At 44.8% G+C, this 144,179-nt stretch overlaps 1 protein-coding gene and 1 long non-coding RNA gene across 7 annotated transcripts; one reads left to right on the top strand and one right to left on the bottom strand.

Moving 5' to 3' along the window:
* Positions 1-39,396: 39,396 nt before the first annotated feature.
* On the top strand, positions 39,397-119,568 carry TBX5 (T-box transcription factor 5). 6 transcript variants are annotated; one of them, XM_054006981.1, is made up of 9 exons: positions 39,397-39,413; positions 76,496-76,674; positions 78,429-78,523; positions 81,269-81,388; positions 82,043-82,190; positions 86,183-86,335; positions 94,381-94,472; positions 108,425-108,651; positions 118,302-119,568. In XM_054006981.1, the coding sequence occupies exons 2-9, from the start codon at positions 76,528-76,530 to the stop codon at positions 118,880-118,882; spliced, it is 1,563 nt and encodes a 520-aa protein (XP_053862956.1). In that variant the 5' UTR covers positions 39,397-39,413; positions 76,496-76,527; the 3' UTR covers positions 118,883-119,568. The 6 variants fall into 6 exon arrangements, with proteins under 6 accessions (XP_053862956.1, XP_053862954.1, XP_053862953.1 ...); XM_054006979.1 differs by lacking the exon at positions 39,397-39,413 and adding an exon at positions 63,087-63,132; XM_054006978.1 differs by lacking the exon at positions 39,397-39,413 and adding an exon at positions 63,174-63,254.
* Positions 41,446-71,485, bottom strand: LOC128824971 (uncharacterized). The gene is made up of 3 exons (XR_008442552.1): positions 71,281-71,485; positions 70,763-70,879; positions 41,446-41,840 (listed from the first exon to the last, which is right to left on the bottom strand). It is a non-coding gene; the product is annotated as an uncharacterized LOC128824971 (long non-coding RNA).
* Positions 119,569-144,179: the final 24,611 nt, after the last annotated feature.

The following is a 144,179-nucleotide window of genomic DNA, read 5'->3' as shown; positions in this document are numbered from 1 at the left end:
CGGCGCTGGAACTCTGCCAGTGCAGACATAGACGGTCACAGCAGTCCCTTGGAGTCTATGAATCAAAAACCACCCCATAAAAATCCCAAATACCTTGGCTCTCTGTCTCCCTGCCTCTTGGACTCTAGCGGCATCAGTTTTAAGCTGGTAGCTGGAGTTGTTGAACGCAGCGTTGCCAGCTGCAGGGTGGAATGCCTTGCTTGGTAAAGGAGGGAGTCACTCACCAGAGAGGTAACCTGCCAAGTGTGTGTTGCATAAAGGGAAGATTCCGGACACTCTTTGGGGTCCAGTTCTGCAGCTCTTAATCGGGTAAAGCTTTGAGTGGGACTGAGCCCGTAATGAAATGGTTGTTACAATCCCTTTGCTCCTATGCAGAGGGGCATTTACCAATGTCTCATAGGCTCATGAGTGGTTTTATGGGGCAGTGTTTCTAGTCACAACACCAGCAACTCTGCACTGGCTCCCAGACGTGTGGGTCTTTGGGCTTTGTTCATCCCTCAATTACACCCATCCAGCCACACTGACATAAGAACGGTCATACTGGGTCAGACCAAAGGTCCATCTAGCCCAATAGCTTGTCTTCCAACAATGGCCAATGCCAGGTGCCCCAGAGGGAATGAACGTCCGTGGGATTCCATGAGACTATGCAGGGGTAGAATTTTGCCCATTGATTCCAGTGGCAGGTGCATTGTCGTGATGATTTAACTCTGTTCTCATTGGAGTTGATGGCAAAAATCCCATTGACTTCAGTGAAAGCCTGATGTGCCCTGTGGTCAGAATTGGGCCCAATGCATTTATGGGACTTGGATTAGGCTGGTCTTAGTAGCGCTCTGAGAAACCGGTACTGATTGGAGAAGGGATGGATTCCAGGCTTTTCAAAATGATTTCAGGGGCCAGATCCCGGTCCCATTGAACTCAGTGGCAAAATGCCCATTGCCTGCACTAGGACCACGGTGTAGTCCTCCAGATCTGAGGGTGAAATTGCACAGTGAGAGCAGACGTCTCAGAAATGGACATTCCCCCGAGCGCCTTTTAGTGGCAAGCCATGGAGGAATCAGGAATCAGCTTTGGTTAATGGGGCTGGGAGTCAGGTGTTCTATTCCTGTCTCAGCCGTTGGCTCTGGGACAATATGAGTGTGCTACTTACAGCTTTTCCTCTCCTGGAATTGACACCTCCTCATCTATTATTGGGAGTGGACTACATCCACCCTGATTGAATTGGCTCTGTCAACACTGGTTCTCCACTTGTGAAGTAACTCCCTGCTCTCCATGTGTCAGTATATAATGCCTGCATCTGTAACTTTCACTCTATGCATCCGAAGAAGTGAGGTTTTTACTCACGAAAGCTTATGCCCAAATAAATCTGTTAGTCTTTAAGGTGCCACCAGACTCCTTGTTGTTTTTCTACTTACCCTTGGCCTTAGTTTCCCTAACGATAAAATGGAGATGATACTTAGCCACTTTTACACAGTGCCTTGTGTTCCCACAGTGTGCATGCTGGAGAAGTGCAAAGTATCATTATGCATATTATTGATTAGCTTTGCGAAGTGGCACGCACTGTATTTATCATTATACTTTGCACTTCCACATTGCCATTCTCCTGAGGCTTTCGAAGCGCTTTGCATGCGTTAATGAGGCCTCAGAATAGCCTGGCGCGGTAGCCTAGTACCCATTATTACACGCCGTTTACGGAGGAGGAAACTGAGGCAGAGAGAGGCTTTCATGGCTTGCAACTTGTCAGTGGCTGAGCCAGGAGTAGTGGTCAGGAGTAGTTTGTAGTCCCCTGCTCTGACCACTCTAACACCCCAGTTCTCAAGGCCAGGGCCTATGCTGACAGGTCACGAATACAAAGCATCTACCTGTTAAGCCTGACTCTGTTATACCAGTTGTTCTCAGCCAGGAGCAGGTGTACCCTTGGGGGACTCAAAGGTCTTCCATGTGGTTCTCAACTCATCTAGATCAGTGGTTCTCAGCCTGGGGATTGAAGCTACCGGGAGGGGTCACAGGATGGGTTTGGGGTAGGGGGGTTTTCAAGTGCAGGGCTATCACACGTGAAGAACAGGCTCAAGTATCACACTGAAATAGTTACCTTCCGATCGATTTAGTTTGTAATTGTGTGGTAAAAATGAGAAAGGGAGCAACTGGTCAGGACTAGCGTGCTGGGACACGTTTGTGTTTTTAGGTCTGATTTTGTAAGCACAGAGTTTTTAAGTGAGGTGAAACTTGGGGGTACGCAAGACAAATCAGACTCCTGAAAGGGGGACAGTGGTCTGGAAAGGTTGAGATGTGTTATATACTAAGGCACCTTTACGTGGGTCTGGCAACATAAAGGTGCCTTAAAGTGGGCAGAAACAGTCCCCTGAGAATACCCTCTGTACAGGGAGCCTCTTGAGCCAGTGTTGAACTGGTATAAAGGCTCTAAGCTCCTGGTATAGGGTCCAGATCTGGGAAATATTGGGGCCTGGCCAGAAAGCACGGCACTCCAGCTATTCTCTGCTCCCCATGGGGACCGTGGGAGGCAGAATGTAAGATGGAGCAGGCAGAGTCCCAGAATAAGGGGAGCCCAGAGGTCATTAAAGCCATCTTAGGCACATCCTGCCCCAAGTGCAGGAACAGAGGAGCTGACACCTTGGCCTGTTGTGTTTTCATTTGCAAGTTGCACACCCTCTCCGAATGGAAGGATTCCGGTGCCAGGCAGACAGACCCAGAGATGGGAGCACTCTCCCCTGTGATGATGGGGAAAAGCCTGGCCTGTGTTGTTATTGTAGGGTCAGAGTCACTGCACTGTTTGTTTATCTCATCCCTACAGCCTTCACTGAAAGACAAAACTAAAATGAAAAACCAGCCAACCTGTAAGCTAACTGAAGGGCAGGCAAATGTAACCGGTATACTTCAGTTGGTGCAATCCACTCCCCCTCCAACTGGATGCAGCTATACTGGGAGAAAGATGCCTATACCAGTGTAGCTTAGTCCCCTATGAAAAGGAGAATAAGTTGTACTGCCATAAGTTCCTTTATACTGGGAACTGTGCCGCTTTAACTGTTTGGGGTAAAAAAACCACACCCCTCACCAAAATAGCTAAAGTGGTACAAAAACGGTATAGCTCAAGGTGGATTCACTATTTCATGGCCTCCCACCCTCGGCAGTGTTCCTTTAAAATTCTTTGGTTTCGAGACAGGGGGATAAGAGAATGGTGTTGATTGACTGATGTCTTAGGAGCCAGCGGGCAGATAGCTTACTAATACATTTCGGGACAGATGCACAGTTCCCTTTCAGACTCCAGGCAGCTCATAACTAAACCACACACACGCACACCCTCCCTTCCTTCCCAGTTCCATGTCTCTCTAGTAGCCCTAAGTGGCTTTCCAAATGTGTTTATCAGAAATTCTTTACATTTTTACCCCACGTACCATGCATGGAAACCTACTGGGCTCTCAGATGTGCTGCCCTGAAATCAGTGTCTAATGTGCATCTGGTTGCTAGCGTGTCCCCAGTTATCTAGAGGAGACGATCCTGTTGAAGGAAGAAGAGTACAAGAATCAGCCGTGTGCCCGTAGCAACCATGCTAGTGATAAACGTCTACCGCGATTACATTCCTTTTCTATGTCTCCAAGCCTCGCTAGCTAATCCCTTATGGGACCGGAGTTAAAGCAACACCGCACTGTATTACATTCAGTCTTTTGACATGATTGGCTGAGAACATGATTGCAACAAAGCGGGGCAGATTTTTGAAACCTAAAAGAGCCCTAAAAACGTTCATGTGGATAAAAAAGAAAAAAAGACTCCAGCATTTTTAATAGACTTTAGCCGCTTTGATTTATCCAGCTGTGGGATTTGAGTCTCAATCACAAAAGGTTTCTCCATCTTCAAGCCCCAAAGTGGCTTTGGCCATTGGCTAAAGTCGTGTCTATTACCAGCTGGTGCGCACTTTGCTGAGGGGCCAGGCATGTAGGTGTCATGTTTGCCTGAATTTGTTTGTGGTGGCGAAAGCAACGGTCTAAAAGGCCAAGCTTGCTCTGCAGTCACTCCAAGGGAGCGCAAGATCTTTCCAGTCTCCTTTGCATTCCCATATGGTTAGACCTTCAACTGAACAATACTGAAAAGACTGAGGGTAAAATGTGAGCAAATAATGTTAGCATAGAATTTCCTGCTGTGTTAGGGCTGATTTCAGTGGGAGAAGTATCAGGCGTTATAAGGCATGTGGAATTAGGGGTTTTTTAATGTTTGGCGTCTACCTATTTATTTATCAATCTAGTAACATTCCAAAATCTCAACTCAATAGCTCAACGTGCCTTTTAGTATACACACACACACACACACACACACACACACACACACACACCCATTATGTATATGTTTTTTCCTTTTCCAGCATTCCAGCCTTCTAGGGTTGACCTTGTCTCTCTTTGTGATTTAGATTTTGAAGAAGGAATGGGTAAGGATTTGCTTTGACATTTAAAGGCAATCCAGGTAATTAATAGCACTGGCAGCATCCATCTCGCCCTCCATATATCTGCACAACAGTATCTATTTTTGACGTAGCTGACACGCCATTTCCTTTGGCAGCCCAAGGGCGGATCATCTTTAAATTAAACTCGTCTCCGACTCTCCAATCTGCGAGTTGTACAGAGGCAGACACTGGTGGGGTATATCATCTGGAGACTGTGCAGGCGTATTTGAGCAGGGTGATGTATTAGCAAAAGGGCCCTGCATTACTGCTAGCTGGAACCAAAACAAGCTCTAAAGTATTAACTAATGACATGGGAAGTCCCTTAGGTATCTAATCACCTTTAATGTGCAGATTTAGAAGACAACTTTAAAGGAAGAAAAAGAGATTAGCAGGTCAGGTCACAGCACACACACACAAAAATACAATTGCCTTTTTTTTGTAATTCAAAACCAGATTCATATTTATATTCCACCTTGACAGTAAATAGACCACTAAAAATTACACACAAGCCCAAGCTCTAGGGTTCTGATCTTGGAGTAAAACTTTCCTGAAGTTTAGAGTGTTTTGAAACCAGGGCTTTGGTTCTGATGTGGGCTAGCTGCAAAGTCTGGGTCTGGATGCAAGCTTCCTCCAAGTTTTGCAGGAGTTTGGCTCGAAGGTTGGTTCTGTCCCCTTATTGATGTATGGCTCAAAGGCAACCTTAGACTCAAATCTAGCTATATTGGTTACTTACTGTAGTATCTGAGAGCCTCATAATTTTTGATGTATTTAGCCTCACAACATCCCTGTGAGGTAGGGAGATAATATAGCCATTGTACAGAGTGGGAATAGAGGCACAGGCAGATTAAATGATTTGCCCAAGTTCATACAGGAAGTCTGTGGTGGAGCAGGGACTTGAATTCCAGTTTCCTAAATCCTAGGCTAATGCCCTGACCGCTGGGCCATTCTTCCTCTCAATTCACTCTTTGGCTGGTTTACACCTAAAATTTAGGTTGCTTTAGCTACATTGCTCAAGGTTATGAAAAAATCACATCCTTGAGCAACATAGTTAAGCCATCCAAAGCCCCACGGTAGACACCACTAGGCCAAAGGAAGAAGTCCTTCGCTGTAGTGAATGACTACACTGAAGCACTACAGTGGTCCAGCTGGAGCGGTTTAGGCATAGACGTTGCCTAACTGTAGTGGCACTATGCCAATGTAACTTCCATCAACCAACGTTTGTATGTAGACATGGCTGTAGACAAAGCCTTCCTCGCAGTCTTGAGGGTGATTTTAGCTTGGGAGCCTACCGCTGTGAAATGTGGCGATGAGCTGGCTGAAAGCTTGTTATGGGTTGAGTAAAATCCTCCGTCCAACTGGTGAGTGAGTGAGTCCTCCTTTAAGATCGGTGGAAGAGACAGTTAAGGAGACACACCTACAACAATGCCTAATAGATCCTGCCCAGAAACTAGCACCATGTGGGTGGAAGGTTCAACTGGACATTGTGACCAGGTGGACGTGTGAAAGAACACACAGACACTGAGGCTATAGCTACTCTACAAGCCTGCAGTGCTGCAGCTATGGCATGGTAGCGTCGTGGAGCAGAGCCTTGCTACAGTGATAGAAGGGATTTTTCTCTCCGCGAGGTGCCAGACAGGTTGGCAGAAGAATTCTTTCATCCCCCTAGCTGTGTCTATATGGGGTTAGGTTGACCTAACTACATCACACCAGGCAAGATATGTTCCACAGCCCTGAGCGATGTAGCTAGACAGACCTAAGTTTTAGGTGTAGACCAGGCCTGAGAACAGATAGGTGTAGATTAGGCCTGGGAACAGACAGCCAGGGAGAGGCAAGAAGACCAACCAGGAATCTTTGCAGTGTAACCCTAGAAAAAGCTTTGGGGCCTGATGTTGGCCAATGAGGCTGGCGGTTGCAAGCAAAGAAACTGCTCCTTTTGTTATTGGTTCCCTTTGTGTTCAGAGCCACAGGACGTTGTACTTTCCTTGTAAACAAACAAGGCTGTGTCAAAGAAAATACCAGACTCCATCAATTTCTACTTTCCAGGGCCCCAAACCTTGACTAGCCACACAGGATGAAAAGGGGTAACAGTATATAAGAATATTAGTATATATAAAGTTCAAAGCGATGTGGCCACAGGTAAACTGCTAACAAAAGCCCCAGATGAGCGACGTAGCTATGCTGATGTCAGTTTTCAGTGTAGCCCAGCCCTGAGTGATGACTGAGGGCTGATCTACCCTACAGTTAGCTGAGCTAAATTACATTGCTCCGGGCTCTGAAAAATTTCACATCCTATGTAATGCAATTAAGCCAACCTAAGTATAGACACTGCTAGGTTGACAGAAGAATTCTTCCATTGACTTAGCTACTACCTCTCAGAGAGGTGGATTTACTACAGGGACAAAAGAACCCCTTCCACTGCTGGGCAGCTGCAGTTGTGTTTCTGGTGTAGACATACTCTGAGTAAACCTAAGACCTTAATGATTTGCCCCCTGGAACAGGGAGAAGACATACAAGAGTAATATGAAAGCTGGGCCATGGGGAGGAGACAACATGATGAAGGAGAGAGCAAAATGTCATGCTCATTGCAAAACCATTCGTGCCTACACATGCCCAGTGATATAAATACATCTTGGGGTGACGATTACATCATTAGCCACTTGAGTGCCATTCTGAACTCATTTGTTATGATGTCACCCAACAGATGTATTTATAACTTTGCAATTCACAGGTTCCCCAGGAGAGTGAAGCGTGAGTGGTTTACGATTTCACCAGCGTATTGAGCTTGACCGTGAGCCTTGTTGGCAGCATGCCTCCGGTTAGGTAGTGCCTGTAACGTGACTGCCCACATTAAGTCATGCCAGTAGGAATAGGCCTTAGAACTCGAGAGAAGGAGGAAGAGGCGATGTCCATGTTTGTATCTCTCTTCGCCCTCTTCCTTCTTATGAGCTGTAGCACTTTGCTGTAGACACTACCTACACCGATGGGAAAGATCTTCCCATGGGCATAGATAATCCACCTCCTCCGTCAACTTAGTGCTGTCTACACCAGGGACCTAGGTTGGCTTAACCACACCACTTATGAGTGTGGATTTTTTTTTTTAAATCCACCCCCCTGAGCAACATAGCTGGGTTGACGTAGCTTTTTAGTGGTGACCAGGTCCTCGTCTTTAAATGATCATTGGTATTACCAGGGCACATGAGTCCAATGGAGCTTGAGGCCTCATTGGGCTAGCCACCATAGATACCGATAATGAGAGAAAGTCCCTGCCCCGATGAAGTTAAAGTCTAGTTAGACAAGACGAACAAAGGGTAGGCACGAGGGAAGATTATTGGCCCCATTTTAAAGCTGGAGAACTAAGGCCCAGATCCTCAAAAGCATTTAGGTACGTAACTCCCATTAAAACCAATGAAGGTCTGGTTCTAAATGACTTGCCAATGTGACAGTGGGAGTGTGTGACAGATCTGGGGATATAACCTAGGTATCCAGGCCAAGGCCCTATCAACAAGGCCATCCTGCCTCCCTAACCTGGCTTCTATTCCCTGTCTCTTCCTTTTAACAACCTGGGTAGTTGAAAACCAGCCTTTGAAAGCTAGCTGGCCCGGTTGCTGCTTGGCTAACGCTCAGCTGGAGGCTGAACTACTTACATCTTTCACTTTTGATTATACAATCCCAAACTGGAACAGGAGATGATTGCGTCAGCGAGAGCGGAAAGGTGCACACCTACATGAAAGGCTATTTAAAGCTACACCACTGTAGTAGTCTGGGGGAGACGGAGGAGCTTGCAGTGAACTCTTACCAGGGAGTTCAGCGGGGGTGCGCCAATGTGACCACCCAGACCACACAGTGAGTGGCACTACACGGTAGCTGTGGCATAGGGCGGAAGTGGCAGGATGCAGACTCCGAGCTAGGCTGCCAAACTTATGGAGGCCCGTTGGAGGCCACTGGCCTTTTGAAACCGTCTTCTCTACTGGGTCCACACATTCCTCTGAACCATACACCAGACTTGAGCGAGCAGAGCCTGGCTGACACACTTCTCGTTGCCAGGCCTAAATGATGGAAGCCTGGCGTGTATCTTCTAAATGTTCTTCTTGCCTATGGTGCTAATACTCCAAGAGTCAGCCCGGGGATGGGGGGTTCCCTGGAAAGTGCTGTCTCTTGTGACGTGATCCATACGACACGCAAGCTGGTAAGCCAGTCAGTTACCACTAGGAATAAGGCCAGTGCTGGGCAGTATGACTCACCTTCCCTGTTCATTATTGTACGATTAATACATTCCATGCCATGAGCCCGGCACAAGGGGTTTGTGTGTGGCACTAGGTGTTTGGAAGATTGTCAGCATCTTGCCAAAGCAATGCGGAAAGAGCAACTGGCATGGCACAAGTCCGCTCCTGGCATTTGTCCTTTTCTGCCAAATAGCACGGAAGATTTTTTTTACTGCAAAACTACAATTCTAGCACAAGGGGCTCCTGATTCCCTCAATGGGGCCTCCGAGCATTGCGTTATCTCAGTGTTACAGTGGCCTTGTGGCTAGAGCATGGCATTGGGATGTAGAAAACCTGGATTCAATTCTTGGCTTGGCTGTTAGCCTGCTAGGTGACCTTGAGTAAGTCACATCCCTGCTCTGTGCCTCAGTTTCTCCCTCTGTATAATGATGTGGACTGCCTTTGTAAAGCACCTTGAGAGCTATAGAGGAAAAGCGCTGTATGAGCAGTAGGTATTATTTGCTCTATACCATTTGTCACCCCATCTAGCTGTCTTTCTATCATGTAGACTGTAAGCTCTTTTGGGCAAGGACTGTCTTGTTATTGTATGTGTATGTGGGCCTTGAGCCCAAATCAGAGCCTACAGGCACAAAAACAACGACAACAAAGAAGCTGCAGCAGAAGAAGAACTATCTACTAAATTGGGGTCAGATACCAGAAACCTGTGAATTATGAGACCTGGAGGGAATAGTGAAGATATTTGGCTAAATCTGGGCTTCTCAACCTAGGGGTCATGACCACAAGGGGGGGTTACAGACTGTTGTCAGATCATAACCACTCTGCCCTTCTCATATCGCTAAATGGAAAGGGGGTCCTGGCTAGATTGCGGGGGGGGGGGGGGGGTGTCAAGGGAAAAAGAGGTGCTTGCTAGCAAAAAGTTTTAGAGTCACTGGGCTAAGTAACTGTGCAGCATGCAAACTCTCTCTGGCTCTCTTCCTCTCTCTGTCAGCATCTTCCCTCATAATCATTCATTCTCTCTATAAACAGATTTCCTAGTAATGGTTTGCCTTTTCTTTGAAGTGCCCCATTCATTCTCCTGCTCTCCCCATTCATGTGTTCAAGATCCATTGACAGGGAGACAGAGACAAACATCTAATGTGCTTGAAATATGCTTGGGAGGGAAGGGGGGTGGGGAGGAAAGGGAAGGGAAGGGAATGACCTACCTTAAAATTCTTTATTAAATGATGCTTTGATTCCTCTTTTACAGCTGTGCCTGAGCAACGGTGAATAATTATTAACTTGTTTTTTTGTCCAGACGTCGGCCCCAATTCAGCAAATCACTTGAACACAGGCTTAACTTTAAGCAAGTGCTTGAGGCAAATTGAAGTCAATGGGTCTTAAATATGAGCTTAAAGTTCAGCCGTGGCTTCCTGGACAGAGACGCTGAGCCAAATTCTGATCACCTTAACCACACAAGGAACTCAATCATAGAATCAGAGAAATGTAGAGACCTCGAGATGTCATCAAGTCCAGCTCCCTGCATTGAGCCAGCATCAAAGATACCTAGACCATCCCTGGCAGATGTTTATGTAGCCTATTCTTAAAAACCCCCAACGATGGTGATTCTACAATCTCCCTTGGCAACCTATTCCAGTACTTAACTATCCTTGGAGTTAGAAAGTTTTTCCCTAATATCTAACATAAATGTCCCTTGTTGCAGATCAAACCAACCATTTCTTGTCCTACCTTCACTGGACATGGAGGGCAACCGATCGCCATCCTTTGTGTAATACCTTTGACGTATTTGAAGACTGTTATCAAGTCTCCGCTTGGTCTTTGTTTCTCAAGACTAAACATACCCAGTTTTTTTAACCTTTTCTCATAGGTCAGATTTTTCTAAACCTCTGGTAATTTTTTCAGAGTAGCAGCCGTGTTAGTCTGTATCCGCAAAAAGAACAGGAGTACTTGTGGCACCTTAGAGACTAACAAATTTATTAGAGCATAAGCTTTCGTGGGCTACAGCCCACGAAAGCTTATGCTCTAATAAATTTGTTATTATATATAAATTATGCTCTAATAAATTTGTTAGTCTCTAAGGTGCCACAAGTACTCCTGGTTTTTTTGATAATTTTTTTGTTGCTGTTCTCTGGACTTTCTCCAATTTGCCCTCATTTTTCTGAAAGCGTGTCACCCAAAACAGGACACAATACACCAGTGCCGAGTAGAGCAGAATGTTTACTGCCCACATCTTAGGCCATGTCTACACTACGGCACTATAGCGACATAGGTGAAGTGTTGTAGCTACGCCACCATAACTGCAGTGTGAAGGCAGCCTACAGCGATGGAAGGGGGTTTTCCATTGCTGTAGGAACACCACCTCCCTGAGCAACGGTATCTAGGTGGACAGTAGCATTCTTCCATTGTCCTAGCTGCATCTGCACTGGTAGTTAGGTCAGAATAGCTATGGTGTGCGGGGGGGGGGGGGGGGATTTTTCACACCTCTGAGTGCCATAGCTATGTCAACCTAAATTTTAAATGTACACCAGGTCTTACATACAACACTTCTGTGAACACACCCTGAACAATATTAGCCTTTTTTTTTGCAACTGCATCACATTGTTGGCTCATATTCAGTTTGTAACCCACTATGACCCTCAAATCCTCGCCTGCAGTACTACCAGTTATTCCCCATTTTGTAGCTGTGCATTCCATTTTTTCTTTCAAAGTGTAGTTCTTTGCATTTGGTTTTATTGAATTGCATCCTCTTGATTACAGAACAATTCCCCAATTTATCAAGTCCATCTTGCATTCTAATCTTGTCCTCCAAAGTGCTTGCAACCCTCCCAGCCTGCTGTGACTAATCAAGTGAATATGAAGTAGAATTCACCCCTAAAATCAGGATTATATCAAATCTTTGGAAAAGAAAAGCACAGGGAAACTAAACATTATCTTACATGTTCATAACTCTCCTCCCATTTCCATAGTTGCATTTTGAGCTGGAATTTTATTAGCTTTTTCAAAGGAATCAAGTCCTGATTCACCTTTCTAGGAAAAAGACCATGAATAATGGCAACCAGAGAATGATGCTTCTCTCCTGCACCTTCCTAAGACCTGGTCTACACACAGATTTTTTTACTGGTAAAACTATTTCAGTCAGGGGTGTGATTTTTTTGCTGAAATAGTTATATCAATACAGCCACTAGTGTGGACACAATTACACAAGTATAAAGCTGCCTCATATTGATATAACTGTTCCCCGACTCCTGCAGGAATAAGCTAAACTGGTAAAAAGCACCTTTCTACCAGTATAACTGTGTCCACGCTAGAGGCACTTTAACTGTACTAGTATCGTTAAAATAGTACCACTTTTGTGTGTAGACAAGGCCATAGGCTGTGTCTACATGAGAGAAACTACACCCCTGACCAAGATAGTTATGCCAACAAAACCCCCAGTGTAGATAAGGCTAGCTGACAGATGACTGCTTCTGTTGACACAGATAACTGTATTCAGGGAGATGGTATTCCTACAACAGCAGAAAAACTCCTTTTGTCAGTGCAGGCTGCCTCTACCTAGGGGGCTATGCCGGCATAGCTATGACAGTATTGGCTCCATAGTGTAGATATGCATGTCTACACTTACCAGGGATTGACCCTGTGGTGATCGATGCACTGGGGTCGATTTAGCAGGTCTAGTGAAGACCCGCTCAATCGACTGCAGATCACGATCCCATCGACTCCACCAGAACAAGAAGAGTAAGGGAAGTCAATGGGAGAGTGTCTCCCATCAAAGCAGCGTGGTGCAGACACCACAGTAAGTCAACCTAAGCTACGTCAACTCCAGCTATGTTATTCATGAAGCTGGAGTTGCATAACTTAGGTCGACTTACCCCTGTAGTGTAGACAAGGCTATAGACATATTGCCCATTACAGACATTTCGAGTCTGACGGTATGTCTACACTCGAAATGCTACAATGGGAAGCCACATCTGCGCCACCATAACACAGCAGGGTAGACACTTACTACAATGATGAAAATGGTTCTTCCGTCGTGGTAGGAAATCCACCGCTCCAAAAAGTGGGAGCTAAGTTGATGAATGAATTCTTCCATCGACCTAGTGGTGTCTACACTGGGGCTTAGGTCAGCTTAACTACATCGTACAGGGCGTGAAATTTCACACAGCCCTGAAACTTGTAGTTAAGCCGACCTCACTTTGTAGTGTAGACCAGCCCTGAGGTTATGTCTAACCTACAGAGCCTACCATTGGCATAGATATATCAGGTATCATAAATATAGCCCGTTTCAGAGCTTTAGTGTCTGAGACTGGCTGCACTATGGCACTTACCCTCGCACTGGCGTAGGTATTGTCTACACTGAAGCACTACAATGGCGCTGCTACCCTAAACCTGTGCAGCTGTAGTGTTGCAAGTGTAGACAAGCCCTGGGGGGCTTTTTCACACCCCTGACTGGCATAACTATGCTACTCTAGGCTCCATAGGGTAGATATACCCTAAGTGACTTGCCCAAGTCATAGAGGGCACCAGTAGAAAGCTGAACCCAGGACTCCATAGGGTAGCATGAAACCAGTGGACCATTCTTCCTCTCTTCTGCTGTGTTTTAGTTTGGTTTAGCTTAATCCAATTCTGATTTAAACTAAATTAAGATAAACCTGGTTTAAACTGGTTTAAAAGAGTGTCCACACAGGAGTTTGCACTAACTGGATTTAAAAGCATATCTTTAGTTCAACTGGTGCAACTTTCCTAGCTAGATGAGGCTTGGGTGTAAAAAAAGCATTCAGGCCTCAATTCTCCTCCTTTAGTTGTTTGCAACTTTTTGTTGGTGGCACCTTCACATTTTCCCAATCTAGATTGCTTCTGTGCAGTACAACATGTGAGACATACTCAAACTCACCATTAGGGTTCTTCTCTTGGAATAGGTTCCTTGAATTTCAGCTGGGAATTCTACTTCTTACTCACTTGATCAGCTTCAGTTGTTGGTTGCTTGAGGGGTGGTTTTTTGGGGGGAGGTGGGGGGGGTAATTTATTGTACAATTGTGGGCTGATGCGTGTATGGGAGAGAGGTTCAAGTTTGCTGTTTCTTTACCAGTTTTTGCATTTTCTTCTTCGTTACGGGGCATGATTGTGGCTTTGATTTAAGATTTATATTATACCAGGCTACAACAGGCCTTTGAATATGGGCCACTACAGAAATGAAAGCAATTATTACTCTACTATTTATACTGTCAAAGAGGTTCATATCAAGATTAACTGAAAGTCTACTTTGGACAGGCTAACCCCCGTGTGTGTGTGTGTGAACGCGTGCAGAGAGGCAGGCAATTTGACTTGGGGGTGGAGGGAATGTGGCCTTAGAATGAGGAAGGGGGTGGGGTGTGTGTCTGGACCAGGCTTGGGAGAGGGCCAGAAGCAGGAAAGGAGGGAGGGGCAAGCCAGCCCTATAGCATAACACCAATGTGTTTTACATTGTAATATCAAACACTGCCTACTCTGTATTTTCTGTTAAAGCAGGCAATAAAAAGAGCTATTTAAAGGGAACTCCGCTCATTCATATCTCGATATGTATGAAAACAAAGCAAAACATGTGGCGCGCAGATAACACTGCTCTGTCTCCCACATACACACAAACACACACTGCCCCATTCATCTCAATGATGGAATAAGAAAAAGCACCGCACTGATGTTAACACAGGAGGGTTTATGAATGTGATCTGAAATGGAGTCTCAAGTGGGGATGTTTCAGGAGTGGGATGGATGGTCCCTGACTTGGGGGAAAAACCTTAGCCAATTCCCCTACACACAACAACAACAACAACTTGCTTTCTCTAGAGTAGACTCCCCCAAGCACTGATGATCGTGCTGGTGATACCTGTGGCTGTGAGAGGACGAAGCCACATTCATGACCAAGTAGCCAAACCCTGGGCCCCTATCAGGGAGCTGCTGAGGAGGTGCAGATGTTGGCATGGGAGTGGGGCTGTAGTGTATAACCCATGGCAGGGAGCAGCTGTCACAAATAGAGGCTATTCTGCCCTGAAGAGCCAGACAGTGTCCTGATTCCCAAAGCGTTAACCTGCCAGGCCTTTGTGAGGGTAAAGGGGGGCCCGCTCATTTGTAAAAGGACTAGGTGGGGTGGGGGAGTAGCACGAACAGGCGGCATGGAGCCAGTGGTGGCGCTGCTAGGCATAAACTGACTAAGCAATTGCTTAGGGCCCCATGCAGCTCAAGGGAACCCCACTTTAGAATGACCTCCAAAATACCATTCAGCGTATTGACTGGGGGGTTGAAGCAAGTGCCTTGGCACATGTGGTATTGGTCTATTCGTTTGATTTGTGAAGATCATGCAATTAGTAAACTTAGGGGGCGGGGATTGTTCCTGCTCACAGCCTCCCAATGGGCTAACACTGCCTCTGCATGTTACCCAGTGGGCATCTGCTTGGCTTGAGCCACCTGACTACAGTTTAAAGGGGCTCCCAGCCCAAATGCGTGTCCCACAAAGGCACCTCCTATTTGACTGCAAGCAAACGGACTGTACAAACATCTCCATTTAGAATGGCCAGGCATTCACAAAGCAGCCTCTCGCCCCTGCGTTACTATGAAGTCCTGGGAACCATTAGTGTCTATAAAGAAGTGGCTGGGGCAAGAGACCCCCCCTCCCCCCCAGTCTTACACAGATCCCTACAGACATGGAGACTCAGTTCAAAGGCTCAGCTCCTAAAGTTGTGGTTAGGCTAGTGAGGCAGGGCCCGATCCTGAAGCCCTTACTTAAGGCTGCTGGTAAAGTCCTCAGCCACCTATTATAGCTTTTGCCCGAGTAACGCTCCGTGGATTTTGGCCTCAATAAAACATTTCCAAACAAGGTAGGGCAGGCACTAAAAGACAATCTCAGGCCCTCTAGTCTAGAGGCCTGAGCCTGCCGCCAGGAAAAACAAATGGGACAATTTTACCCATGGCTGCAGGATAGGGTCCTACTAATGGATGTGCGCGGCTTTTCTTCTTTTTCTTTTTTGAAAATAGAACTTTCTTTTCAAAATCCGCGCAACTCCCCCCCCACCCCCCGCCAATGTCTCGGAATCACTGGTCGGTGTGGTTTTGTTCCTGCTCGTTTGTTTCTTGGCGTGTGTGCTTTACACTAGCAAGTGAACTCGGTGCAAAATTTAGCGCCGGACTAAGGTAAAATGGTAGCGGACTGGCCTAACAGGCCAGGCAGTAGGAGCTCTTTGCGCGGATTCTGGGCTTTTGTGCGAGTGGGAAACTCTGGCGCCTGTGTTGTGTTGTCCCGAGATCAGTTCCACGGAACTGGGATGAAAAAGGAATTGGATTGAAAGTCCTCAGCTGGGACTGGAACTGGGAGTCAGTTCCCTGGGCGTTTTGGGGAGCAGATGAAAAAAACATTGGTCAGCCTTTGAAAGCATCTATGGGGAAAGGTTCATTTCCTATTGATCCAGAAGGCAGCGGGTAGCCGTGCATTGATCCAAGAAGCCAGTTTCTGTCCGGGTTGCGTCTAGTGTTGTCTCCCAATAACTACGAATCATCGATGGGGAAGCCATGGGCACATAGAGGTGACCTAGAGCCGCGTCTCTCTGAGCCAAAACATCACATAAACCGGCGGAAAGCACATCTCCTTTGGGGTGGGGAGGCCCGACAAACTCCCCTGCTTCGGAAGCTGAAATCGATCATTTGACAGATCCTCGGGCGTCTGAAACGTACATTAGTGTAACACCAAAGTGCGTGTGGGGGGAAACCGAAAAGCAGGCCCCTGGCATGAGCCAAATTATCTCCTATTAACGCGTTGTGCCCTGATAAGGCAGGGCTCTCTGCAGACATGTCTCCCTGGGCAGTGTGTGGCTGAAATGCCCTATCTTTTGTCCCGGTTTCTTCTCCTCCAGCCACCCCGAAGTGCGTGCGGATCTTGTATTTTCCGGCGCGACTCAGGACACAAAGAAACGCTTTAAAGTTGGCTATAAACAAACCAACGAGCCAAAGAAAACTAAATACCTTCTTAATGACCGCTCTCGTTGCGCTGATGTGCCAGCGTCCAGGCTTGTCCCACGCGGGGGATTGAATTGAAAAGTAAATTTGTTTTTAAGATCATTTAGTGCACATTTGAGAGTTTAAATGCAACTATTGCCCTTTTCCCTCCCTCCCCCCCATCAATTAAAAATCATCCCTGGAATTAAAAATAAATCTGAACCTAAAAGCAGCTGCTTACCACCAAATGTTCATAATTCTATGTCTTGCAGGGCGTAAAGTTTTATTTTGCAACTCGCTTTCCTTGCAACGACGATGCAGATAATTTGGAAAACAGGTCCCCGTCCCGTCCCGTCCCCCTCCGACCCCCAGTTCCTGGAAAGTCACGTTAAATTTGCTGGGTAGAATTTAGTTCATTTGAACCGGATTCTTTCGTTGTTTGTCCATTACTAGGGGGGGATCTCCCAAACAAACCGTGGGTCTCTTCCCCCTTCTGCTCCTCGGCATCACATACAAATTTCGGAGCCGTTTGGACTTTTCACTGCATCAGACAGAGAAGGGAAGAAACTTCGGGGAACTCGCTTCAAAAACGGCGGAAGAATCAGACTTAGGAAATATTGATTGGTTGTTTTTACTTTAGTCCCGTGCAAAGTTCAGTGCCCCAGACCGGGAAATCAGAGAGTCTGGCGGACCAACTCTTGCCTACAAGGATCGAGGTCTGCTCCGATTATTACTTGTTTATTGATATCAAAACAGCACCAAGAACAATAACGCTAGAATTTTTTCTCTGTATGATTCAGACCGCAGTAAAATTTAACTAAATGATGGGAGTTGAATGCCAAGAACCAAGATTTGTGTCTATGGGGGAGTTGTAATGTCTGAGGAGGGTCTGCCGCTGTACTGTATATAAATGTTGGACACACACACACACACACACACACACACACACACACACACACACACGAGATATATGTTCCTTGTTTGTTGCTAGATGGAGCATAATAAACCGTGGAGTTTCAGTTGTATTTGGGGTTGGTCAGCAATAGAATATAGGTTGGGGGTGAAAAGAAAACATTGGCTAATATGGCCAACATACGCGTGTCTTTAGCCCTGTGATCAGCTTCCGAATACAAATGCGAACGGGGTTTATCTTTGCGAAGAAACTAAAGTTTAGTCCAACGAATCCACAAAGCGTCTGTATCTTCCAAAGCTGATCACGAAACCTTTTCATTGTGTTAGACACGTGCCAAATGCGTTATATGGCGATCATTTCAGTCATAAATGCAACGCAATGTCAGTTTCCGCGTCTTCTCAGGCCGAGCGAAACTGTTTTTCTTTGGCAGGCAACAGTCCTCGGCTCAAATTGTTCCCAGCTCTTCCCTCCTTTGTGTGCCCCGAAAAGTCAAAGAACTAGCGCTCATTCCTCTCCGAAGAAAGCAGCGAGGGAGAAAAGCGAGATTGTTTCAAAACGGAACCCAAGTTGATTTCACTTTCTACAAACTAAATCCTCATCTCCTGCACTGTACAAATATTTTTCCGTGGGTGAAAGGAGCCAGGTGTTTGTTTTTATTTTGTTTTAATCTCTGATTCCCCCCCACCCCCTTCTTCTGTCCAGTACAAACCCTTCCCCGTACCGAAAAGATCTTGTGAATTACAGGATGAAAACAACCCCAGCAGCAACATAGTTTGGGTGCCCTCATGTTGAACGCGTAACGTTTTCTCAGCGCCCGTCGTGTTTATTATTTCTTGTTTCCCATCAGACAGACACCGTTGTCTCTGTTCCACACACAATAACAACAACATCACTTTTGTGTGGCCTTCCAGGGGGGAAATCGATGGAGTACTATCCATTTTCCTGAACGGAGGGTTCTTTAAAACGTGGACACTGGGGCCGCTGTGTGATGATTTTTCTGAATCAAGGAGGCTCAAGATTTTAGGGCAGATAATAAAGTGCATCCTTTAAAAACACACTTTCTTATAGAAAAAGAGTGGGATTAGAAAACAATACAAAAGCAAGACATGAACCAGCTAGAGGGAACAAGCCCGAGAGCTGTTAGGAGGTTACCTCCGGGCTATAGATACTCCTCGCATATTGCTTGCAGAAGGACACTGTGAAGTTGGTACGGGGGTGCCCAGATAAAGACAGAAGAAGAAGAAGAAGAAGAAGAAATAAATTGGTCGCTTTAAAATCCGCACAAAGGCAACCTGGGGCTGCATATATTCGGCTCACCGTCGAGGGAGCAAAACAAACGGATGGGGTGTCAGTTCTTTGAGCTATAAAGAAAAAAAGTGGAGACAGAAGGGATTAGAAGTGTATAAAAGAAAAGGTCTGTTTTTCTTTTCTTTCAGGGATCGTCACCTAAAAGTTAAACAAAGAAATGCTCTAGCCCGGGGGGAGGGGGAGAAAACCTATACACAATAGATTGGTTTGCTTTTAGAAAGAAAGAAAGAAAGAAAGAAAGAAAGAAAGAAAGAAAGAAAGAAAGAAAGAAAGAAAGAAAGAAAGAAAGAAGCCATTTAGCCCTAAACTCGTCTACGCACAACTACACAGTCATACTAGAAAGAGAGAGAAAGAAAATAAATGATTTTTCAATATATCTATATAAAACACACAATAGAGAGCTATGTGTATATGTAGTTATATATGCTTATAAGGAGACAGAGATACTTACATGTGTATATATAGTTTTATAGCTGTATAGTGATATATGTTACATGCCTATTATATACTCGTATAGAACATGAGATAGATAGATAGATAGATAGATAGATAGATAGATAGATAGATAGATAGATAGATAGCTGGGAGGGGATGTATGGGGATAGATAGATAGATAGATAGATAGATAGATAGATAGATAGATGAGGTGTATGGGGATAGATAGATAGATAGATAGATAGATAGATAGATAGATAGATAGATAGATAGATAGATGAGGTGTATGTAGATCGATCGATCGATCGATATTTAATAGCAAACTGACTCAGAGCTTTCCATGTTAGTATCTTTCGTTCCATTTGTAGCCACGGTTAGCAGCTGGCCAAAGAAAAAGGAGTTTGTTTCTTTTCAGTCCTTTGAGGCAGGGGATAGAACTTGTATTTTTAACGCCTTAGCACTGGAATGGAAGCGGGGGGAGCGGAGAAGAGCCCGTTTGTTGTTCTGGGGCAAGGTACTGATTTCATGAAACTTTCAAGCGTTGAACGGAAGGAAACGCGCCAGGCTCCCAGCCTAGCAGCGCCCGGCCCGGCCCGAGTGAACACGGACGGTGGCTTGCCAGGTCTGCTAGCCCTCAGTTATAACTCCTTTAATAGCTGGTGCTCTGAGCGCTTCTGGGAGCAGTGTGTCTTAGGGACAGGCGCTAGCTTGCCGCCGCCGCGGCTCGTCCCTTGGCAAGCGGGCTTGGTGGCCAGCCTGGAGGCTGCCCTCCTTTATTCGGAGACATCCCTGTATCCGTTTGTGACTTTCTCCTGGCCCCGGCTCCCCAAGCCCGCACTCGAGGCTCGGCCAGCGGATCAGCGAGGAGGGCGTTAAATGCAATAGCCAAAAGATTCGGTTTCTTCCCGCCCCACGGCCAGGGGGGAAAGGGGAAAAGCCAGAGCCGGGAGAGACGAGATTAGGACTCAGACCCGAAGCTAGGTGGAAAGCAAAGGCTGCGATGGCTCTCGGGATCCTTGGGCGGCATTAGGCAGGGCCGGGGCTGAAAGCCCCAGAGGGCAAACCCAGAGAACTGACTCCATGGACATACTTTTACTAGGCACGGTGGCTGAATATCAGCCGCAGGAAATGTTCTCTAGCCCCGTCAGCCCTGGCCTTTAGAGCGCGGCCGGGCGAGCCAGCGGGCAGTGCGAGAGAGAAACACAAAGACAGAGGGAAGGCAAAAGGTGCCTGTGTGGGAGAGAGAGGAAGGAAGGATGAGACAGCATTAAAACGGGTGTAAGAAAGAGGAAAGAGAACGGGACTGTGTGTGTGTGTGAGAGAGAGAGTGTCGGAGAAGCAGAGTTTGTGCATTTCTGATTTATCGTCTTATTTCTGGCAGCCCCGCGGACTGGTTGCGCGAGGCACACTTTCGGTAGTATGGTAGGAAGCGGCTCGTGCTCCTTTATGACCTTACTTTCTCGGGAGGAGTGGATTACCGCATGCCTCAAGAATTCTGAAACGCAGTGGTCAATATTTTCCTCGTCTGGCACGTTATTTATTGGCCTAAAAGAAAGACACACGTCTGCATCCATATAATGTCAAGCTACAGGTGGGGACCAGCTAGCATAAGAAATAATGTGGCATTTTCGGTTTGAAGAACTGCTAATGTCATTAAAGTTCTTACCACCACGCCTTCCCAAGCCTGCCTTTTATCCTGGGCATATACTTGGTTGTTTATAAAGTGCAGACTTCCTTTTTCTTTTCTACAAGTGCATCAAGAGCAGAGGATTTGGTGCTGAAGCGGGGAGGAATCTGTTTTCAACTATATTCTGCTTTGGAATCCGCCCGGCCAAAATAAACCACCCACCCACCCACCCACACCCCTCCCCCGTCTGCTATTTTTGTATATTTCAGAGCTCTAAAGAGTCCCCCCCCCAACACTCAAAGAGACAAAGAATTCTCCTCCTCTTGCTTTATATAAAGAACCGCGCAGTCCACTAATTGTCCATTAGTGCTGAGACGTGGCTAAAACAATATTAGGAGATAACCCAAGCAACCTGTCTTCTTTATTTTAATTTGACTTACTGAAGTCAGGGGCACTTTGATGAAGATCTAACTAGACATGTCAATGCAATCTGTGTACTAAACTTTTGGACTGTTGATTTTGAGGGTCAGTTATCTAAGCTAAGTTCAAAGTGTCACCTGCTTTAAACCTATTTCTGTCATACTCTGGGAGACTTCCTACAGTACACAGTCCAGTTTCCAGCTCGCCTGGAAAAAAACCCAAGTCTCTATTTCCCTCACCTCCCCAAATATACTAAGAATGACATTTCTGGATTCTAGCAACCCTTAGGAAAACTCATTGAGTTCAATTATTAATATTTTCCGGGCACGCTCTTTTAGTCTGTCATTTGTCATATGTGAGGATGAATTATATCTAAAAAACTTGACTAGGAACAAGATGGTTAAATATAGAAGGCATGGATTTGAAATCTATTTTCCACGCTTGGAAGCTGACGGTGCTAAAAATTCCACTTTGCTGCTTCCGCAATGGATGTTGGTATCTGGGGGGAAATCCCTAAATAGGCCCTTAAATGATTCAGAGGGAGATTATTTTTAATTACATTTTCGCTTTCATTAGGGATTGTCTTGGCTTTCCCCTTGGAACTGCTGAGTTGAGATTGAAACCTCTGTGGTGCCCACTGGTCCCTTTCCCCTTAACTAAGTTGCTTCGGCTGATTTTCCTTATCTTGCTTGTGCCCTGTGAAGATGAGGAAGTGCAGACCTGATGGCACACAGCAGAAATTAATAGTAGGGCTACTCTGGTCATAATATTTGACCATTTTTGATCAAGTGACACATTTTTGAAACCATCTTTTTGCTGTTCAACTAACTCCACAGAAGGCTGGATAATATTAATCAAATACATGATCAATTATGCACTTCCCCCCATTAGTTGACTGTCTATCCCTACTAATGATACATGTAGCAGCATTATTCATAGATCTATGGATTATAAGGCCAGAAGGAGCCACTGAGTCTGACCTTCTGAACAACACAGACTACAGGACTTCCCCCCCACCCCCCTCCCATCTTTTAGAAACCCAACCATGCCTTTCCCTTTTCTTTTAAAATTGTCTGTGATGGAGAAGCCACCACAATACGTGGTACTTTGTTCCAATGGTTAATTGCCCTCACTACTAACATTTTGCTCCTTATTTCCAGACTGCATTTATTTAGTTTCAGTTTCTAGCCATTGGCTTTTTGTATAGCTTTGTCTGGCAAATTATTATCTATTATCAAATTATGTTTCCCCATGTAGGTACTTATAGACTGTGATCATCTCATGCCTTAACCTTTCTCTTTCCCTCTGAGGCATGTTTTCCAGTCCTTTAATCATTCTTGTGGCTCTTCTCTCCAATTTTTCATCATCCTGGAAAGGTGGACAGCAGAACAGGACAGTTTTCCAATAGTGGTCACACCAGTGCCAATATAGGGGTAATATAACCTCTCTCCTCCTACTTGATATTCTTCCCTTTATACATCCAAGGACCACATCAGCCCTTTTAGCCCCAGCATTTCACTGGGAGCTCATATTCAACTGATTATCCACCATGACCCCCAAGTCTTTTTCAGAGGCACTGCCTCCCAGCTGGTAAATATATCTGCATTCTTTGTTCCTAGATATATGACTTCATTTGGTGATATTGATACACATGTAGCTTGCCTGAGTCGAGTTTGCCAAGAAATCCACTTTGCCCTGTATCAGTGACTTGCCCTCTTTATTATTTACCATTCATTATTTATTAGTAATAATGTTATGTTTTCTTCTATATCATTGAGAATGTTAAATAGCCCATCCCTGTGGAACCACACCTACTCAATGATAACATCCATTTTACAATTACATTTTGAGATCTACGTGTTAGCCAGTTTTTAACCCACTTAATGTGTGCTGTGTTGAATGTGTCTCATTTTAGTTTCTTAATCAAAATGTTGAGAGGGACTATTCAAATTGAGTGGCCCATCAAAAGAACATTTGACTCACAATGGAAGACACGCACCTACCCTGAAGGAACTTTCCTGTGAACGGGCTGTTTGAGGTATCAGTAATGATTTCCTGATATGACTAGGCAAAATTATGCATGGACATGTGACTTGTCCATATGACTCCAATCATCATCTTATTACTGTAATATTTCACAGTAAGAACAATGGGATTCCATGGCAGAAGATATAAAAGGCCCTGGAATCACCTCCATTTTGCCTCTTTCCTGCTCAAACCTCTGGACTATGGGAGCATTCTAACCAGGGGACTGAGGTCCTTCCAATGATATGAAAGCAACCAGAGACGTATCAAGCCAGCAGTTTATTCCATCACTGCTACAAGCCTGAACCAAGAGCTTTGCTTTTATTGTATGTATTTGACTCCTTTAACCAATTTTAACTCTCACCTTTCTTTCTATGAATAAACCTGTAGATTTTAGATACCCAAAATTCATGCTATTGCCAGTCCTTTAGTAAGATCTGAGTTGTATATTGAGCCGGGTGTGTGACTGGCCCTTGGGGATCAGAAGAACCTTTTATTTGAGGAGATTGGGTTTAGAGATGAGTGCTTCTTTAAGTCTAGTTTTTTGGGTGGTGATATAAGGACTGGAATGCCTAAGGAAACTGCTTTTATGACTTCTTGTTAGCCAGTGTGGTAAAACAGAAGTTTACTTTTGTTGCTGATTTGATATATCTCATGGGAGAATAACCTCCAGTTTTGGGATGTGTCTACCCTACTTCTCAGCAGTTTGTCCTGAATTTGGTATCCTCAGTTGTGACCCGCAGAGGCAGAGGCACAGTTACACCATGATAACACAGCCTTTTCCCCTACATATATCAGAAGCAGTAAGCCTGTCAAAGAATCAGTGGGGCCACTGGACGATCAAGGTGCTAAGGAAACATTCACGGAAGACAAGACCATTGCGGAGAAGCTAAATGAATTGTTCACATTGGTCTTCACTGCAAGGCTGTGAGGGAGATTCCCACACCTGAGCCATTCTTTTTAAGTGACAAATCTGAGGAACTGTCTCAGATTGAGACGTCAGCTGCCGTTTTGGTACACATTGATAAATTAAACAGCAATAAGTCACCAAAACTAAATAGTATTCATTCAAGAGTTCTGAAGGAACTCTGATATGAAATTGCAGAACTTACTGTGGTATGTAACCCATCACTAAATCAGCCTCTGTATCAGATGACTGGAGGATAGTGAACATAACACTGATTTTTTTAAAGAAGACTTTAGAGACAATCCTGACAATTACAGACCGGTAAGCCTAACTTCAATATTAGGCAAGCTGGTTAAAACTATAGTAAAGAACAGAATTATCAGATGCATAGATGAACACAAAACATTTGGGGAGAATCAGCATTGCTTTTGTAAGGGAAATCATGCCTCACCAATCTATTAGAATTCTTTGAGAGGGTAAACACGTGGACAAGGGTGATCTAGTGGATATAGTGTACTTGGACTTTCAGAAAGCCTTTGAAAAGGTCCCTTACCAAAAGCTTGTAAGCGGGCATGAGATAAGAGGGAAGGTCCTCATAGATCAGTAACTGGATAAAAGATAGGAAACAAAAGTTAGGAATAAGTGGTCAGTTTCTACAGTGCAGAGAGGTAAATAGCAGGGTCCCCCAATCATCTGTACTAGGACCAGCGCTATTCAACATATTCATAAACAATCTTTAAAAAGGGGTAAACAATGAGGTGGCAAAGCTTGCAGACGATACAAACTTACTCAAGACAGTTAAGTTCAAAGCTGACTGTGAAGAATTACAAAGGGATCTCACAAAACTGGGGACTGGGCAACAAAATGGCAGATGAAATTCAATGTTGATAAATGCAAAGTAATGCACATTGGAAACAGCTAGTTTAGACCCCATCATTTTTGTATGTATGGTTGGGATTATGTTTTCCACTCAAGAAAGATCTTGGAGTCATAGTGGATAGTTCTCTGAAATCATCCGCTCTATGTGCAGCAGAATCAAAAAAGCAAACAGAATATTAGGAGCCATTCAGAAAGGTATAGATAATGACAGAAAATATATATCATAATGCCACTATATAAATCCATGGTATACCCAGGCCTTGAATACTGTGTGCAGCTCTGGTCACCCCTTCTCAAAAAAGAGAGTAGAATTGGAAAAAATACAACGAAGGGCAACAAAAATGATTAGGGGTATGGAAAAGCTTCCATCTGAGGAGAAATTAAAAAGACTGGGACTGTTCAACTGAGAAAAGAGACGACTGGCACTGGCAGACGAGGTGCCAGCTCAGGCCGAGACCCCTAGGCCCCAACTGAACAATGACGAATGCATAGCTGGAAACCAGTTTAGCTCACCTGTCTGATCCAGTATGGCCATTCTTAGGTGCATAAGGAGCCAGTCATCCTGTTCCCTAATGTGATCTGGTGGTCTGCAACAGACAGCATCTAGTATCCCACTTTGTGCTTTATTAGTTAGGACATTGATCCATTAGACAATCAAGATCCTTTGCTTCTGAACTGTCAGTGACTAGGAAACAGGTAATGCCATTTTGGACCGAGAGCCACTCCCTCTCCCCGTTTGCCCACCTGATTCTTCCTAAATAGGTTATCTAAATAGCACATAATCAGTAATTTTAGCATTCCAAGAAGGCAAATCTTCCCACCAGGTTTCAGTTATACCAACTAGGTTGAATTTATGCTAATAAATGAGCGATTCCAATTCCTCGTTTATTTCCCAGGCTCCAACTACTGGTGCATAGGCAATTCAAGAATTCCTTCTCTTCACATCCGTTGGTGATGACTTTTGCTCTCAACATCACGATTTAGTTTTAAATGAGTGCACATTTGTTCCCTCTTTTCACCCTCCCTTTTGATGGTTAGTCTGATGCCCTGCTGACCAGTCTGTCCCTGGGGAGATTGGCTCCTCTTCTTAGAGATGGACATCATCCAAATTATGCAGGTCCCTCTCCTCATAGAAGATGGCTCATTATTCCACAATACCAAAACCATCCACCCTACGCCATCTACATAGCCAGCAGTTTACTTACAAAAATCTTTGGCCTTCTGTGTTCCTTCATTTATGGGACAGGAAGGATCTTTGAAAAGATCACTTGGACAGTCTTCTCCTTCAGAGTTCCCTGAAGTCATCTATAAGCTGTGAGCTACCCAGCAAAGCAGCGTTATTAGTGCCAATATGCCCCATCACCACTGGATCATTGCCTGACAACTTCAGAAGCTTATCTCATCTTAGAGTGAAGTGTCATTTGTGGCTTTGGAAGACAGCTCACCATCCTGCTGTTTGCCTGTCCCTTGCAGAACATCCTGCCTGTTTTTCTTAATATAGAATATCCAATAAGGATCATCTGACTTCCTTGGACAGTTGGGGATCTCAATGTGACAAACACTGGCGCTAATCAAAGACCCACAGTCACACGGCCCGTACTGAGATACAAGCAAACTGACTTGTCTCACTTGGCCTGTTCAGGGGCCAACACAGAGAACACGAACACAGAGGGACCAAACATACCACTCAAGTCCCTCAATCTCCAAGATCAAAATCCATAGCTACGCTTTCCAAAACACCGCTGTTGGATGCTCCTGTTGTTTGACCGTCTCTATTAATGATATATGTAGCAGCATTCATTTTCACAGTGTCCGTGCATTGGGTCATCTAAGCTCAAAGACTGGCTCAGCCACAGATTGCCTATGTGACATTGGTCAAGTCACGTCATCTGCTCTGTACCTGTGCTCCCCAAATGCAAGATGGGGATCCTCCATCACAGGGCTGTTGTGAAAATAAATCCAGCACTGAGAGCTGTGCCACTGGGAGCAGGATCGGTCCCCTCTCCCCTCATACAGTGTAGTCTCCTTGTTAAAACGTTAAGCATCAGGATAGAATAAATTAGGGCCAGGGTCTCAGCAAGTATAAAATGAGAATATTTCCATTCGTTTCAGCTGAATGGAGGATCTGGCCCTAAATTTGGCAGCATAATATATTTGCTGTGCTAAATTTGTAGCAAGGGGAAGGAAATAAAATGACTTTAGAAGCACAATATGGCTTTGTACCTCCAGAAAGGTTTCTATTTTTTTTTTAAAAAAAGGAAAACATCAGTGCTACTTGCAAAGTAGGAAGGAAAAATACATCCTTCCCCCCCCTAAGAGCCACTAAGACTGGGTTCTTGGCCAGTGGTTCTGCAGTATCAGGTTTTAAAAGAACGAGGCAGGTCTCCATTTACTACCTGTCCTAAACCTCAGGTATTTTAGAAGGAAAATACCTGTTATGGTTTAAAGAGTAAGGTCGTTACGTGGGGATCAAAAGAGAAGGATAGAAAAATTCAGGCATCTGAATTTATGGGTTGCTAAGGAAGCATAAGACAGAGTTGCGAAAACACAACTGGAAATGGGGACATTGGCTCAGTGCAAACACAGTTACTGCTTGTACCCCAGGGATAACCTCTAAAGAAGTCTCCCAAGCTGGCAAAATTATTGCAGTGTAGGTGCCAAGCCCATCCTCTCATTCCCCTCAATGGGTGTTGGATCAGGCCCTTTGCCCAGAGTCATGATGTTTTTATTACAACGGTGAATGTGCCCACACGCCTCCGGAGGAAATGGGCAGCAGGGAATCCAGACCTTTCCAAGTGTCAGTGTGGGAGCCAAGTGCAACGAACGAGAACCAAAGCACTTGGGCATAGCCTTGTTCTAGGCCATGCAGGGAGGGGTGTGTGGAATTTTAGCCAAAGGAATGGGTGTAGCAGGAGCGCCCCAACAAGCACCCTGGCAACCTGCCAAAATGCCACCAGCTGGGCTTAATTTGCATATCCACTTACATAGAAAGTGAATCCTCACCCCCACGGTGTTTGCTTGTCCTCGTATCTTGCTAGATAAGGCAGCTAAAACTCTGGCCAATGGGGTTAGCCCTTAACCCGCAGTGAATGGGGAAGGGAGGCCACAGGCTGTGTTTTACAATGCTGCTGGTTCTGTATGACCTTCAGACCCATACTAGGAGAACTCCCCAGGAAGAGCTTCCATTGAGCTTTGCACAGCATCTGTGGGACTGGGGAAGCAGGAAAGACCCCACAGGGTGCCTTGACATATCGCTATCTTTTGAAAAGCATTGAAGAGCCGCAAAAGAAGAGCTGGAAAGGATGCCCAAGAGGGTGCACATCCTGTCCCAGCCCTTTCCACTACCATCCCCAGCTCACCTAGTGAGGACCCACAAGCCCAAGGAGCTCTCTCAGAGGAAGCCAGAGAGATGATGGAGCCATGCCATGGAGATGGTTCTACCCACTTCCATTTGTTCCATTTCCTAGGGATCCATAGGCTTGATCTTGCAGAAGCAACGAGCATCTGGACTGAGGTTGTTTCTTTTCTTCTTGGTCAAGTATCTATTTCTCGATCATATTTCTAATGGACCCATCGCCACAGTAGCAAGGTGTTTTGCGGGAGAGAAATTGAAAAGAACATTTCATGGCAGTGGTTCTGCTTCCACACTTGAGGATTGCACCAATTTAATTACATTGGTTTTTCTACTCATTTAATTAAACTGGGGCAAAAGCCACGCATAGACAATTCATAGATTCCAAGGCCAGAGGGGACCTCCTGTGTTTAACACAGCCCAGAGAACGTCCCCAAAATAATTTCTAGGGCAGCGCTTTTAGAAAAAAATCCCATCTTGATTTAAATATTGTCAGTGATGGAAAATTCCCCACGACCCTTGGTAAATTGTTCTAATGGTTAATTATTCTCAGTACTAAAATTTTATGACATAATTTTAGTCTGAATTTGTCTAGCTTCAACTTCCAGTCACTGGATCACTTTACACCCGTCTCTGCTAGACTGAAAAGCTCATTGTCAAATATTTGTTCCCCATGTAGATACTTACAGGCTGTAATCCAGTCACCCCTTAACCTTCTCTTTGCCACACTAAATAGATTGAGCTCCTCAAATATATCACTGTAAGGCGTGTTTTCTAATCCTTTAATCATTCTCATGGCATTTCAAGCCCTTGACCGTGCCCCTTACGGATCATGGAGGGGAAACAGAGGAAAAAATGAGAGTGGATGTGGGGAATATAGCCAGATCCCAGTTTAAACTCTAGTGGATAGGTCACTGGCTGGGAAAACTAGGTTGTGTTCTCATTTCTGCCACTGACAAACCTGCATGACCTTGGGCAAGGTACTACACCTCTCTGTGCCTTTGTTTCCCTTGCCCCACTTTGTCTGTAGACTGGTGCAGGGACTGTCTCTCTGCCTCTCTCTGTTTGTACAGTGTCTGACACCATGCAGTCCTGATTCTGGTTGGGCCTGACATTCTACCACTATATTGCGACTAATGAGACTAATCCAGAGGTCTGGAAAGATAATTAATTCAGTTACAGCAAGACTCAGCTTTGTCAACATTAGCAGATGAAATGCTCAGTTGCTTTATCTTATAATGTTGGAGAATATTGTAGGCCTGTTTGTTTACAGTGAATAGCTTGGCCAACAGTGATAACTTTTTCTTCCAAATCCTTAATGAAGGAGACCCAGGGCACCTCCACTGCCGGAATTCTCTTTCTTTGCCCAACATTAGCGCCTTTAACTGTATGGTCACCAACACAACCCTGGAATGCTTGTAAGGCACAGGACTTGCACTAGTTTAACTAAAACCAATTTAATTAAACAGGTGCAACATTCCAGTGTGGAAGAGCCACCATTGCCAGGAAATACTCTTTTAAATTCCTAAAACATTTATGTGCTATAGAAGTGGGTCCTTTAGAAATACTGTCAATAGATAAACCCATAACCTCTGATACCACAAGCCAGGAATAGAAGCTGGGGGTGGATCACTCTAAAATTGTCCTGTTCTGTACACTCTCCCTGAAACTCTGGTATGGCTGCTGTCAGAGGCAGGATACTGGCCTCTATGGACCACTGGTCTGACCCAGTATAGCCATTCTTATATTTTTGTTTTTAACCCGTTGCTCTGAAGTATCCTCTAACACGACTACACTCTGTAATGGGAGATAAAGGATGGTCTAATAGTCAAGGTCCTAGCCTCGGACTTCAAAGACCCACATACAGCTCCCTTCTCTACCACAGACTTCCAGCTCGAGCTGCAACTTCAAAGCACTGTCTACACTAGCACTTGGACTAGGAGGCTCACTTCCATGGGCTGTGTAGACTTCCTCTTAGCCGCTCTTTGCCTCAGTTTCCCTTCTGGAAAATTGAAGGCGATAGCATTTCCTGACCTCACAGGAGGAATCCAGTAAAGACTGAGACATTCAGATACTGCGGTGATGGGGACATACGCGCACCTTAAAAAGGACAGGGTAAGTTTTACTGGGAGATTTAAAATGAATCATAACTGTGCATTCTATATGTGCTTTGCAGTGGTCTATTTTAAAGATGCAACTCACTGGTTAAGTGATTCTTAGGGTATGTGCGTGGCGTGGGTTAAGAGTTCAGGTGAGCTACTCTATTCCTGTGTCTACACCCCAGAAAGTGTTTGACATTGGGTTCTACCAGGTACCTCTCTTGCTTTCCTGCAGCAGCAGTTGAAGTTGGCAGAACCCATCCCTCCCACAGGGTCAATCATTTCTAACTGCAGCCTTCAGGCAGAGACACCAGTTTCGGTCCGGCAGGCAGGGTTTAGAACTCCCTGGGGTCATTGCCAGGGGAAAGTTGTTTGTTCAGTGGAGGAGAATCCGGTAAGTTACTTACAGCCAGTTTCAGCTAGAAGCGTTTTCTTCTGTAAATTAACCCGTGAGTGTCTATCACAGAAAGCTGCTCGGAGGGAGCTACCAGGGACCGTGGAAAGGTTTCTCTGACTCATAAATTAATCTATGTCTGATATAGTAATGGGATTTTCCTCCATGTGCTTTACAAAAAGAGGTCAGTACCATTATAGGGAAACTGAGGCACGGAGAGGGGAAGTGATGTGCTCTGCTAGAGGCAGAGCCAGGACTAGAACCCAAGTCTCTTGAGTCCTGGTTGAGTGATCTGTCCACTATGCCACACTGCCTCTACCACTACTTATTAGCATTAGTCTGAAAATGCAGGTGGCTGCTTGTGCCCCTTCATTATGCAAGCATGGGTCAAAGCTTAGCTTCCCTAGCCCTGTGGTGCAGAGACCTCTGGAGCCAGGGGGGTTCGTGTCCCAGGTGTAGCCTTACAGCCAGATTTTAAAGGTGCTGAGCGCCCACAGCTCCCAAAGAAGTCAAGTGGGAGCTCTCCCCACTGGTGAATCAGCACCACAGAGCTTACAGGGGCAGAGGTTCTGAGTCCGCCCCACCTGCGAGCTGGGGGACGCTGTCCAGGCGGCATTGAGCATGGGCAGCACCTCCCTGAGATGGGCGTGACAAGCTGTCTCAAGGCTGATTGACTGGCAGCTGGTGAAACCGCACACACTGTCCTTGCTGACTGTTCCAAACCAGAGCTGTCACCAAGGAAAGAAAGAGGAGATGCTACTGAGGGATACAGAGCCCTCCCCTCCCCCCACAGGTTGTAACAAAGAAAGAATCATGGTTCCCTTCCCCCGCCCCAGGTTTTTGCACAGAGGGGACCGAGGACCAGCAGAGAGCTGCTTAGCGGGTGGATGGAAAGTTGGGGAGTGTCCTTATCCCTGAGCAGCTCTGCTCATTGCACCCACAGGACAAGTTTGCCCACTCTCCCCTTTCCTTCCCAATTGCCCACAGGGCTGTGTGGGTCAAATCCCATTTCAGAGTTGAACTGGAGACCCTGTCGCCTGCTCCACTTGTGTGCTTTATGAGGTCACCAAAACCCCTTGCTGGAATGGTAGCCCAATGACTCCCAGTCCTCCCAAACAGGTCAGAAGGCTCTGACATCATCATAGACATGAAGGCCTCGATTCCACAAGTCCCAAGTGCCCTCTGCTCCCAAAACTGCAATGGCAGCCAGAGGTGCTGAAAGCCTCTCAGGAAAGTCTAGGCCCTTCGTCCAAACCAAAGCAAACCCCTACCATGGTGAGGGTCTTGTCCAACAAACACATAGTGCCATGAGCACTCCTATGGGAAGACCCTGGAAGTGCTCACCTGATGAAGGACTGGCAATGGTAGACTGGTAGGGCTAGAATTTGGTTCTAAGCACATCCTTAAACAAGGGGTGATGCCTAACATTGCATCGGCCTAGGAGTAACCCCCAGGAGATGTAGCTCCTCAGCACCGCTCTTGCCCCATGGGGGAAGTAAGTTACTGCAGAAGGCACAGCTTATTACACCCCCCAAAAAATGTCTGGTTACTAGTCTGGCCAGCAAGTATTGCAGTGCCTGTCCTCTCCCACCACTCTCCACTCCCTCTCTGCCCACTTGCTCAAAGGAGAGGGGAAATATTCAAAGTGCAGAGGCAAGACCAGGGCCCAAGATCTGAATAGATGGAGTGAGGGAATGGGAGCCTGCTTGGATGAGAAAAAACAAGGATGCAATCTCTTTTATCTCTTACCAACCTTGCTCAGACCGAAACCCATAGAACTGCCAACACAATGGGATGGAAGCAAAGGTTGTAGGACAGTCGTTCTCTAACTTTGGTACTGGTGATCCCTTTCACATAGCAAGCCTCTGAGTGGGACCCTCCTTATAAATTAAAAACACTTTTTAATATATTTAACCCCATTATAAATGCTGGAGGCCAAGCGGGGTTTGGGGTGGAGGCTGACAGCTTGTGACCCGCATATAATAACCTTGTGACCTCCTGAGGGGTCCTGACCCCCAGTTTGAGAACCCCTGTTGTAGGAGAACGTGGCCCCTTGTCGGAACCAGGAGAAGAATCTAAGTGCTCCATGCTCCACTCATTAGACATGTTTGCATTCCTGTAAGTCTAGTGACGTGTGTGACATATACATTTATGTGGACTGCGGGTTTGCAATCTGATATTTAGGATTATTTTTCTTAGCATCTGGTAAGAAATGTTTAGAAAGGAAACCTGCAATATATAATAGCCAAGAGCATAAAGCCAAAACCACCGTACGCAACTTCCAAGCCACAGTGCTAGGCTAACAGATTTGCAGCTGTAACGTACTTGTGGATAAATAAATGGAGGTAGATTCCACTCTCTCATTGACCTCCCCTCAATTGCATTGGCCGCCTCTTCAGAAGGTAGCTGCACATGGTAGTGGATAGGGAACTGGGCTTAGCATCAATTGAGCTTCTTCCTGGCTCTGACGAGGACCTGTTGTGTGATCCTGGTCAGTCTGTTTCCCTTTCTTTGTCTTGCTTCTTTTGTCCGAACTGTCTCTTAGTAAATGTTTGTACGGGATCTAATACAATGGGATTCTGACCTGGCTTGGGGCCAGGAAACACTACGTAATATAACCAATAAACAGCATCTATTCCTGCTCCAAATTGCATGTCCACTGTGTCAATGGGGCCTGAGCCCTAGCACACTCCTTATCCACTCCAGACACACCCCTTTCCTCAGCATTCTACTCAGGAGGCACATACATTTGACTAAGACCAGAAAAAGACAGGCAGGTGGCTAGGGCGTTAGCATAGAACTTGGCAGATGGATCCAGAGTGAAGTCCATGCTTTCCTACAGGCTTACAATATGACCCGAGGACCAGATTTTCAAAGGTATTTAGACACAGATTGTAATCTAGTGGGATATTCAAAAGGCACCTTTCTGTAAGTGCCTAAATCACTAAATACCTTTGAAAAAAATCTGTCCTTTCATCTCTCTGTGCCACAGTTCCACATCTGTAAAATGGGTATAATAGCCCAGCCCTACCTCAGCAGGGTGTTGGGAAGATAATTACATTACAGCTTGCAACATGATGGGGGCCATATAAGTACCTAAGAGAGAGAAGTTGTGAGCAAGCCAGCGCCACATGTGGAGTTAACCGTACTCCAATGGTAGCGAACACATGTACTGTAAGTGATGGGCAAGTTTTCTGGTCCAGGATACACCTGTAGTTACCTTGTGCATCCCTCCACTCCCCCGCCCCCCACCGCCATACTGAGTCTTCCACTGGGAAGAGCATCCTTGTGATAGGAAGAACATAAGAGATGTATGTTGTCTTCAGTAATGTAGAGATCTCACTGTATGACAATAAATCTGCACAATCCCCACTGCCTGCTTGAGGAATTATACACAGCTGTTTGTGGATAGGAATACACATCCCTGCAAGAGGAATTTCTTTGGGACTTTCATTTGCACAGCATCGCTCAGGATCTGACCCAACGGTAGCTTGGCTTGAGGAAGGAAGTCATGATTTGGCTCCACCATGAATAAGAGCAGGTGGATATGTCACATCCCTAATACTGCATGGACCAAACCGTAGAGTCAGCACACACTCTGTACTCTGGCAGGACGCTTGTTGAAATTGGTAGGAAGGCCATCATTTCTTTCAGGGGGAGCTGCTGGAGCTCAGCCCCTCTGAAAATCCATTTTGTTATTTAGGCGCTTAAATTCAGAGCTAGGTGCCTAACATGAGGCACTGATGTGCAAAGGGCGCTATTCTGCTGCCCTGTCTTCGGTTGAGTAGCACCTTACTACACGAGCAGACTCATTGTTGTCAGTAGGGCCACTCAAGGAGTAAGGTTCTTCTCAACCTGAGTATATGCGGCAGAACTGGGCCCTAATTGTTGGCCATACTGCCAAGCTCCTTACCTAGGTAGGCTTCCCATGGACTTCACCAGGAGCATTGTCTGCATAAGTAGTAAAGGCATCAGCCCGGCACACAGCTGAGGCTCAATTCTACTCCCAGTGAAGCTAGAACATCTTCCTTCACTACGAGAGCAAGATCAGATCCTTGCAGCCTGGCAGGAATTAGAACAAACCTGCCTGTCAAGGGGTCCCACTCACCGCAGCTGCACCTTCTTGAGGCTAGCTCTGGGAAGCAGCTCTTCATGCTGGATGCCCCCTTCCACCCGTTACACACACTATGACCCCTCTCTCTGCACGAGACAGGCTGCTCCCTCTTCATGACTCCGCCCTCTGGCCAGGTCACTATGCAGTCCCCTGCCCTTCTGGGGTAACAAAGTCCCACCAGACATAATGTCTGGATACCACCTCAGATGGTCTTCCAGTCCACATCTCCCACCTTCCCAGTGGCTGGTAGGGGAACCCAGGCCTTTCCACTACTCCAGGTCCCAGCTCAGAGACCCTATGACTTTCCATCCATACCCTATTGCTGCTCCCTGGATGCCTTCCTACCCCATATCTATATCTCCTTGCCGATCTCTGGTTTACCACTAGAGATTCCCCTGTGCCCCATAGCTACTTCACCTTTCTCAGCCTCTTGCTGGACTCCACAGTTCAGGGCAGGACCCCAGGGCTTATTCTTCCCCTTGATCTCCTCCTTGTCCCCAGCCAACTCACTTTCCATCTAGGGAATGACTTCAGACCGCCTTCCTACTACCCCCTTCTACTGCCAGCTTCCTGGTTTTACAGGGCTGGCCCAGCTCCTCCCCAGCTGGGCTCTATTCTCAGTTAACCCTGGTCCTCCCCCTCTCAGGTGAGGCCAGGCGACCTAATTGGCCTCAAGGCTGGTGTGGGATGCACACACCCATCACACTGCCCCTATTCACTTTTTCTTTCTATCTATCTTATGTTTGAAACTATTGCCTTTACTCCTTCAAAAAACCCTGTAAGGTGTAGTTACTTTTTCCCGGTTCTGGATTTAAAGAAGGGGAAAGCACAGTTAATTTTCCAAACAGCTTGTTATGGTGGTAAGGATGTTTACTCTAAACATCATTAGAAGACTTTGCTTCATAAAGCTTCGCCATGTGTTCTCTATAAAAAACAAATGTCCTTTAGCCACGTTCACGCTGCTAGCTTCCAGTTATGGGTATGTTTGAAAAGCTCTCATTATAAATGCTCTTTGTCCCAACCACACTTCTTGTGTCAGTGGTTTTATAATGGCCCTTTTGGACTTATTTAGCTAGAGAACCTTGCAGTCTTTCCTTATTATGCGTCCTTATAGGATGCCCAGTCCCACGATTAGTCAGCGAATGTGCCCACATTATTAGCTCCACTTGTCTATAATAGCAACCAAATGTCTTCAGATATTCAAGAACCATTTTATTTTTACTGCCCTGGCAATAAGCCTTTATATGTTAACTTTTGGCCTTGCTGGGTAACCTCTTATTTGAAAGTGACTTAATTGACTTTACCAGGCTTTGACCATTTTTCATTTCTTCCTAAAGGGCTCATTATGAGAGATGGATGTCTATTAATTGGGGATCTCTCTCTCTCTCTCATACACACACATACACCTCCTTTATCCTCCCGCATTGTTCATATTCGCAGTCCATAATCATATTCACGGCTTCGCTAAATATTGATGGTGATGACACAAATAGATATAGGTTTTTCATTTAATAATTAAGTCTTAGGTGTTAAAAGGGAAAGAAAGAAATGTTAAAATAATCAGCCACTTAGGGAAGAGCTGTTAAAAACATCATTGCAAAATAAATGGACATGATCAGGATTAAGATAATGGACCTGATCCACAACTGTCTTAGTCCAATTTCATGCTGGTGTAGTTAATTTCAATGGAATTAGAGTCTTTAAAATGGATGCAATGCTGTAGTTAATTGGGTCCATGTTTTCTCTTTGCCTTTTGGAATAGGTGGGCTCATTATCACTTTTAAAAGGGGGAAAGAAATGTATTCGATTTGATTGACCTACAATGCTACAATCTTTCGGACAGATAGACAGACGGGTAGTCAGATGTATGTGCTAAAATACAGTGGACCAGCTCCTCAGTGGAGTACATTGGTGTAGGTCTGTTGATGTCAATGGACCTATCTTGATTCACAGGAGCTGATCCGATAAATATAAGTGTGGTGGCTGGGTTTGTTTAAATTCTATGACCTGTAGTTCATGAAGGGACTTAGAATGCCAAATGTGTAGATGTGTTGTAGTCCAGTTGGTCCCAGGATATTAGAGACAAGATATTACCTCATCCACCTGATCTCTCTAAACGTGTGAGTTTGTTTTGTAGCTAAACCCCACTGTTATTCTTCTAACTGCTGAGAAATGATGTGTGGCTTCTTTGTACCCATTTCTGTTTTAAATACCAAAATGGCTATCCCAAAATGAGAAGTGGGAACACCTATTAGATCATCTTCATTTCCCCACCAATACAGGATCTTTGTCTCTATTCTACTTTTCCTACTGCCTCTTCTAATCTATGTTTAAATGCCCAAGCAATAGGGTTTGTCAACATTTTCCTATGGAGGCTATTCCTCACTCTAATAGAACTCACTGTCAGGAAAAGTTTCCTGCTATTCATCTTAAATGTTCTCTTGCTTCATTTTATCCCAGGCCTTTTATCCTCCTCCTCAATAATGCCTGTTTATCTGTCTTCTACAGACTCCCATAGCAATTCCCCTCTGAAGTAAGGAAGTGCTATTTTCCCCATTGTTCAGGTGAGACACAGAGAAGCTATGATGCTTAGCCAAGAAGCATATGGGGAGCTGGGACTTAAAGTCAGATCCGTCTACTCCTAGGCCATGTCTACACTACATGTGCTTCTCCCACCGGCATAGCTACCACCACTGGTTGGGGGTGGCATAATTATGTCAGGAGAGCATTGGTACAGCTGTGCTACCGTAAGGTCTCTAGTGTAGACACAGAATGCAAGGGTGGGAGCATTATCTTCCTGCTCCATGCATTTGTACCTCTGTGCGTACAGCTCATAGGTGCGTTTCCCCTTTGTGTTTCTGCAGGCATTTTGCACCACCAACACAAGTCTAAGTTGCTGTCCACGGCCTTTTCCTTCTCTGGGCCTGATCATCAACTTCACTGGGGTTTGGATCAGGTCCCCGTTGAAAATCTGTGTTTTGGGTGATTTTTCTGCCAGCTGTATTAGCCTACTTTTTTTCTAAATCCAGTCTAATGTATTATTTTCTACCAATAGTTCTACTCTTCCTAGGTCCCCTTCTTTTATTTCTCAGTCCTCACAGTTGTGCACAACTCCTCCCAGCTAGGAAGCATCTGCCAGTTTTATTAATGAGCTGCATTCTCCTTTCACTAGATCATTAATGAAAATATTAGATAAGACCTGACCAAAGATCCTTGCAAAACCCCACAAGATGCCTCCCACAAACATAATACTTGGCTTACCGTCCTTTAGCTGGCTTTCAGTCCACAGGATAGTGTGGGTATTAGGTGACAACAAGAAGCCCCAGCTAAGATCAGGGCCCCCCCCTTCTGACTGCACACATACATTATTAATTAATAATTATTATTAGAAGTCTTAAATGTTAAAATATCTTAAATAGATGTGTGTGTGTATGGATGGGTGTATATGGATACAGATGTGTGTATGCATAGACCAGATGTGTGGGGTGTCTGTGCGTGTGTTAAACACTAGGAAGATGTACATGTGTATCAGACTTCTTGATGTTTAAGACTTAAGGCCTCTGTTCTTGTTCTAGGAGGAGACCTGTCCTAGTTATTCATAGATAGATATGAATGACTGCACATAAAACACACACTCACATATAGATATATCGATATATATTATCGTGTGTGTGTGTGTAATGTCTAGGACAGGTCTCTGCAAAAGAAAAACAAAGGCATCTCAGTTTGAGTAACTTTCAGAGCAGGGCATTTTTCGAGTTTCCCCCGCCACACAAACCCAGCGCTGCTTACAGACTCTACTATTAAACCCAGGCGAAAACAAACAGGCATTCTCGCGGGGCGTGTGGGGGGGGAAGAAGAAAGTTCCTATTGAAAAAGAAGTTTCTGGCTATGTTGGTTTTATTGGCCTGGTGGAGCCCTACAGATTAACAACCAGCAGCAGCAACCCACCCCCCCACCCCGGACCTAAGAAATCCAGTAGAAGGTGTGACTTCAAATGTGGTGGTAGGGATAAAGAGAAAGGAAGCCGGAATGTAGGCATGTGTGTGATGTGATTGTTACCAGAAATACCTCGACATCTCCCGGCTGTCCTGGAACTGCGGCCAGTGGTCCCGTGGAGCTCAGAGCTAAGGTGCTGCCCGCGGACGAGAGACACTGTGATACCTTATCAGCAAAACTCATTGGGTCCCCTAGTAGTTACAACCGGAAACGGCGCCAGTGGCCAAATGAAACGGCTGTCAGGGGAAGTGCCGTACTTCTCATCCATGCGCCCTCTGCCCTGGTGCCGACTCCCTGCCCGGCAACAAGGTAATGTTCGCCCGCTTGGGTCCTTGATCCTTTCCAAAGCGGAGGCCGGGGGGTGGTTACCTGAGTGCTTGGCGATGGGGTTTCGGCAGGGGATGGACAGAGTGAAATAACCCCAGTTGTAGGGAGAGATGAAAACTTGTGTTTTGTGTAGCCCCCCTAGCGAGGACACTCTGCGCGCCGCTTTCAGTGTGGTGTTTGTGTGTATAGCTGTGTGCCAATGTTTTGTGTGTGTGTGTAGCTATATCGATAGGCCTGATTGTGTGCATCTGAATACGTTTTGCGTGGGTGTCTGTGTATTCGTGTGTCGGGAGTGGGTTTATGTATGTTCTCCGGGTGTAGCTGTCTGTGTGCTCGCGTGTGTATATGTATCTGTGTGCAGGGCAAAAGGTGACCTGAGAAAAGCTCCCATATTTGCTTCCCGAATGTATTATTAATGTCTTCAACTAAGCGCTACCGAGCTCCAAAGCTGTGATCCCAGGTCAGGGGGGAGAAAACCAATACATTTATCCTCGCTTGTTTGTATTTAAATGATTCCATTTACAAGGGGGGGACGCAGGATAATCTGCAACAGGTGTTTTGATTTAGGGCTACTCCTTGAAAGACGAAGATCACAAGTTGCGCGCTTTTTTTGTTTCACCCCTGGATGCCAAAAAAAAAAAAAAAACCCACACTCTAATATTGTGAATTGTTTAGCGTCTGAAGGAATTCACCAAGGAAAATCCATTTCCCACTTCATACACAATAAGTGGGATCGGTCATCCGGTGTTGTAATAATTATAATAATAAAACAGGTACCAAAAAAAAAAAGATGTTGTTCTATGAAGTGAAGTTACAAACATACCTGCCTGTCTGCGATGGTGTATGGGGTGACTGGGGGGAGGACTGCCTTTCAGGGCTGTTATACTTCTGAAGATTGAAAGCCACCGTATGAGTGGGACAAGGGGGGCCCACGAAAGCGGGGGGGGGGGGGGAATGAAAGCCCTCAATGGGAATTCCAGAGGCTTTGGGATAAGAAGGAACAGGCTCTGTCTTACAGGCTCGAGGAGCGCAGTTTGCGTGGGCAGACATTTGCTCTCCTAGCCAAACCTTCACGTTCCTGACACACACATTCTTCTTCCTCTGTTGTTCTAAACTCGAGGGCAGCAGGACTGTGGGGTTGGAGTGCTGAAGTGTGTAGCCCCTTGTTGGTCCACAGTCCTACTATGGAGGGGCAGGTTGGTGGATGTGGGGAAAATGCAGGTAGAACAATGCTGCATTCTGCTGTCTTGGGGAAGCGGTCCATTGCTAATGTCATCTAGATAGAAATTATAGAAAGGCAGCATGTCAGGGCCAATACTTGCACATAAAGCAGAAGTCGCTCGCAGGAATAACATTTGGAGTATACTTGCCAGACAGTGATCAAATATTTTCAGGGAGGTTTGGATTATATCCATGAAGTTCTATGTTTGCTTCTGTGAATGTCTAATACATATGACAACATGCAAAAGTATATTTTCTGAAAATAATGAAAGCCATTATTCATATAACCATGGGCCCAAGCCTGCGATTCCCACTATGTCAATCAATCAATCAATCAATCAACCAAATCAAATCAGCTGGGAGAAACTATGCCTGAGTGAGGCTTGTAGAACTGGGTCATGCTTTGCACAGGTATATATAAATATAAACATATGGGTTCCATTTAATATGAAATGTATGCAACAGATGTATGTATGCTCAGAGATTAACTTTAAATAATACAAACAATGCTCGCAGATGGTGCTCACTCTAAGACAAAAATAATATAAACCTTCACTTTGGAAAGGCATTGTTGTATTGAATAGGCATGTGAATATGGATGGAGAAATGATGTGTGTGTGTGTGTGTGTGTGTGTGTGTGTGTGTGTGTGTGTGTGTACTCAGAGATAATATACACCCGATATGTGTGTGTACCCACACAAGTACAGTAATTACACTGGGAGAAAATGAACATCGTGGTACATTGCGTTAATGTCCAAGTGTATTTATTTTGTGTACGAATCAGTGTAACGACATATTAATGCACTGAAATTCGCTAAAGGCATTGGCAATATTAAGTGGCAAGTCCCGTCTCTTTCGACGAGACCTCGGCTATCTGATACCCAATAGCTGAGCACTCAAGGGCCCAATCCTGAAAACACACGGGAGTCACTTTGAGTGTCCCTGTGAGCAAGCCCACGGTATCGCTGGTTATAGACACCCGTGTGCATCAGTATTGTCGGGATCGGGCCCTCCTTTTGTTTGTTTGTTCTTGCTTTAGGTTTTCAAAACCCAAACGTGCCACACTTTTTTTTTAAATCGCTGTACAACTGTAGAAGAGACTAGTATATTTCTGACCCCCCTGCCGGTCTCCTATACCCTCCTCTTCATCTTCCTCACAGTCACGGGCTGAGCAACACCATAGAATACCTGGGGAATTTGGAAAAACATTTTTAACATTCGATGCTACGTTTAATGAATGAAACCTACATTTTTTTTTTTTTTTTTTGCTTTACTTGGAAGTTTGGATCAAAGCTTTTATTTGGGGTGTGTACGAAGCCGTTGTAACAAATCGGCACCCTACTGATTTTGCAGCAGCAGAAAGGAAACCAGGAGTGATCGTCTTCAACCTAATTTGGAGAGAAAGCCCTGCGAAAACTCTTCCGACACTCAGACCCACAAGGGAACTGAACGGGGAAAGGCACATTCAGGACTTCTCTGCGAGGCGAGCAAGTGCATTGAGAGAGCTCACAGATACAGATGATGTATGTGGTTTAGATTATGGAAGAGAGAAGAGAAGAGAAAGGAAGAGAAAAGAAAAGAGAAAAAGTGAAGTGTTTTCCTTCTGTAAAACAGAGGGGATTCATTTCCTTAAGATTAGATAGATAGATAGATGTTTTTGCTCTTGTGATTAAGTAACATAATTTATCATTAGAAAGACACTGCAATCATTGAGGGAATAAAATGATTATTTTTTTTTTTAAATATTGTGTGTGACCAGTGGCCTGGCTTGCTCATTCGATAATCAAAACAGGCAGGTAAGTATCTCCTTTAGACCTCTTCAGAAATAAGGGACGCAAGTTTATTTCTGCAGTAACCTAACGGGCATACACCCAAACACTAAGATCAAATCCAGACCTGAATGTACCAAGGAAATCTGTAATCCCGATTTGCTAAGTGAAGAAATCATTCGTCAAAGTTACTTCGAACACGAATTTGTAAAGTGTTCCTTAGAACTCTTCTTCCTTTCTCTCTGATAGCCGTGGAAATAAAGTCTCCCTCCTCCCCCAACACACACACACACTTGTCAGATAAATCTCAATGTTTCTATCCTTCTAAAGGATTCCAGGTTTGGCGTGAGGGAGAAGTGAGTGTAATTTCAAAAGACGATTTATACAGCCCAAACAATGGAAACCATAACACGAGATGACTTTAGAAAGTTGTCGGGAGGGATTTAGGGACCACAAACACATTTTTTCGTAACCATACAATATGGAAACTCTTAAAGAGCTGTATCTGCAGACATCTTGCAATGACTGGTCTTCCTTGTCATCTAGAGGAGAAGGGGTAAAATATATTAACTGAAGACACAATCTAAAATTACTTATACATTTTAAACATGCTGGCAGAGGTAACTGCCTGAAAGATTTCCTTCTTCTGGGGTAAATTAGTTCAAGCCGTTTCCAAGGATCTCTCTCACTCTCTGTCTGTCTCTAGTTTTCTAAACATTTTAATTTCAAACAAAAGAAAAGCCTTCACACGAGTGCAAGAATTCGGATTATTTCAAGAACATACCAGAGTAATCATATGGCATATAGATAGACCCGATCCTGCAAGCATGTGGACCCGTGAGAAAAAAGTATTCATCTGAGTAACTGTACTTGCATGTGCAAGAAGTGTTCCCAAGACAGAGTTACACACACACACACACACACACCCCCCCCACTGGTGCATGCGAAGGTCGTGCGTGAGTGTGTATACATATACATATTATCTACCATCATATAAGCATGCCATATGGTTATATGTTACATACGTGTGTCCAAAATTCACCTACGCGCAAATGTAGTTTTTTCTCTGCAAACAAATATTCTATCCAAGACAACTTTGCCCAAGCCAACAGTTGCCAGACAAAAATACCGGCTCGTTTGAAAACTGCCCTCTATAAACAACTAACTGCACAATAAGTTTAATAGTACTTCGACTAATAGATCTGAATTTTCAAATACTCCCCCCCCCCCCATTAATATTCGTAAGGACTTTTTTATTGGAATTTCCAGTAGAGAACAGTTTAAGGAGAATTTGCCGAGCTTCTGTCTCTTTTAATGTATCCAAAAGTTCCCTAGAGTCTCCTAGAAAATACTTGGCGCGAAAATGAACGGAAAGCCCCTGTTTTGTCCCCAGAAGAAACAATGTGTGAGGGGCACCGTAATGCAGCGTATAAGGGCATTTGTATCACTTTATTAAATCATAATTAGTAGAGTCACGCATCCATAGGGGCAGGTGTAGGCTAAGGCATGGACAGACAGTGTTTTCTAGCAGATTGTACCAAACTTTGTGGCTTATATAAACTGGTCCTGTACTAGGGAGGAGGGGAAGAAGTGAGTAAGGTGTTGTTAGATTAAAAAAAAAGATGGGCCACGCTAGATTTCCCCACGTAGGGGCCGATCCTGAGCGTATTGGAGTCAGCGACAAAGCCCGCATTGACTTCAGAGGCGCCAGTCGCACGAGTGACCCCATGAGTTCCGGGGGGCTACTCCCGTGCGTAAGAACAGCCGGATCCAAAACCCCATTGAAGTCCACGGGAGTCTTTCCACTGACTTCAATGGGCTTTGGACCAGGAGTGCCAGGATCGGGCTCTGGCTTTGTCAGTTTTATCCCCACCCTACACCTCCCTTTAACCTTTTTCAATTGCCAGCATGAATATAAAAAAATCTCCCCCCGGTTGGTCTTCAAACTGCTTGGCATTGAACAACAAGAGGATTAAAAAAAAAAAAAAAAAAAACCTCTTCCAAGCTGAATTTATGTTGGTGTGATGAAATGCCCCTCTGTGTTTAACATTTCCAATGATCATTTGTTTCATTTGCTCCATTAGCCCTTTATGAGAGCGCCTTTCGCCCGGGCACGTTGATCAGACTCACTTACGTAATATTTTCTTTGGGATAGATTCACTCAGCCTACGACATATCAATGATTTCCTTACAACTTCGTTGCACACCAGCTGCCTTGTTATCTGACCTTGCCCGAAAGCTTGTGATGGGAGAAAATGTTTGTTCTTTCTAGGGAGGAAAAAAAACCCCACAACCGCATATTGAGTTGAAAAAGTAAAGAAAACCCGACTGAAGGGTCCTGGAAGCAGGGCGTGTAAGTGGCCCTGAGAGATGAGCGGGGTTGTAATAGTGTTAAGAGGATCCGGGTTGTGTTTGAAGGATCGGGCCCAGATCTACGCCAGGTGATTTTCCTTTGAGAGATCGCGCCAACCAGCTTTTAGAACAGAAGTAGACCCGTGTCCAAAGCATCTCACTTCCCCTCCCGAACAGGGAGGATAAGATCCCCACAGATTTTAATACCTTCCTCACCCCAATCGACCCCATTGATTCCCTCTTCCGGGTAGGGATTAGTCCCTACTAACGAGAAGGCTGGCAAAACGGAGGCCCTCAAATAATCAACAACTTTAGCCTCTTCCTGGAGTGAGCGCAACCAGGGGCCCTATCCTGCCTTTCTAGCGCACGGATCTACCTGGGTGCGCTTAGTTGTGCGCTCCAGTTTGGTCAGTTCCACCCTGTTTGCGCGCTTCTCTCTCCTCTGCTGTGAGCTGGCAGAATGAAGAGAATCTGTCTTTACAATTCCCCAGGCGAGTGTATATATATATTTATATATATCTCCCCCCCCCCCCTCGGTTTGTCTTCTAAGTATCCAATTCTAACAGAGCCCAGCTACCTCCAAGCCCGTCTGGAAGGTATATTTGGGGCGGAGGGAGGGAGAGATAACTTTACTATAAGTTTTATCAGGATCTTACATCGTAAACACGCTGCCAGAGCTGGCTTCTAGTTGCTGACATTTGAGGGATTTCTTTCTTCTATTTCTTGCGTCCGAAGATTATTTCACCACCACCACCACTCCCCCCTGGCGTATAAAATCTCCGAGCGCAGCTATTTCATTTATTGCAAACCAAAGGTGCAGCTCCAACGGGCACCTCCACTGCACCCGAGCCGGAAAACGTTTTCCCAAGCAAAAGGCTCTTCGACCTATTGACTCATGGACCGGTGCAGCTCTCAGCGATCTCGTGTTACCGAAAGAGCTGAGTCTCGTAGCGGCCTTACTCCAAACTCCGCGGGCACGCTTCTTTAAAAGCTTCGCGCTGCCGCTAACGAGGGCAGGAGCGCGAAACCTTGCAAAGAAGCAGAAGTCTGTGCAGAGAATCCCAAACATCGGCGTGAGGAAGTTCAGGGGAGATACTGGGGTCTGTCCCGCTCTGGTTAGACTCTGGTGCCCCATGTAGACGCACAATGTATCCTTGAGTGTATTAACTCCCCCCCACACACACACACACCACCCACCGTTTGTCAAAACGTGCAGCGAGAGTTTCGCATGCTGGATTAGGATAGAAAGCGCGTACACCCGCAGATCCGACCCCCTTCCACGCTCGCACACCTATGCTTTCGTGCCACACACACAGAGTCACACGTAGACACACATCTGTGAGGACTCACGAGCATTCACAGCACGTGCCTCCCACACAACCACTTCCGCTCGACTGGACACGTGCACGTTCCCACGCTCTTTTCACCGTCACATCGCCTCTTCAGGAAGCCCTTTGGGAGCAGGGATGGACGGTATCTTCCCACGGGATTGTACAGCGCCTGGCACCATGGGCAACACAAATAATAACGAACTATATCCCATGCTTCATTTACAACGTCCGCCAGCGTATGTTGGATGTGCTTTTACCTAAGCAAAATGTTGTAAAAGTTGCAACCACCTGTTCAAATAGCCCCTCCCCCAGCCATTATTGTATTGCGTAAAACTGAGCGCTGGGCCAGATCTTGCTCTATTATATCGGTGCAAATAGGACATACTCCGGATTTACACCGCTGTGCCGGAAAACTGAATTGGGCCTATGGTGCCCTAAGCAGCCATAATAGGATTTGACGTTCAGGGCATGCGGGGCCAGACATAGGATAGTTCTAGTGGGACGATCTTATCAACATCTGTACTGCGCTCAAGTCAGACTGACTCTTCCAGGCGCCGTGTAGGGTTATGAGTTCGAGCTCTCTTCTCTCCCAAATAAAAGCTTCTCTCCCCTCCCCGCTACAATGCCTGTTTCAGACAAACTAAAAACACCCCCATCATTTCTCTTGTAGCTTTCAGTTTGGCTATTCACGTTTTATCATATTAATTTTCAGTTTACCGAGTCCGAACCCTAGCATACATCCTGACGCACATATCCCTTCAAACACACACACACATTATTGTCTGTAATCAGGTGATCTGGCTTTATTGAAGTATTGCCTGTACTCTTCAAACGGGCCATACATATGGATATCACACGTGCACTGCTAAGCTTTCACTAGCGGTAGGTCATTTGATCACAAATACAGTCATTTGTGAGTGTCTGTCCATATATAATGCCTGTGTGTGTTTGTTTGTGTGTGTGCCTTTGATCTTAGTGCAGAAATAAAGCCCCTAATGGATGGTTGGGTTGCGGTTAGTTGGTTAATTAGTTAGTTTTTGTGCGGTTTGGGGGTGGTTGGTTGTCGGTTTTTTGGGTGGGAGGGGGGTGTTGTTTTTTGTATTTGAGAATAAGCGCACACATGGCCCCAGTAAGGTGGGAGGCCTGTGTCAATTTCCTTGAGCAGCTTTGGCACTTTAAAACGTGGAGACTTAATTAAACATCTACACGTAAAACTCGGTTAGCACTACCAGTTGCATTATAAAAAGGCATCCGTAAGCCAGGTCAGTTTCTTTCGAGCGTCCCCCTAGATCTGCTATTCGAATGGCCCAAGTTCACCCAACAGCTTCTCAAAACGGGACGATAAATAAAGCCGGGCTGCAAACTGCAGGGAATGCGGAGCGATGTTTATTTTTCAATCATTGTTGGCTGCTCTCCATTCGGTTATTTTACTGCTGCAGCTTTCAGGCCATTATTTACTCTGATTCTCTGGCGGTGCCTTATGCCAGCTCTCGGGCTCTGCGATTTGTCTTTAGCCCGGGTCCCAGAGCGGTGAGATTACAGGGCATACTAGAAATGTGCAAATTATAGGTTTATTAAATCGTAGGCAACCCAGCTCTCTAGCCTAAGCAGATGCAGGGTGTTTTTAAGTCAGCCCTCCTGACAAACAGCAGAGCACAAAGGCAGTGGAATCATTAGAGGGGTATCCCCGCAGGGAGCGAGGAAGCTAAATCTTCAAGTGGGAGTCTGTCAAGAGGAGAACACAGATTGCCCTTTAATAAGGATACCCAATGCCATAGCTGGAGTCACTCTACCTGCCTAGGGAAGAAAGTTAAGGCGCTGGAGGCTAATAAGGAATTGGAAAAGGCAGCTTCAAACGGACTTCTTTCCTATTCTAGATAATGATCATAAACCAGCCAAGCCCTTTACCATGGGGCATTAGGGCTCCAAAGAAATCCATGGAGAGGCGGGCTCCTTTGCTCTTCTACCCAGCATTAAAGATACCATCTGTGAATTAAAAATCCCTTGTCAGAGTGCATAGTATCTACACACACTTCCTCAGTGCCACCCGTCCCGGAGGGTTTGACTGGGAGCAAATGAAAGGACGTTGTTGTGTCCCCCCGAAGCTGGCACAGTAATAGACTCTGGGACACTGATTCCTGTTGGCTAATTCTCATTTTATAGTTTGGCTTTCTCCAATATTAATCACAAACGCTGTTATAGTCCTCTGGTGAAAAATAAGAGTTACTGATGGCGAAGGAATTTTCTACCGCATCAGCAAGTTATGGAACGCACCGCGATGTTTAAGCCACAAGAGAGAAAGAGTGTGTGTGTGTGTGTGTGTGTGTGTGTGTGTGTGTGTGTGTGTGTGTGTGTGTGTGTGTGTGTGTGTGTGTGTGTGTGTGTGGTTGAGGGTGGGAATGGGGCAAACTTTCCCAGCAATGTTAAGGGGCATAGAGATAGGAAGGGGAGTTCTCAGTATATTTTCAGGGAATGGGAAATGAATCGGACAAAAACAAATCACCTCTGCGAAGGAAATGTGCATGGAAGCGTTTCAGAAAACACCTTCCCGCCCTGTATCTTTCATCTTGCTCTCTTGATCCAGACAAGCCCGCTGGCTGCCGGTATTGGCACAAAGGAAAACAGAGATCACAAGAAATGCTGAAAGATCCCAGACGGAACCTCTGTCCTGGATGTTTCTCTGTTCCGCCCCACTCCCGCCAGGGAGCTGGGGGATCCTGTCTTCTTTCGGGTGTGCTCGAAATAAAAGATTTTAATATTCCAAACGGCCCCATGTCGATTGACTTTCCCGCTAAATAGGAGCGGCCATGCCAAATCTCTCATCGTTAACAAGCATGTTTGCAATCGCCTATCGTCTTCCCAATTGGCAGGTTACACACGTTTGGACGTGTCACTTTGTGATTGTATAGCAATCCGTGCAGCCTGATGTTCATACAGAACTACCCCTACCCCCCCCCACTCCCGACTCCCCTCGCCATCCCAAATCTGCCCTTTGATTAGACACTGCGACCAGAAGTGTTATGGGCTTTGCTACTGCCAAGCATAGCACAAAGGCAATGCCACTTATTCCGTAGCCTCGGGCAGTCATCGCGGGTGGGACGCCCAACGCATAAGAACCAACGGCAGGATGGGCATTTGCGGTGGGATTTTCTAACGTGACTGAGTCTTGTTGAAAATCAGTCAGGTTTGGGCTCCTAAAGAGGGAAAACCACCCTTGGAGCCTGAGTGAAAGCCCCGCAAAGTCCAGGAAAAGACTCCAGGTGCCTTTCGAGCAGGCTCGTAGCGCATTTCAGGAGATCCAGAGACGAGGGTTTGACTGTAGCCACGATTGCAATCCCCGAACCTCTGACCATCCGTCAAGCAAACATGGTCAGATTTCAACACATACCGGTGTCCTTATCGATCATGTGAACTCCTGGCAACTACAATCATCATCGTACTAACTGTGCATAGGACCCTCTGAAAATCGAGCCGAAACAAGGCACATCATGGCACTCTCTAATTCATTTATTCTAATTTCCCTTCCTTTTGGACGGCCCAAAGTCAATATCTATGCAACTCCCATTATTATAATTAGGAATGAAAGGCCAGATTCTGACTGTGACTCCGAATGAGTGGTAGGTACCTTATTCCCTGACTAGCTGCCATTGAAATCAATGGGGCTACTCACAGAATAAGATACTAGCCAACATGAGTAAGGGTGGGCAGAATCTGGTCCAAGGATATTACATTAAGAGCTCCACAGTTCTTACTTACTGATCCATGACTAGGAGGGTCTTAGATCATGCCAATTTGTGGCCTACTAGCTAGAATTCTGGCCTGAGAGCTGGGGTCTATTCCTGCCTCTGCCAATCAGTGAGGGTGGGCAAGTCACTTCGCATCTCTGTGCCTCTATTTGTAAAATGGAGACCATGATACTTACCTCCTTTTTAATGTACTTGGAGATCTCCTAATGAAAAGTTAGAAAAGTGTGGAAGAGTTGGGTACTATGCAAGGTTTTCAACCTCTGGGCCATTGATTCCACAGAGAGATTATTTGAAGGGCACCTTCTCATCCATTCATGATGATCTCAGGCACCATGCCCCTGCAGTTCATGATGAAGAGCCTACATTCCTCTAGCAACTACAGCTCGGACTTACATGGAAACATATTAGGAAAGTATTTAATGCATTCTTAGCTCCCTATATCATGTAATTTAGCAAGTCCAATCAAGGAAGAAAGTTAGCTAGGTGACTAGCTCTTCAGACCATCAGCAAATTCTTTGTGAATCATCGTGGTGCAAAGAACATAATGTGAGAATTGTCATTTTATGGTCATGGGCTTCTAGTCCTTCTGGGAGCTTTATTAGTCCATACCTTATCTCAGGGAGCAAGATGATGTCATTGACTCTGCAACATTGCATATTGAGAGCTACAACAGATCCCTATTGGTTCCCAAGTGGTTGAACATGTAAATTGTTACACTAACAAACAGCTGTTATTTGATTTCTGTAGATATTTGTCAAAAATTTGAAGCAAACATTCTTTCCAGTAAACTTGTTCACATGTGGCCCACTTTGACATCTCTTGGAGTCAAAGTGTGGCTTCATTGGACGTTGGGTCAGATCCTGGGACATTTGCAGAACAAAGCAGACACAAAAGGGGTCAACGAGAATGTATTTAAAACATCCAACTAGTACTCATGGAACATTCAAAATAGATAATATACTGTAAAGATGAGCATGGTTGAAAATATTTTCGGGCACTCACATGGTCATTCTTTAAAAGTCTGATACCTTGATGTCATGCCCACTTTGTAATTTTTGCATCAAAATTTAGCCATCAGATATCTCAGCTCCTCTCAGTGAAACGGTTAGAAATTCTGTGACTAACCCTTGCATTCTCTGCTTGCTCTACGGCACCGATTCTCAAACGGCAGTTCAGGAACACTCACTGTTGTTTTCCAGAGAGGTGGCCAGGCACATGGTGTTGTCTCCTCCTCCTTCTCCTTGTTTCCAGCTGCTACATCACATTAAAATACTCATTACAAAATTAACCCTTTTCTAATATTAGTTTTCCATGTAAGTAATTCCCGTAGTTGCCACAGGGGTGATATATGCTCACAAATGGGAAAGGAGGTAATCCACACAACCATGAATGGAAGAGGGCATGGTGTCCATACAACCATGAATAGGAGAGGAGGTAATGGGGCAATGGGGAATAGGAAGGGAGGTGAAACTGGTTGATGGGGAATGGAAGGGAAGGTGGGGCATGGACAAAGATGGTTGGGCAAGGGAGATGGTCCATGATACAATCTCTGTGTTCATAGATTCATAGAATCATAGAACTGGAAGGGATCTCGAGAGGTCATCTAGTACAGTCCCCTCCACTCATGTCAGGAATGGTTTAGATAATTAGTCCTGCCAGGTGTTTGTCTAACCTGATCTTAAAAATCCCCAATGATGGAGATTCCACCACCTCCCTAGGCAATTTATTCCAGTGCTTAACCACCCTGACAGTTAGGAAGTTTTTCCTAATGTCCAACCTAAACCTCTATTGCTGCAATTTAAGCCCATTGCTTCTTGTCCTATCCTCAGAGGTTAAGAAAACAATTTTTCTTTTTCCTCCTTGTAACAACCTTTTACGTACTTGAAAACTGTTATCATGTCCCCTCTCAGTCTTCTCTTTTCCAGACCAATTTTTTCAATCTTCCCTCATAGGTCATGTTTTCTAGACCTTTAATCATTTTTGTTGCTCTTCTCTGGAATCTCTCCAATTTGTCCACATCTTTCCTGAAATGTGGCCCCCAGAACTGGATACAATACTCCAGTTGAGGTCTAATCAGCGCGAAGTAGAGCGTTGTATAGTAGAAAAGCTTGAGAACCCCTGGTTTAAAAGAATGAAAATCTTAATGAGTGCTTTGATTTTAATTAATAGTTTGCTATTGGAAAGGCATATGGCATGGTGGCTTTGTGGATACTGGAAGATCAGCACCGGTTCTTGAATTAAAATCTCCATCTTCTTCTAAATGGAGGTAGGAGCAGAAAGGGGCTACTTGCTGAATGAAAATAGGCCTGTTGTTGTATGAAGACTGCTCATGCACTGAACAATTGCATATTCAGTGCAAAGAAGGTCATTACACAGAAATTTTAAATAAACCAAAAGTTTGGGAAGCGGATGTCCCTGAGATATCATGTGAAATTGACCACCATTAACATAGGAAATTCTGAAGAACAAAAGTTGTGAATTTCTCCCAGCTATAGTAAAGATGGCAAGTTGTGTAGCATATGTACAGCACCGAGCACCATCATCCTAAATTCCTTGACTGGGGCTTCTAAGTGCTACAGCTACTCCTTCTAGTAGGGAAGCAATGCTCATTCCTAGAAGAGGAGGGATTTGAGGTACTTTGGAATCTATATGGTGAACCCACATTTTTGGAAATAGTCAGCCATATAAGTTTTTAAAGCAGCATCCCAGAGGCTGTTTTCAACTTTCCTCTGCAGCATGGGATGTAGGTCACTTGACAGGATCATCTGGGCATATCTCATGTAATCAATTACCTGTCATTGCAGGGGCCTCACACATTGGTGGCTGGATGGTGTTTAGTAGCCTGTGATAGACCAGGTCAGACTAGAAGGTCTAGAGGTCCCTTCAGGCTTTAAACTTTATGACTCTATGTCCACCATCATATGAATTAACTATAGCAAGGCTATTAGAGGAACCATGTCCAGTTAAGGTGTCCCCTTCTGACTCTGTTTTACTCACAGTGAGTGTGGATAACATTTCTCGAGTAATATGGCAATGCCCTCAAGCAGAAGTTGTAAAAGTTTGGTTGTGTGTCCTGGAGCTGACACCTGCATTATTCCAAGTGCAACTGCACAATACAAGGGAGATTTTGCTTCACTATTGATCTCAGGTTACACTTGCAAAGACAAAGGGATAACTCCATAACAGTCACCCAAGCTTTATAGTTGTTTTTATACCCCACAGGAAGGCTTCATATGCCACAAATGCATCTAGGATTTGCTGATTTCTTGTTCACTCTTATGCCAAGGGAAATAACAAGGTCACACATTCTTCCATTCTTTCCTCCACACACAGATGTTGGCACATCTTTGAAGAACTATGTTGCATTCTGATCATCTGCCAACCGAGGCCACTTTTGTCATGACTGTAAATGTTTATAGGTTCAAAGTCTCTTAACAACAGATCTGTTGTTACAACAATTTCTTGTCTCCATGTAATGGAAACAGTTGTCTCTGCATTGGTTTCTTTTGAAAAAAAAAATGCTTCTTTCCAGGTTCAGACAGGCATCTAAGGCAGTGTAATCAGGTTTCTTCATGATAAAGACAATTTCTGGTAGTTTATGCATCAGCTGGACAACTGGGGGTAGGGCAGGGGTGTGTGGGTGTGCATGTAGAATCATAGAATATCAAGGTTGGAAGGGATCTCAAGAGGTCATCTAGTCCAACCCCCTGCTCAAAGCAGGACCAATTCCCAATGTACATACTCTGCATGTCACTTCTGGCCAACAACTGCTTTGTCCATCTTAACAATTCATTTCCCACATAGAGATCCATCTCCTTTTTCTTCCTACCTGGGTTCTGGTTGGTCTTCCAGTTACTCATGATTTGATCTCTGTTTTATATAAACACAACATAGACAGAGGGACTTTATTATGTGGTACTGGATTTCTTCAGGGTGAATTAGGGCAGGATTCCCCAGGCCAGAAGTCAGAGGCAGGTACAGTTAATTTGAGACAGAATATCAAATGGCAGTGTAGCATACAGCTAACTTTTGATGGCTGGCGTCTCTGCAGGCATGGTTTTGGCTCCCTCACTTGGGAAGAAGATCCAGGATTCAAGAATGGAAGGTATATAAGAGTCCATGAGGGGAGCAGAGAGGGAAGAGTTTTGAAGGAGAACCAAAATTGTGTTATAATTTGGCCCTGGATCCATCCCTATATCCTCACTGACTGGTCTGGGGCATTATCTCTATTTTCCCCTTTCCAGTGACATCACTGACCTCTTTCCATCTGATAGGCTGGCAGGTAGGTGAATACAAAATATGCAGCACCTAGGAGACTTTTTCAAAGCGAACAAGTGAAACAAAGCAGATTTTTCTGGAGCAGCAGTGGCAGCAAGTGAAAACAATCCCTAAACTTGACAAGGAAGTGGCAATTACATTGCTATGATACTCTTTTGCTACAACGCATAATTATCAGTCAAGTGACGATTACCATAGCTTCTAAAGCATTAACGATGTGATTACTAGTGATGCAAGATATCATTACATTATTAACAGGGTAATCCTTAAAGCCAAATCCCAGTACTGTACTGTAAGGTGTCAGTTTGTGACCCCACACTGTAAAATATTATCCTATGAAATCAACATTATATAAAACTATTGGTTTTATGTTACTGATTGTAGAGATGCCATGGTCTTGTTTTAGATAGATAGATAGATAGATAGATAGATAGATAGATAGATAGATAGATAGATAGAAAGAAATTCAGCAATGGTGCAAAGTCTAATGGATGCTATAAACTCATACTGCTCCAGGCTGGTGTAACAAGATGTAATAAGGCTAATATTACACCAACCAACCACCCAACATTTCTAAAAAAACACGTAAAAACTAAGCCACCCCACCACCAATGCTATAGTATAAACAGGGGAGAGGGGGTGGGGGTGAGTAGATTTGCAACTTCCTGAGATGCCTGCTAAACACTGTAAAACCCATCTTTACCAATATACACACATGATCCTTGTCCCACAGCTTCAGAGGCAATTGAGACATGAAATCAAGGCAACATTAAAAGTTACCTTGAAACCCCCGAACACTGATCTGCCCAGGGTGGCTGAGATCAGGGACACAGGGCTAAAGAGTTCTAGGTCCACTCCCATAGGGTATTTGAACATGCAAAGTTCAATCTGGCTCTTAGAGGAATACCTTGTGTGGACTCCTTCACAGACTGTGCCTCCAAACCCACACAAAGCACCTCATGATTGCACTGAGATACAAAACGAGGAGGTCCGTCCTTATGGGGGAAAATATAGAGAATTCGACAGTAATTTATAACCCTTCTGTAGAATTTTATAGGGTTTTTAAACAGAAAAACGAACAAAAATATAGATAAATAAATTATTCCCTATTAAAATGTTGTAGGACAAGTTCTGATCCCACTTCCACCAGCGTCAATCCAGAGAACCTCCGTTAACTTAACTTGTGTTGCTCCAGATGTACACTTTGGACTTTGGAAAATTCACCAGGCAACTACCTGCACTTTTAGATGTCTCAATATGGCTCTCAGGCCCAGAGTTATTTAGACATTGAACTCCCACTGATTCCAATGGGAGTTAGGCCTCTAAATACCTTTCATGATCTGGCCCTAAGTGCCTGAGTCAGATCTGATCATGGGACCTGGCTCTTCTGAAGGTTTTGCCAAAAGTGCCGGCCTAAGGAGTTTACCCCACTGTTTGTATATACACTGCAGCTGATGCTGCATATTAAATTTACATTGGCCATTTGGGCTTTTAAACTTGTCTATTTCAGGAGAAATTAGCCCCTGTGCAGAGGGCTTGTGCAAATCCTAGGCAATATGGCCATCCCACTCAAGGAAAACGAAGGGCAAATTTACTTTGGATTTCCTGCATTCTCCACCCCATTTTACTCCCTTCCATGTTCCCTTTTATTTGATTTTTCACACACACTCATGGCAGTGTGTGCAATTACAATGGCATTTAGCTGAACTGCAATGTAAGCATATGGGTAGCCAGAACAGGCCAGGACAGTCTCCACCTATAAGAATGAGCAAAGTAAGATGGATGCTTGATGTCATAGCGAGATCATAATATGACTATTCGTGTTGTCAGCTGTATTCTGGGGGCAGCATCAAGAATGTGTGCATGTGGCCACAGAGAGCATGAATGAATGATCAAATGAAGTTAGACTGTGATCAATTTCAATAGAGTTTGTAATTAGATAGATAGATAGATAGATAGATAGATAGATAGATAGATAGATAGATAGATAGATAGATGCTGAAGTCCTCCATTTATACAAAGAACATATACAACTAGTGACCTCCAAGCTGTAGGTCTGTACCAACATATAGTAAGAGACAGCTCCTTTCCCAAAGAGTTTACAGTCTAAATACACAAGATAGACAAAGGAAGTTTTATTATCCCCATTTCACAGATAGAGAACTGAGACACAGCAAAATGCAGTAACTTTCCAGGGTCACAAAGGGATTCTATGATAGAGCCAGGCACTGAATTTAAATCACCTGTGTTTTAGTCCATTGCCTTAACTACAAAATCCACCCTCTCCTTAGGCCCTACCTCACCCCTTATCTGGAGGGTCTTTTTGAGGCCAGGAGGTAAATCAGTCTCTAATGTCCATTCAGCCTTCCGCCTCCCAACAAGCCTGAGAATTTTGCCACCAGTTCTGAAGGCAGGTGGTGTAATAAAGACTGTCATGCACTGGGGACTGCACAGAGACCATGCAACTGCTTTCACATAGGGTACAGAACAGGATTTTCAAAGGAACCTAAGGGAGTTAGGTGCCCAAAACCCGTTGAAATTGAGCTGAGCACCTAACTCCTGTAGATGAATTTGAAACCCCCAGCCTCAGCTGCTAATAGCCCAGAACTGCACAGTGAGATCCAATTGCCAGAACTCCTTGAGAGACAAGGTGGGTGAGGTGATACTTTTTATTAGAGCCGCAGATCCCGTATTATTAACTGGCTGTATAACTCACTGGTGGGGGAGCACATTGGAACTATGAGAGTGGGGTAAGATCCTCTACCCAGGACCCTCAATTATAGTTCTACCTCGCTACTTATTTGTCTCTTTGAGAACAGGGGAGAGGACAATAGACTTGATTCAGGATTGCGGATCGATTCAGGATTGCAAATATCAGTAGCACAAGACTATACCCTGCTTTCACTGAAGCTAATGGCAAAAACAAAACAGACAAACAAAATGCCAACGGGAGCAGGTCTGGACACGGAGTTTGCCGCAATAACAGGATTTATGGATGGCTCCAGGGTGGGGGAAAAGGCAACCACTATTTTGACGGGACAAATCTTTCCCCTCCGTTATTTCTGGGCCCTCTCTTGGGGTCCTTTGCTAGGCAGATCAGGTCTATTCCCACACCACCTGGGCCATTGGTTTTAAACGGGATCAGGATCCGCCCCGTTCCTGCCCGCATAGAGGTCAGGGGGAGTTTGGCATTTGATTGCCACACGGGATCAGGAGCGGGCCCCTGGCTATTCCGATTGAAATCAACAGGGGTTTAGCCAGGGATTTGAAGAGGGACCGGATCCGGCGTGGTCCCACTGCCGCTGTAGCCAATGGCAGGGTTGCCATTGATTTCAAACGGGGGCAGGATCGGGCCCGCTCTCTCGCAGCTGCGGTAGGTCGGGGCGCGCCCCTTCCCATCCGAGTCCCAGGTCATCCGCGCTAAGCAACCATTTAATCGTCACTAATGTCTTGAAGCTGTTAAAGAGGCGGATGGCAACAAGAGAGGGGGGTGCGTTCCCCTCCCCCCATTTATAAGGTGGTTTTTTTCAGGTTAAAAGCAAGTGCAGAGGTAAGTAAAAGCTCTTTATTACCGAAATAAAAATAGCCCAAGTCAGCCTGGGCTGGAAGGGGGGGGGGCTCTTTCCATTAAAACTGACATTTAAACCGAGGGTGAACTTGAAACTTTGACAGGGCAGTGAACGTCCTACTTCAGCGATCGCTTCCGCCTGAGCACTCCGGAGTGAGACCTGTTCCGCCAGCTCCTGCTCTGCGCCCTTCCCTGGGGCTGGGGGCAAACGTCACCTCACGGGGGCAACCCAGACTAGTCTGGGGAAGAGTCAAGGGGAGGAGGGCTGGGCTAACTCGGCCAAGTTTAGCTTCCTCGCTCAGGCCACCAGTCAGGGAAGAATCTAGCGAGTGCTTATGTTCATTCCTGTCCAGGAGGTGCTTCATCCATCCCGAGACAAGAAAGAGTTTGAGCACGTGCTTAACTTTACGCATGTGCACTGCCTTCAAGGCTGGTCTGGATTGGAGATCCTAGTCCTATTGGGATCATCAATGGAACAGCCCCACTGGGTCCCATTAGGGCCAGAATATTCACCCCCACTCCAATGGGACCTGATCCTGCAGCTCTTACTCAGGGAAATTTGTTTGAAATCGATGATCTCAAAGGGGAGTGTCGCATGGCGAAAGGTTGCAGCATGAGAGCCGCTATATCCCCACCCCGCGTCTCCTTTTCCGGCTAGGAGCGAGAGGCCGAACAACCGGCGCGTGTTGCTTTGGGAGGTTTGCTCGGTGATGTCTTTCCTTTCCAAATTCCCAACCCTCAGGCCTGTCTCAACAATAGCTCGCCCACGGAGGTGCGTAAAGCAAAGGGAACAGAGCGTGGAGTTGACTGGGCTATTGTTCTTTGCAAAATTAAGCAAATTTTACAGAGCGGGAGAGAGCGAGAGAAACCACACGCAGCTCCCTCATTTCCCAGGACTCATGATTTTTATTGGATAATTTGAACCAGAAATACCTTCTTTATTTAAATGCATTTTGAGACATTAGAATACTTCATAAAGAAGCAACAAGTGCAGGGGATTGTGGCTGGGAAAGACGGGAAATCCTGGCTCCAATGAAATCAACGGGAGAATCCCACCGATTTTAATGGAGTCCGGGGTTCACCCACTGCCTCTCAGCAGGTCCCACTCCGGATTCCATTCGTGCCAAAGGGGGCTTTGCTATTAACCTTAGTAGGAGCCGGATGGGGCACTTAATAGACAACTGGCCTCTCTAGGCAGGAAAAAAAAATGCCCAGATCAAATGATTGCAGCTAATAGCTTGAATTGGGGGAAAATGAATTGTAATGATCACACACGCACTATTCTGGTGCTTTTCAGTACACACCAAACCAGAGAGCCCGATTCCGCAGGATCGTCCCTAAAACCCACAACCCGCCCACTAACCCCCTCCCCCCCCAACGCCCGGCACCTCTGAGGGGAACATTAAACCAGACCGACCGTTGAGTTCATTCCAAATTCATTGATAAGCTTATTACCAGCCTGTGCGTGCACAGGGCAGCGGGAAATGGACCTAGCTTGCCCGGAGCAGCCCCCGCTGCATGGGAGCCTCAAAGAAGCATTGAGTCGGTAGTCAGGGGTCAGGGTAACCTTTGCACCGGGCTCTTTGAATTGGTTTGATTCATGCGCCTGCAGCAGCGATAGGTCAGATCGTCCATTAATCCCCCTCCCCCCAGGAAAAGAAAAGAGCGCTCCGCAATTAGTTTAGCGGGAACTTTCCAAGCTCCCTTCGGGGTGTTCACACTGAGCGGGACACGATCAGGGGGGTTAAGGAAATGGGAACGTCCAGTGGCAGTTTACTCCTCTTTTGAGGGGAAAAGAAAGGCGAGCCGCCCTGGGCAACGAGCCGGGACCGGGGTTAACGGGCGCAGGTCTCAGATCCGTGGTCGCTTGTTACGAAGTCATACAGGAGCCATTACAAAACCAGGGCGAGCGCGCAGAACCGGAGGGAGAGCGCGCAGAACCGGAGGGCTCGCTGGGTGCGTTCGCGAGGTGTGTGTCCGTGTGGGTGGGTGTTTGTGCCTGGGCCTTTGGTACTGTGGGGATGTCTGGGTTTGCCAGGGGGCGCGTGTTGCCTGCACATGCGTCTGTCCAGGCGTGTTTGTTTGTGTTCCTGTGTGCTCCAGGCCAGTGCGGAGAAAGTCAATGCATTCTCCTACGCCAGCCCTACAGACTCACAAATAAAAGAACCCCATTGAGTCCAAGGGAGGAAAAGTGTCCTCTCTAGCTAAACCAACTAACTCAGAGTTCAGCAAGTAACATCCCCCTCCACTCCCCGCCGGAAAGATTAGCTATTTTGGGAGTAATCGTTTGATATCTTCCTTCAGTGATAGGGCCGCTCCTTGCCTATGTCACACGGCAATTTCTTGTCTGTATCTTTAAACGGAACAAAACCACTCAACGGAAAGACGTCATTTTAATCTGGGACAAACCCTCCATCGCTGTCCTGTCTACCAGGCAGGGATGGTGGATGCGCTTTAATTGGGGATTCGCTGGTTTCAGATGACTAGGGGTTTCATTACATTTCTCAAAGTTTGGGCGCGGCTGTTGGGTTGAGGGGCTGAATTCACCTATGATTGCTAGAAGAGAGAACACGTGGGTCACGCTCTGTCAGACACCGGGACTAGATCTGGCCCGTTTTGCCTAGGATGCCGGACCCCACCCCACCGATACATTTGGGTTCCTGAGACAATGGGGAATCTATGATTGTGGAGCAAAGGTCGGGAAAGGAAGGTGCCCTTCCCCCATCACGACCAAACTCTAGCGGGAGATGGGAACAAAAATGTCAAAGGTTTCATTATTGTGGCATTGAAGTCAGTGGCAACACTTCTGTTGACTTATGACTCAATCAGACCCATATCTAACTATCTATCCGTCCATCTTTAGAGCTGGTACAGTTGAAACACTATTTAAACACGCTTCAGAAAAGACTCGCTACTTTCAAATTAAGAACCTGAAGTGTATCCCAGTTTTGGCTCGCATTCCCCCTCCTTCAAGCCCCCTTGGGCACCCCTAGCTTCAATAATCTCTCCGTTTCTAATAGCAAAACTATTTTTCCATGGCCGTGCTGCATATGGGATATCACTAATGAGAGGTTATGGGGTCAGGAGTCACTAAAACGGTGGGAATAGAAACTATAAAGAAAACAATCTGGTCTCTTTTCCGAAAAAAAAAAAAAAAAATGGAGCGGGGGTGGGTGACCAGAAAGAACACAAAGAAATCAGTTTGGAACATTATCCCTCCGAAAAGCTGGCCTATAAGCTAAACCATGTACTGCTTTTTACTACTATTCTTATTATTATTTCTTCTTGTTATGATTATTTTAGTGCCCCGAAAGCCCATAAACGAATTTAAAAGACTGTGAGAGTATATAATTTAATGTGATTGGCACCATTAAATAGTATGGGAGGGCAAACGTGTCGGTACAAGACACTCCAGAGCAAGGGGGGGAAGACTGCAACATGTCATGGTTCCAGGTTGGGAGAAATAGCAATCTATAGACACGGGGGGGGGGGGGGGATATCCCTTTTGCATATAGTGTATAAGGAGAATCAGCACTTCGGAGCCCGTACTGGGCAAATGACCAATTAGGGAATCTTGGTGAGATTCAGAAAAGCCTAGATAAGTATGTTTTATCAGCCTATAAAAATACCACTTTCACTTATCTGTAGCTACCTTCGCCACACAGCTGCAAAATATAAGAAGGAGGTGGGGGCAACCCCGGACTTGCATAGAGGAGGAGTTATGGAGTGTAACTGACATCCGGGGGTTTGGAAATCAATGTTCTCTTTGCAGGGAGAGACAGTTTCCCCGAGATCAACATTGCAGGATTTTAGCCACCTATAGCTCCCACCGTTGGTGACAGGTCTCCCCGCAATGTGCAGTTCTGTCAGTATGGAGGTGTGCCCGACTCGCTCTGGGGGACTTGTCAGTAGAGGAGAACGCTTGATGCCCTGTCTCAAGTCCACATACCAGACTGGGAATCAATCACATGAAACAGAAGGAGGTGAATTCTCCAGGCAATGTAAATGTCTGAGATGTATATGTGTGTAAACATGGGTAACACATCTTCTATGCATGGTATGTAGACACATACGCTTGGGGTGTCGGACACATTTATACACACACGTGTGCATCTGTGTATATATGCACACACATACATACGTGTGTATATATGTACGGTATATACATACAAACACACATACATGTATAAATATGTACTTTGGTATATACACACACATGTGTCTGTAATGTATCTCTGTATATATGCACACACATATGTATGTGTGTACATATACGAATGTTGAGTGCATATGTATGTTTGTATGTATATGCACACAAACATATACATATAAACATACATACATATAAACATCTATGTACACATATACCTGCTCTCTCTATACGCATACACATATCTCCATATTTTAGCAGTGATAAATATATATGGGTGATTATGTATTTATAATCACTGCTTATATATATCATTGCCAAATTATGGCGCTGTGTGTGTGTGTGTGTGTGTGTGTAGTCTGACTTGTACATAGACGTTTATATGCATATATATGTGTATACTTACAAACATACATATGCATTCAGACACGTGTATATGTGTACCTATATATAAATACAGCCAGAAGCATAAATAGATAAATATATTTGTATAGTGTAGAAAAGTACATATTTATACGCATATATGCATGTACATATATATAAAAACAACAAAGAGTCTGGTGGCACCTTAAAGACTAACAGATTTATTTGGGCATAAGCTTTCGTGAGTAAAAACCTCACTTCTTCGGATGCATAGAGTGAAAGAAGAAGTGAGGTTTATACTCACGAAAGCTTATGCCCAAATAAATCTGTTAGTCTTTAAGGTGCCACCAGACTCTTTGTTGTTTTTGTAGATACAGACTAACACGGCTACCCCCTGATACTTGACTACATATATATGTATATACATAGGTGTGTGGGCATATATACACACAAACATACATCTCTCGCCGATGCTAACATTCCCTACGATTGTTCAGAAAAAATGTACTTACGCTACTTTCTCTGAATGATTCCAGTCTGGTATGTGAGCTGTAGGAAAGCGATCACAGAGGTTTTCTGTGCTGAGCATTTTAAAGCAAGTATAATTCCAGGCAAACAGAACAGAGAGCGCTCCCGTCTCGGCAAAACACCACAACTAGGGGAAAGATTGATGGAAATTGCAGGCAAATATAACATTTTCATTTTTCAAAAAACAACTTCGCCCACGTGCTGGCTTTGAGGTCTAAGCAAACGTGACTGGCATGTGTGTGCGTTTAACTGTCAGTGCAACGTTCTGCCCCTTGACTGGGGGCTCCTGGGATGTGAACAACTCTACGAGGACCCAAGGACACCTTACAGGTTTTCAGCACAGTAGCTAGAGAGTGCAGGGTTTGCGAAGGCAGTAAACGGGAGACATTTGAAAGGTAACTTGTCAAACTCTGATTCGAACTTCTTTTTTCAGAGTCTAGAGTTTGCGGCTGAAGTGCCTCTCTGGTGCCGGGTGTAGCGTTTAAAAATAAGAGTTGGATGGAAAACTAAGCTCAAGGTAAGTGACTCTCCCAAAATGCTGCTTTCTTTCCACTGCTAAATAAAGCAGGCTTTTGAAACCGGCAGGAAGACGGGAGGGCTCCTTAATTCCCGTTTAGCACACTCAGATCCAGCATTTACGGAAGGAATGATCCTGTCTCTCTCTTTATATCAAGAAGAATCGATTAAAACTGAAACAAACAACTCAAAGAGCAGCTCGGGGGGTGGTTAAGCCTCGCAGGGCACTCTTGGTTGATGGGGGCAAGATTGCACCCCGCCCGTTGGTTGTGGATCTCTCTGTCTCTCTATTTTACTAAATGAGATCTCAACTTATTTCAGGATTTAGCTCTTGGGAATCAGGTTCCCTGTCTTCAGAGAGAGGTGGGAATAATGTAACGTTGGGTGAGAACTCTCTCCAGGCAAAAAGAATTCAAGTAACAAATGTGTACAACAAAACCAGCGTTTCCTTACTGAGGATGTCTCATGATGCAACGTGTCTTTTGCTTAAAAAATACACCGGGAGGCAGGAAACGGACATTTTCTAATCACAGGGGGAAGATGTAGCACCTCTATGGGGCTGAGTGGAACAGTGGGGGCTGCCTGTCAGCCCTGGAGTGTTATAACGCAGCCCATCCGCCTCCTTGCCTGCCTGGCGGGTTTGCCTGGTACCTTTTGCACAGCTTTGCTGGAAGGACTTCTAAATTCTTTTCCAAATATAGCCCAAGAGCGACCCTCTTCCCTTCCACCCCTCCCTGCGCGTGCCCCTCACAAATAGAAACCGCCAACTCCTAAGCCAGGCAAGGCAAAAAGTAGTTAGAAAACTAATAACAACAACAATAAAAACAAACACCAGGCAACCCCGGGGAAAAAATAAAGAGCTAAATATTGCTGCATGTCTGTCAAATTTTATGACCTCTGATTGTTGCCTCTCATACCCCCTGTCCCCAAAACACACACACACACACACACACACACACTATTCCTTGCATTGCAATCGGGCAAAGACATCCCTAGACTGTCAATAGGTTTGTAGAATAATTTAGACTCAGGTTCCCATATTCTGTGAAATATGATTTCAAAGGTAAGAGGAAAAAAGAGCTTTACCAAATGGTCTTGCGGCAACCAGCAAGAAAAGTCATTCCAGTCCGCGGAAGGCAAATGAATGTGTAATTAGGACAGCAAAGATTACATTTAAGATTAAATCTAAGATTAAATTTAACCACATTCTCAATCTCACTATATGCGTTTTTATTCTGGCGAAATAAAACCCTTTCAGGTGGTTTCTACGGGCAGCTTCCACCGCTGCGAAATAGGTTAACGCAACTTTCCGAAGGCAAGAAATAATTTGCAGTGATAGGGAAAAATCTAGCTTTGAAGGTTTTAAACATGCAAAGAATTGGTTTGAAGCTTCTAGATGTATAAAGCGGGAGCAAACTATGAACCAGAAATAAAGGGAAGGGCATTTTGGACACTGTATTTTGTATTAAATTCTATTATTCCTTTATTTGTGGTTTTCATTCGTATTCTTTAAACTTCGATGAGATTGTCTTTATATTTTAGATCCCATAGATACTATATGGGGGGAAGGATACTTAATTTATTTCAGTAAATCGGCTGATTGCATTTAAATCATTTCTTATTCTGCCTATTGAATTTAAAATAAATACAGAAAAAATTGTACGGAAAAGTAAAGCGAAGCAAACAAATTGCTGGATATTTTGTAGTCTGAATAAATGTATATCATTAGATAGATCGATTATGAAAGAAACACCCCATGTTTTCTCTAACTACAAATATTTCCACAATCAATATGGGATACAAATGTGGAATTAGCTACAATCAGCTGTATAAATAAACTAGTTTATTTATTTTAATTATATCCACAAGAACATTGGTGGCTCTTTTAAAAATATATATGATTTGTTGGATTTCAAGGGAAAATATGCCTTTGAATAAAATCAGACCCATGAACTTTTTCAAGTTACGTGAAAGGAGAAAGAACCTTCGGGCCGCAGAAAATATCTATTGTCTACACAGAAAAAAATCGATGTGGTCTCCCACATGTTCTTTTCCTTTCATTGTATCGACCTTCCTTAATTTGCACATAGGCAGCCAGCAAAACTCAAGGAGCAGGTTTTATACTCGCAATGCAACTAACAATGCGCAGAACTCCAAAGTGACAGCTAAAATTGAAGTACTCTCTGCCTTTGATTTTCCAAATGGCAACGCACCTCCGTCTTTTCACCCTCAAAAAGGGGGAGCGAATAGGTTCTTTCTAGGTCACTTTTTAAAATTTATTTTTCATTATAAAATTCTTAGACTGTATTATTTCCTCATCAGCTTTTATAGCAAGACCAAGGCAGGGCTTTTTTTAAGAGCTCTTCAGGTTAAACCTCTGAAAAATTTGCAATTTGTTTGGTGCATTTTTTTTTTAAATAGAGAAATATTTGATTGCCTCCACGAGTTGAGGGGAATGGGGTGGGAATTGATTCTAGATTCTCTTTTATGTTGGGTCTGGTTTCTGGTGATTAAATTTCTCTCTTATGTGTACTGGACCTATGGACAATTGATTAATAACATGCCACTTGGCGCCAACACAGAGGCTCCAATGAGGTCCGAGGCCTTTAATCCGCAAGATGCTCAAGAGAACAGAGAGAAACAGAGCAGGACAAAACCAAAGCAACCTACATCAGCCTGTTGCTCTCCGGAATTTTTTTTTTTTCATCTATCCAGTATTTCCTGCTAAACTCGTAAACTTTATTTGATTTACAGCTATTTCATGAACCTGCTTAAACTAACATGTGTTCAGTCTTGTCCAACTGAACCATAAAAAACAGTCTTGGATCCAAACAAGAATCTTTTTTTAATGTGTTATTAATGACAGAAAATAAGCATTGTCTTGGAAACTACTTACCTAGGCCCCTGGCAGTATGAAAGTGGGTTCTACACGCAGTCAGAAGAGTTTTGAGTGTTTCAAGGTAAGGAGATTGTACCTAGCAGAGGCTTATGTGTAAAAGTTTGGGATGGGTTAGGCTTTCAATATGATCATTATTAATTAGGAATTGTTGATCACATCCATACACACCCACAAATGCATAGCAAAACAGATGCAAAGGCATATATACACACACACAAGCATACACATGTATAAATACACAAAAATACACTTACACATATATACACACACAAAACCAGGCCCACACACAAACATAAATAAGATGAAAGTGAGAATGAGGTCCTTATTCGAAAAACACGATAGCTACCTCGTGATCAAACTGTCTTACGGAGTTTTTAATTGATTTTTCCTACACAGCCATTTGCCCAAATTTGACTGTGTATGTGGAATGAGTGTCTATACCCACTGATGCCCATATAAGCAGCAAAACCCCCGGGAGATAGGGGAGATGTTGCCGCTTAAAATGGCTTTGCTCCTCTGAAAGAATATTTTTAAAGGAATTCTAGTCTCAAACTTCTCTCCTGGCCAGGAAAACTCAACACGTTGTGGCTAAGGAAAGGGTGTTTATTTTTTTCCCAAATGAGATGTTTTGTTTGTTTTATAATTAAAATCTGTGTTTTTTGTTTTAAAAATAATCTATTAAAACTTGGAGGGGAAATCGGTCCTTCCACAGGGAAATAAGAGGCAAAAGGAAACACCTATGTGTTGAGGTCGTGAGGCCAACTGAAAATTTGTGCACGCTTTTAGCAAAAGGAAAGAGATTTTACAAAGATATTTATAATTGAGAGAGAGAGTGGAATCAGTTATATGTCTGAGTACATATATTCGCTCAAATATTAACTGTAGAAAGATATTTTGCCTAAATACCATTGAAACTTCATCTTTTGGACACACTAATCACATGTAATGTAATAGATGCATTCCACACCCAGTTAGATGTTATGTGTATAGGTATATTATTGAGAGAGAGAGAAAGAAAGAAAGGAGCTGGTTTCCCCAGATGACAAAGTTGTTTGAATGACCTTCACGTGTTCTCTCCCTCCTCTAAGTACTTGTCTTTCAGAAATAGCTGTACCGCAAATGGTATTAAGAGCCGTTCCTGACTCGTGTTATGGAAAAGGGAGAAAGAAAAATTGCAGGTGTCACTAGTGCAGCGTTTTTCAGTGAATGATTCTAACCGTTTTAGTGTGGCTCCCTCCCCCCTCCAAGGTCATTACAGCAGAGATCACTCTCAGGGAAAGGCCCAGGGCACTGAAGGCTTTAGCCCTTCTTGCCCCTTTCACTTTCTTTCTGGGGCTGGAGTGATGGGGCCTTATCTTATTTTATTTTCTTCTTCAGACCGAGATAAAGTACTGATTGACCCTGTGTTTGGCAATAGAAGATTAGCGTTGCTATTCTGGCCTCAATAACATGCTTTTATCCGGCTGTAGCGTTAGTCATTGATTCAGGAGGTGGGGGTGGGGGGCAGGTTGTAATGGGGAGAGATGGATTCTATGCAGATAAACCCAGCAAAGCATTACCTTAAATGACTCAAATTATGAAGGGTCTGGTTTAAATGACAGACCCTAGGCTTACCCTATACCCTGTGCTTAACACTGAAGTCCCTATGGGCTATGTACCCATAGGAATACTCTGCACAGGCAAAACTCCTTGAGTTATGTACAGGAGGGCAAAACTAACTCTGATTTTCCTGGCTTTAAACCAGACCTTTAATACCATGTGAACTCTGGTTTGTGCGCGCGCGTGTATTTAATTTCCGGGGGGATGGTTTCCTTAAGACCAAGGGTGGGGAGAAATCTACCACTGAGATGTGTCTGATACTGTGCACTGAAGCCAGATGAGCTCTGAATGAACAAATCCTTTATATTTATTCCAATCGGTGTCTCTGACCCTTCATCTGAGAGTTATTGACAAAAGACCGTAACATGGGTGTGCTCTGTCCTATCGACAGGTATTTTAGCGACCCGTAATCAGCAGATGGTGGCTAGGAGACAGCATAATGTCTCCTTCTGGGTTCCGATTGCCTCTACTGTCCATGTATTATAGGGGGTCTTCTAATAGGGTCAGGACAGATGACAAAGTTTTTTACATAACTATACAGTCAAAACCTACCATTGGGGCAGTTTAGCCGTGGATTGTTGAGACCAGATTATTCTGGTCTCTGGACCGGTCTGTCATATCAGTGTGCATTATTAGGGACTCAATGTGCCAGTTAGTGACACAATAGCCACAACGCTGTATAGCCAGGGGACATTTAAAAAAACGCTGCCTAGCCCCCGACGCTAGGAACGTTCTGTACCTGTACAAGATACACTTTCTAAACCTCAGTGTATTTGCTATTTTTTCATTTTCCTAACTATGCTAAAGCTTCAGTTCGCACGGGGAATTAATGGGCTGCAGGAAACTGTGTTTATAAATATATATTTTGTAAGTAACAAGAAGCGGGGGGGGAAAGCGCGGGTGGAACCACAAAACTTCTAAAAAACATGTTGTCCACCTGTAATTTAAAAATGATCAACGCAGACTATCAGATCCCCAGAAGTTTCACTCTAGAGCAGTCGAGTGATACACCACAGAAAAGCGGTGATTTTGTAATGGGAAGACTGACACAGCTTGAACCAGTGTGGGCGTTATTTTGACGGAGGCATAACTCCGACTATCCTCAAATTAATGCATTAAGTCAAAGCCCCAGCAATTTAGGAAAGAGTGAAGTTCTTTAAATACTTAAGAAACTTTTAAAAGACATATTTCCACCAATGTATAGATAGACAGGTGTTGTAGCCAACTTCCAAGAAAGAAAGGAAGACAGAAGTTGCTCTCATGTTTCGGAGACATTGATTGTTTCAGAGAAGTCGAAAGAGAAAATGGAAAAGTAAAAAAAGCACTCCCAGTGCATTCTGGTACACTTATTTCGTGAATATCATGTTGTTCCTAAAATGTTCAAATGTCACCCTAAAATGTGAAATCCTTTACCAAAAAGGGGATCCCAGGTAGGCATTATTTCTTTTTCTTGATATCTCGACCCACTGCAAGACATCAGCTTTGCCATCTCTCTTTCCTTCCCCGAATAAATATTTAGACAAACAAGTAACTGATGCGACTGACACAATACAAAGTTGTCAGACGAGCTGCATGGGTGCTGCCGCTGTTTCCAGCTAACTGCAATACCACTGGTAATATATGCAGACATTGTAGGAACCGCAAGCTCCCCAAAGGCGCCCCCGTTCAAAGGTTATGTTTGTAGGCCTGACCCTGTAATCTTTACTCAGGCAACATTCCCATTGAAGTCAATGGGTGTTATTGCTGGAATAGAGAAGATAAGGCTCCAGCCCTGTGAATAAAGTGAGAGAATGTCACAGTATATACAGATGTATATGCACCCCCCCATACACATATATACATACACAGAATGTGATTACCTCTATATCTAAATATATGCGCGCACACACACACACACACACACACACCCCAACATATATACATACACAGAATGTGATTACCTCTATATCTAAATATATGCACACACCCCCCCCAAGTCTGAGTAAACAAACGAGCAACAGAAGAAACACAATATGTGTGTGTATAGATATAGATGTATGTGCTTAGGTGTGTGCGCGCGTATCCATACGCACACATATCTGTATTTCCTGTTGCTTAGTTTTTAAGCATTTTTTCCATCGTTTGCAAACCCTAAAGGAAAAATAGTTAAAAGTCTCCAACCTGCTTGAGTTGAAAGGTTCCTTGCTGGAATAAAAAGGCAGCAAGTAAACGTGTTCATTGTTGACACTGGGAGTTGATCTGATTATTTTAGTGTAGGAGAGAAGGCTTCAAAAGTAGTTGCAGCCACTCGGTACCTGCTTCTCCTCCAGCTAATAGGACTCTGTACATTTCAACATATGGGCCGGGAGTGCGGGGGAATATCAGCACCAGTGCAGTGTGTGAACGGGCATTGTTTTCATTTGAAATAAAACAGCGTCAAGACCCTTCGAGATGAAGAGCACACTTAAGGTTAAAACTGAAATTGCAACTATACACAAGTAAATGCCAGCCTGATGCAGCCTAGGGCAAAGTAGGACCAACCGTAAAGCAAAACGTTTCTGGTGAGATTGTTGCTAAATTGTCCGATATTGGCTCTCCATAAAAAGGGACTCAATCCACTCCGGGCAAACGAGCGTGTCTGTGTATTCTGAACTCGATCGGGGAGCACGGAGTCGGTTTTCCTGGTGATTAAAAGCGACAATTGCCCTGCTGGGCCGATCTGTGGGGGTGTCCCCCCCAGAGTTGGGGTTGCATTGCTTTTTAACCGGCCTTCACTCTGTTCTGCTCTTGTTTGCTTGGAATGCTGCAGTCCGCATCCGCTGTTTCTTTAGCCCGGTGAGTACCGGGAAGCACTAGCCCCAATATGGTTCTCTGGATGAAAATCTGGGGGGGTTGGAGGGTGGGGAGGCGGGGAACAAACTCAACCACCAGAAAAAGCCAGGTCACTTGCATGAAACAGGGGAAACTGTAGGGCAGAGAATCAGTGAAACAATAGCTGGGAAGCTCACTGGGTCTCTGCTGTATTCACTTACCTTGAAGTCCACAGATCCTGCAACAACTTCTTGCTTTGTATCTAGGGTTTTCCTGAGGGCCGTATGGTGTCCAATTTATTTTCTCTCCTCTTGATTTCTCTTCCGATCTCTCTCTCTCTGTGTTGGAGGACACAATGTTTTAGCAGCTTTTTGGAAAATCTTTGTGCCCCAGAGAGGGTGAGGTGAAATGCAACACAAAACTGCACCAGCTTAACAGATCTGGTTTACATGCTCTGGCTAAGTCATTTGCAGCGACTCATTAGAGTTTGAGAGGAGACGTTTTTCCGGTCAATTTCTATTGTCAAGAAACCGCCTCGATTTACCATTTTTATTATCATGAATCATGGCAGAGAATAGTTCTCCGAAGCACACTCGAATCTGTGCCCATAACCGGGTTATCCTTTACTACATACAGCCCAGCACCCTGGCTTTCAGAGGCGCCTCAACATTCATTGACAAGTTTTCCTATTAACACTAATTGTACATTTTTTAAAAAGTAAACTGCACCGTGCCAGTACCGTGGGATTAACGGAGTTGATCTTGGAGAGCCAACGGCTTTAATGGTCATTTTCCTCTTCCATTCCAAGACAGCACTCGGATTTTCCAGTCCTTCCCCTTTAAATGTATTAAGCACGTTTGTTTGGTTATATTTCCCCCCCAGGCTGGCTGCATTTTGCATTGCACCGAGTGGTTTCTTTGCAAAGGGGGAAACCTAGCTGATAGGGCTTTAAAGGAAAAGAAGAATACAAATTAACCTTCCATTACCGCTGCAGTCAACCATGATAGAATGGGCCAGTTGCGTGTATGATGACGTATCTGAGTCCTATAGGTGCAAGGGCTGGTGAGATAGCAGCTATCGCCTTGAACTCTCTTTATTTTATTGGAGTATGGCTGGTAATAAACAGTAATATTTAATTTGTCTGAGACCACAAATCGGCTTCTAGCTGGAAGGCTCCTTCTCTATACAGCCCTATAGCGCCCGGGCTTGAGGTCCTTTTCCTAGATTATTGTTTTTTCCACTCTGCAGAAGGAAATAAACGCGATTTATCAGCGTCGTTTTCAACTTTTCTTCAAGGTCCTTGAAAAAGCTAGTTTGGATCTGGAGAGGTGAGTGTTTCCATTGCAATATTAGAGCCTAAAGGCAGAAGCATTGCCCGGTGTTTGATCGTTCTGTCCCACGTTGTGGATTGCACCTTAGACTAGATCATCTCTCTTTGCATTTCTTTCCATTCATGCTACTTTGCTGTCCACTGGAAAACAACCATCCTACGGATGCAACTTTCTAACTTTATTTTTTTAAATCTCAAATTTCACTAGCAGAATTCCATTTCTGATCTTCACTATTTTGAGATCATGTGCAATTCTGGGATTTTATAAACAAGTTAGTGGTTACAAAATATACAAGAGACCTGACATGGTGCCTCCAAGTTGCTTACCTGGAAACTTTCATTCAGAAAGCACTTGGGGGCTGCAGAAAGGCAGAAATGTCATTCGCTTTACTTAACAGCAACAGAGATTTGAGCTAATGAATTTTACAAGATAAACAGCAGGCATGTTCATGCTACGGCCAAAGAAGCAACTTGATTTATTCTGACATTTACAATATTTATGGGAAAATACTTTTTTTTTTGCATTGCTCTGCATATAATTTCCCTTTTAAAAATAATAAGAAAATAATATGTTATAATACCGGTCTCTAATTTGTTGGTTGTAACGGTAGGTTCAGCTATGCACATTTTTAAAAGAATTTACTACTACTGATTCTTTTCAAGTTGCAATTAAACTGGAGGACACGTGAAGAGGTTTAAGCAGATGCCAAACTGCACGCACGCACACACACACACACACACACACACACACACATTTTGCACAAAGTTGTCTTATCCCCACTTCACCTCAAACTTTCATAGGAATCCAGAATTAGTACTCCAGGGGCTTGTTGGTGGAAGTCTGGGTCGATTGTTCAGCTTCTGTGAAACCCTACTTGGAAAGAAAGATCTAAACCATGCCATTTATTCCAACTCTTATCAAAAATACAACCCACCAATCTGGTTCTCTTCAGGCTGTAGAATGCGACAGGGCGGCTGTTTACCCTGCGTTGACCTATTCAACTTTACCCTCAAAATAATACATTAAATAGAGAGAGCGAGAGAGAAGGAAGATGCAGATAAAAACACATCCCCGCTTCTCAACTGACGGCTTGATTATTTTAATACAGCAGAGCCTCGGAGCTTTTGTATATATTTGCATCTCGCAGTGGAAGGGCTGGAGAATTCCTGCTCGCTTTGCAAAGGTGGGGTAGGGTGGGGGGTCAAGAGAGGAGGGAGGGAGGATCTATTTTGGAAAAGAGCTTTGATCTTTCTGCAGATACCATACGAAATGCTAGGCACCCCCTTCGTTTTGTGTTAAACCCATTTGGATTTAAGGCGGTTGAGTAACGAGGTGCCTTGGTTCCATCTTTGCCCTGGGTATCCCTTTTCTCCAGTCTGGCTTGGGTCAACGAGTCCCTTTTTCATATGTCAAAGGCCCCCAAGAGAACTAGAAAATATTTTTCGGGAGTTGGTTTAAAATATGAACCTATATATTCAGGGGTGTTTGGGGGGACGGCGCGCTGGGGGGGATGGGAGAGGGGTCGATGTATGGTTTGTGTTAGGGAAGCCAAGGGTTTCTTTGGGGGATTCACAAGCTTTGAAATTTCTCTCCGGTTGGGGAAGATGGATGGAGGAGGGAGGGAGTGGGGAAGGAGGCAGGGTGACTGGGGAGTTTGATGGTTGTCTTTGTGCCTTGTTCTCGTTTGCCTGCCAGACGAATAGGCTGGGGAGGGGTGGGGGGCTGGCGAGAGAGAGACTCGGCGCAGGATCAGAGCTGGTTGGACAGAAGAGCTCAGCACTTGGCGAGCAAAGCCGTCACCGCCCTCCGCTCGGCAGCTAGTCCCTATGTGCAGCGCGCTCCGCTCTCCAGAGAGAGGGAACTAGCCAGGATCACAAACCTGCTGGGGGAGGCTACTCCTGCTACACAGCGACCGCCCTCTCTCAACTGTGGGTTGTCGTCTTCCCCTCTCTCTCCCCCCCCCTCCTTAGGAGGGGGCCGGGTGGGGGAGAGTCCGGACCCGCCCGATCAGGCCGAGAGGGGAGGCTTTATCTCGGTCTCAGGATCCTTTCTGGTGCGTCTGACAACCTGGAAGTGTTTGGCGAGAAAGAGGGCCAGAGACAGTGTTGCATTGGAGAGCTTTCCCCCCCACCAGGCTGTGCTTTAAAAACATAAAATGCGGGTCTGACCATAAATACATTCAAGGACATGCAAAGCAGAAGCCTGATGCCACTCATTGCCATGGCAAGGGGGGGGAAAGTAAAGGAAATGCGTTGATTGCATTGAATTCAACACGCAAGGTAACGGATCTTCCATTGCCCTGTCTGTCCGTCACTGTCTGTGTGTGTGTGTGTGTGTGTGTGGGAGGGGGAGACAGCAAGAGGAAAGTGCTGGCAGGGGGGGTCATTGTTACACAGACATTGTCTTTCCCAAGGAATGCCAAGGCCTGTGGGAGGAAACCAGCAAAGGGGTTTCCTCCCAGGTAACCTCCCGGGAGATGGGGGGGGGGGGGTTTGAAGAGAAACACAAATAAACGATGGAACAAAAGGACAGGGTTTTTTTTTTGTTGCTAACCCACTTTGGTGCTAGCTAGCAGCGTAAGATGCATTTTTCATAGAGCGATCGAGGCCTGGTTCTGTCAAGCCCCATTTCCTCTCTGGCGCTCGTAAGGGGGGGGGGGGGCTGATCTCAATTTGGGCTGAGTCTCTATGGTTATTTTTCCAGCCCCCCTCCCCCTTCTGCTTAATTATGTTTAAAACTGGCGACGCGTGGAGCGAGCCGGCTCGGGAAATTCTTCTCGGCAGCTGCGGCGGCTGCAGCCCCGGCTCCGGGCTCTTTGTTTTAACGAACGTGCCTTATTTCCAACTTCGCCGGTTGCGGGGGAAGAAGCGAGACAGGCGCGCGAGAGAAGCCGATTAAAAATGGCTCGGGCAGGATGTCTAGAGCTCGCTGAGAAGCGGAGTGAAAACAGCAGCCCGGCGACGGGAGCCTGAAACGGACCCTGGCTCTGGCGTGGCTGGAACAACATAGTTGCCATTAGCGTTCATGGCTTTTGCGTGGAGCCGTGAGACATCAAATCCAGCAGCCGTGTATCATCCCCTTCTGCCCGACACACGCAATTCTCACACACCTTGGCTGCACCGAGACCTCCCCCCCTCCCACTTCGCCCTTCAGCCACTTATTACAAACCATCTGCCTTGTGCGTTATGGGAAAGGAGCATTTGAATGGGGGGGGGGGGGAGAAGCGAGATCCTTTTATAAAATGATCTTTGGAGAGGGAAGTGGCATGTGTCCCCCTTCAGGTTTTGTTTTAATTCGTCTTTTTCGCCCCCAAGCACCAGTGCAAACCCACCACGTCACGTCTCAATACTTAAAGGAGACTATAAGTAGGGATTCATATTTAAAGAGGGCACTTTAAATTCGGGTAGGGAAGGAAAGAGCTCCTGGAGAAGCCATTATTTTATTGCGCTTAAAACATGCCACTTTCTCCACCTGACCTGGCTTTTAAAAACGACTCTGGGACATGGTTTTAAATGGGTAAAAATATTTAAAATGGCACCAAAGCTCTGAAGCCTTAAAAAAAAAAAAAAAAAAAGAGAGAGAGAGAGAATGAAAACAGGCAATTTAATCGCTTTTATCCCTCATTGCTGCCTAAAGGACAATTTAAAAAAATCTTTGAAATTCACTTTTTACTGTTAGTATTTGATTGAAGTTTTTCTCTCAGTTTAGTTTCTCCGATTTTGCATTTCTGCTGTAATATTGTAGGTTAGATCAATTTAGCTGCAAGTGTAACTGACAGATACATTTAATACATGAAATTATACAATGGCTTGATTTTATGTATTTATTCGTCACTACAGTGACCCTACTTGATATTATCTATTAAAGGCAACTTCACGCGTTACTTGCACCTGAATGGAGAAGGCACTTTCCTGGGCGAATGTTGATTGCTTCACGGTTTGCATTTGCAAGGGGACTTTATTTTTCTTTGCAAATGAGGTTTTATCATTTGCTTCCCGTCTCCGTGAGGGTAAAGCGCCCTTTGGAGGAATTCAGTTCTCCCAAGGAATCATCTTAAGCAATATCAGCTGTAGATGGCTCCATGAATAGGGCGCTATTATCAGAATAAAAATCAAGGGTGGTCAGTTGCTCACGCGTCAGGCTTGTACATTTTCTTTAAAAAGGTGAAATCTGTTATAAGCTATTAATTCCACTCTAGCGCTTCCCAAAAAAACCAAAATACCCGCTTTCTTATCGCGATTGGCCTTTCCAGATATATTTAGCCAACAGCTTACTAGAAGGGCAGCTAACCTATATTGTTAATCTTTTCCTCGTGTGTGTGCGTGCGGGTGTGTGTGTGTGTGGGGGGGGGGGGGGTTGATTAATAAAAAATCTGTGTGTGTGTGTGTGTGTGTGTGATGTTTGATAAAAAAATTAATCTCCCCTGCGGACTGGAATAATCAAGTCGAGTCTTCTCTTTGCCCCCACCGGTTAAAGGGTCCAATATTTTCTCTCCAAGCAGCTGAAGAGGGCGTGCTGGGGGAGAAGGTGGTCTATATCTATAGCTCTCTCTCTACGTTTTCTTAAATGCCAGCTTTGACTTATGTCTCTCTTATCTTCCCTCTCTGCTGTGTACGCCTGCAGTGGGAGACTCCTCAGCGAAGGAAGCTTGTAACATGGCGGATGCTGAAGAAGGCTTTGGGCTCCCCAACACGCCGGCTGATTCCGAGTCTAAAGAGCTTCAATCTGAAACCAAACAAGACAGTCAGCTAGGGGCCAGCAGCAAGTCGCCTTCCTCTCCCCAGGCAGCTTTCACCCAGCAGGTAAGCGGAGGGGGAGAGACCTGACGAGAAGCAGTCGCTGCTTGCATTGTGTTTTCCCTGTTTGGGTTGTTGTTGAATGGTTGCGGAGATGTGTCTGGGTTTCTGTGCTGTAGAGATGGGTCATTCTAGGCCCACGGGGTCAAGTAATGAGACTGAACACTAGTGTCAGACTAGAGCAGCTCTAACTGCTGTAAGAACAATTAGTTATGGTAATTACGAGCAAACTCCCATCTATACACACACACACACACACAAATATACAAACATTCACGGACACAGAGATACACATATCCACGATGCTCACACACATACACACACGATCACATACACAATGCACACAGCATATTTCTCCTTTCCTTAACCCTCCACCTCTCTTCCTTAAACTGAAGGGTTTGGGGGGCACTGGGGAAGTAATGTGCCCTCCCCGTGTTGCTGGGAAGGGGCGCTCATCATTTCTTTTGAGACTCTCCAGCATGCACCCGTCGGTGGACGGATATTAGTGTGTCGCTCTGCCTTTGAACCGAACCGTTTCACTGGAGAGTAGGCCAGGACGCCGGCGGCCCAGTGAACGGATTGTTTTGCTCTTTTAAACTAGAGCCTACCTCAAGGATTCGGCTCGCGTGGACTAGAACAAACCATTGTTCGTCTAAACCCAGCCCATTCGAAGCAGGGTAGTTTTTGTTAAGGCTGAGATTAAGCGAATATTCCCCTTCCTTTAAATGAAAGCAGAGCACAACACGGCTCAGAGCGTAGCCTAGTCAAGGAAAGTCTTGAATAAGTTTTGAGTGTAGCTATGTGATTTCATCTCAGGTACATCTACAAATGGAAAATGATTAGTGTGAGATGAATAATAAAGCGGGGAGGAAGAGATTCTAGCCTAAATCTATCCTTATTTAGATCTTAATTGTGATGAGGGCGCGCAAAAATCATATAGGAAGAAGTAGATTTAAAAATATATATTCATGAAATGCCATACGATTATTATTTCTTTCGACGTACTATATATCTATATAGATATAGATACATATACACACACACACACGTTAATTATGTGACGGGGGGAAACCGATTTTGAGGCCCGATCCTTCTTTCCTGGTGCAGTGTTTTTTGTTTTTTGTTTTTTTGGAGGGGAGGGGGGGTGAAGAACCGCAGGCTCGGGTGCTCTACTGTCAATAGTGTATTGTTCTCGCACTGCCGTTGCAACCTATATAAATATATCGCGCTACATGGTCTGTGGTGGATCTAGGGCCCATTTCCACCAGCAGAGGAACTGAAGGGTGCGGGGCTCCTCTCTGGCTTTGCACACGGTATTTTATTCTCTTTCTTCGAATCGCCTCTGCCCAGGATCGTGTTCCTTCTAGTAAACGCGCACATTGTCTTGCCCGAACAGCACGTTTTGTTTTGATGCAGTTGGCCCCGTGCCTGACTCTAGCCCCATATCAAAAGGCTACAAACGTCTCCTACGAAAGCGGGTGCTGGGCAGAAATCCGTCTCCTCGCTGCAATGCTTTGCAACAGCTTCTTTGAATTTTTTTTTTCCTGGAGATTTCCCTTCAATTAATCATTCCTTCGCGCTGGTCTGGGAGTTACAGTCTTTTAATGTCCCGTCAGTTAGGACTGTATAGAAAGCAGAAGCGCTCGGTGCTGACATGCCAAAGTTCAATCCCTCTTCTGGGTCTCCTGTTTTCCCCCAGCTCTTGGAAAGCTCGCAGCTCGTCCTCTCCTGTGTTCATTCATTAACTTATTTCTTTGCAGGGCATGGAGGGGATCAAAGTGTTTTTACACGAACGAGAATTGTGGCTAAAATTTCACGAAGTGGGGACAGAAATGATTATAACAAAGGCTGGAAGGTAAGGATAATAAAAGATCGCATGCTTCTATTTTTAAAAATGAATATAGCTATAGATAGATATTGTATACACAGATGTATATTATGCACGCACAGATGTTTATGTACAAATATATACATTCCTGTGTGTATACAGAGATTGAAAAGAAACTTTGTATGAACATCTCTCCGATGACACACAATACATACACATATTTGTCTATTTGTGTGTGTGCGCCTTATGTATGACACGTGTCATGCGAGAGTCAAAAGTTCATTTTAAATCACTCTAAAATCTCAATAATTACGAGTTACAAAATAGAGTGAAAATAAACAGGGAGAAATAAAATAAGATTCTTGCCTAATTGAAGCCACAGAAATGTTGAAGACATTTTTCGATGGGTATTTGAAGTAGATCAGCGAGAAAGGCTGGTTGGAATATTTTCAGAGGAAGGCCTCCAATACAGTGTATACTAAAAAGATTTGTTTCTTCTGGCTTCTTATTGAACCAGGACAGGGTTCTCCTTAATCCACTTCATTGGAGTATTTCCAAACTCACGCTGGTTGCAATCAATTGGCCAAAATCGTGCGTAGTTTCCTGTGATATTAAATCGTCCACCGGGTTGTTGTTGTTTTTAAATAAAAGGAGCAGTTAAATATTTGATTTCTCTGCTTCTAGACATTTATTTTGTGTTCCGCTCTAGGCAAATACCCACATGCAGAGACATCTCCCAGTCATTCTGTTAAAAAGTACATACCCTGAGCTACTATTCATGTCTCTATCTAGAATAACGTAAGTTTGCAAATCAGAGAGACAGAGAGAGCGATCACTTCCATGTTTGGCCTGGTAAATCTAATCACTTAAAAGAGGTTGGTGGGCGAGTTTTTTTTTTTTAAGCGCATTTGGTGCAATTTACCATTTCCCTTGATATTAACGCGTTGGGGCACCGAAAGGCCCCCTTTGCTGAAGGAACACTGAAATAAAAGTTAAGGAGGAGAAGAACTAGTGATCGATTGAGAATCGGTATTGCCTAGCTCCTTGCAAATTCCCATCAATTAACTCCGGGGCAGCGAAATGTATTATTGTCCTTTTTATATTCAACTGAACAACGTTCATGCCATCATGGACAGGGGTTCGTTCGATACAGGAAAAAAGTCACCAGACAGAAAAATAGTAATAGTTCAAAATTAGAGTTACACTGCAAACAATCTAGAATCAAATCTGCATTTTGTTATGTTATCTAGTGCTCGGTGTGGTCTCCCGAACTGTGCTTTAGAGAAACTAAGATCTAGCTATACCAAGTTTTGCAGTGGATAACAAATAGATCCGTCTAACGGCTCGGCTTCCCTTTGAACATATCTATTGTTGAAAAGATGGTATCGTTTTAAAAGGAGAATATTCCACAACGAAAGGGACAGGATATAAACAAAGGGCTGGAGCTCTCTAGAAGCATTAGGGAGTACGGTTTGCATAGAACAGAGTTGACTAAATTAATTGTCCTACTGAGAAAAGGGAAAGGAGCAAATAGACTATAGACTCCAATGCTGTGAAATGACCAGCACACGGACTTGTTTCAAAATGCCAGGAATAAGTTGCCTTGCAAAGGATCAGAGTATACAGAGCAGTGAAGAGAAAAATAAAACACCTTGCATAAAATCCCAGCACAGGCGTGGAGAAAAGTCTCATATGGGTAGCAATGAAAAACATTTACAACATAGAGCGTCTATAGAAGTAATTGCATATAACACCCCAGCATAAACCAAACAGTTTTAGCTATTTATGTAACACTTTATTTTTATTATTGTAGAAATTGTACGTTTCGGTCATAGTTTTTAGTTATATATTTAGGGATATCGCTATCTTTCATTGTTCAGGTCTTTTTTCCCTGTTCCTGCAAAATATTAAATATTAGTTTGTGCTATTTTTGATTCGTAACTTTGCTCTGTATAGCTTTCTTTTTCCGGTTTTCAAATCACTCAATCTGAACTAATAAATAGGCTGGATTTCATATTGCAAAGATGTGAAAGCAAATATCATTTCAGAAATAAGTAAGTTTAAGGTTTTCTTTCAATTGAAGAACACAGTTTCATATGCTTATTTCTGAACCCTGGGGAAGCTCAAACCAATATAATATTGCTTGTAGTCAGTTGCTTGTAGTAAAGGAAAATTTTTTCTAAAAGTCACATTTTCAAGGGTGTTTGCATGTTTCAAAATATTTGTCCAGTGTGTTTATGTATATATGTGTACACATCCTATGTACGTGTGTATATAACATTTCATACATGTGCACACAACTATGATATGTACGAGCATGTGTTTTATTAAAAGGCCAATATTTTAGGGAAAAAAATCCACCAAATAATGGCTCATACTTACATAAATGTAATTTATTCTTTGTAGGGGTATAAATATAACTATCTCTGAAAGATTATATACTCTTGTATTGTAAAAGAATGAAGAACTGAACTACTGGATTGATCAGACAAAAAGAAGAGTTTTTAAAAAAAAAAAACTAGTAACTTTAGTTAATTAACTATTTTGCCTGAGATAGGAACTATAACGGCGGAGCAATACCCACAGAAAGAAAAAAGTCCCGGTTGGACCATAAAGGGAAAGTTATGTTGTGTGTGTGTGTGTGTGTGTAATGGTTTCTCGTTTAATATGGTTGAATTACCCTAGCGTATAATTCCCTCACAATTGCCTGAGTTTGCGCTCTTCTTGTCATGTTCTCGTCTCTATATTTATGTTTATTTGTTTATTTTTTAGGCGTATGTTCCCCAGTTACAAAGTGAAGGTCACTGGACTCAATCCAAAAACTAAGTACATACTGCTCATGGATATTGTGCCAGCGGATGATCACAGATACAAATTTGCAGATAATAAATGGTATGCACGCATGGGGAGACGGGAGAGGTGCAGAGATAGGAGGAAATCTTTGGGTCTGGCTTGCACAGTTAGCAAAACCGAGTTCAAATGGGTTGAAAAATACCTTTTAGCTGTCAGCGGGTGCTATTAATAAGCTACAAAGGAAGAAAAGTTGGGGGGGGGGGGGGTTGCAGACTATCCCGAGAGAACTCCAGTTTGCCAAACTCTTTAAGGGGGGGGGGGCACAACATTTTAATTAGCGAATAACTTTAGTCCTGTTGGACCCTATTGGTTATCGTGGGGCCAACAACTTAATTGCGTTTAAGAGAGAAAATCGCCATGAAGGTAAATGTTAAGAATTGCCACGTTTGGTATTTAGGAAGAGGGGACGAAGAGGTTAAACGGGAAGGGAGGGGGGAGAATCCAACGGAAAATGTGTCAAAAATCCCAATTCATTTCCAGAGCAGTGTGTGTTCGTGTCTCCTTCCCCTGCCACACTATCTGATGCGACCTAGTCCTCTGAAATAGACCAAAGGCGGTAGCTAGATAGACAGACAGACACTTCCCCTTCGTTGGAAGCCCGATCCTCCCTGCGCGCCCCGTGGTTGTGAACATGGTGTGTAGGCCTGACGCGGGTCCCGAGGGCTAAGCTGGCTTTGTGTCCCTTTGGTTTAGGTCAGTGACAGGGAAGGCAGAGCCGGCCATGCCAGGCAGGCTCTACGTCCACCCAGACTCACCCGCTACTGGGGCGCACTGGATGAGGCAGTTAGTTTCTTTTCAAAAACTCAAGCTCACCAACAACCACCTTGACCCGTTCGGACATGTAAGTACCTTCGCGAGGAGGCGCCCTCCTCTCTCCGTTACCGAGTCCCCGCTCCGGAGGGCCAAAGGGAGCCCAACCCCTAGGGCAATCCGCCGAAACCTGCTTTCCACCCTGAACTCCGCTGGTTTCAGATTGAAGGAGGCTGGGCAAAGCCGGGTGCCAAATCATTGCAACAAAAGTCTGCCAGCTCCGGACTCAGACACGTGCTGCGCGCGCTGGGGTTGGCTTCTTGGCCAGCGCAGGGTCCGGGAGCTAATATTCAGGCTGGGTTTATTTTTTTGGGGGGGGGGGCACTCGTTTGCTATTTTTGTGGCATCTCTGCTTGTCCGATGAAATGAAAAGTCAAGGGGGGATGGGGAGAAGCTGGAGCGGGATCGAGGTTTAATACGAATAACGTTGGTATTGTTTTCACTCGCTGGCTTTTGGTGCATGCTGGTGGTTGACAACGTCCTAGGACAGTTGGCTATAATTGAGCTGTTCTTCTGTACGTTGCCTTTTCAGACATTCCTGTAAGACACATGGGGGGGGGGTAAGGAGGGGGGGGTGATGCTTGGTGAAATATAAAACACGAGCCCTCTCTCTGTGCAACGTGGTAAATTGCTGGATCTGAGCGGAGCTTGTCCCAGTAACTTGGCAGCTGTAGTGGGACACTACAACGCGCAGACTGCAGGTCTGTTTAGAGAAACAGTGGAGTGTCATTCGTAGGAAAGGGAAAACCGTAAGAAATCCTATAGGGGCCAGATGCAAAGCTTCCGAGGCCGTAATGGAAGGGAATAATGCAACGGGGGAAAGACAGGCAATGGAACTAATTAGCCTTTAACATAAACAGCATGGTACTTTTTGGATCCGTGTATGAAGCAAAAAAATTCATGTTCACATACACACTCCCCCCCCCACACACACACACCCTACAGCAGAGCAGGTGACTGGAGTAGATAACCTGTAGAGGTCCTCTTTTTATTATTCTCTCTCTCTCTCACCAGAAATATAGTACAAGAACCGCTCTGTGGCCCTGTTTTCATTTGCATTAGCCTCTGTCTGCATTCTGCACTGCGTTGCCTATATTGTTCGGTGTTGAACATTTGCAAGGAGTGTCGGCCCAGGGAAGTGGAGGTCATTCCCAGCATTATAGAGTTGGGAATGTCAGTGGGAGAGTGGATAAATCTGAATTCATGTTCATTCGCAACGTTCGTGAAATTTGGGTATTTAGCTGTATGGACTGGGAGTTGCTTATGCAGGTTTGCACCTTGACAGTATTCTTAAAAACAGGCTGGCCAGGCCAAGCTGCAGTGAGTAACTATTTAGCTACCTGGTTTTAACCTCATGTGGCGCCTTAGCGCTTTAAAATCTGCTTGCTGCCGCCGTGAATTGGGTTAAAGGTAAAAATCAGGCATAATTATTCAAGGCAATACGACGGTATGTGTTTTGTGGTCTCCCATTCAAAATGGAGCGAGGCTCAAAAAGAAATCCTGCTAGCGCTTCATCCACAAACAATTTCTGCAAAGGCGCGTGTGAATTGCCAAGCCAGGAACAATCATTTTTCAAAGGTCTTCTTTTGAACAAAAATATTTATAATTAGACAAGAGTGGATGAATCAAGATTCCCAGTGTCCAGTTTCCAAGAGTGCATTTTCCAGTCTCATTTCAACACTTTGATTCTCTTAAAAACGACAAATCTTGTGCCATGAAATCCATAGACACGTGGCCTCCACTGATGGAATGAATCCTCCATGTGGCCTGCTAATGCAAATGGCTCGCACAATTAAGTGTGGGGGGGGGGTGGGAGGAGGAGAAGAGACACTTACTGAGGAAACTGTGGGATGGATGTGAGAGCCATCTAACCCCCGTCCAACTCTTACTCGTCCTGTGGTTTATCTATCCCTCCCCCAGATCCCCAGAATAGGGCATAGGCTCTCCTTGTGGTTCTTCATTCAGCATGGGTGGAGAAGCGTCCCTTCCAGGAATTGAGATTCCTGCCCAAACTCCAGGAGAGGGGGAATCGTGCCTGTGTTTGGAGGTTTAGACTCCACCAGCAACTTCCCCTTCTAAACTCTCCCACCCCAAGGACCCAGGCTTCAAAGAAAGTTTTGGGGAAGGAAGGGGGCGGCGGGTGGCTGATAGGAGATGCCCTTGGAAGGAAGAGGCCAGCAGCCATTTTACTCCCTGCTGTGAGCAGGCGGCGATATGAAAAAGTCTCTTTAAACAAACCTAAGGCCGTGCTAAACAATAGGGACTTCAGAGGAGAAGCGGCACCAGTGGTCCCTCAATTAGATTCGCTGTAATGAAATTAAAAATCATTAGATCGTTGACCGTTGATGTCCACGACTTACCGGGATGTCAAAGCAATTTGGCTAAAGCCCCAGGATGAGAGGGCCTGGCAGGCAAAGATGACTTGCAGGGGTCGGGGCTGGCGGGACAGACTGCGTCTGTCTGTCGCCGAGTTTTGCAGCAGTCATTATCATTACAGACTGCAACCCAAGGGAGGGTAAGGGGGGGGAAGAGAGAGAGAATCTTTTCTTCCAGGATTAATCCCAGTTGAATGCCAAGCTTTCGAAAGAGACAGTATTTGGTTTTATGGTGGGCACCAACGCTGGCATCCAGAGATGTCTATGCAGAGACGGGTGGCTGGATTAGAAAAATAATTCCGGTCTCTGGCTGGGCTGAGCCATGGAGGACCATGATTAGCTCTCGGAGAAAGAAATCAGGGTGAACCTGCAATGGGGGCCAGCCCAGACCAGCCCCGCCGTGTATCCGAATGAGGAGCCATGTTTCCTTATGTTGACATTTGGTAACATCTGGGCCAACTCTTGATTTTATCGCTAGACACAGTTGGGAAAATGGCGACCCCCCGGGATTGTTCTTGGGAAAAGTTCGTGGATCTTTCGGGGGAAAAAAATCCTCCAAGTATTTTTGAAAATGTTCTTTTTATAAGGAGCTGTGGCCATTTTAGCAATTCAAACCATTTCCGCCAGCTTTTTTAGCGGTTAAAAAGTGGACAAGTTTAAAAAGGGGGCAACAGTCGAGTCAAAGAAACAGAGACATTTCAGGGGAGAGGCAAGTGCTACTTTCAGGTTGTTGGCTTAAAAATAATCACACACACACACACACACACACACACACCCCAGTTGTGAGGGCAGCTGCTCCCCTTGCACAGTCATTTCGAACAGTGCTAAATAATCCCCTCCAGGGTCATCACTGAGACAGCTCCATCCTTGAACAAGGCACTTAAGGGACATCCAGTGTAGTTATCACGCCACCTGGGTCTTCATTTCAGGCCTTTCCCACAATCCGAGCAATGACTAAACGTACGAGCCCCAGGAATTCTATCATGTAATGTCTGATGGGTCGGATTTCCTTTCGTACTCAACCCCACCCACAAGAAATGTGACTAGCCCAGCAATAATTGTACTGCGTAGGCAGTCAAAATAAAACAGGAGACTAACCGTTCCCCTGAGATACACAGCCAGCGAGCCAAATGCTGAAATTTAAGGTCATTCCATTGCACCCGGGAGAACTGTTGGCCCAGTGGCTTTTATTAAATGTAAATATGTATGTTACACCCAGGCACACGCGTGTCCCTCAAGTTCTCTAAAGTTCTGTTATTGCAAGATCATGTTTAGCGGGGAACAAGATTTATGGCCAGGCTGGTTGTAGATTCCTTGTTGAGATGAATTTTATATTCATTTCTGCTTCCCGTGTCAAGGGGCTGGCTTTCAGTGGAGGAGAAGGTCTGCCTTGTTCCCCAGAAAATAAGTTCAACTATTTCTACTCCTTGGGAGACCCATAAAGATGCAAAACAACCCCACACAGTTTTAGAGGGACGTGAAGTCTATGAATGATCAAACTAGCTCACTTGGGGTTTCCTCGGGCGCCTCTTTCCCAAGCGAAGCCCCCCCCCCCAAACCCTGTCAGGGGGCTCTTGGCCTGAGGCAAGAGTGAAGGATCTAGGCCTCGATGCTTGACAACCCCCTTGTGTGTCTTTTTCTTTTTAAGATCATATTGAACTCCATGCACAAATACCAGCCCAGGCTCCATATCGTGAAAGCGGACGAGAATAACGGATTCGGCTCCAAAAACACCGCCTTCTGCACCCATGTCTTTCCGGAGACGGCCTTCATCGCCGTGACTTCCTACCAAAACCACAAGGTAAAGAGGAGGGGGGACAGCCACGCAACGTGGAAGAGGCTGAGTGCTGGGGCAGAGGCTTCGCCCACTAACATACGCACCATTTCTCCCCCCCCCGAATCACACAGACCCCTTCTTTCTTTCCACAGCAGCTCAGAGGGTTTGCACTGTTCATGGGGGGGGGGGGGGGGTTATTCCTGGCGTGTCAGCGATACGGTGTAAAGATGGGATTTAGCACAAGCCGGGGGGAGAGGGGAAGGTAGTTGAACAGGATGGTTTAGCTCAGAGGTGGGGCGACCAACCCAGGAACTGGGTTTTCTCTCCCTCCCCCCCCCCCACTCAGTCAAAGGCTTGTAATCTGGCGTTGGAGCAGGGAGTCCGAGCGGTATCTGTCGCAGTTCTGTTTTATAACCCACTCTGGCTGCGTTAGCTCCTTTTGTTCTGAGAATGGGTCCTCGCTGGCAAACTCTTCGAAAGCCCGCAAGGGAGTTGCGTGACTTGTCCCTCTTCTCAGGGCTTTCGGGGTGTAGCTAAATCCCGTAAGGAAGTCAGGGGAGGCGGGTTGGAAAAAGACACCCAGGGAAGCACTCTAAAGGCGCGGATAAAATAATACCTCGTCTTATTTTTCTGCGCAAGAAAGCCGTGAGAGGGATGGGTGTTGTGTAGAGGTCTATACACAAGTATATCGGCACATACACGTATAGAGGCGCACACTGATGTACACACACGTATTTATGCTTGTGACACCTGCATGGAACTTTTATGAACTATACACACTTTGCGTGTCTCCTAGTGGCCCGTCCGTAGGACGAAGTATCTGAGCTTTGGGGCGTGGTATTATTTCGATTAAAAGTTTCCGCCCGCCGGCCTGACGTCTTGTAGTGAAAGCGACCCAGCCCTGTTTGCCTTTAAACCCTTTTGGAGAGAGAGAGAGAGAGAGAGAGAGAGAGAGTCTACTCCTGACAAAACAGGTTTTCCAGCGGTGGCAAATCGCACATGTTTCCTGCTGGAGAAGTGGTCCTAGGTGTACGATAGCAGGAAAAAAGAATGGAAGATATTTAAAGAAAAAAAGGGGGGGGAAGAAGATGACAGAAGGTGAAACAGATCAAAGATAAATGGGGGACCGGGGGGGGTTAAATTTCCCAAATAGCAATCAGGTGAGACCACTTTAGAAGGGCTGATGGGTGTGTGGATGCTTTAACTGGAGCCAGATAGTCCTTAATTATTAATGCAAATATAAATTTGTGGCAAAAGAGCAGGATTAGACTAGAGGCAAACAGATTATTTTCAAAGCACCGAGGTCATGGTTAAGGTAAAATTGAATTTTAAATCCTTTAAAAAAAATCCTCCATAAACTGTTTATAAGTCAGGGCGAGGGCTTTTAATTACACTGCTGGACGTGTAGAATGGTTTCATTGTGTTTAAAAAGGTTAAATCATGTGGTTAATTTCAAACCAAGAACGTGTCACTTTAATACTCCGGATAAATTATGGATGTTTTCCTGGAGATGTAGCTATGAAACGCCTGAACCACTTTAAACAGGTTTCACTTTCTCAATCTCATCGGTATCGCCATCAACCCATTCGATACAAAAACAGAGATAAGTTTGTGAAGAAACAGCATCTCACTGGCACTGAGGAGAAAAAGAAAATAGCTCCAAGCCGTTAAAAACCGGGAGATGTTGGCACGGACAGAACAATCACTGCTAGCAAACTGAAGCCAAATTGAGTCTTGGCCAATTTATGGTTTAAATTATAACCCCGCTGTGGATGCTATAAGATCTGGCTTAACTTCTGGTTGATGGGTTTACCTATATTTTTATACATCTCTCTATATAAAAATAGAATTTATGGTAGTAAAAAGGACAGAAAAACCACTTGAAAATTGATTTCCTATAGGAAATCAAACTCCGCTTTTGAGGTCTTAGAATTGACCTGCTCTTTGTAGAAGCAAGAAGAGTCTTGTGGGCAAATACCAACACAATCCAAATGTTTGGGTAAACTTCCCTAGAGAGGGATATTTGATTGCAAGTCGTCTGTATTTGGTTGATAAGACATGACCTGTGTATTTGCCAGTCTGGAAAACAGACAGACACACACGGGTGGATCCCCTTTCTGCAGCCCCACGAATTCATCCAACCGCTCAGGAACAACTAAATGCTCTAAACCCAGGATAAAGACCCAATTGAGAAATTATATAACTTTAATGATCTACTCTAAATGGCATCTCCCTCCAGGGAAGGGAATCAAGTTTGCAGACTGCCCAGTTGTAGTAAGAGCCAGTTTTCCGAGACCCTGCACTAGCCGATATTTTAGTGCTCTGTGTGACTGAGGAGTGAAATAGTTTAACAGTATTCATATTACTCTAGCAAGGAAAAGCAAATCTCGGTGAAAACGTGGGTCTATTTCCTTCACCGCGGGGACTGATTTCCCTTGCGGATGAGATGCGGATTGTGCAAAAGATATTTTCATGGCACAATGGTGAATATATTTATTCTCAACCTAGGTATTTGTTCAGTCCCACCCGTCTGTCTCGTTTACACATATGCACATGGATACCGGTGTGACTTGTGCGTAGGCTTTTGGTGAGCCTTGATTCTTTCCGCTGTGCGGCTATATGCAGATCGGAGAGAGTCCGTGTGCTTCTAGATGCTATCGAAAGACCCAACTGATTTCAGACCCGTGGATTTATTTTCCTTGCATCGCTGCATTCCCCCTGATGGATTCGGTGTTTATTTCCCCCGATAGTTTAGGCAGCCAGAAAAGATATTTAAACAAACTCGATCTCCCCCTCCCCAGCCCCATCAAGGGAGGGTGAAGCCATGAAGGAAGTTTGTCAGGTTTTCAGTGCAGTTGTCAGCAGCTCAGAGGAGACTCTCCCCCACCCCCCACAACTCCTACCCTCACCCCAGAAATATGTACCGTTAAACTAGGTCACATGCACATTTCATTTCCTTGCCGTTTGCACAATGGAGGCATGCAATCAGGTTGATGCCCAAATATTAAACTTCCCCTGCAGTTAAGGACTCTTTTGCTGTAGCTTAAATCATTGTGTTACTCGCTCGTATTTATTAGGTACTAGCTTTCTGGTTGGGACCAGGAAATGAACCCTAATAGACAGAAATAATTAAAGTTCTGCCCTCGTGAGGGTTCTTGCCAAAGCAAGAATTCACAATTATTCTCATTAATTTTTACAACCTACTGCCCCCCTAGCTGGACCTGGGCTTTATATTGGCTCCCCCTAGGATATCCGGTTTTTTTGCTTATTTTTTGGTAGGTTATTTAACATGCTTTATAGCCCAGATCCTCTAAAGTACAGCACTAGGAAAGGACAGTCCTAGCTCAAAGGACAGCACATCCACAGATGTGCTACAGTGCACAGAGATGTGCAGAGGACAACGCACAAGCGTACATTGTAACAGCACGTCTTCACACATGTCATTAGATATGTACCAAATGTGTCCTATTTTCCACTTATGTATACACACACATGACTCAAAACCTCTATTAAAAGAACACTGCAATCTTAAATGAAGTCAAGCACTCAGCCATTAGGAAATGCCAGTAGGACGGTTGCCTGGGCAATATTAATTTGGCCTCCATGCGTATGCATTATTGTAGAGTTTCCAACTGCATGATCATACTTCCCTTTTTCACCAGGCCCCTGCCTCTTTCAGCACACATGATGGATGGTGCTCAATTTTGAGCAGCTATTCAATTTTGTTTCATACCAATTGTTTGGTATATGGCCCCAGGCCTTATTTCCTGCACATTGTTCACATCTAGCTCTGAAGACAGGGTTACTAATTTTCTTCAGGGAGTCTATGGCACTCATCACTACAACATCTGAATGCTTCACAAACATCTATGTGAGGTGAAGGGTTTGTATTACCCATTTTTCAGATCAGGACTGGAGGCAGGCGGAGAGGGAGAGGGGCTTGCTGATTTTGGATACCCGATTTGAGATGCCTGGGACCTGGTTTTTCAGAGAACTTAGCATTAGAGCATTTTATATGTTCAAAGCTCAGCAATTCTGCACTTCAACCCCAGGGAGTCAAGTCAGGCACCCAGAAAGTGAGGAACACACAATTACTGATCACTTGTTTAAGTGACATGCCCAGCATCACATAGGAACTCTGTGGCAGAGGCAGGGATAGACTCCAGCTCTCCAGGGGATTGTTCAACCACCTTAACCAGGAGGCCATCCTTATGCTTCTTGTGATCTCTTGCCTCCTTTACTACCTACCTTTCAACCTCTGCTACAAATGAGGCAGGGGTCCTACAGATGACAGCTTCCTTTCTTTCACAACCCTGATTCATCCCCAGAGCACCATACATCCTGTGCACTCTGAACAAGGCAAGGAAAAGAACTGTATGGTCACATGCGCATCAGCAAGCTTGAAACCTTTAGCTCCACCTCACAGACCTCTGCCACTTGAGCTAATGGAGTAACTGATAGCAGTAGTAGGTTATCATCCTCTATGGGGACCAGCACTAGAAGGGGATGACATTTTACCAGTAGGTTTCACAGATATTTGCCAACAGCAGAGGAATGGTGAGACTCAAATCTTGGGTTCCATTTTGGGCTCTGCCACATCCTCTCCAACCTGTCCCATCCTCTTCCCCACTTCTGGTTCCTTATCCCAGTCTTCTCACCTACCTACTCCCAAATCTCCTCAGGTTACTCATCCCAGTCTCCTTGCCCAGCCAGTCCCAGTTCCCACCTCCCACTACAACTTGTCCCCAGATTCCTTCCCAGTGTATCCCAGTTCTTCTGTCCTGGCTCCTCATCCTATAGGTCCCCCCCTCCCCATCCCCCAGTCCTAGTCTCCCACCTGGTTCTTAATCCAATCTCAGGGTTCCTTCCAGTCTGTCCCCAGATCCTTGTCTAGTCATCCCCATTCCTGGCTGTTTGTCCCAGTCTTCTTGCCCAGCTAGTATCAGTTGCTTTTCTACACCCCAATTTCTTGTCTGGTCTGTCTCCCCTCCCTCTGCAACCCCCACCACCCAACTAGTTCCTAGTCCCAGGCTCCTTGTCCAACCAATCCAAGTCCCCATCTCATTTCTCTCACCAGCTCCCAGCCCCAGTCTTCTTGTCCAGCCAGTCTCAGTCTGTCTCCCACTCCCTCCCATTGTCAGGTCACCAGATTCCTTATCCCAATATACTTCTTTCCCTCCCCCAGGTCTAGGATTTGTTCTCTCTGCATTCAAATCAGACAGCTTCCTCCACACTGCCTGGGTACCAGCAGGGGTGTCATTGAGAGCACAGGAAAGACAGGCTCCCTGTCTGCAGTTCCAGCCCCCAGCCCCACCCTGACCTGGAACAGTTGTGAATAGCCATTACAGGGAGAGTCCAGTTCAGCCTGTCATTCTGGACTAGAATACACTCAGGGCAAATCTACACTGCAAAATTAAGTCAACTTGAGTTACTCCAATGTACAGCCACCGCAATAATTAAATTGCTCTTGCATGTCCACATTAGACTTCTTGTGTCGGGGATGCATGTCCTCCCCAGGAGCACTTGCACTGATTTAGCTCTCAGAGTGGGGCATTGGGGGACAGCTTCTGAAAGCCAGCAACAAATCGATGTAAGCAACACAATGGCTTGCACTGACACTGTTGACCTAACTACATTGACTTAAGCGCTATGCTTCTTGCAGAGGTAGAAGCAAGTCAAGTCAGGGGAGTGGGCAAGTTACATTGGTGGGAGCTACATTTTAGTGTAGATACTATCAGAGTTAGTCTGGATGAAGTATTGTCAATGAGGATGGAAACTTCAGATTTGAGCTGTTAAATTGAAAAGTCTAATGAACATGTGCAAACTGCATTTTTTCCAAAGGATTATAACTGGGCCAAAATTTGGACAGATTTTCAGAGGGACAGGAAAAGACATCTCCCTGTCAAAGGATCCCCCCTTGCAAAATTTTTGAGACCCTGCTCCAAAATATAGGGAGGCTAGCATTTGAGAGAAAAGATCGCCAGATTTTTAAGATGGGCAAAACATTATCTCCTAGCTTTGTTTTAAAAAAATGGCTGCATTCTGTTGGCTGAAACTAAAAAACAAACAAACAAAAAAAGCCTGAGGAAGACAGTGGCATGGAAAATGTGAGTTCTAATGGTTAAAGTTAAAAGCAACTGAAAATGGTGTTTTATAAGGAGAAGTGTTGGGCAACATTAATAGGTGGCACTACCAGCACATAATCTAAAACTGTACATCTATAAAAAATATATAGAATGGAAGTGTATGTAAACATTTTTCTCAAATGTTGTTATAATTATGGACAGTTTTAAAGGTGACCCTTTATATGCAAGTCCTTCCATAAACTGTTCAGAAGTACTTTGTGCCCAGTTTATCATAGAGAAATAGTAAAGCAAAGATGAATCTATAGGTCAGGTGAGACCTTTGACAACAGTTTCCTTCAGTTAACCCTCCGCTGCTCCCAAAGTAATACAGTATTTAAAGCCCTGTTTTATTGCATAATGTTGTCCTGGGCATTCAGTCGGACTTTATGGGAGTTGCCTTTACTTTTTCATAAAATGATGTAATTGACTGACTTAGAAAGTGGAAAAAAAAAACCTATCAAAGTCAGTGGCAATTAGATTGAGTGTTATTAAGCCAAAATGGGTTCAGAAGAAGTTAATTTACATCGGTTCACTTGCTGTCAATGCTTTTCTGAGGTGACAAGTCAGACTAAAATGAGCCAAATATTCTGATCATGCTCTTTCTTAAAATGAAAACAGTGCAGCTCCCCGTAAAGTCTGCTTATAATGAATTAAAGAGCTAGGACCTGATTCAAAGCCCACTGGCTAATGGAAAGGCTCCTCTTGACCACAGTGGGCATTAGATCAGGCCCCTAACAAGGGCTTTAGGTCACTTAGTGTTTTTTTTTAAACTTCTCTTGGGGCCCAAATCTATGAACACACATTAATCACTGCTCATGTGAACAGTCCCACTGAAGGCTGTGGGACGACTGACTCACATACTTAAGCATTTGCACTGCAGGGCTCTAATATTTTCATGGAAATGTTGAGAGAGAAGTGTGTGTGTTTTGGTACCAGTATCATAAACCCCAATTTATGAGAGAACTTTGCTTACTCAAGCAATTATTCCCATTGTGTTTAGCAAGTAAGAACTATTTACTTGTGTTCTGCAACACCATGCCCACGTGAACAACGGGAGTTTAGCCACTGACTTCAATAGAGCCTGGATTTCACCCATGGATTCTTGCAAAGGTTGTGACCTTGCAAAGACTTATGCACATGCTTAAGTTTGTATACATGAGAAGTCCCACAGAACTCAAATGGAATGACTGTTCACATGTGTCAAGTTAAACAAGTACAGAATAAGGACCTCTGCAGTTAACCAGCTTCAGCAGGAGTCTATATTGGAGGCAGCATGGTCTAGTGTCAAGAGCAGAATCCTGAGAACTAGGAGACCTAGTCTATTTTCATATCCACTGCTGTCAGGTTGTGTTGCCCTGAGCAAAAAGTGCCAGTTTCCTCAGTTAGCAAATGGGGATATTACCCATCTTTGTGACATGCAGTGGGGAACTCTTAGTGCACTCCAGCAAGGTCTACACGGGCCAGTTAGTGCACAACATGTGGGTGTGTTTTAGAATTCACACCCCACACCATGTAGACAAGCCCTGAGATGAAAGGCACTGTGGGTATCTGTTGATTGATATAAGAGGGGGAAAATTCCTGTTCACTTCAGTTATGTCTGCTCAGATATAATACAAATATAATAGATGTTTAGAAAAATGGGTCCATAATCTTGTGGAGTCCTCTAGGTGCTACCACAATATAAATTACCACCTTAAACTCAAATACAAAGCAATTGTAGTCTGAAGAAAGGGCTAATTCTGGTAAACCCTTACTCCAGTAAGTGTCTTTACTCAATTTTATCATAAGGGTTGCATAACAAAGCCTAAGAAAGAGGGGGTGTTGACGGAGGACTTCTTGTCAGCTCCGAGATTTCGAATTCTAGGAAGCTCGATTTGTAATGCCTAATTCTTTGGAGCAGGAATGAAGTGCTCACAGTAAACCACTTCTGGTTCCTTCCTTCAGATAACCCAGTTAAAGATTGAAAACAATCCCTTTGCTAAAGGATTTCGAGGTAGTGACGACATGGAGCTACACAGAATGTCAAGAATGCAAAGGTAAAATATTTATACATGCGGTATGAAAAAATGTATTGCCATTGCAGCAATTTACTGCATACGCATTACTTTAGTTTGTCAAATTTAGTCCTCAATCCTGCAAACATTTATGTATATGCTTAACTTCATGAAAAACCGGTCAAGACTGAAAATAGAAAAGGATACGAGCTCTCTTGGTCGTGGTTTACAAGTACCTACACGGGGAGAAGATTTCTAATATCCGAGTTCTTTAATCTAGCAGACAAAGCAGAACAAGATCCAATGGCTGGAAGCTGAAGCCAGACAAATTCAGATTAGAAAGAAGGTAGTTAACAATTGGAACAACTTAAATAGGGACATGATGGATTCTGATGGCGATTGGATGTCTGTCTAGAAGACCTGCTTTAGCTCAACCACAAGCAGTTGACTTGATGCAGGAATCACTGGATGAGGCTCTCTGACCTGTGTTCTGCAGGAGGTCAGACTAGATTATCAGAAGGGTCCCTTTTAGCCTTAAGGTCTAAGAATCTATTAACTTGATTCACTCCATTGCACTCCGAGCTCCCATGTGTAGTTACTCACGTGTGCAAGCATTGGCAGGATCAGAGCCTTAATGGCTATGTAAATCATACTGCTAGATAACAAATAATGTCTCTGATGCTGCAAACACTTAGACATGTGACTAATCTTATGCAACTGGACAAATTTACTCACATGTTCAAGTGTTTGTAGGCTCACATCCAAGAAAGCCAAAAATAAAGCTGCCTTATTCGCCTCCGAATCCACCTTTGCGATAATCAGACTGTCCTGTGATCCCTTATCATACAACCTTTCTAACAGCTACACAGATCCTGGCAGGTGGCGTCAATATTTTTAGTCCACTGAAAAATGAAATAGCTTTTCCTTCCCTACTTACACCTCCTTTTAAACTTGGACAATCATGTCCTGACAAGTTTTTGTTGTTCAGTTACCCTCCAGCTTTGGTAAATGGAAAGTCTTGAACCTTGAACTATTTTTCTATGGGGTGAAACACTGAAGACTATTAGAAAAACTTCATGTCATCTGAAAATCATGGCCATGCTGAGCTGGTGCTAAAGTCAGTGAATAGTTTTATGCAATCCTGTGGTTGTTGATCTAGTGAACAGAGTCTTGGAAATACACACACAGTGGGAACTGGAGTAGTTGAAAGGGTTAAGATACACAGTGCCAACTCTGCAGAATATTTTCTGATGCTTAGTTTGCTTCCTAAACAATTTACCATATGGCAGAGGACAAAAAGCACCTTGACATTTTCACAAAGAAGTTCTTTTGGAGAAGGGTGGAGTAAGATGGTTATTTTGAAATAAAGAACCAGAGTGTGTGTGTGTGTGTGTGTGCGTGTGTGTGTGCGCGTGCGTGTGTGTGTGAGAAACAAGTTTTAAAATGATGGGTCAGATGCGTAGCTCCATCGATGTCAATGGAGCTGCATCCATTTATGCCAGCTGAAAACATTGCTGCACTAAACGCATCAGGCTACTTGTTATAAAAAGAGCTGAAAAGATGTAAAAATAGACCACTAGAAGTCGGTGACCTATCATCTTGCTGGGTAATGTAGCCATGGATAGAATTAATTTTTCATGATGAAGGAAGGGCAACGCTATCTTCTTCTAGTTAGAGCTCACTTCTGTTGTGTTTTAAATACAGGTCTGTGGTTATTGAAGGAGGACATTTAATGTAAGACAACAGAGCAAGTAGAACCAAAACAATTTGCAAAGCCAAGATGAGGTCCAGGACAGGAGGGGAGCATCTGCTGGTTATGGATTCCTGGTTCTCATACTTGTCCCCACATTAGATCATGGTGGGGTTTAAGGGATCATACCCCAACTGAGGATCTACCTCAGCACAGACTTTCCTGCCCCAGACATGTCCCCTGGTACATAGGTTGGAGGGGAGAGGGTGCAGGGACACTAAACAAGGGGACTTCTCAGCTGCCCAGGTCTGGCTGCTCCCCAGCACCTTTGCACTACCAAAGTGGCAGAAAAGGGACCAAAAGGCAGGAGAGAATTTGGCCTATTGGGTCTGACTTCTGAAGTTGGTCTGAGTTTTGACATTAAGTTCAGTTGGAGTAGGACAGGCCCATTACCACCTAAAAACCCACCACCACCACGAGCATGCTCTTCCTTGTGGGCAACCTTAGAAAAGAGCAAATATAGAACAGTCATGTGTCTTGAATGACCCTGTCTCTGGCAGGGTGACCCCTTCAGGTCAGGTGAGAGACATGCTGGCAGTGCCATCACTGTATGTGTTCTGTGCAGCCAATATGAACCTTTCCATGGTAAAAGATGCAGGACAGGACTCTGCAGTCCGTAGGGACCTGGAGACTTTAGGGAGTCCTGGATTTAGGAGAGGAATGGGGCTGATGGAAATGCAGAGTGGCAGAATGTGCGCCCATGGTGGGGGCACTACATTCCAAAGCCAACAATGAGCCAAGATCCATGGGAATACGCAGCAGGATCTCTGTAGTGCTCAGGCTCTTTGTGGAGAGCCAGTCCCTCCGACTCTGGACTCGCCAAACAGCTCCCCCACCCACACCATGGTACCAGCTAAGCCTACCTTGATTTACCACCACTTTCTGCTCCACAGCTGCCTGTGTTTTGCTGAGCCCCCATCTACAGTGGGGACTGTAGAGTCTACAGCAGAATCCTGCTACTCTGAGTAGTACTGATATCCAAGGTTATTTTGGTGCAAATTCACCATTTGGGGGAAGGAATATGCCTGTACCATGGGACTTCTCCCCCCAGCTCCACCCCCAGCTGCCTGGACATGCATGTTTTTCTAACCAGGCCTTTCAGACACATGGATGTTTTAGCAGTTGGGAACGGTCAGCTATGTAGAACATGTATGCATATGTAGGAGTTTGAGAGAACATCCCCCTAGCTGCCGTCCTCTCTGCATGGCACCTCCATGGGTTTGGTCCCCTCCACATACACAGCAGAAGTGAGCATATAGGCCTGTCCAAGTAAAAGACTTCAGTCAACTGGGTGATCAAGCCAACACCTTTCAACAACAGGTAATTCATATGCAAAGAACAGACTAGGTCTGCAGTGAGATCCAAATTCTAGTTAATGCAGGCCTCCAATACAGGTTTATCTTCCCCACACTAGTAACAGGACTATTCATGGTCATGTCAGTTGCATATATACTTTAGGAGTACATACCTTGTGAGCTTTAGTTAGTTTGGGAGATGAAATCTGTTACTTTCATAGTAAGAGGTGTGTGTGTGTGTGTGTGTGTGTGTGTGTGTATTATATATTACACACACTTACACTTGTTTGCCTGTTGTGTTCATGCTGAAATTCAAAACTAATTCAGATGAAAGTTTGTGTCATTTTAATGCTCTGAAATTTTAGGCAAATTATTTCTCACATTCATACCTCAGACAGTGGAGAATTGTTGGGGCATATTTCACCCTAGAGCTTTGTCTTCAGCTCCCTAATAGTGCCAGTGAGAATTAAGCCTGGAGATCACATGCAGAACGTTCTGCACAGAGCCACAGCAGATTAAATTAAAGCAGGGATCTGCACTGTGCATTCCAGAGTAGAAGTTTGCCCTTAAACTTGTCCACGCATGAGCCAATGGAGGTGTATTAATAAACTATATCTACAGAGTGATTTTGGGGAGGGGGCATTGCCTAGGGAGTTCAGATTTTTGTACCTGCAGCTAATAGAATCGAGGGCGGGAAGAGAGTTTGTGGGCTCAGGGCTGAAGCACAGTAAAAACCACATTCTCATTTTGAATCTTTTGCTGAGCACCTGCAGCTCCTGTTGACTTCGAGAGGAGTCACAGGCGCTCAGCACTTCTGAAAAATCAAGTCCTAATTACCATTCAAACGAATTCAGTTGTACTTAGTTTCACATTTGGGAAGTTCTTGTTTAGGGGGAAATATATATATGAAAGCAAAACACTGAATGACTTAAATGGCTATCACTGGCCTTTATAACGTGTGACAAAGTTCTAGAATGGGGCATACAACAGTAGAAGAGGCTTGGCATTGTATAGGGGTCTTTCCCTAACAGAGCTAAAGGGCCATCTTTTGTTTTGAGTAGTAGAACTCCAGAGTAACTGCCTTGTTCCAGAGTAATTGCATTGGCTTCAAAGGCATTGCTCTGGATATATATATTGGTGTGACCAAAAGCAGACTCTGGGCCAACATCTTCTATCATGGCAGTGTCTAGATTTTACCTTTCAAGAACAGTTTAGAGCACTAAATGGGGAGATGCCCCTTGGTTTGTGCAGTAGGATGAGCAATATGGACCAAGAGTTAGTGCCAGGATTCCATAGCTGAGACGTGCAGGTCAGCGTGTGTGTTGGTGCTGGTGGAATTTTTGGGTGAATCTGAGGACTCACCAAGGAGAGTCTGTTCAGGATGACATGCTGACACCAAATCTCTTGGCTAGGACCATCATGCTTGATGCAACTGGGGTTTGTTCCATTGCAAGCTATCCTCTTACCATTGCATTTTCATTTCCCATGCTCTGGCTCAATGAAATCTCAGCAGCTTCATGTGTCACCTTAGACACTTCCCCTAGTGTGGGGGTTTTCTCTTGGGTTACCATGATCACCCCTGGTGGGGAGATGTTGCTCAGTCCCTGCTCTGCCAAGCTGACTCCAATAGAAGGTTGCCTGGGTAAGGACTGACTACAAACCCAGGGCCTGATGCATGTAGTTCATTGGACCTGATCCAAATCCCATGGATTTCAATCAGGTCCAGAGTAAGACTAAGGAACTGGTCCATGGGTACCACTCCAACATGCTCTGCAGATATTACAATAAGAGTTGCAAAATCTCCATTAGGGAAGCATAATATTGCTGATGCTTCCTTCACAGCTCTGGTGCTCAGTTACAGGGCAGCCATCCAGCCAGACAATATCTCCAGAAGGTCACCACAGTTAAATGCTAATTAATACCGACATCAAAATTTCCAGGGCACCTTCCTATTCCCCTGCCCCTCCCCATACTCACATTCAGCAACAGTTAAGACTAGATATTTAGCCTGAAAACATTAGCTCTGAAGAGTTTGCATCAGGCATAAATGTAACCATTTGAGTAGGATGTATGCCCCCTATGCCCCAGCTTTTCGCTTGCCTATTGATCCCTCACCTTAGTATAGCTCTAGGTCTCCTGTATTCTCTATTCTGGTTCATAAGAATGGCCATACTACGTCAGAACAATGGTTCATCTAGGCCAGTGTCCTGTCTTCTGACTCTGGCCAATGCCAGGTGCTTCAGAGGGAATGAACAGAACAGGCACTCAAGTGATCCATCCTCTGTCACCCACTCCCAGCTTCTGGTGAACTCCCCCACTGCACTGCAACTCCCCTCCTCTGCCCCCATCAGGCTGCACTTCTGGTATCAGGTGTTGTGTGTGGAAGTGTTAAGTGTTAAACTACTACCTGCACCTGTCCAAACTGGTCTCATTAAATCACCTCTCAAACGAGGAGGCAGGGGGAGGATGGGATATTGGATAGCGATGTGGAGTGCACAGCTGTGGAGATGAATAGTGCAGCCCTACCAACTCTCCCGACTTTCAGCTCATTCCATTACGTAACCCAGCCACTCAGTTGCTTTCCATGGCGCTGGCCTGATAGCTCAGGGAGGGGGGATTTTGTAGGAGATCAGGGAGTCATTTGGCGAGGGAAGGCAGTGTGTCATAGCTTTTCCTCTGACTTCCCTCAGAATGTAGATTAACTAAATTCAGGATCCCAGGACACACTCCCAAGAATGCTTCTAAGACACCTGTTTTTAGTTATACAGGTAACTATTATGCAAATATTAAAATTATGCAAATTTACACTCGACAGGCTTTTTTGTTGGGGGATGGTATGTTAATGAATTTCAATCTTCCTCTTTCTGCATCAGTTGTGTCTAACCTCCATTCCTCTCCTGACCCCTGTTCCGAGCAACAAACAAAAAATTGGCCTAAAATCAAACACCTTTGTGCCAAATATGCACATCTGCACTTAGGTCCATCCCCAGTTTTGACTCTGCAGCTATAGAGGGGGCTGGTAAACATAAGCCCCCTCTGCTTAAGATAGAGGACCAGGTAAGAGTTAAAGATCCCATGACTCTCTTCAAAAAAAGAGTCAAGGATAACCTCAGTGTCCTGGCCAACCTTTCAATAAAACCATTCCTGATTGCCCAAGGCTGCATGTGAGTGATAAATCAGTGGATATGACCCGTTGGGTTTGCAGTTAGCTATTGCACTCACCTTATTGACCTTAGGAACATAGGACTTGTCAGACCGGACCAGACCAGACCCAAGGTCCATCTAGCCCAGTATTCTGTCTCGGACACTGGCCAGTACAAAATGCTTTGGAGGAAAGTGTAGATCTCACAGTAGAAATGGAATAGTCTGCCCTCACATCAGGTCTCATCCTGATCTCTATTAGAGATTGGTTTAAGCCCTGCAGCATGAGGTTTTAATCTCCCTTCCAAATTTTTGTTTAAACAAATTCGGATAACTCTGGATAGTCTTGATATTTGTTGCCTGCCTTGGGGCACCTTTTGTAGAAGAGGTACCTTATAAAACCAAATTTTACTTAAGGACATGCCAGTTGCTTTGCTTCATGTAAGTGGGACGTGGACCTCTCTGCAGTCAGCAAAGTGGCACAACACTCACATGGGGAGGTTCTATGAAGATTCAATTTCAGTTTGCAAAATCAAATGAAGCTGTTTGACTTTCAGTGCTGCAAACTCTGCTGGAGAGCTGAAAATCCAACTGTGCTTCTTGTGCCTCCTAAACGCACAACAGCAAACAACTGCTGGGCTGCCTCCCTGCAACGCAAAACGCTAACGTACTTAAAAGCTACTGTAAAGCTGGAACTGAGGATCCTTCCAGCATTGGGGAATCTTGGACTTAGCATAGTGGTTGTATCTGGTTTGGCTGGGGAAAGGGAACTGGAGAGGGGACAAGAGCTTGATGCGCTCTGTTAATTTCCAGCAAGTGGAACATTCTTTAGGGACCATTCCATCTGGCGTAAGCTAGAGCAGCCCTATGGCTGCTCTAACTTGCAACAGAGGCTAGTTTGGCCCTCCAGATGGCTTAGGATAAATGGAAGCATAAACAGTCTTTGCCTCTTCCCTGCTCCACTGAGGCATGGTTGATGTTTGTGGCCTCCAAACCAGACTTTCAAATATGGCAGCATTCAACTTGTGTGGGTGTGTATCCATGCAGTCTTCAGTGGAGGTGCATAAACTGGGCAGAGAGTCAATGGAAGGATTATATACACCATTTAAATCTCACTTAATCCCTATTTGCAGATTTGGGTGATGCATATACCTTAGACTGGTCTTCTGTACAGCCATGAATTTAATCCACTGATGTGTGTGCATGCACATCTTGAAATCAGTTTGCCTGTGCACATTGGAGCTGCCATGTGCAGTGCCAGCCAGGTGTGTGCAAAACACACACATGCAGGAAAACCTGGCCCTTTGCAAGCACTACCTAGCTGACAATTCTCTGATGATGCAGGAGGCACATTGGATTGCAGCCTAGTCTCCCATAGCTGCATTGGCTCTGCACGGAGGACATAAGTTGTTTGCCAGTAAAACAAGCAGATAAAATTCAGAGACACACAGGGAGCGGGGGGGATGTAGAGCAAAGAGGGGTGATTTTTACAGAACCACTTTTCTGACTCTTGAAGGCGGCGATTATTATATTCTCTTTTGCCCTCCCTGTCTAGTTTGCTCAGCTCTCCATTCGCCCTTCTTTTAAATGCCTTTCTTGTTAAAATTCTAGTCCTTCCCAGGCTAATTATCGATGTTGCTGATGTAGAATTTTACCACACACACAAAAAAAGTCCACCGATAACTGAAATTCACAGAGAGGCAAAGAAAGAAACAAACATGTTGCCTGAGAACTCAGAGTCCCATCTTAACGTGTATAAAACACGTTCTAGTGAATGCTGCACAGAGCACGTATTTACAGCTCTGCTAAACCAGCCAGCTCCAGCACACACAGAACTGGAGCTGCAGATAATTAAGTGGCCTTGTTTAAAGCTTTACATTTTGGAATCTCTGTGTTTACGGTCATTAAACCATCATCATCAGACCCCCTCTCACCCTATAATTTCCTGCAACTATGAAAGTTTGCATAGATAAAACACTTAATATAATCTCTCAATGATTAAAAAAATATCAAATTCTGCCAAGCTTATTGATAATAAATAAAACCAATATGGGCTTATGAACTTTGCCAGCACTTAACTTAAAAAGGGTGGTGTCGAAGAGCAGACTTACCGCTGATGCAGCCGCTTGTGGTTCGGGATGGTGGAGTGCCTCTTTCAGCTCTAGAGCGCTCAGCTGACAGGTTGCTCCGGTCATCTCTCTTCTCATGGCTCAGCCCTCCGGCCTGGTCACATTTTAGTCCCACCCTTTCTGGGGTAACCATGTCCACAGATAATCCAATGTCCTTACGAAAGGTCTTCAGCTCTGGGCCTGACACCATCGTCTCCAGGGCTGACTAGGAGAGCCCAGGCCCTCTCCTGACACTGGTTTCCAGTCCAGGACCCTACCAGACACCAATGTCTGCTCAGTCAGACTCTGTGCTGCAGCTTCCCTGACCTTCTTTCTACCAAAGCCTGTCAACTGGCCTTTCCCACAGCTTCTTCAAGTTAGTCCTTCTGTCAGGGCCAGGGCTCACAGGGCTGCCTGCTGGAATCCCCCAACCAAAGTTCAAATGTAACCCAACTTCTGCACTCCTCAGGCTTGACTTCTCATCCCGCTCACATTTCCCTTACTCAGCTGAACACCTCCCAGGAAGTCCAGTCCTGCACTTTTATCAGGGACCCTCAGCAGTAGAGCTTGCTCCAGGCCAGAGGCTGCTCCATGTCTCTATTTAGGAGAGGATCTCAGGGCTAACTCTCCTCCTGGGCTACCTCCTTGACACCCCCCTCCATGTTTCTACTTTGTAGTCCTAAAGCATGACTGGAAAATTCTTTCTTACAGCTCCCTTCTCAGCCAGGCTTCCCTTCTTTATAGTCCCCACCCAGCTTCTTCCCCAGCTGGGCTTCATCTTTCATTAAGCTGAGCCCTCCCTCCAGGTGCAGCCAGGTAGCATAATTGGCTGCTCAGCCCCACATTAACCCTTTCATTGCCTGTACATCCTTTGCTGAACAGGCAATGAAACTGGAGTTGCGTCTGTTGCTCAAAACATTGCTCAGGGCTAGCCAGGTACAATTCCCAGTGATGTCGATGGGCACTGTGACTGAGCAAGGATTCGTTCCTCTGAGCATGCAATAGATTTGACTAGAAATGGGCAAATAATTCATCACAGATCATTTATCCCCCCCTCTCTCTGTCCTCCAAATGTCTCCCCTTTTCTATTCATGAGCAGAACAGCTGGTGATTTTCTCTGATTCTTTATACGCCCTATGGGTTGTTGCTGAGCAGTTTGTGGTGAGGATTTGGTATTTAAAACATCAGCTGATTTGACAGGGCACATAGGACACGTGGCGAGTTCCCTACTCTGCATCCACTGTACTTAGCCACCACATATGGGAGCTGCTTTCTAGTACTGCTAGCCAGGCTGTACAGAGACATTCCAGATCCCCACCTCCAGCGGCTGCTTTGGTGCCGCTGTCTGGCAGGCAGAAGTCACTCCAGGAATCCGTCATCCCTTGGCCTCCCTGCTGCTGCTGGTCAGGGGCACGGAGAAGGACCACTTCCCCCTGCCTCCCCTCTTTTCTCTCTCCTTCCCCCGCCCCCCCCACTCTCTGTTAAGGGGGCAGATTTTAAAACAGCTGTGTAGGGTTTTAGCCATGCATCTCCCATTGGCTTTAAGAGAGACAGTGAGGCCTTGTGGTTAGGGCTAGGGCTCAGGGCTCGTCTCTCCAGGGTGTGAAAAAGCCACCCTCCTGAGCGATGCATTCAAGCCGGGCTAAGCCCTGGTGTAGACAACGCTAGGCTATGGAATAGTTCTTCCATCGACCTAGCTACCGCTTCTCGGGGAGTCGGATTCCCCACACCCAGGGGAGAACTCCTCCCATCAGCATAGGCAGTGTCTACCCTGAAGTTCTGCAGTGCAACAGGTGTGCTGCCATAGCAGGTTAAGTATAGACGGAGCCTGAGACGCAGCAGAACCAGGCTTCCTGTGTGATCTTGAGCAAGTCATTTAACCTCTCTGGGCCTCAGCTCCCCACTAGTAAAATGGTAATAACACAAAAGAATACTGTCTTCTGGCTATCTCTGGCTTGCTCAGACTGTAAGCTCTTTGGGGCAGGGACTGCCTCTTCCTATGTGTATGTACAATGCCTAGAAAATGGGGCCTGACCTCAATTGGGGCCCCTCAGTTCTACTGCAAAACAGTAATAAAATACAGTAACTGAACATTTACCATTAGTCCTTTCGAACGCTCTAAATAGCTTCCCTCCTTGTAAATTCTTTCCTAAACCAGCTTTTTTATATACAATGTTTAATGTGAAAAAAACGTACTACATTAACATTGTAATATAAAAGTAGAGCCCTGGCATTCTGGCTGTATGACAACAGTATCCCCTTGTTGCTCAGAAGGCCGAATACACTTGCCAGTAGCATGCAGCCTTTCACGTTCCCCTGTCCCCCTTCATGCAGTTATTTTGAAAAACAAAAGTCCTACACCCAGCAATCTTTCTGTGCCAGCAATGAATAAAACCTTGCGTTCCATTAAACCTTTGGCCTACGATTACAATTGGCTATTTTTGGAGCAGTCACTTTTCGGCACTGAAAAATGTCTAATGCATTTTTAAAGAGCAAGGGGGCAATCTCAGATGATAAATGTTCACAGTACATATCAAGTGTGCGCTGCAAACATTAATAAATGTTTCAAGACGACTGCTGCTTTAGATGGTGCCAGAGAAATCTCTTTGTGAGAACTTAGACACCGCAGGGAAGACCAAGATACAAATTTGTAGATGTCTGTCTAGATAGATGGATAGATGGGTAGATAGATAGGCAAGTTGGAAGAAGGACATTTTATATTATAGAGTTGGTCAGAAAATAGGGTTTTTTCCCATGGAAAATTTTAAGTTTTTGGCAAAAAATCAAAATAACATATATTTGAGCTGAAAACCAAAACGTTTCTGTTCTGACAAATGCCACTGAGGTGTCCCATGGGAGTTGTACTTCGAGTTCTTTCGACAGGCCAGCTTCCCTGGCCAGACTACATCTCCCCTGGGTCTCCCCTCTATGTAAAGGGAGCTGATGCCTCCTGGAAATGGCATGGCCATTGTGCATCTTCAGGAAATAAAGTCTAAGTGGGAAGCCCAACCCATAGAGGAGAATAGGAGCATGCGATACCCAAATTACAACGCCATCAGGCACTGTGGTGGCAATTCTGAATAACAACATCCTGATTTTCAGACATATGGTTTTTCTTAACAAAAAAACAAAAAAACAAAAATCAACACTTTCAGCTGAAAGCAGACACTTTTGGCAACCCCCCGATTTTCCATCCCTTCCTCTTGAAGGTAGTGGTCTATACTGTGTGTGTGTGTGTATATGTAACTTCTGTGTGAGTTGTGCATGTGAACAGAGAGGGGATGAGCCATTCCTACACAGACTTACTCTCTCTCCATGACAAACACCATGGAAAGTCACCCCCGTGTTCCCCAAAGCAGCCTCAGAGAGGGAAATGAAGCAATGTTGTGTTGTCCCCCCACTCCAAGCCTAGGGGAGCCCCTCCCTCCATGTGACCATGCACAAGGGGGGCTCTCAGGGTAGGTTGGGGCAGAGGGAAAAGGGACTGGGGATCAGGCCCTATATGCAGCATACCCTCCTCTGGATTCAAGGGGAAATGCAAGCGGGAGTTAAAGTATAAACTCCCCTTTAGCTTGGCTCCTCTGAGAGGGGGCAGACCGCCGATGTAGCATTGGGACCCATGCTGCCAGTGGGTCGAGCACACTCCTCACTGGTAATCTGTGTAATCGCCAGATGGCCTCCCATTGTGAGGGGTGCTGGATGCTTAGACTCCGGAGGATCCATCTTGTCATGTAACTAATAAACAGAGTTCTGACTGACACGTCATAGCCCTGCTCTCACTCTGGTTCCTGGAGTGCAGAGGCTGCAGCATATACAGGAGGAAAACACTCTTGGCTGCTGACTGTGCTAGAGAGGATGATATAACCCGGAGTTGGGGATCCCTGAGCTCCATGATGTTTGAGGGCCGTGGCCCCCTGCCCTCTCCAGAAGGCAAAACCCTTCCCCTGACAAGAGCATGGGGCAGAACCCGCACAAGTTGAAAGTGCATCTCTGAGCCCCTAGCAATACGCAACTGCCATTGGCTTCCCTGGGAGGGAGAGATCCTGCAAAATCAGGTCAGTGCATTCATACCACTCCCTTTCCCTCTTTCTTATCCTGTACAGCCCAGGCATATGAGAGGGGCTCTGGCCTTCAAGCCCTTCACAGCAGCAAAGCTGGGCTCCTACTAGCCCTTCCCATGGGCTAACTCAGGGGAAGGGACCCCACCTTTGCAACGCTCTCTGCTTGGCAGACCACCAGAGCCCAAAATTTGGCCGGCTCCAGGGCACGATGCGAGACACATTTGTTTGGCTTTGAGCTCTCGGTTGACTTTTTCTCCCCATGACAGCATGGCTGCTAATGTTTCTGGCAGCAGCAGAGGCAGCGGTTTGGAGGAACACTGCCTGCTGCAGGGAGTTTTCTATAATTGGCTTTGTTAAGTTTTGTAAATAAGCTCCTAGTTGCCACAGCGATGGGTTCTCTCCAAAGGGCCTGATCCTGCATAGGGCTCCATCCTGCAACCAGGAGTCCCTTTCCTCACATAAGATGTCCCATTAATGCCCGAGTCCCACGGATGTGTTTGCAGAATCGGGCCCAGACTCCAGCTCGCAGACCTTAGTCACATGAGTAACCTCCATGTATACATCAGAGGTGGATACAGCAGAAGATTGGGAGACTGAAGACCTGTGTTCTATTCTGGGCTCTGCTACTTACCTGCACGGTGAACTTAAATAATTTGCTTCACCTCTCCGAGCCTCAGTTTCCCCTTCCACTCTGTGTCTGCCCTGTCTATTTAAATTGTAAACGCCTTGAGTCAGGGACTGCCTGTCATGATGTGTCAATTAAAGCCTCCTATGCCCTCACAGACAGACCATGGGGTCCTGATCTTGGCTGAGGTCTCTGGATACAAATAACACAGTGGGTGCAGTTGACCTCCGTGGAGCTGCTCAGTTTCCCAGAGGGTGATAATCACGCCAACCCACATTTCTAAAGTGCTTTGCGAACCATGGATGAAAAGGACTATACGGCATGGTCCCCCGTGAGGTTTTTAGCTAGCTACAACGATGCTTCAAACCAGGTTAGCTGCAAGGGAGCAAGTCCCAGTTTACGCTGGCGCACCATGTTTACACTGGGGGTTTGCGTCGGTTCAGCTACGCTGTTGTGCCCCCAAGATTGGGGGGAATTGGTTGGGAATTGGTCCTGCTTTGAGCAGGGGGTTGGACTAGATCCCTCCTGAGGTCCCTTCCAACCCTGAGATTCTAGGATTCTGTGATGAGGCAGACCTCCGTGCTCAGCTAGATTATTTATAATTGATTATTTATTTATGGTAGCACCATTGTAGGCTGTGTGCTTTCTAGACACACTCTGCTCTGAGATCACAATCTGAGGACAGACAAACTGACGGAGGTTGGTGGAAAGGAACAGAAACAGCAATAGGCAAGCGATATATAATTTACGTCCAAGTCAGCTTGATTCCCCGTAAGCAGCATGGCAGAAGTAGGTCTGGTTATTATTATACATACATAATAGCAGTCAGAGCGGGGGAGGTACACATTTAAAGAGACCTAGAGGGAAGAAAAATAAGCAGTGCTTTGGTCCCCCGTAGCGTGTTATCCCGATAAAACACAAGTAAGGCGTAGATTCTTGGAGAGATGGTTCTATTGGAAGTTGGAGCAAATGGACGATACTAACGTGCTGCATTTTTTCACCTGTGTTTTTCAGTAAAGAGTACCCAGTGGTTCCTAGGAGCACGGTGAGACAAAAAGTGGCCTCTAATCACAGCCCTTTCAGTGGTGAGACCAGGGTTCTCTCGGCCTCCTCCAACCTAGCATCCCAGTATCAGTGCGAGAATGGGGTGTCTAGCACCTCCCAGGACCTGCTACCGCCTGCCAACCCGTACCCGATCTCCCAGGAGCACAGCCAGATCTACCACTGCACCAAGAGAAAAGGTCAGGCCCTGGCAACTTCCCCTCATCTCGCTCATTGGTTCCCCATGCAAAAATGGATGTCAAACCCATTTGGCATTCCTCACAAATACCTGATTTCCCCAGCCAGGGGTTCAAGTTAAGTCCTTTGGATGGGCAAAGGCTTGTTATTGTCAGTGTCGCCTGCGTTACACGCATTGGGCCAGATCCTCAGATGTTGTAAACCACTGACGTCAGGAGCGACGCTGAATTGCCCTGGCTGACGAGCTGCCTTGCCACTGTTAGTATCAACAGAATTGATTCAACTTGGTTCCGAAAGAGCAGTTCAGCTGAAACGCAGAGGTGGCAACACAGCTACAAGTCAAATCCACATCCCGAAAGATAGCCAGTGACTGAGATAAGGTGACTTATCTGTCTCTATAGCCTCTGAGAAGGTCTAAGGGTTCATCTAAACATGCACATACCTAGATATTCTGGGTTTCAAGTGGTGTTTGCTGAATACGGTCTTACATTTGGGTGCAATACACCCCAATGCAGACAGCCTGCATGGGGCCTATTGTCCCTTTAAGTCTTTGGTCCCATGAATAGGGAACTGAACTGGGAATCAGGAGACCTGAGTTCTTTGCCACTGACTGGTGTGTGACCTTAGCCCAGTCCTGCCAAAGCTTTACGGGGAGCCCCATATTCAGACTGAGGAGCAATTACAGACCTGAGTAATCCTGTCCAGGAGACCACCCCCCTTTAGAGCCAGACTCTGCCCTTCAGCTCACTTAAGGTATGTCTACACTACCCGCCAGACCGGCGGGCAGCGATCGATCCAGCGGGGATCGATTTATCATGTCTAGTCTAGACGCAATAAATCAACCCCTGAGTGCTCTCCTGTCGACTCCTGTACTCCAGCGCTGCAAGAGGCGCAGGCGGAGTCGACGGGGGAGCAGCAGCAGTCGACTCACCAGACACCACGGTAAGTCGATCTAAGTACGTCGACTTCAGCAACGTTATTCACGTAGCTGAAGCTGCGTAACTTAGATCGATCCCCCCCTAGTGTCGACCAGCCCTTAGCCATGAGAAAGCTGCTACCCTTTCCCTCCCTTAGTTCGAGCCCCGCCTCCGGTGCATCTGAGCTCCGCTCCACTGCACAACTAGCGTAACCTTTGCCAGACCCTCTTCCCCCATGCTCTTTTTTTAAAACAAGAAAGCCTGAACAACAACAAACACTCACGGCAATCTTTGACTGCTGTGTGTCCCGGCCACACAAAGCAATTCATCATCGGCCTCCACATTGTAAAGTGATAAGGAATCAACAGAGGTTTCCTTCCAGTTTTGGGATTCCCGCTAAGTGGTGGCTCCATGGGTGGTTTCCCTCAATCCCCCAATTATCTCACTTCCTCTTATTGTCACAGAAGAGACGATATCTCCTCAGCAATAAGTTCACCAGCCCCTTTCGGCAGGCATGGCCCTGTGAAAGTGCAGGGGACTGGCAAAGGGAGCCCTCGTCGGCTGTCTCCTCGCTATCTCTCCAGTGGCTTGAGTGGCATAAGCAGTTAAGGGCCTTTTATCAAAGCCGCCAAATGCTTTAATCAAAGAGTGGCAGTGTCCTGTCAGATACCACCGACTTCTTCCCTGAGCCCAGAACTGTACCTCTCAGGAGCCTGAATCTCTGCCTTCCTTTCTGTGCCCCCCCCCCATGCATCTAATAAATCGAAAACAGCCACCAGGGCTTAAAGAAAAGAAACAAGAAGTTAATGGGAAACAGAGAGAGCTAACATTGCTGCCAAGTGGCTCTTTGCAAAGTGAGATTAATTAAAAAGAAAAGTAACGAAGGATGAGCAAACCAGTTGGGATAAATCAGAACCTGACCCGAGCTTTCACCTGACTCTCAGGCTGCATTTGTCACGGGTCTCTTTCCTCTAACACTGAAACAAGGAACTTTATAAGAATAAGGAAAACGGTATCCCCCTAACGTGCTCTCTCTCTTCGCTTCACTGTACTTTCCCGGATCCAGCACCTACCTGGCTTCCTGCTACAGTTTTAAGAACACAGCGCACATCACTTCACATCTTCCCCTCCCCTCTCACTTTATTTTCTTTATAAATAACTTTTAATGAGCTTTAATACTTTACAAAAATATAAACTCCCCAGATTCATTATTAACCCAGCTCTGCTCAGCTTCTGGTCTTGAGGCGGGTTTTCTTCAATTGATTTACTTGGATCATCAAATCCGCAGAGGCATTAACTCCTGTACGCTAGTCTCAACAGAAATATCTCCTTTCAGCAAGGCTGTGCGGTGGGTACAATGGTTACTGGGATCACAGGGTAATTCAGCTGTGTCCAGAACTCGCTGAAGATGCTACCTGTATCTTTCTGTGCTAAACACTTTGATCAGCCTCTACCATGAAGACTGTCAGAGTGTAGCTGCAACAGTTAGTCAGGTCCAGTTTTTTTTTTTCCCTTATCCATTTTTATCAGGACTGGGTCTCTTGATTTAGGCTTGGGTAAGTTTTGATCTGTATGCCAAAGGCTAAAGGGGAAATCCTGAGGCATCTCACATCTCCCAGCAGCCTCTCAACCCCTTGCTAGGACAAAGATTTGCCTCTGTGGTTAGTGTGCATTGTTCTTATCTGTTGAGCAAAGATGGACTTACCTTGGTGACTGATCTGTTTTCCCCTGTAGATGAACAGCTGGGCTAATGTGGGATCCTATTGCTGTAGAATTCTCTTAACAATCTATGCTCCTCAGAGACCACACTGAATCCTTCTGCTCGTGGGTGATGAGAGAGGAAGAAATATTTTATCCCAAAAGCTTAGACCTCAGGGCTGGGCCCCATTGAGAGAGACAATTTCTTTCAAAATGCCAAAATGAGGGGGAAAAAAAAGCCTTTTAAGATTCCTATAGCCCATTGACTTGTGCGTCTATTCAGAAATAGAATTTCTACAAATTTAGAAAAATAACCAGTGGTTCCCAGACATGTAGGTGCCTTTTTGTCACACAGGTCAGGTGCTATTTGTTTCCAAGCCCTTCTGGATAATTATGTGGGTACAAGGGGTTCTTTGGCTTGTGCTTTTTCTGGTTATTCCAGGATTCTACCTTGTTGTTCAGCACCTGCTCTACTCTGGGCCTTCACACCAGCATTTGGATCATCTCCTAGCATTTTGTGAAGTCCCTTAGGTACCCTTTCTAATACCGCATCCTGCAAAGCCTGAAGGACTAGAGTACATGTGCCATAGATAATCAGACCTTCAGCTTTGATGAGTTCTCTTCTTATTTCATAGGAGTCACATGCTGGGTGAGGATGCTCTGACAAGTAACTGGTCTGACTGGTCATCCATATAAAATTGGATACAGTTTATAGTTGTTTATCAGTAGTTCTAAATGTCAGCGGCGAGCCTGGCAGACCACTCAAAAGGGCACCTACATGAGCTTCTGTATCATACCAAGCCTCTGGAAAATCTGGGTGATCCATGGTGCTCTTAAATATCATGCCAGGGGCTTTGTTGGGGCAGTATTCTGAATAAATCTAAATCTTAAAAAATGTAGGCACCGTCTTAGGAGGTATGTCTAGGTTTTTACTGTTTTTAATAGCATGAGTGGCTTGCAGTCTGTTATAAGCTTCCTATAGATAAGAGCCTGCAAATATCTTGTGGCCCTCTTTGCATGCACATACCCTCGACAAACATTCTCTCTAGTTGGGCATACTTGGTCGCAGCATCTGAAAGTCATCTGGAATAATATGCTACAGGCTTCCAGTCATCTTGGTGTAACTGAGACCTTTGTTGTTTGTGTCTTCTGAAAGTGCCGTAGACTTGAAATGCTCATAAAATGGCAGTAGTAGAGATGAGATCAACAGAGTCTTTAGTTACTTCAGTGCATTCCTGTGCTTTATCCACACAGAGTCTGTTTAAAGTAGTTCATAAAGAGAATGGTTTTTAGATGACAGATTAGCTACTTTCAGCTCCAAATTGTTGTACCAGCGAAGTTGGAGACGATACCGTCCATGGTGGAAAGAATATGACTTTCTCTCCTTACTGCTTCACCGAGCCTCAGTAGGTCTTCACAGATATGGAAATGCCCATTTTTCTCGTAACAGGCACCATTAGGGCACACGCCTCTGTCAATTCAGTACCGCACTGTTATACCATTCTTTTTCGTCCTACCCATGTCTTCCTTCACTTTGGGAAGCAGCAGGATTGTTGTTTTCTCTGCATACTGGACAGAGAAGCTACAGCCCTGTTTTTCAATAGAATCCGCACAACTTCTCCTTTAAGTTTTTTTTTTTTTGCCATACACCATCCCAGTTTCTGAGAGTTTTAGGAGGCCCAATTCAGTGGCTGTTGTTCAGTCTAAGGGGTTACTTATGGTTATCCTATTGACACCAAAGGTACCAAATGCATCCTCCCTGCCTTTGTAGCAAACAAGGGTTTTGACCTGACCCAGCGAATGTATCTGTCTCCATAGGATATTGAACCCCCATCCTGGGATGCTCCAACTTTGGGCTCCCTCCTTCAAAGTCTTCATACAAATTGCAGCCATTTCTGCCTTGGAATCGATTTTGAGTTGCACAGCAGTATTGCAGACCTTGACATTGTTGGACCAGTGGATTTATACGAGCTGAACAATTGGCTCGAAGTCCATTCGTGAGTCCTTTCTTTGGACCCATGTCCCAGGATACAGGCATCATTCACCCTTGCTTAGGCGATTTTAAAAATGGTCCTTCCCTTTTCCTCCCAGGAATTGTTTTCTTTGCTACTTCTTGTTGGCCTTATAACTTTCGGCTTGTTATTCAAACCCAGGGAGGGTAAACTAGATTGAGTACAATAATAATAACAAAAAGCATTCAAGCCTTCAGCATAAACTCAAATTGAGCCCACCTGTGTGGTTTTTTTTTTTTTTTTTTGAGCCTGATGAATGTGGACAAACTTTTTCTATAAACAAAAACAGGGCCCAATTCTTTGTTGCCTTGAGTCTAGTGGACCGGATCCTCAGTGACTTGAAAGGAGAAACCCTGAGGATCTGACCCACAAGATACAAAGCCGCCCATATAGTTTACATTTTTGTACCTGATTCTGGATGGGACCAGTGGTAGAAACGTGCAAATTCCATTTAAAAAGCTCTTCTTGTGGTATTTACGACCCAGCTGGAAGTCGTAAATACCGAAAATCTTGGGTCCAATTATGCTCAAATCCTTTCAATAAAAGGAGCACCAAATTCCTTGTGAGGAAGCCAGTTCTCACGAAGTTTCCAGCTAATTTAGCCGTCTCCGTTTTGCTTGGATACACTTTGGAGAAGCTTCGCCCAAACTTTGACTGCTTCTCCACACTCAGCAGAACCCTCAGACCTTTGAGCTTTGCCCATCATAATAGACTGATCTGGTGAGATGATTAGCAGCCTCAGCTCCCAGTGATGGTAGCCAGAGGTCAGGGTGCTTGTCACCTTGCAGGACTGGGCCCTGCCAGAATGAATACATTAGAAAGCTATCAGGTTATTAACATCAAGGAAAAATCACACAAGACCAGTTCCTCAGCTGATGTAAATCGGCCCACTTCCACTGAAGACAATGCTCAAGATTATCTGCTACGTTCACTGTAGGCTGGGAAGTGGGGGAGCAGTCTGGAGGAGGATTATGGCCCTTGGATTCTGTGTCCTGGCCCCCGAACAGTTTAGAGGTGTCTTGGGGTTGCTCTAAACTGTGCTAGATAGCAATGGCTTCTTAGGATCCATTTGCCAGCTGTAGGGAGGGAGGCACAGGAATCTAATCTGTCAGCTCTGTGCCTGCTCAGGACTCCATGCCAGGTGTGCTCCCAGCTGGGGAGCTCTGGGAAGAGTGGAAAGAGAGCAGAGCAGACCAGAGAATCTGGCCCCATGGAACTTTGCCAGTTTACACCAGCTGAGGAACTGGCTTCCGCACTGCACAATGGCAACTATTTTCAAGATGAACCAGCATTTTATTCCTCACTGAAGAACTTGTTCAGAGGAAGAGCAGGGGTGGGGGTTGGGAAGATGGACCAAAGGACAGACTGAGAGCAGTTAGGATAAACTGTAGAATTCTTTTGTGGGGGGCTGGTATCAGACTTTTGGGGAAACTGAAGTGTGGAAGTAAAGAGCCTGTTTCTCAACTGATGTCAAGAGAATTCATAGGCACCATGCCAGCTTACATCAGCTGAGGATCTGACCTATAACGTCCTGATTTTACAAAATGAAAGTCAGGTTTATTTTTTCTCTGCACCTGACAGTAAATCTGGAAAAGGGTATATAACTTGGAGAGGTTTGCCTGGTTCTGCTGTGGAAGGGAGAAGAATGTCCTGACTAAATGGAAAAATCAACAACCTACGGTTGTAACTCAAGCAAATTCTTAGTACAATGAAAAAACGCAAAGTTCAACTATTTTTTAAAAAGGAAAATAAACAGTAAAACCCAGGGTTGCTGTTTCCCAGTGCCAGCAAGCATGGCTGGGGCTGCGTTACAGCTTAATGATGAAAAATTTATTAGCAGAACAATGCTTCATTTTACAAGACGTTTTTCAGCCCTAGTGTTCTTATTATTCAGTAGTGGCTCTTGGGACCGGAATTTTGAAATATTCAGGAGGGTTAGACAGGATGTTACTCTAAATCCATCTCCTGATATAGGCCCAGATTCAGCAAAGCACAAAAGCATGTGTTTAGCTTTAAGTTTGTTCTTAAATCTCATTGACTTCAAAAGGACTTAAATTTATGTGCTTTGCTGGATTAGGGCTATCATGTCCATGATTCCCTGACACTATGTAAGCTTTATTCTAGTACTAATTTAATATTAATCTAGTACTTGTGAGGTAACTCCCTTCTTTTCATGTGTCAGTATATTTATGCCTGCATCTGTAATTTTCACTCCATGCATCTGAAGAAGTGGGGTTTTTTACCCACAAAACTTTCCAAATAAGTCTGTTAGCCTTTAAGGTGCCACCGGACTCCTCGTTGTTTTTCTAGTACTACTGAGATCCATCAGATCAATGATAATGAGAATAATGCATGTTTATACCCAAGTAATAATTGTTTAACTGCTTTTAAAAAGTCCCCAAATTTCGCTCCAAAATTGTGCTGTTCTCCTCTTCTACTCTCAGATTTAAGTGCAGCTGAAAGTGTACAATATCCACTGATTGTCAGTGTAAACTATCTATAGCTGTATCTATAGCTAGAGATTCAGATTTCTGGTGTTTGCTTAAAATGTGGATTTCAGTGTTGTCAAATGGGATTGCAATCCTCCAGAAATGAATTTGGCCCCAGGTACATGAATTTGGATATACAGGCAATTGTTAAGTATCCCAATTTTCAAAGCAGTGAGCTATGGGCAAGCCTGTAAAAGTGTGTTTCACTGGTTGCACCAACAAGATCCTATATTTGCATGTTTTCCTCATGTCTCCATTTTTCTCTGTGGGATGGGTACTGTAGCAAGAGAACATCGGCCACAATGTAGCATGGCCAGGGATTCCCATGATGCACTGAGGTGTCCCAGCAAGAAGGGAGCCCATGGTGCATCATGGGAGATGTAGTCTGACAGCACATGCAAATACTAGGTTTTGCAGGCAACCAGGGTGCCTGGGGATTTTTGCAGGCACATTATGTGCAGACTTGTATTTGCAGGAGAGTACACACTTGCAGAGATGATAGTTGCACATGCATTTTGAAGGTAATGTGTGTGTACACATATTTTGGTGGGTACTCGCATCTTTGCACGTTCACTCTTCACTACAACTGGTCTGACAATGTTCATTCCAGCCCCTTCCCTTCCCTTCTTCCCCTCCCCCATCCCCATGACAATTTTGACTTTTTGGCAAAAAAATAATCCAACCCCCAAATTTTTAGGCCCAAACGTGAACATTTTTATTTGAAAAAATGTTGCTGCAGTTCCTCATGGGAGTTGCAGTTTGAGTGCCTCATGCCCTGATTCTCCTCTATGGAATTGGATATCAGGCCAGATTACAACTCCCATGATGCACCATGGTCTCCCCATCCTGCTGGGCCACTGCAGTGGATCAAGGGAGTCTCTGGCCACTCTACATCATGGGAAATGTGGTCTTGCTGTCTAACCTAGTCCATGGAGGAGAATAGGGTCCTGAGAAACCCAAAATACAACTCCTGTGAGGCACTGTGGGGACAATTCCAAATAGAATTTTTTCAATTTTGAGCCAAAACCTGCAAACTTTTCTACTCTGAGGTGCTTCATTTTTCAATGAGAATTCAATTTTTGTGTGTGAAAAGCTGACTCTTTTCACAAACAAACCTTTGACAGAAAACTGGGGTTTCAATAAACTATTTAGATGGAAAGTATTTGACCAGCCCTCATGTTTGCATCCTTCTCTGAAAACTCAGCGTCAGAAGTCCACTTTTTTGGATATTTTCTAGACTTTCTTTAGAGCATGGTGAGTTCTCCATCACTTGAAGTCTTTAATTTAAGAATGGATGTCTTTCTAAAAGAGATGCTAAAGCTCAACTATCGCTCAACCAGACGTTATAGGCTAGGACATAGTCTAGAGCATCACAATGGTCCCATCTGGCATTAAAAATACGGGTGAAATCCTTTCTCATAGAAAGCAATGGGAATTTTGCCCCTGGTTTCAGTGGAGCCAGGATTTCAATCTATGACTAAATACATATTTATTTGAGATTTGCATCTCAGCTGTTTCTCTTATTCCTCTTGCTGCTACGAACTCAACTACTGATGCTGCAGAAACCAAAGACGGCCCTGGAAAAAGCTCTTTCTGATTTAGTGGTGATTGCTTTTGTCACGCTGCTTTTGCTTTTGTCACACTTGATTTAGGGGTGTAAACCCTGAAATTAGATGTTTCCGATCAGGCAACAGTAATATAATCCAGGGTGGGTTTATGGTAAGCTCCATATTTATAGCTGAAGTATATCATTATGTATTATTTGGATTACAATAGCACCCAGAAGCCCCAGCTATGATTAGAAGTCCATTGTGCTAGGCATTGTACATACACATAGCAAGAGACCGTCTCTGGATCAAAGGGCTTGCAGTCTAAACAGAGAAGACCGAGAAAAGGTGGGAAGGGAAACAGAGGCACAGATGTGCCATGACTTACCAAGGGTCACACAAGGGGTCAATGGCAGAGCCAAGTGATATAAGCCAGGTCTCCCAGTCCTAGGCTAATGAACTATCCATTGGACCATACTGTCTCTCATCACATAAACTTGGACCCTAACAATAAATATTTCCCATGCTTATTTCTAAAGGATTTCCCTGAGACGAAGGTTAAGGTGACCTGTAGGCACTTCATGTGGAAAACCTAACATAGCACAGAATTTTGTTACCTGTTGCTAAATTCTGTCCTGGCTGTTCCCTGGTTATCTTGTAGCCTGTTTTCCTTTCTAGAATACGAAGCAGGGATCTGGGAGGTCTGGAGACCTGGGGATGAATGCTATTTTTGGTTTTACCAATGTAAATCTGGGTCAGCTCCATGGAATGGCTCCAGCTTTACAGCAGTGCCTTTGAGAACAGAATTTGACCCAGTTGTGTGTAACTGTGGGCAAGTCACCTTGCTGTGCCTCAGTTTCTCCTCTGAAAAAACGGTGATAATGATGCTACTGACCCATCCTTGTAAAGCACTTTAAGATCCTAGGATGGGAGGCTCAACACAGGGCAACATGTTCTTATTGATAACTATGCATTTTATTTCTCAGCAGATGAGGAATGTTCCACCACGGAGCATCCGTACAAGAAACCCTACATGGAAACCTCACCAGCAGACGAGGATCCCTTCTACAGGTCCAGTTACTCCCAGCAGCAAGGACTGAATACCTCGTACAGGACTGAAACTGCTCAGCGCCAAGCTTGTATGTATGCCAGCTCTGCTCCCCCCACGGACCCTGTGCCCAGCCTGGAAGACATTAGCTGTAATACGTGGCCGACCGTGCCATCTTACAGCAGTTGCACAGTGACTGCCATGCAGCCTATGGACAGATTACCCTACCAGCATTTCTCTGCCCATTTCACCTCTGGTCCTCTTATGCCCCGTCTCACTGGTGTGGCCAATCATACATCACCACAAATAGGGGACACACACAGCATGTTCCAGCACCAAACATCTGTCTCTCACCAGCCCATCATCCGGCAGTGTGGACCTCAAACGGGCATCCAGTCTCCTCCCAGCATACAGCCAGCAGAATTCCTTTATTCCCATGGGGTGCCCAGAACCCTTTCACCTCACCAGTACCACTCTGTTCATGGGGTGGGCATGGTACCAGAGTGGAGCGAGAACAGCTAACAAGGCAATAAGGGAAATGCAAGAAATCTAGCCATGAAAAATTGAAAACAAACAAACAAGAATATTCTGCAAGACTCCTTTAACTGAATGTTCACAGTTAGGATGCGAGAGATGGACACTGATCCGATCAGCTGTTTGAAATCACAGATTAAATAATAATTCATTGTGACTTTTTTCTATTATTTTGTTCCAAAAGAAAATCGACAAAACAGCACACTCCCCCCGCCATTCCCTTCTCCAGACACTTGCACAAATTTTGTGTTATTGCTGCACAAAACTTGTGTCCTCATTCCTTCTGGTTTTCAAGTGAACACACAACTCCTGCTGCCTTTAACACAATCAGAGTGCTTGGATGAAAACAACTAGGATGTTACTTTTTTTTTTTTGATGTTGACATTGTTATATAATAAATAATAATAATATATATATATTCTTGCAATTATCTCAAAAAGACACTGTCCCTTTTTAAAGAGGCCTAAAAAGGGTGGATTTCAGTGTGTGTTATTTTTGTTTTAAACAAAAACAAATGACACCCCCATAAATCAGAAAAGTAGGTATCTACCTCTGCCATGTGTTGTTTCATGATTGCAATTACTCACTGCATTGTGCTGTGTTTCAATATAAATGCGACATGCCTGAAATTTGTCTCCAAAAGAAGCAGTCTAGTAAAATAATTTCCTTGCCAAGCTGGGCTCTGTATTTCTCTCTTTCTTCTTCCCTTCACATCTCTCTTTCTTCCTCTTTACCTGACTGTCTCTTATTTAACCCCTACGTCCTGGGTTAGCTTAAAAACTTGAAAGCCAGGTTGGTCTTCAGGAGAACTCTTAACCAGGGCTGCCGAAAGTGGGTTCGGGCCCCGGTGAAAATTTTTTTTCGGGCCCCCCAGCAAGGGTGGACCGGCTAAACAGGGCCAACGAGGGGGAAGCCGGGCCCCGGGTCCCCTTCCGGACCACCGGGCCCCGGTAATTTGTACCGGCTTCCCCCCCCTCTCGTCGGCCCTGCTTTTAACAGCAACAAGAAAACAAGGCCTTGAGCCAACCAGGGAGTTGCAGACAGCAAAAGAAATTAAAAAAACCTGCATTCTTAAAGAATGGTGAAAATGTAAATGTGTAAAATCATCTCTTTCTTTTCAGTCTTTATTTTTCTTCAAAAATCAAAGGAAGAAAAGAAAAATGAACACTAGTTCACATAGGTTAAATGAGACACTGAATAAAACATGTTTTAAAAGTGCAGCAAACACAGGGGTGGCAGGGAAGCAGAAAATGTGTATAAATAAAAACTTTTATTGCAGGGTTCTTCAGATGTAATATTTTACTGGTACTATTTATTTATAAACAGGAGTGCTAATAAGTACGAACAGGTAATAAAACCAGCAACGGAGCTGGTTGAGAGTTTTTTATTTTATTGATACTCGAATTCAAGTATGGTTTCTTTTCTTCCCCACCCCCCCAACCTCTGCTATATATATATATTAATTAAAAGTGACCCTAATTAAGAGACTAGGGTATACGTGATTATGAAGGGGAATGAGGATGTGGGTGAATGTGTGTGAGTGTTGGTGTGTATGTGGGATGGTCTATAGAAATGTGACCACATCTGTGTTGCTAAGAAAAAGAAAATCCCTACTAACTAGTTGTACCATATTCTTGTGTGCCAATTTATGTCTAATAAATACCAGGTGCTATGAATATAAGGTACCCAGACACCCATTTTCTGTTTTTTCTAGCAAACAACCACAAGCTAAATTATTATTATTTATTTGTATTTTGCTATCATCTATAGGCTCTGGAAGAGATTGAGACACCATTTTGCTGCACATACGTATAGTAAAAGACACTTCCTGCCCCAAAGAGCCTACAATCTAAACAGGCACAGGGTGGTACAAAGGAAATATTCATCCCCATTTTGCAGATGGGAAACTGAGGCATAGAGAGGTTAAGTAACTTGTACTAGGTCACAGAAGGAGTCTGAGGTTTAGCCAGGAATTTAACCCAGAGCTTTCAAGTTCCATTTCTATGTCTGAAGCACAAAACCATGCTTCCTTCCAAAATATAAAAGGGGTTTTAATAACAAGTAATGTTTGGTTTAATATTCTTTTATTTTGCTTATCCTTCTTCATGTTCTTCCCTCTTCCCATTCAATATCCAACCTATAACCTACCCTTAGCATCACACTGGTGGAGGGCCAGTGGCGAATAGCTGTCCAGAGGCTAGATTTCACTAGCTTTACTCTGCAAATAGTCTACTGAAGTCAGCAGGAGTAGGCCTGGAATCAGGTGCTGCTCAACATGGGAAAAGTTGGCAGACTTTGGCCCAATGAGGTTTATTAGGCTGCAGCATGCTCTCACTGAAGAAATGGCAGAAGCACCATCTCTTAAAGGAGATGTAAACTAGCACTAGAAAATATTTTGTAAGGAGCAAACTGGAAAGGCCTCCCTCAGTGGAGATGGACTGAAATGACCTAAAAGTTCTTCTCCATCTCTGACTGAGATGGGTCTCATTCTGCTCCTATTAACAGCAGTGGAAAGGCTCCCTTTAACTTCAATGGAAGAAGGCCCACTGAGCCTCTGACTCCTTGGAAAAGAGCCTGAACTGGATTGCTGTGTTCACCTGGAACTGTCTCCCAGCGATGCTCCTTTCTAGGCCTCAGTCCTGTAGTTGCGCCTCTCTGAGTCCTTTTTACTCACAAAAATTGACCCATGCGCAGAGGGACAAAACAAGACCTACTGATCACTTGAACCTTCTTCTGAGGGCTTGATGGGATTTAAAGTTATATACAAAGGCCTTTGCTGGTCTTCTTCATAGCAGTGAATCTACCCATGGGAATTACTCAATTTTTACACTACTTCATAAAACCTGTGCTAGACCTCCAGAATACTCAGCACCTAGATAGTCCAAGATAAATTACTAATTAAATTGCACCTGCAAGAGCATTAGGGAAAATAAACCCACATTGGTTAATTATTTCTCATGCTTCAGAAGAGAAGTCTTAGGCTTTTGATTTGACTAATTTCCTTTCTTGGTTTTTTTATCCTTGTTTTCCTTAATGGAAAAAACTGAAATGCCTTCCTGGATTCTGGGAAGTTGAGACAGAGTTAGTGACAGTGCCTTATATATTATTTATTTGAATTATGGTAACTCCCAGAGGCCACAATCAAAATCAGGGCCTGCTTGTGCTAGGTACTGTACAAACACAGGGAGAGAGAGACGGCCTCTGCCCCAAGGCGCTTGCAATCTAAATGGCCAAGACAGCCAATGGTGGGACAGGAAAGAAGAGGTGGCTTGACTTGCTCAAGGGTGCACAGCTTGCTGTCAGAGCCAAGAAGGTCTCTCGGATCTGCCTACTGGCTACTGCCCCTCCTTAAGGAAAAGCGCTAGATTCCCAAAGGGGACAGAGCATTTCGACGTCTAACTCCCTAGGCACCCTGCTGCTCCGTGGAATTCAGATCCCAGAGTTAGGGGCCTGGGCACTTTGCCTAAGAAAGGGATTCCCAGAAGTCACAAGCTGAGCAGTGAGCTACCAAGAGCGAAATGCAGAGGAAAGGGGCAAGAGCCCAGATCCTCAAAGATACATAAGCACCCAATGCCCATTGATCTAGGCCTCAGGTGCCTCACTGACAGGCCAAAAGAAAGTGCCCACCTCCACCGGAATCCCCTTCTTGGAGCAAAAACACCACAGAGAGACCCCTCCGCATTACAAACAAGAACCCAGTGGTTAGAATACCCACTAGGGAGGCAGGAGACCTGTTCGCAAATCCCTCTCCTGCCTGATTTGGAGCAGGGGCTTGAACTCCCATATTGCACGGAAGTGCCCGAACCTCCAGGAGACTGGCTATTGTGTGTGTGTGTGTGTGTGCGTGTGTTTTCTCCTGTTGAAACTGTGTCCCACCTTGTGTTAAATATTCATTAGGCCGGAGAATGTGAGATTGCCCCTGGTGATTAGGGTGGGGAGGGTGTGCTCTGGGAATATGCGCAGGATTGGGCCTTGCAGGAGAGCTAGACGAGGGAATGCCTCGCATGAGAATCCCGTCAGGATTTAGGCATAAGCTCAGATGCCAAGCAGCATGGTAGCTGTGGGATGGATCAGGACTTAGGCAGCTTGGTGCATGGCTCCCGGCAGAAAGTTAGGCACCTATGGGGATTTAGGCCCCTTCAGGGTTCGGCAGCAGCTGCAGAGTGGTTTTGTGAATGCCAGTGGCACCTAAACGTTGAACTAAGATCGCTAAAGAGGCAATTCGGTGACTAAGTTCCTTTGCAAATCTGGCCGCAGGCCACAGTTTTCATACTTAATGTCCTCCTGGCTGAGACTAAGGCCATGTCTACACTAGCACTTATGTCAGCAAACCTTTTGTTGCTCACGGGTCTGAAAAAAACCACTCCCCGTAGCGACATAACTTTTGCTGGCATTAGCGCTTACGTGCACAGCACTATGTCGGCGCGAGACGCTCGCCCGCCGACATAGCTACCGCCGCTCATTGAGCTGGTTTTATGATGTCAATGGGAGCGCTCTCGCCCGTCGGCATAACGTGGCTACATGAGCACTCTTACAGCGGCGCCGCTGTACCAGTACGGTGGTGTTGCTGTTAGCTTGTAAGTGTAGACATGGCCTAACACTGCTATGTGGATCTTTAAATATATGGATAGTTTCTCTTATGTTGCCATATTTTATTACAGATTCCCCTAAATCTCCCTTGTTTTATATTCTTGAAGGGCTTAAACTACAGCAGGGACGTTTGATAGTAAATGTTAGGAAAATCTGCAGAGGACCAATTTAGGCCATTGAAAAAAGCAGCCAAAGGAGGATGTGGAAATCATCATCTCCAAGGCTAGATTAGATATTCTGCAACTGAGGATGCTTGGGCATAATGAAACTCCTCCTGCTTTGGGGCAGGGGACGGACTAGATGCCCCAGCAGATGGCCATTCCAGCCCAAATGGTTCTATGATTCGCTACATGAGGGTTAAAATCTCTGAGAAGAGATCAGACAGGCCAACGCTGGCAGAGTGAGGTGGAGAGGGGGGGAATGAATGGCATAAATAAAACTAGACAAAAGTGGAAGTAACTGAGCCTTGCAATCCTGGACTGTCTTCCAAATTGGCTCAGGCCACAATGGAATGAATTTGATGGTCTCAAGCCCATTCCCAGCACACACCATATTGGCTTTTGGAAAATGATGAAAGCTGGAACTTGCAAAGGGTCCTAAGAGCATTAGACGCCCAGTTCCCCTGAAATACACTGGGAGCTGGGTTTCACTCTTTCGAAAAGACAAACAATAAATGGTAATCTAATCCATAGTTTTCAATGACCCATCGGGTCCAGCTAGCAAAGTCAAGAACAGAGCCAAGCCTGGCCCATCCCCTTGAAGGAGGGTATCACCCCAATTGACAGATGAAGACCCTAAGGCACAGAGATGTTCAATGGCTCAATCAAGGTCACAGGAAGTCAGCCTCACAACCAAACATAAAACCCAGGACTCCGGACTCCAAGCCCTGTACCTTCACCACAACACCGTCCCCTTCGCTGGCATTTCTGGAGTGAGCAATCTGCACACGTGAGCGGCCGGGAAATGAACCTGGTGCATTACCACTGGGTATAAACCAGTGCTTTCTATGTTCATCTTGATCAATACATGCATTCTGCTCTACCCTGTAACTGGAAAAATGTGTCTTTAAACATTGCCCGAGCTGTGGTCGTGAGCCTTCTGTTTTTTCAGCTGCCTTCCTGGGCTAAAATATTCCCTGCGTATCACACAATTTCTGCCTGCAGGGGCTGCGGAGGCACAGAGGGGGCAAACACAGGTCTCTTTGTTTGCTTACACCAGCCTCCTTTCAAACGTCAAATGCCAATAGCTACAGCTCCGTAGCTGTGGTGCAGGTCTCCTTTCCCTGGGTTACCTGCTGGAGGTGGCAGCTCTAAGAACACGAGTGACTTTCTTTAGTTCATTCCTGCAATGAACACAAAAGCAAGGCATCTTGCACTTGTCTTTGATGGAATGCAAAACACTGGAGTTCTCTCTCAGAGTTGCCGACTCTCACTATTTCATCGCAAGTCTCAGGATATTTGGCATTTTACTTAAAGACCCAGCTCCCGGAAGCCTGTGATAAGGTGAGAATCTCAGCTGCTCTTTTTCTCTAAAGAAAGTACGTTTCTAGCCTTCATGACTGTGGAGTAAAGCCTGAAAATGCAACCTGAGTGCCGAAAAGCCAGAAGTCAAAGAAAGAGAACCCCGATAAGTTATTAAAAAAAAAATCTTGTGATTTTTAAACCAATCTCAGGTTTTGTTTTGGAGGGCTTTTTGGTGGGGGGTGAAGGGTGAAGGGTGGCTGACTCCTGAGCTTTGAATGTTTGGGTTTGGCAATACTGATTCTATATACAGACAATCCTGGGACACAGAGTTTGTTTCTGGACTTTCCCAAAGTTCAGGGATGCAAATTGAAATCTGAATTTAGGTCCAAATTTGAACTTCCATAAATTCTGGGATTGTTTGGATTTTGTGTTGCAATCTGACCCTTTAGAAAGATGGGTTCAGAGCTAGATCTGAACATCTCTAAATTTACAAGGGGGACTTGGACAATGTGTTCTGGTTTGAGCCGACTTCTGAGTTTGGCTCCATATCAGCAAGGCACTTAACAATGTGGTTAGGGCCCACCAAATTCATGGCCATGAAAAATGTGTCATGGACCGTGAAATCTGATCTTTTGTGTGCTTTTGCCCTATACTATACAGATTTCAAGGGGGAGATCAGCTTTTCTCAAATTGGGGATCCTTACCCAAAAGGGAGTTGCAGGGGGGCTGTAAGGTGACTAGAGGTCCCGATAAAATGGGGACTTTCCTGATATTTAGTTGTTTGTCCCGCGTCCTGATCGATGTACGGTCGGGACTCCATTTGTCCTGATATTTTGGCTCGGGGCTGGAGGAGTACACTGGTGAGCACCCACTTGGGGTCCCAGCAGTGGGGCTCCCAGGAAACAGCAGGCAGCAGGACCCTACAGCCCCTAGGCACAGGGGTGGCCGGGGGGGGGTGTGTGTCTCTGTGTGCTGCACCTACCACAAGCGCTGGCTCCATCATGGCCAATGGGAGCTGTGGGCACGGACAGGGCACAGACCCCCCCTGGCTGCCCCTGACCCTGGGGTGCTGCATGCTACTCACGCCCCCAAGTAAGTCCCGCCCCCACAGCTTCCAGCCAATGGCAGATGGAGCCAGTGCTTGTGGCAGGCGCAGCACGTGGAGTGGAGACCCCACTGGCCCCTGCTGACCTTAGGAGCCAGAAGAACCTGCCGGGTGCCTCGCAGTGGTGGGAACCATCCCCCAGGTAAGCAGCAGGGCTGCAGCTGGGTCCCTGTGCCTGTGGCTTGCAGTGGGATTGCAGGCGGGAGCTGGGGTCATGTGCTTGTGGTGGGGGCTGGAGCCATGCGCCCCCAACCCGTGGTTTACAGCAGGGCTGGAGTGGGGGCGTGGGCCCGTGACCTGCAGGGGGGCTGCGTCCGGAGCCGGGGCCATGCGCCCCCAACCCGTGGTTTACAGCAGGGCTGGAGTGGGGGTGTCAGCCCATGACCTGCAGGGGGGCTGCGTCCGGAGCCGGGGCCATGCGCCCCCAACCCGTGGCTTACAGCAGGGCTGGAGTGGGGGCGTGAGCCCGTGACCTGCAGCAGGGCTGCGTCCGGAGCCATGTGCCCCCGACCTGTGGCTTCCTCAGGCTTTGTATCCCCCTTCCCCCATGGTTCTAGTGGGGTGGGGTGAGCCTGTGGCTGCCCCCTCCATGTGTCCCGATATTTTGTTCTTGTCACCTGGTCACCCTAGGGGGCTGCAAGGTTATTTTAGGGGGGATCGCAGCATTGCCACCCTTACTTCTGCGCCGCCTTCAGAGCTGGGCAGTCAGAGAGCGACGGCAGTTGGCCGGGCACCCAGTTCTGAAGGCAGCGCCCCGCCAGCAGCAGTGCAGAAGTAAGGGTGGCAATACTGCAACCCCCCCTAAAATAATCTTGCAACCCCTCCCCCAACTCCTTTTTGGTCAGGACCCCTACAATTACAACACCGTGAAATTTCAGATTTAAATAGCTGAAATCATGAAAGTTATGATTTTTTAAATTCTGTGACTGAAATTGCCCCAAATGGACCATGGAATTTGGTAGGGCCCTAAACATGGTTCACTTTAACTTCAATGGGACTACTCAGGTGCTTAAGCAGTGTTTCAGAAATGGAGCCTTTATCATCCCAGATCATAACATCATAATCGTTAGCATTTACCGTACAGAACTGTCATTTTCCAAGGTGCTAATTAATTGGGGGTTTCAGTTTGCGTGGTGCCCAATTTCAGATACCTGAAGGCTGATTTCCATAGGTGCTAAACACCTGATCCTCTCAATCATTTCAATTGGAATCAAAGACTTAAAGCATTAGCTACAACATGGCTTGTGGAAGATACGGACATTCTGATTCTTATTTTACAAATGGGGAAACGGATGCAGAGAAGTAGAATGACTTATCCAGAGCCAGAGTGGTTCTTCTATTCAGCCAGGATTGGAACTCAGGACCACCACACGCCTAGTCCTAGTGCACACCCCCTCTCATGCACAGCATTTATCTAGAGTTGAGTGAAACCCATTGTTTTTGGTTCACTGAGTCTAATCTGAACACGTCCTTCAGTTCTGAGCCCCATCTTTTCACACCCGCTGAGAACTGCTTCAAGTTTCAGACTCGAGTAACCCCAAATAACTCAGTCAAAAATGTCTGAGTTCCTTTTGGCTTTGAAGGGAGATTGTGAATGAAGCTGGCTCAAAACTAAACCGAAGTTCCCTCGAAAAGCTCATGAATGCCAGCAACCTCCTGAAAAATGGATTGTGCATTGAATTTGTAAGGAAATTAGAAACCAGGTGAGTGCCATGTGTCTTGGGATTTTGTTTTGAATATATCACTAAATTCTGCTCTCTGTGATGATAGCTAAATAGCAAAAACTCTTTGTTACAGCTTTGGTACGTAGGTAAATTTATTCCAGAAATATGTATTTCTTAATCTAGCAACAAAAACTCCTTTTCTTTTCACAGAAAACACTGATATAAAGTGGAACTCACCATATCCACTGAAGTGACAGTTTTAGTTTAAACTAGCCCCGGTCCAGTTATACACAGATTAGTTGTGTCAGGGTTTCACTTGGCCCAGAACTCTCAGCCCAGGTGCCGAAGGGACTGGGTGGGTTTCTTGATTTTTAGAACTCATGTGAGACAAATATATATTGTAAATGCTTTTATTGGCTGCTGTAGGGTGCATTGCCTTATCTGTGGTGAATGAGGCAGGCGAGTGGACTGTGCATGTTGGGGGGATTATAGCATGCTTTCAATATTAGTACAAGGCACAAAGCTAAGGCAGACTGACTTTTTGACCATCCCAGTCATGCAATAATCCCCTTGAAATGCATTGTCCCCTGAGGTCTGGGAATTTATGTATAAAAAAATGGGGAATAGCCAGGCGCTGTGCATTTCCTGGCAGTTAGACACATGGGGATAAATCCTGAATTCTTAAGCAGTCTAATCTTCCACGGATTTTCATAGGGAATTTTGCCTAAGTGAGGACTTCAAGATTTGGTCTATGGATATTACAGCTAGGGAGGTAACTGAGTTGTAAAAGTAGCAGTGCAGGATTGCCTACCTTAAGCTTTCAAAAATCATGAGTCACCCCCACCACCCAGCCCAAATGTAGACTTAAAAATTATGATATTAAAAAAAAAAGATTTGATTGTTTGTCTGTCTGTGTGTGTGTGTGGGGGGGTGTTCTAATTTTTTTTTATTTATTTTGCTTTCTGGGTTTTTTTTAGCATTTAGAGGCCACTTGCTTCATGTTTTCAAGCTTTGTTCTGCAACCTCGAGGGCTAAATACTTGCTTTGTTAAAAATGAAAGCTGAGATTCTCATGTAATCACTTGCCTCCAGGAGCTGGGGATTTACAGAAAATGTCAAATATTGCCAGACTTGCAACAAAATTTAAGAGTTGGCAACCGTCTTTTATTCTGCAGGAACTGTGGGTGGGACTTTCATAAGTACACAGCGCTGGCTTATCTCTGCTCCCACTCAATAAACTGCCTGGGAGTTCAGGGAGAGCAGCGTTAGGCCAATGCTGCGTGCTTCTTCTAACTCCATCCTGTACGTGTGCATATCCTGAACTGTATCACAATCAATGACATTAAAACAGTTTTAAGGCCATAAATCTCTAAAGACCTACCTGGCCTGCAGCCCAACTGAAGTAAGAAGAGTTGCAGGGAATGTAGGTCAGCACAGAATTGGGTTCTGTGGGTCCGACATGATCCCACACAAGCCGGAAATTCAGGACCAGATCCTCAAAGGCATTTAGACACCTAGTTCCATTGCAATCGATGAGAGTTAGGCCTCTAAATACCTTTGAGCAGCTGGGTCTCAGAGTTTAATATTTTATTCTAACTTCCTGTTCTTAATGTTTGCATTACTCTCAGGATGTCATTCCCATTAGAGATCGATCCCAAAAGGGAACTTACTAGGGCTTCCTGTCACTATGATAATTATGGCTCATGTCAATATGCAGTGAGGGATTAAATACTTTTGGGGACCTGAGTACTATGGAAATTGGGGGACCCCCACATTCACTCAGATTTGGTGCAGTCAGCCCCGTCCCCAATGTAGGGATGGCCAGGCCAAACCCTGCAACCCCATGTGCAAAGTCGCAACACCACTGACCCAAGTCTGGTGGCCAGGGCCCGCCCAATATGGGGGCCTTTTCCAAGGGCACTAAGTGTACATTGATTAATCCAGGCCTGTCAATACATTTTCTCCCACACTAAAACATCAGGTCAGTACGAGTTGGATCAGATTATTTGCACCAGTCCAGAGATTAAAGCGTGATCTTTCTATTGCTCACAATACTTACGAACAGCTGTAGAGCTACCATTGTAGAAATGGTACCATTGCATATGCTGTCCTTTGCCCCTAGGATGATCGAGATGTTGTACCTTTGTAAAACATGGTAGATAGATGGATAGCTAGAGATGCACACCACGTTACATATATTTGTCCATATACACACCCATTACTACTCTCTATAAAATACATAGAAATCTAAACTCTGCATGAGTGAGAATCAGGTACATGATGCTGAGAAGGAAACTGGCTTTTATGAATGGGGTTTCTATGCTATTCTCACTCAGGGGTGTCTAATGTGTTAAAAGCCAGGGGAAGTTTGGCCTCAGTTTAAGACCTAACAAATGACTTTTAATCTGCCTGAAGGCAAAATAATGTCTGAATTCTGAATGGAATGGGGCAGCCTCTAAACTAGAGGGGGAAGGGCGAGGAACCTGCACCAGCATATAGTAAAGCCTTTAATACAATCTGACCGAGGCCACTGCCTTTATTCTCATTCACAACTCCTGTCATTTTTACCTTCTTATTCCTGCATGTAGCTGACACATAATAATTATTATAACTACCCAGGTCTCCTCGGCTCATTCTGTTTCCCCTTACACTCTCTGGAAAGACTTACCCATCTGTAGGATCATGGCTTTAGACTATAAGCTCTTTGAAGAAGGAACTGTCTCTTGCTATGTGTTTGTACAGCACCTAGCGCCTCACCTCAGGTGGCATCACCAGGCACTGCTTCAAAAGCAACAATAGCAATCATCAGCATCATGGGCTAGGTTTGCTTGGTCCTGCCTCAACACAGAAGCCTGGATCGATGAACTCTTGAGGTCCCTTCCTGCCCTACGATTCTATGATCATTATCATTTCATGATGTCCCAAATATTCAGCAAGGTCTCAGTCCGGCTCCCTTTTCACTGAGGTGTCACCCTCCAAAATTGTGTCTGCATATGAATTAAAGCTGTGCAAAACACTGATTTATCCAGTTGCTGACAGTCCCGAAAAAGAGGAAGGCTATTGGTGCCAATATTGATCAATATCAATATCCTTATCTTTTGGGTCAACTTGAAATGATTTTTTTAATTTTTAAATTTAAACTTTTGGCAAACAATTTTTTTTTTTTTAAAAAGTGTTTCAGGTCAAACAAAATGTTTCACTTCAATTTTGAGTGTTTTTATTTAAAAGAAATACAGTTGAAAGAAATGTTTAAAGTAAAGGTCATTTCTAAGAGAAAAATCAAAACATGTCACTTCAAAAATATCAAAGTGATCATTTAGTGGGTTTAAAAACAAAACCAAAACAACAATTAAGTGAAACTGACATTAAGTCATAAAACATTTCTTTGTCACTGAAACTGCATTTTTTGCTGGAAAAAGTTTCATCTGAAAAATTTCTCCCAGCTCCAAGTTTAGCTCCCTCAGTGACTGGCAGGTGCAATTATTAGTAATTGGATCCCTCTGACAAAGGGCAATCACACTGGCTCCCATTGGCAATCACATACTGCCCTAGTGCTGACTACAGCAATTTCTTACATGGGAACTTAATAGTTGGATGGCACTGAATGTATTTTTAATTGTCTTTCAAAGAGATATAGCAAGGAGGAGAAACAACACCGTTTGATTCAATGTCATCAGATACTGATGACCTCCCTACAATAGATATGATTTTTTAAAGAAGATTTGCTGCGATTTGGTTATTTACACACCTGCTAATGGAGGATAGGAAAAGCAGGGCATATTCTGTAATTGCACTGGGAAGCAAGTAAAGCACTGGAAGTAATACACCCACTCCCACACAGTTATGATCGCTTCGGAGGCCCTCCCTCTTCTGAATAATTAGTTAATTATTATGATTGTGGTAGCATCTAGGAGCTCCAGTCATGGGCCAGGACCCCATTGTGTGAGGTGCTGTACGAATATGTCTTCCTCCAACCCCATTGCTACGCCCTGACCGAAGCTGCTAGGCTGGCAGGTGGAATGACTTTGAGTGAAATTCTGGCCCCACTCAACTCAACGGGAGTTTTGCCCCTGACTTCAATGAGGCCAGGATTTCACCCTTTCTCTTGGTTTGCACCAGTTCCCAGATCCACTGCTCTTGATGTCCAGGCCCTTTGTAACACGATAGACCAGGGGTGGCCAACCCGAGCCTGAGAAGGAGCCACAATTTATCAATGTGCATTGCCAAAGAGACACAGTAACACATCAGCAGCCCCTCGTCAGCTCTCTCCACCACCCGCCCGCAGTGTCTCCGACCCGCCAGCAGCACCTAACCCTCCATCCCTGTGCCTCCCGCCCGCCGCGATCAGCTGTTTTGTGGTGTGCAGGAGGCTGGGGAGGAGGAGGAGGAGCAAGGGCGTGGCAGACACAGGGGAAGGGGCGGGGGCTGTGGAGGAAGGAGTGGAGTGGGGCTGGGGCCTGGGGCAGAGCCAGGGGTTGAGCAGTGAGCACCCCCCGGCACATTGGAAAGTTGGCACCTGTCGCTCCAGCCTCAGAGTTGGCGCCTATGCAAGGAGCTGCATATTAACCTCTGAAGAGCCGCATGTGGCTCCGGAGCCACGGGTTGGCCACCCCGTGATAGACTCACACAGAGTATAAGAATCAGGAGATAGCACTAATGATGGGAGGTGCGATTAGCCCAGCTAGGAGAACAGCAGCAGTGAGAGAAAAATCAGGGGAGAAATGGAGCCAAAATCAGAACTTTTCTGCTAGGTCACGAGGCGATTTAACAGGTGAGCACTGAACAAGTAACAAGCCAAGGTCCTCAACTCCTCAAAAAAGTCTAAGGTTTTTAGTTTCCACAGACTGTACTGGCTCTGTGTATAGTGTATGTGTGGGGAGGGAGGGCTGAAGGGGAAGGGTGGGGAATTGTTCAAATAATCAGATCCTATTCTTTATCAACATTAACATATTTGTATAAGTAATCAATCATTCTCATTCATTATTTACATAGCATGACATTTAAGCCCTGCACAAAATCAGGATCTCTGCCCCAGGGAGCTAATAATCAAAGGGCCTGATCCTGCAGACTCGCAGGGAACGTCTTGCCAGCCATGCTCTAGCTCTGGTTGAGCCAGCACACTTAAAACGAGCCGCGTGGCCACGGCGGCAGCTCAGACTAGCCCCCTGCGTATGTAGCCAGGGGGTCAGGCGGGCTTGTACTCCAGCAGCTGGCCCAAGCCATTGCCTGAGCTACGGCAGCTACATTTGTTGTGCTAGGTCGAGCTCGTTGGCACACGTGTCCTAGGAGGCTGAGTCTCATCAGAGGAGGCCTATGTATGTACGTAGGCCGGGGGACAGTGTTCTCTGGACCCAACGCCATCTCAAGTGTGCCCTCCTGGGGCAGGAAAAGGGATCATTTAGCAGTACATTACATGCAACTTGAAAATGAATTCTTACAAATGCTGCAGGGCGGGGGAAAGGGATGCAACAGCATTAGTTAACAATAACAACAAACTGTGCAGAATTACCTGGTGGAACTCACTGCCACATGTTGTCACTGAGACCAATTGTTTAGTAGGATACAAAGCCAGGATTAAAAACAAAAACAAAAAACCAAGAGCTTTGGAAGGGATATAGGCCCTCATATTTTGGGGCATAAAGTCAGAGGAATCTTTTCCTGTGGGCAAGTGTTTCCATAAATACCTACTGCAATGCTCCATGCATCTTCCCTTGAAGCATCTAAGACCCCATTGGAGACAGTAAACTGGACAAGATAGATCACAGATCTGATGCATGAATGAAATCCCTATGTGCCTAATTATTAACAGAATTAATAACAAATATGAACTCATTATTACCTGTAAATTCAGGAGATTTTGCTGTGTTTCTTGAGCACCCTCCACAGCACGAATGAAAATTGTTTGTAGAGTTTGCAGCCCTTTCCCCACTCCATCCTCTCGATTAAAACAGAATTGAAAAATCTTCATTGCTACCTGCCTCCATTTCTTGAAATGAAGGAGATGAGGGGAAATGGAGGAAAGCCCCTTACATTGCTGTAATTTCTAAAACATAAAAGCTTTTCTTTGAGAGTAAATCTATTTTTTTTTCCTTGTGGCATTAAGGCTAAAGAAATTCCTCAGAAAATAATTTGTCAAGACCCCGACTGATCAAAGACACATATAAAAGGACCCTTTTTTTAAAGGAGGAAAAAAACCCCTCCGAGCTCAGAATGAATTGGCAATTCATTTACTGACTGTCAGATAAAGTAGCTCACTCCCTATCACGTCTTTAGCTGGAGCTGTGGCCAGAAGGAAGCAATTCCCGGCCCACTGTGCGTACATGTTTTGGGGTATGTTAGTGATTAGGGTATTCCTGCCTGGGGGATGCAGAAAAATATGATTCAGATTCGCAAAAGCACCATAAATCTCCCTCCTTTTATTCAGAATGTGTGTTTTATAGCCATTTCCTGGCCAATTGCTGCCTCGAATAAATATGTAACATATCTGTGTGTTTAGCTTTTCGGTCCAGAATTGGGCTCTGGCTCACGAGCTGAAGTGCATTCATGTTTGCTAAGGCAAGGAGAAAGTTAGAACAAGGTTCTCTGCTGTTCTTCTTGCTCTCACAAAAAATAAATATTTGGGGAGCTTGTGCTAATTGGCTCAGCGTTAGTAAAATCGCACCTGCTAATAATCTCTCTTCTTCTCTCCAGAGCCAGCACAAAGCCTACGTCCGATTTAAGCCCTATTTTGAGGGTTGATGTAGAACGTAGGTAATCACAGAATCATAGACTAGAAATGGAGGGCTGGAAAGGACTTAAAGAGGTCATCTGGTCTGTCCCCATGCTCTGAGGCTGGATTGAGAATACCTAGACTATCCCTAATGATAATGTACAGGTCTTGTGTTGGCCCTCAGAACAGGGGTGAATTTCAATCTCAGTAAAAGGCAAACTTTGAAAGCTTTGAAGGTTCTGTTATACTATCTCACCCAAGTTCAGAGCCTTGCCCAATCCTTAGATGTATGAGCCCTTTTGGTCTAGAAATAAGGCTGAAGATCTGAGCAGAACAGGTTTGTGGTAGTTCTGGTAGAACTTCTGGCTCGGGATGGGAGAAGTATCTTCTCTCTGGGTGATTCCGTATTTCTGTTTCCCATCAAAACAAGTCATTTCAGATGCTCATGGAGACCTTGGCAAATAGAAAAGAAAGGTTAACCAAACTTTTTTGATCCTTGAAGCCAGGGTTGAGTTCAAGTCCTGGGTGAAGATGGAGAACAGTTCTCCCTTTAGCTGAACCAGGGTGTAACAGGAGTGCTTCATGTCTATATGTATGTCAGTATTTAGTAAAGTGTCAATAGATTGTGCTCCAGGATATGTAGCATAGTTATGGGGTTTTGTAGCCTAATAAAACCTGCTGTAGTGCACTGCAAATGCCTTCCTCTGTATAACTTAGTACATGGAACTCACAATACAGGCGCTCATCTGCAGTCTACATACACCTGTACTCCTGTGCCAACACACACTCCCTGCTACCAGGTGTAGCTGGATTTTCCAACCATGTGCAGAGAGAGACCAGACGCTGCCTTCACATGACTATACTGTTAAGAACAACAAAGATGCAGAAATGCCAACAGAGTGGTCAGAATTAGAATCAGAGCTGGTCAGAAAACTGAGGTGGTGGAGAAAGGGGAGTAGTTTGGAGAAAACTTTTGTATTTTTTCATTTTTGTTTCTCATTGAAAATTTTCTTTTCATCAAATATTTCCAACCAGATCTGGTAAAAATTCAGGAGCTAATAGAAACCAATTAGCCAGGAGTCATAGCAACTCTGGAGATGTGGACAAACGTTTCATGAGGTACAGCACAAAGACAAAGGAGATATTTCACCCCTTTCACATTTCTACCCTCCAGCATAGCAAACGAGACATACAAGTTGAGTTGGTTGAAAATTTCAAAATGTTGATGATATGGTTTGCCAAAATTTTGAATTGCAGTAAAACAAACAAACCAACCTGAAATAGTTGTGAAAATGTTCACAAAAAAACTGAAACCATTTTTCAACCACCGCTGCATACAGGTTGATCCCAAGAATGGGTCCCATTGGGATGGAAGAATAGAGTGTGAACAACTTGTTCGGAGATGACAATATCACACAGACCTTCTAGTACAGCGAGTGAGTCTTCCAACTCCTAAAAAGGACAATCCCCCTAAGAACAGCAACAGGACATAACTTCCAGGACAAAAGTTTGAGACCCTATGATACCAACACTTTATCTTTAGCCCTTCTTCTGATCCTTTAATACTGTAGTTCTTGTTTGCTTCCTTTTTCCTGAAGCAAGGAACTACAAGTACTTTGGGCCTGATCCAAACTCTTGAAGTCAATGGCAAAATTCCCATGATTTGAATGGGCTTCTGATCAGAGGTAAATATTATGTGAGGAAAGACTGATGGAAGCACAAAGTTTATCTAATTGAGGACTTAATCCAAAGGCAACTGAAGTTGATGGGCATCTTGCCAGTGACTTTAATGGGCTTTGGCTCATGGCTTACACAAAGCGGTTTCTCCGGCCACCACAATATTTTAAGCACAGATGCTATTTAAAACTATCACATGCATGATTGCAAGAAACTGTCCCCAAACGTTTGTTAGACTTTTGTCCAGGATTAGAGCTCCCCTCACCCATACGACATAGCAGCTGGAATTCAGAATAAAACAAGAAAGACACAGCAGGGCAATAGCTGGTGGAAGATGGCAATTACAGAGTGATCAGACACATAGCAATATAGAGATGTTCACGGGCAGCAAAATAGTCATCCACACTTACGTTCTAAAGGCTTATTTCACCCTAGGGCATGTAGGGGGAGAAGCTCCTTCATGTCAACCAAAGAATGTTTTCATCCTTCTCCAATTTGTCTCTGCTGCCTCTTGCTTCCTCTCACGGACCTCCTCATTCCGTTTGCTGCCCTAGAGCCACTCATCTCCTCACTACGAGGGCCACTCCCTTGACTTTGCCTTTACCAACAAAATGTGCATGTAGCTAGCCAAGCAACCCTGTGATCTTCATTGTAATTAGAGCTGGTGGGGGAAATTTCATCCAAACATTTTTTTTTTGGTCGGAATTTGCCAGTGTGTTGACACTGAAAAGGACTGCAGGGCGGGCTGCCCCAGAGGCTCCCAGGAGAGCTGGGCAGAGAATAGGATTCTGTTTCACTGAGAATTCTGAAATTGGGGGGGTTAGTTCTGAATTGGAATGAGACCAAATTTAGAAATCTCAAAATTCTCCGCAAAATGGAATTTCCAGCCAGGAACTGCCCAGCTCCAGTTGTGATCTGTTCTCCTCTCCCTTTCTTCTTTTGCTGACTTGAGTACTATGAGTAGTCCCATTCTATCCAGAGCAGTGTTTCCAGGACTGGGCCAACAGAATGTAAAAAGGGCAAGGAGCACGACTTTTCTGCACTCTGTCCAGGATCCAGCATGCTTCCAGAGGTGCTGGGCTGCCACCGGCTACAGATAAGAGCTGGTGAGAAACTGGAATTTCCATCCCAGGCGAAACTTGGATCCTTAAAAAGAAATTGTCTCTCCGGTGGGGCGAGGCCCATCTCACCTTATCCTGTGATAATATAATATAATATAATATAATATAATGATAAAGTTGAAATAAAACATTATCTTCTGGAAACAAAACATTTCAAGATTATCAAAACAAAATGAGAGAGTCAAACTATAGTTGAAATTGACATGCTCCCACAAAATGTTCAAATTTTGACAAAATGTCTTTTTTTGATGGAAAACTGTTCAGTCAAAGGGCTCTGCAACAAATGGATCTGTGGGTGCTCAGCTCTTCCGAAAACCAGGCCCCATATAAATTATCATAGTAATTTTCAAGACGCCTTTGTCCGTCAGAGATATCCGGGATTCTATACAACTCTCTGCAGAACCTACCAACACAAACCTTTACTCAGCCAGAGGGGTCACTAACAACGTGCCAAGTGTGTAGTGGGCCGAGATTAGAAACTCTAAATAGGGTATCATTAAAATACACTTACTTATGCGGAAAAAAAAAATCAACCTAAAACCCATAAGACATTTTAACAACCACTGGAAACTCTGGGCAGCCCCATTTCCACCTGAATTAAAACTTCAGTCCTTCTAAAGAGGGTTTGGTTTGCTTTTATTGATGTTTTAAAATACAGTGAAGCTTTTCTCTTAATAACTAATCCCCTCCACTCACAGCTTGCACCTCCCCTGAGATTTAGTATGCCTGCACCATAATATCTTTGGGGCTGGGACCATCTCTTTGTTCTGTGTTTGTACAGCACCTAGGAGACGGGGCCCTGATCCATGATTTGGGTCCCTAGTGCTACTACAATTCAAATAAAAACCAATAACATTTGAAAAAGGGAGAGATGTCCCACTCTAAGAGCTCACCCTCCATCAGGTGTGAGAGTGGCTAGTAGGAGCTGGACTTGTTTTACTAATCAACCATCAGTGTTCAAAGAGGCAGTCTCTCACAACTAGGCCCAGAAGAAGACTAGGGGAAGCCTGGATAATGCTGACAGGATCTGTCCTGCAGCAAGTTATCCCATTGGAACAGTGGTTCTTCAGCCTGAACAGAGCTAGGGGAAGGTTTGTGGGGATGAAGACGGGGAAGACCTGGACTGTTTCCCTGCTCCTGTTTGTAAAAGAAAATCAAAGACATGCCAGGAATGGTTTTTGACACTGTCCAGGGCACTGAGGCTGCGAATATCAACGTAACCTAAGGAAGTTAAGCAGTATCCCCAAAATGATGAGATTGGCTTAAAAATCAAGAGGTTTAACATGATAATAAATAATATCTTTTTAATGCTTTTTATTTGCCGTCTGGGTTTTGAGCCAGTAAGAGACGATCCAATCACATTTGCAGGCTTGTCTCTGCAACCATAAGGGCTAGAAATGTTTTTATTGAAACCAAAGCTGAGATCCTCATGTATTCACATGACTCCAGGAGCGGAGGCTTTAAGAACTCTGAATATTGACAACACTGTTCGAGGTGACCGACTCTCACTGAAGGCTTAGGCCACACCCAGGGGCAGAACACTGTGCTTGTGTGAATAGCTCCATTGAAATCACTGGTAGCCGAGGGTCTACCCCCTAAGCTCCATTTTGAGGGTTTAAGTAGGGCAGACCCTCTTGGACAGCTTCAGCATGACAATTGTGCCATAGCCTGGGCAATTGGTGATGGTTCAGGACTTGGGAAACCCAGGTTCAGTTCCCAGCACTGGCACCAACTCCCTGCATGACCTTAATCAAGTCACTTAGCCTCTCTGAGTCTTAGTCCTCAACTGTAAAATGGGAATAATAGTACTTCATAGATGTGTTGTGTGGATACAATAAAAAGACTGTAAGGTTCTCATCTATTATAATGATGAAGGCCACATAAATACCTTAGGTTGAACTTCTGGAAATGAAATCATTTTCTCCAATGACCAAAAATTAGGATTTGAACACAGATGAGAAACTAGTGGCAATAACCTATACCTCAAATCCAATTTCAGCAAAACAAAGGGCCTGGTGTTGGTGCCTGATTACAAGATCTCCCCCAGGCCCTCTTATTTTTATATTATTTTCTTTCCACTCTTTTTCTCCACCAAACCACTAATTAGGAAGGAGAGAGAAACAAGAGCCGCAAAGGAAGGAAGCACAGAAGGATAGCCGGTTCATATTTTAACATCTGAAACACTGACAAATCTGAATATTGAAATTTGAAATTCAAAGGTGGGGGAGAGAATGCGTTTGATGACATTTTTTGTGATTTTTTTCTCCTCATTTTCTGACCGATGAGTCATCTGGGGAAAAATTTCAAATCTTGAAATTTCAAATTAAAGAACAGAAGAGAGATAAGAAAAAAATAATTAAGCAAAACACAACAACCACCATTTCCCCCTCTTTTGACCCGTTCTAGAAAGAAAAAAGATTTTTGTCAGTGGTCTGTTACACCCTTGGTTCATTAGATACAGACAAGTCTTACTGGGATAATTTTTTGATTATCATACAGAAAAAGGATTTTTTGTGTGCATGTTTCAGTAACTCAGGGTACGTCTTCACTACACGCCGTATCGACAGGTAGCAATCGATTTATCCGGGATCGATATATTCCGTCTCGTTAAGACGCAACATATCGATCCCTGAACGCGCTCACCGTCGACTCCGGAACTCCACCAAGCGAGCAACGGTAGCGCAGTCGATGGGGGAGCCGCGGCCGTCGATCCCGCGCCGTCTCAACCCCAGGTAATTCGATTCAAGATACTTCGACTTCAGTTGCGTATCTTGGATTGAATCCCCCCCCCCAGTGTAGACCAGCCCTCAGAAACTGAGGAAGCAATTTAGCCGGATCTGGAGATTCTATTTTGAATTTGTGTCCAAGTTTTACATACCGCGAGCAATCTTCCAGTTTATGATAATTTATTACTTTGCTATCACACAGAAAACTGGTTTTTCAGCTGTCTCATGGTCCATTCTCCTCAGTGGGCTGGGATCCACAGCTAGACTTAACCTCCCATGATGCAACGTGGCTATGGGATTCCCATGATGCACTCTGTACCCTCATCAAGAGGGGAGACTGTGGTAAGCCACAAGACATGTAGTCCAACCAGGAAGACTGGTCTAAAGAAGAAAATAGGATTACAAAGCACCCAAACTACAACTCCCAACAGGCACTGCAGTGGCATTTCTGAATCAAATTATTTTTAGCTGAAATATTTTGGTTTTGGCTGAAATAATTCATTTTTTGATTTTTCAACAAACCCCCTAAATATTCTATGGGAGGAAAAACATTTTCTGACCAGCTCTAGTTTGTGGGATGTTTCCAGTTAATTATTGGTTCATTATCAGTGTCTTAAGAATGACTTGATAACTGGGTAGTTGATACTGCTGAAAGGTTTTGGATTCTTGTCATTTATCCCTATTGCAGAGAGATGAGCAGAAGTGTTTAAGAAAGAGAGGAAAAATCTCCACTCTGTTGAAACCAGTAAACTGGTTGCTAATATGATGAAAAAGAGGTTGTGAGACTAGAAATCTAGAAAAATAAACCAGATTAACTAAGAGTAATAAGGAGAGGGACAAAAGGGAACAAATGATTGTCAAGCTGCAGACAATATTTCAACTGACATTAAAAGGTTCCTCAAAAATAACAGAAGATAGAGAAATATGGTATACAATAGTGGTGAATTGGATATGGGAACAAAGTAATTGTTAAACAATTATTTTACTTCTATCTTTATGAAAATGTAGATAGAACTGGTCAGAAATTTTTTCTTGCCCATAGAAAATTTAGACAAAAAGAGAAAAAAAATTTTTTAATGAAACACACACACACACACGCACAAATAAAAGTAATGGAAATTCAAAAATTTTCATTCAAAAACTCCTGAAAGCTAGGAAATTGTCACATTTGGGGGGAGGAGGGGTTGATTCACTGATGAAATATCAATTTTTTATTTTAATTTTATTTTACTTTTGAGGATAACAGATACTTTCTGTGAAAATTATCATGTAGTCAAAAACTCAGATTTCTATTGGGGAAAATAAGTTTCAATGTAAAATTTTTGACCAGCCCTGAAGGCTGTTCCCAATGGATAGCTACTCAAGAAAGAGTACATCTATTTCCTGGTACTTGATGATAGGGAAGGAGGAGTTACGAGTGCTAAGAAAAAAATTGAAAAGATTTGTGAATAAAGAAACAGTCTAGATTCTTTTCAGGTGGTCAGATATTGAGGTAGAGAATCCATAATGACATCCAACCAGGAGTTATAATCACATATTGTAACAAGTTCTCTGAGGACAGTTCAGATTTCTGTGGACAGGCAAGCGGCAAACAAGACACTATCATGCAAAGTAAAGTCAAAGACTTGGAGCACCGCAAGCCATTACTGACCGGTTAAAAATCCGCATTGCAAGGAAAGCCTTCCAAACAATCAGGGTTTAGTGAGGGAACACCTGGAAAAGATTGATTAAGAGACAACCAATATGTGTGTGTGATTTATGAAGAGCAGGCCTTGCTTTAGTAGGAGTTCTTCAGAGATATTGCTGCCATGAAGCCTGAGGGAAAAGTTCATGGATGTTCTATAGTTACTAGATTGTCAGAAATCACTTGATAAGCTTCCACAACAAAGATTATCAGCTTAGTGAGAGAGAAATAGAATACAGGGTCAAATAGACTGTGGGATAGAAAACTGTCTGAAGAAACTGGGACCATCTATCTATCTAGGTTCTGATACGGCATCCATCACTTAATATCTGAGCACCTCCCAAGATTTTAAAACAACAAACATCAGTCCCCCTCTCTTCCTTTCTAGCTGGTAGGAATAAATTACTTGGTTAGATTGTTGGGGACAAGAGATAAGAAGAGGGAGCTTTTCTAGCTGGACGAAAATAACTACGGGGACACTCCCAGGATCTAACTTTGGACCTGTCAGTTATCACATAAGTAAATGACTTGGGCAGAAACGCCGCCTGTAGGATATCAAAGCTGGCTGATGATACCAAATAGATGGCTTGTGTTTTAAGACGCAGCAAGCAATGAGTAACAGCCTGATTCAGAACGATGTAGATTTTGACTGGGATTTTCAAAGGGATCTAAGGGAGTTAGGCACCCAATACCCACTGAAATTCAGTGCAATTTGGGTGCCTGAGGGACCGATTTTCAAAGGTATTTGGGCACCTAAAGATGCAGATAGGTGCCTAATGGGATATTAAAAAGTATCTGCGTTAAGAGTACTGTATAACACCTGTTGATTTCAATAGGATTTAGGCACCTAATCTGTTTGGGTGTTTTAGAAATGCCACTAAGAGTACTCTATATACTGTCATAAGGAGTGTGCAGGGTAGACAGAAAATGAGGCACAGTAGTCTCAGGCTATGATCAGATGAGTAGCAATAAAAACATTTTAAATAGATTCAAAGAAGGAAATAATTCTCTCAGCTGGAGAGTGGATAGGAAATGTACGAGCATCTTTGCTTTTCAACTCGAGCGATGGCGTCAAGGGCCTGCTTTGTTAACACGGGAGAAATGGACAGCAGTGGAGGAGCGGCGTAAGAACTCACAGTGGCGAACGCTGCTGAAAAGTCCGAACGACTCCGTTCTGTCTGTTTCACGAATTGCAACTTGGAAAGGCGCTGCTAGATTTTTGTTTTGAATTTTGCAGTTTTTATGCCATTCTGAATTCTGAACTCTCCAAATGTGAAAAACAAATCGGGGACAAAGAGATGAAATCTTCTCCCACTGCCATTTAATACCAACTAGAGAACTGGCTGCGATTTTTATGAAATTTTGAAATGTCAAATTTTGCAAAAGAGTAGATAGCTAGATAGTAGATAGACAGACAGACAGGGTGTATGAGGAGAGATAGGGTGTATGGGAATCGATAGATAGATTAGATAGATCGAGCCATGGTTCGTACTCCTGTTCTTGCTCAAGGAGAGGGTTACCACAATGCTCCTTTGTGTTCTACCCTTCTTCAAAATCCCACGTGTAGTCAAATAATAAGATATTTGTCATTCCTGGTCAGCAATCACTCTTCCCAGGACAAGCAAAAGTACATACATCTGACATCCATATGATAAGGCATCAGAATAACTTTCAAGGTTGCATTGAGAAGCCAGCACATTAGGACAAAGGGAGCAGAAAGAAAAGGAAGGGATAAAGTCTTTTAATAAATCACAAAAATCTTTTGATGCCTTCAGCTCTGTCTATGGCTGCAGTGGGGGAAAAAAAAAGATAAGGAAGAAAAGAAAGAAACTAGGATATTGCGGCTGCCTCAACCAAGGGATCGGATGGAAACCAAAAGAGGGGATATAGTTACTGTATTACTGTGCAAGCCACAGGTTAGACCACATCTAAAATAATGCCTGCATTCACTTGTGGTCACAAGAAGGATATTACTGCCCAGAGGAGAGGGGCAACTGGGATGATTCCAGGTTCTAAGGAGACTCTAAGGAGAGCTGAACAGAAGTTTTCCAAATTAGGAAGGGATTGAATGAAGGAGAACAAGATAAATTGCTCACACTAGTGGTGGGGAGGTGGGGGGGTGGCGAGATTCAAATGCTGGGGGGACACAATCTAACCATTAGCAAAGAGGGAATTCCAGCTGCAGCAATTCTTTGACAAGGCAGTAAAACTATGGAGTAAGCTGCCAAGAAGGCCATTGAAGCAAATAATATAAATACATCTAAGAAAGAGCTAGCCATTTTTATATAGAAAGAATGATGGCGACGCGGTGGGGTGGGGGTAGATTGAAAGAGACAGGAAGAGGGGGAGGTGATAAGCTGAGTTGGATGGGGACATGTGTTTGGGCCTGAAGTCCTTTTCAAGGGCTGCCTTTCACAGCTGGATTCTGAGATCTGAGTCCCACAGGATTGATGACAAGTGGAAATGGCCTCTGGCAGCGGTGTCCTGCTCTTCCTTTTGTGTGTGGAATGCTGTGTACCTCATACCTACACCACGTGATGTGGGCTC

Source organism: Malaclemys terrapin, chromosome 16 (genome assembly GCF_027887155.1).
Source record: "Malaclemys terrapin pileata isolate rMalTer1 chromosome 16, rMalTer1.hap1, whole genome shotgun sequence".
Lineage (NCBI taxonomy): Eukaryota > Metazoa > Chordata > Testudines > Emydidae > Malaclemys > Malaclemys terrapin.
The sequence above is the reverse complement of the archived record's forward strand: the minus strand, read 5'-3'. Positions and strand labels throughout refer to the sequence as shown.

Excerpts from the sequence above, each read along its gene's own strand:
- TBX5 (XM_054006981.1), top strand. The coding sequence starts at position 76,528 with ATGGCGGATGCTGAAGAAGGCTTTGGGCTCCCCAACACGCCGGCTGAT. Across the intron at positions 76,675-78,428 it reads AGGCAGCTTTCACCCAGCAG|GGCATGGAGGGGATCAAAGT; the intron begins GTAAGCGGAGGG and ends ATTTCTTTGCAG. Across the intron at positions 81,389-82,042 it reads AAATTTGCAGATAATAAATG|GTCAGTGACAGGGAAGGCAG; the intron begins GTATGCACGCAT and ends CCTTTGGTTTAG.